Source organism: Micrasema longulum, unplaced genomic scaffold, assembly GCF_059751315.1.
Source record: "Micrasema longulum isolate JH-2025_06_02 unplaced genomic scaffold, ASM5975131v1 h1tg001072l, whole genome shotgun sequence".
Classification (NCBI taxonomy): Eukaryota; Metazoa; Arthropoda; class Insecta; order Trichoptera; family Brachycentridae; genus Micrasema; species Micrasema longulum.
In genome coordinates this window covers 130233-274411 of record NW_028278260.1, presented here as the reverse complement: position 1 = coordinate 274411, position 144179 = coordinate 130233, and the positions used below count along the sequence as shown (strand labels likewise).

General features: G+C 32.3%; 4 protein-coding genes across 6 annotated transcripts; 2 read left to right on the top strand and 2 right to left on the bottom strand.

The window, feature by feature from the left end:
* Nucleotides 1–14472: 14472 nt before the first annotated feature.
* Nucleotides 14473–21847, top strand: RpL26 (ribosomal protein L26). Of its 2 annotated transcripts, none has more exons than XM_088233219.1 (4): nucleotides 14473–14501; nucleotides 14784–14969; nucleotides 16833–16973; nucleotides 21631–21847. In XM_088233219.1, the coding sequence occupies exons 2-4, from the start codon at nucleotides 14802–14804 to the stop codon at nucleotides 21778–21780; spliced, it is 459 nt and encodes a 152-aa protein (XP_088089345.1). In that variant the 5' UTR covers nucleotides 14473–14501; nucleotides 14784–14801; the 3' UTR covers nucleotides 21781–21847. The 2 variants fall into 2 exon arrangements, with proteins under 2 accessions (XP_088089345.1, XP_088089347.1); XM_088233221.1 differs by having other exon boundaries at nucleotides 14473–14505.
* A 5599-nt stretch (nucleotides 21848–27446) lies between these two features.
* On the bottom strand, nucleotides 27447–37122 carry LOC148277188 (protein PBDC1). Its single transcript, XM_088233227.1, has 3 exons — nucleotides 36928–37122; nucleotides 36742–36846; nucleotides 27447–28279 (listed from the first exon to the last, which is right to left on the bottom strand). Exons 1-3 carry the CDS (start codon nucleotides 36928–36930, stop codon nucleotides 27890–27892), a joined length of 498 nt encoding a protein of 165 aa, XP_088089353.1. The 5' UTR covers nucleotides 36931–37122; the 3' UTR covers nucleotides 27447–27889.
* Nucleotides 37123–39053: 1931 nt separating this feature from the next.
* LOC148277187 (uncharacterized) lies at nucleotides 39054–57374 on the top strand. 2 transcript variants are annotated; one of them, XM_088233233.1, is made up of 8 exons: nucleotides 39054–39190; nucleotides 39560–40775; nucleotides 44260–44375; nucleotides 44651–44817; nucleotides 45784–45954; nucleotides 48067–48374; nucleotides 55921–56050; nucleotides 56208–57374. In XM_088233233.1, exons 2-8 carry the CDS (start codon nucleotides 39615–39617, stop codon nucleotides 56300–56302), a joined length of 2148 nt encoding a protein of 715 aa, XP_088089359.1. In that variant the 5' UTR covers nucleotides 39054–39190; nucleotides 39560–39614; the 3' UTR covers nucleotides 56303–57374. The 2 variants fall into 2 exon arrangements, with proteins under 2 accessions (XP_088089359.1, XP_088089358.1); XM_088233232.1 differs by having other exon boundaries at nucleotides 48067–48404; nucleotides 56208–56592.
* Nucleotides 57375–60325: 2951 nt separating this feature from the next.
* Nucleotides 60326–129147, bottom strand: LOC148277186 (potassium channel subfamily K member 1-like). Its single transcript, XM_088233226.1, has 5 exons — nucleotides 128135–129147; nucleotides 76797–76937; nucleotides 67233–67442; nucleotides 66077–66265; nucleotides 60326–65000 (listed from the first exon to the last, which is right to left on the bottom strand). The coding sequence occupies exons 1-5, from the start codon at nucleotides 128484–128486 to the stop codon at nucleotides 64675–64677; spliced, it is 1218 nt and encodes a 405-aa protein (XP_088089352.1). The 5' UTR covers nucleotides 128487–129147; the 3' UTR covers nucleotides 60326–64674.
* Nucleotides 129148–144179: the final 15032 nt, after the last annotated feature.

Below are 144179 nucleotides of genomic sequence, written 5' to 3'. Positions count from 1 at the left end.
ATTAATATTTAAAGCATTTACTTTGTGGTCAAATATTTTAACAACAATTCAAAACATGACTTTAATAAAAATACAGGAGTTAAAATTTTACATTCAAATAATAAATGGTTAAAAGTAATTAATATGGAAATATTTCACATTAAAGGGAAAGCTTAAAAAAATAATGTTCCTTAAATCAATAATCAAACAACCTTTCAATATAGTCCGTTAAACGATGTTCCACTGTAATAGTCACCCGAAATCTATTTAGTTCACCCTCTTCCTCCATGCCCTCTACTTTTTTAAACTATTTCTCAAACAACATAAAATATTTTCATAATTTAATCAGTGCATGTTTGTCCTAATCAATGCATGTGCTTATTAAAATGCATGGTGATGGTTTTATATTTTTGTGCAACAACTATGGTGAAGGTGTATAGTGGGTTTTGCATGTAAGTTTAATTGGTGTCCCGAGGAAGAGACGGGTACGTCTCGAAATCGGTTGACATTGAAAAGTCGGTAAGTGGTTATTTACAAATATTTGATAACATTTAATTCTACTTTGCCTTATTTATTTACAAAATCGCCCCTGAGTAGCGTCCCCTAACGTTACTCAACATAAAAATTTTCGTTTTCATTGTAGTATCTCGGCTACGCAATAAAGGTCTGGTAAAAGAATTTGGTTTTTATTACTGGGGTGAATTCCGAAACATCCCGAACAGATAACGAGTCGGGTATTTTCGAATACGTGACCTGCTATGAGTTATTCGAATATTTTCGTCAATCGATTATATTCACTACTGATTTAGTGGTCCACCTTCTATCCTATTTTCTCCTTAATAATATGCACTCGCAAGTTCAAGCCTTAAGTTAACACGAAATACTCACACAGATGAACACAACACAAACACAGAGACAACTATGTCAACTTGTAATGTATTATTCACTGACATTAATTTATTCTGATAGTTTTAGTTTGATATTTGATCACTAGAATTTTAAAATTATTTTATTTATTGATATGACGCATGTAATAATTAGTTAGTTTTTATTTAAACCATTTTTATAATCTTTTCATACGTTTTCGAGAAACTTTGCTTTATAATTAAATGTTCTAATTTTAACCGCGTTTAAGAAAACATTTTTTACATCAATGTTCCTGTAGCACTGAACTTCTTAATCGATAATGTCACGAGCCTCAAACAGCAAATTATTGAATTTTCGAGAATAGGTGCTTTAGAAGAATATTGGGTGTGCGGAACTTTGTAAGGATTGTTGAAATGAGACAACGGACGCAGCAACTTCTGCCATCGACTATCATCAAGCGGAGGCAATACGACTAATTCGGCCGCAGGCTGAGAGGCCTGGGAGAGATTTTGTGAATACCATATGCTCCGCCTGGGGAGCGGATGTGAATCAGGCGATGAGAGACGGTTTGTGGTCCCGTGGGTAGTGCCGCTGACTCTGGATCAGGAAGTCTAAAGTTCGAACCCTGCTCTGTAAACCGTAACTTGTTTCACATTTTCTAACACAGTTACATACAAAGAAACACCTCTTTTTCCTTGCAATATGAATAATGTACTTTTACCAGACAATAGCGAAATATCACTTTTTTACAATTTTAAAGTAAGAATGGTCTATCAAATAATGAAGAGTAAAAAATATTTTTTTACTACTTATTAGTAGCGTAAAAATTATATTTTTTACTTTTATTTGTTGCGTAAAAAATATTTTTCAATGTGTAATTTTGAATTCCCGCTAAAATTGTTATTTCATTGGCCACGCCCCAAATGCGTCACGATTCATGTTCATCTTGAACTTTGTTTGAAACCGTAAATTTTTTTATAGAACATCGTCACGAATTTTGACATCACATTTATGTATGTCATATTTCTAGGGACACATTTTTTTATAATTTATTTTTTAAAGTTACGTACATGTAAAACATAACATTCTTTTCAAAAAGTCTGTTGGTGATTTTCAGGAAATTGTTGACACACTGCAGGAAAACTCAACTCGTCTGGGTCTAAATATTAATACAAAAAAGACTCAGATTATGTGCAACAAATCCTGTCCTGACCTTGATCACCCTCTCTATAATAATGGACAGAGGATTGAGAAAGTTGACAGCTTTAAATACTTGGGAGTTCACATAACTGAGGATGGAACTAAGCATAAAGAGCTCGCAACCCGCCTAGGAATTGCTGGAGCAACTTTTAAGATGATGCGTGTTGTCTGGAACTCTAGTCTATATTCAGTCAAAACGAAATGCCGATTATTCAACTCTTGTATAATGCCAGTTCTCCTATACGGGTGCGAATCTTGGCACCTTACCAAAGCTCAAAACACCAAACTTCTGAGTTTTGAGAGTGAGTGAAAGAGAAGAATATTAGGTACAGGGGGGTTCGATTTTAACAACATTGAAGTCCGAAAACGGACGCAGCAGCCTCCTATAACGAGCGTCTTGAGGATGCGGCGGTGGACCTGGCTTGGACACGTGCTGCGCATGCCTCGGGAGAACCTAAACCCTAGTTGCCTCTTCTTTAAACCTGCGGGATCACGCTGTCCTGGAAGGCCGTCAATGGCGATCTTTAGACTTTATTCGGCGGAATTAAGGGGCGCTGGATTGACATGGGAAGAAGCGAGAGTGCTGTCTGGCGATAGGGTCTCCTGGAGGCAACTGGTGATGTCCACATGCTCCACTTAGGAGCGGATGTGGAAAAGAAGAGAAGAAGAAGAAGATGAAAACGTTTCTCCACAATATCCATATTGATTTCGAAAATACAATTAATTTTTCTAAATTCATTTAAAATGTTTTTATCAGTATGCGTAGTATGCGATATTTCCCCGTTGCCAAATTAAAGGTCTTGGTATTATTTTTAAAGATAATTTTACGTTTAACACCCATTTAAGTGTTGTCGATAAATCTAGTAAGACGATTGGTTTTATACTTAGTAAATCTAGACATTTCAGTAATACTACTGCAATTCGTCCATTGTATGATATTTTTATTTATATCCCTACAGAGATGAGGTAGAATTTTTTCAAATTCAGGATTATGGATATTCGAGCGTTTACATGGCTTATGACCTGTCATTGGCTGGGTTAAGTAGCCACTTTAAGTAGGTACTACAATATTCCCCATTCCGCTTATTAGCGAATATCCACACAGGTAACATTTTTGATTTTTGTATATATGTTACTAAACGAGAAACCATTCACAAGCGAGTTGGAGCGCCATCTATGTATTGATATTGAAGTTAAGTATTTTAATTAGCAGATTACTTTATTTTATGTAGTTAAGACTCTTCCGAGTTAAATTAAGTACTAGTAATCGCCTGCAGATGACTCTGCAATTTATTTTTACTTATATTTGACCAGATCTTATTACACACCATTATTTTGGTACGTGTATTTGTACACAAATCTGGATTTCTCCCAAGGGGGAGTAGGTATATATTTTTATTTATATAGTATAAATTAAAATATATACCTACTCCCCAATGGGAGAAATCCAGATTTGTGTACAAATACACGTACCAAAATAATGTTGTGCATTGTATGATACACTAGTCCGCAGCATACTAGAATACTGTCCCATAATTTGGAACCTTTCAAAATCGAACCACATCCTTGAAATAGAAAAGATTCAAAAGCGATTTTGGCGATACTAAAATATTAAATAAAGATAAGAAAATAATCATTATCCACTCTTGTATCCGCCACATTACATGACTCACATTAATTTAATTGAATCTGTGCAAAAAAAACGTTTAAATTAACATTTAAATGTAATAAAACTAACATTTAAATGTAACCTGGGCAGTACCCTTCAGTCTTATTATCAGCGCCTAGAACACTTCCGTCTATATAAATTAAAATTTAGGAGACAGATTTGAGACTTGATATATCTTTACAAAAGAATTCATTGTAATATTGATTCTACATTTTGTTTAGAGAATGTACCCCTGTATGTCCACAGTCGGCGATTGAGATCGTACACAATATTTTATCTTCCAACCTTCAATAATAATATGGCGCACTTCAATGTATTATCACGTATGTTAAGATTGTATAATAATGCAGAAAGTAGTGCTGATATTGATATCTTTAACGATACATCAGATAATTTATAAAATCAAATAGTCACTTATTCTTTATTCGGATAACCAACAGCTACAATTATCTTATATAAAACAAATAACAAATAAGCCAATTACAGGTTTCACAAATAGCACCACAGTATGTTAACAAATATTCTCAAACATAACGTTATTTTTAAGGTTATTTTCTGAATCTCCTGGCAGTCACAATTATTATTTCAATTCACAAATACCTAGACTACACCGGCTAGGTAATGAGTATGGTGAAGTTGATATATTTCGTATGTCTTTATATAAATATAGGTTAAGTATTCAAAAGGTTATTAATTAATTTGTATAAAATTTCTTAATATTGTTCTTTATTTACTATTTTTTTTTCTCATGTATCTCTATAATAATGTATAAACTTATATTTATGTATATGTATGTGTGTATGTTTTCATATGTAAATTTATTAAATATTTTTCTATGTACCCTATACCTATGTTGGTACATTTCCTGATTTTTACTTATTATTGTATATTTTAGCTTTTCTTATGTTATCTTTAATTTTAACTAAATTTACACACTTATGTTTCACTGCTGCACTTGAATGTAATTTCTAATATATGTAAAAGCCCGTAGGGCGTGTAAATTAATAAATAAATAAATTAAACAATTATCTAAATCCAAAAGAAATAAAAATAAGAAAAAAAAACGCCACAAATTATTTCGAAAGCAAACGCTGCACTTCATTATGATTATTCGCAATTAAGAATAAATGAGATATAAAGATGGAGAGACTTTTGTCGTAGATAAATAATGTTGAATTGTAAGCAAGCATATGAGTATATAATAATATAATAAAGCGAGCGTTTGCTTTCGGAAACAGGGGTTACCAGCCCATTAAGAACAATCGTTGATAGTAATACGAGTGCATAAAAAATAAATTTGAAATTTTATTAAATGCGAGCGAAATAAATATTAATAAGCGTATTAAATAAACTTGTTTAAATCGGTCTCAGTGTTTATAATGTGGACACTTGAGATATCATTCAATCTGGCATGAATTTTGCTATATTTCACCCAAACATATTTATATCCCTTCTCGTCCTTCAACTTGGATTTGGTCAACGTAAGGAGTTTCTTGGTCAACGGAGTCAAATGGTCATTTACATAAATATATTCGATTGGTTGTGTGGAAGCCTATGACGTTAGCTGATAGGTTTTTCATAGCGCGAGCGGCTGATGTGAAGTCTTCCTTTATATATCGATTAATAAAACTCACTAATATTGATTTATCTTTAGAGTGATTTTTAGTTTATTTGTGATTTGGGAAAAATGAAGTTCACATGTCGACTAATGCTCTCTAATATCGTAAATAAATTTTCATTCTTCTTCAATGGCATACCTTTTATTTCAATATTATTGAGTCTGGACCATTGATCTTTGACTGCCATCTCAACTTATGTTAGTTATATATAATAATTTGTAATAACTCATAACCTATAAGTAATAATTTATTGTAATAACTTGTAAAACAATCATAGAATTTAATTAAGCTAGCCAATTAAAAACATTATCTATTATAAACTTTTTTTTTTCTTTATTTGTGCATGCTGTGTTCACATATAATTGATGAACAATACCTTAAATAACAATTTGTGATAATTATACCAATGACATATGTATTGTTTATTGTTTGTGAACCAAAACAAATAAAATAAAATCAAAATAAAAATCATAATTTCGTGCAGGGATGCTGGATTACAACGCCTAGAACCCCGTCGTAATTTTTTTCTTGGGATATATTTTTATAAGCGGATTTCTGGAAGTACATATACAATCCAAATATATTGGAAGATATCAATTTGCATGTTCCCAATAATTATACTAAAGCGAAATCTCGTGCACTATTTTACGCACCCAAAAGCCGTACGAACGCAAGTTTGAATTCACCCATTAATGGGCAATTCGCTTGCTGCATACGGCTTCTGGAAATAACATGGACATATTTTTCTGTACATTTCGGCAGTTTAGCCGCTATCTGCTTTCTATTCACTTATGCCTACCTTATATTTACAATTTGTATTACGTGAAGGGTTAAACAATCCGTAAATCTATACAGACTACAATTGAGGGTACAAGAAGCAAACTCAGAAATCTCCATCGAAGGAGTTACTGAGATATTTGCGAAAAACTTTGAAAAAAGAATTGAGAGATTTTTAGTTATGCTTCACTAACTCAATGGAAAATGCTAAAATTCCATTGTCAAGTAGTATAATTGAAATATGTTTTTGTGGGATTTAGAGACGGTTTTGAATTACGCTATTATTCAAGTACATAGATTTTTATATAAGTAAAGTTTATTTTGGCATCAATAACTAATTTTATGCTTTTGGTAGAGATTTCTAAGTTAGCTTCTAATACCCTCAATGAGGAACTTCAGCCCTACGGGAAATTGGATACAAAAATGTTTTCTTGCGCGCGGTAAAAATTAGAGCATTTAATTGTATGGTAAAATTTCTTAAAATGTACGAGAAAACTCATAATAAATATTTTAATAAAAACACACTTCTTTGAATGACGTTACTGGTTCGTATGAACCATCCAATGATATGAGAGCTTTAAAGAAAATCCGGTTTGGTCACCGTAATCGAACCAATCGGAAGAACTGTCATAGAACAACCTCTGACGTCACACGCGGAGTTATTCCAGAAATACAAAACTTTAAAAAATCATAGCGCCGATAATACAAAATATTAAATTAAAAAAATCGTCTTCATCTAATATTCTATTAACAAATAAAAAAAGATAAAAAAAGACACCAAACTTCCTCATTGTCAAATAAATAAAAAAAAGGAATTAGCCCCAAAATTTGAACATTTATTTTACGAAATATGACAGATCAAACGTCCCATAAATCCTAAACTTTCATTATCTCTTCTCAAATAAGTTTTTTACCTCTGTCATTTTTTTTAAAACATTATTTTTTTTAAAAAATCCTTTTTATAGTTTTACGTGGGTTTTGTTATATTTTGAAAAAGGTGACATGAATATTTCGTGAGGTGTCACACATGGCAAGGTTTGGGTTCTATTCCAATCTCGTCCTCTCACTACCCCTATCCCTGAATTCCTATACATTATTTAAGCTCCTAGTCGGATTCTACCCTTAAATGGACCACTCCTTGTTTTATACTACGAGGGATGATAGATAGTCCCAGGTCTGCAATTGCGAATAGTCGATATATTATATCGATGGAAGAAGAGTAAATAATCATTTATTGACATGCTGTTATTAATTTATATTTTTTATCAGAAATTTCCGTGTCAAGGCAGCCGAGGAATACAGTTCTGTATGTGAAATAGAACCAGAACCCTGAACGAGCGTTTTCGGCTCCTATGTAAAATATCTAAAAATTAAATCGAGAGGAGATAAGTTCGCCTCGCAGTGTAGTGGTTAACGCGTTCTTTAACCATGCTTGCTTGCAAGTGCAGGTTCAATTTCTGGAATAGTCAACGTGAAATATTTAAGAATGTTTTGAGTATGTCCAAACCCTGTCGACAAGCAGGATTTCCTCCCTAGGCAGTTATTAAGATCTAAATGTATTACAAAGGAGAGGAAAAACATTTTTGAGGGGGGAATATGGGGGTCAAAGCATTAACAGGGCTTATGACTTGCCATTGGCTAGTTTAAGTGATCACTTTACGAACGGTTTTTATAAGCATTATTATTTTTTCAATTTCACGTACCATTGATTTGCTATGAAGACAACGGCGTTAAGGTATGTAAAAATATAAATAATATGCACCCAATAATTAATAACATTGGGTGTTAACATGAGTTGTGTCCATTTTTTACAAATTTAAAAACAAGCACCAAAAATTGATTTTTTTAAATTTACACGTCATTAAGATATTGCATTTGTTCTTACGTTACAGTGAAATTCATAGTTCTAAAGTTTACCTACAAAATTCTACTTAATTCTAATGGACCAGTGAAGTTTACATATTGTGTTACATGCTAATGTTATCAATTTACTATTTTTGTTATTTTAAGTACATGAATAAATATTGTAAGGGGAAAAAAATAACCAAAAATAATTTAAAGATCAAATTAATATAAATCGAAAACCCTAAAAACATGCTCAAAGTCATTAAAAAATATGAACTTACGTTAATAAGAATTTTTTTTTAAAATTAAGTCATTAAACAAAAAACAGATGATATGCAATACTCAATAGATTAAAATATGTGAAATTAAAGGTAATTTAAAAAAAAACAATATACAAAATAATAACGAATTACTTTTATTAATTAATTAATTTTTAGTTAGAAAAAAAAAATAAAAATAATAGCAATTTTAAAAGTAATTTAAAAATATAAAAAAACCGTATCAAAAGTATTTTTTTATATACTAAAAGGAAATATTATGAAATGATTTTACACTGAAGGTAGTTTAAAAAAATCGTAAAATATTAAATAAAAATTTTCAGTAAACAAATTTAATTAAAAAAAACAAATCAAAATACTTAATATAATGTAAACGTTTATTAACTTGAATTACTTCAAAATAAGATCAGTCTGGACTGTAACTGGCTTAGTTCAAAGTTAAGCGTTTTTAATACGATTCACTTTTTTATTTCGATAAAATTTATCGGCAGCAATTTGAATCACGCCCCCAGTTGTATACATTTAAAAAAAAATCTAGGACATCTTGTGCAGACTTCTTAAATCTTGAAAATATCAGTCCCTTTTATAATGAAATGGGTATACTATAATAGTTAAGGGGTTACTTTTAAAACTTTAATGACACCCTCCAAGATATTATCTTTAATACTTGACGTAGATATTTATTTTTATACGATTTTACGACTTCGTATAGATCGGCAAGACGTAAGTTTATTAATTATGGTCGTGAACCTGAACAAAGGAGCATCATTATTATCACGACGATTAAATAGAGTTTAACGATTATTATTTGATAACGCGGTTAAGTGGTTATTAGACTTATAATATTAGAAATCAAACACTGATTTGAGTCTACTGAAAATGCGTTTGAAAATGCCCTAACAAGGCGAAACAATTGTCACGAAGTTTTTATTTTTATATGTTTATATTTGTAAAAATAAAATAAAGTGTTCAGTAGACTCAAATCAGTGTTTGATTTCTAATATTATAAGTTTAAATATGGAGTTCTACAAAATAAACACCAAATCAATCAATATAGTTATTAGACCTTTGAATATTTACTACAATGTGTTTTTAACACTGCTATTTCATTTATTTTTATGCACAAAATATCAAAAGATTACGACCGCGTGATCTAGCGTTTTAATGTAAAAATAGCATCATTCCTTATCATAACATTAAATCAATCAATTATTAGATATGATAGATTTTTTTGCAACGGGCTGCTGCACATCGATAGCCACGCGGTAGTCAACATATTATTTTATGTTTTACAACAAAAAATAGTTTAATGACTGGACTAACAAAAAACTTTAAAAAAACAGGTAGTTTTATTACGCAAACGTAAAAAAACATTAAATAATAATTAAGTCAAATTAACACCAACGGTCCATTATTATACTAGGGCTTATTAATAAAAAGCCGGGTAAAAAATTCGACTACCCTGGCAATACTAACAAAAATGTCCGCCTTGTTTTATTTAACAATCTGACAGACGGTAAAATAATCGAATTCTTACGTAATATTATTTGTGAATTCGCTACTTACACATGAAATGTGATCCAACCTTATTCCCTTTTAATCCCAGCCGTACTTTGGCATTTAGAAACGACACAACAAAGCGTAATTGAATTTAAATCGAGGTGTGTTGTTGCGACGCGAGTGCGTCGCGTGTGCGTCGCGACGCAAGATCTGCAAAGTAACTAATGGCCAAAACGTAAAACCTCTCATTTATGAGTGGTTTCGTCGGCTTCAGTTTGATGCGCGTACGCGGTTTCTGGGCTATTATAATTATATGCATTACACACAAGCGAGCAGGCAATAAATGACAATTAAATTTCAATTTGTAGTTGCCTACCGTGCATCTCTTTTTCACATAATTATTTGCATATTTTTCGTGAATTGCAATCTCGTTTTTCTTTTATTCTTAAGGGTAACGCAATATTTTGGATAAAACTGATATGCATTTAGTAAGGGGGATAACGTATCTATTATAATTCGATTGGATCTAAGCTAAAAACATGCGTTGTTTTTAAAACACAATTCCACTAAGAAATTATATTAGCGTATTATTCATTTTGTTTTTTGTTCGCTGAGAAAAGTATCCTTGAAACAAATTGGTTAAGGGTTGAATTAACGTGGGAGGCCTTTTACGTGAGAAAAATACAATGAACTTTATCACCTGACTTGAAGCCGAAGTACATTTCCAGAATATAAATAATGCCATCTAAAAAGAAAGACTAACCTGATTTAAAAAGGTTAAAATTAAACAATATTTTGAGTATCTCCAAATGTTTGCATAAATTGCTGGATTTCACTTTGGCGAAGTAAAAGAGCTGAGACCTTTGTTAATGTGGATAAGATTCGCCTGGCTGTATTTCATCCCTTTTCAAAAGTTATTTTATTTGTTTCGAATACAAACAGATGTACAGGTTAAATTAATATAAATAAATCCATATCAAATATAAACAATACATAGTAGGGTCTGCCATCCAATAATATGTATTCACTAAATTATACTACAATAAAACGACGACGGTTTAAACTATATAAAGACAAATATAGTATAGATTAAAATAAAAGAAATATGGACAAAATAAGGAGATAGTGGGAAGGAAAAGAAGAAAATCGATAAGGACTGGTGAAGGATCATTGGAGGAAAGTAAGAGTATCTCCATACAAATGGTTTAAATCATATTTTTACGATTTTACATGCTTACATGCATATTTACACGCTTACGAAAGTTAAAATTACAGATAAACTCCAACTATCCGGATAAATACGTTCCAGTTTTTTTTGCTTTAAAATGAATTAGAATTACATAAAAAACTTACTTAAATCAGTCCAGCAAAGTTAATTGCACCGTTAAATAAAATTTTGAAACTACTTTTTTTCATTTTTTTTTGAAAAGGTTTTTGAAGACATGAATAAAAAAAGAAATGAAATAATCTGTTAAACCGCGAAAACCTATTTAAAAAAATGAAACCTGAAAAATTGTACAAAACTCGGCTTTGAAATTAATTAATAAAACAGCTAGAAAAAACTTTTTAGCTCGTCTTTGGACTCTTTCCGACAAGTCGACGTTTTTAACAAAACAGGGATTCCATATCTGAAACCCGAATTCGAGAGTAGGTTTGATATAGGATTTGAATATTTTTAGTAGCATTTTCGGTGTGTATATGAGAAGGCTTTTTTTATCGAGCGGATAATTTAATTAGATTTTTTTGTTATATTTAATATGTGACAGTCTTTTTGCAGTCTCACAGTTTTCAAATCTACACATTTTAGACTATACATAAGTTTGGGTTTTTTGGGCCAATGTGAAGATCTGTAGATTTGTTAACATTGCGTGTGAGAAATGATTCTTGGTCCATTCATGAATACTGTCCGGGTCTTGCTGTAGTTGAATTGAGTGAGTAGGTTAGCATACAGCTCTGTATCATCTCAAAAATTTTAGACTTTGACTGTATGATTGCTGGTAAATCTATAATATAGTGTATGAAGAGAACCGGACCAAGTACAGACCCCTGCGGAACACTGCTGAATTCTGATTCTTCACGCGACAGTCCAACACCAACTCGAATTTGGTAAGTTCGTCCCAAAAGGAAGTCTTCAATCCAGTCGCAAACCTTTCCCCGGATACCTATGTGGCACAGTTTGGCTAACAATCTTTTAGTTGGTACTCTGTCAAGTGCCTTTTCGAAGTCTAATTTGTACCTTACCACATGAGTAGATAATATTGAAAAAAAATGGCCATATTTCTGTGGTTCTGGGAAAATCAACTCAAACAACAATAATTATTATTAACTTCGCGATATACGTAGCTTTATTCTACACTATTTTAATACAACACTACTTATACAAAAGTTTTTTTTTAAATATCGCAATGACATTCAATAGATATTCTCATTATGATTGAAACGTCAACGGTAATCACTGGCCGATCCCTGTTAAAATAAAAAATGCCAAAAACGGTCACTTCGAACGCCACATGTCCTGTGTCATATTATGTCAACGGTATCATATCAAAGAAAAATAGTCCTTTGGAAGTAATGTTCGAAATACTAATTTCCAAATAGAGAATCTTCAAATTATATTTGGAATCTGCAAGCTTGTTTTACTACGAAAAAACCACAACTGGGTTAAAGATGTAAAATTTAGTGTACTTTTTTGTATGGGGTAATAATCTGGGGTAATCGGCTAGTTTCATCGTCCACTGAAAACGGGCTGGCCGCCAGCGTCCAGGCGAACTTAACAGATATTTTTTGGAGTAATATATAAACAGTGGCGGTGATTTGTAATAATTAATAATATTTTATTTTTTTCCCATAAACATAGTTACTATGAAACGTTATTATCAAAAGTCATATATAATGGTAAGCTGTGCATAATCGCTTATTTTGACGATTCTCCTCTGTCAGATAGTACCTATAAGGTATATACATACCTATATTTATACAACACAAGCTTGCACAATATGAAGGCTTGTCAGTACCGAGGTTCTGTAACAAATACGGCAAAAGAACTGTAAACTTAAAATATCTAAACACATCTCAAAAGAAATAATTGACCTTACATTTAAGAAACGAATGACTGAATGACTGATATGTAATAGTGCGTGATTATTAATTATAGGCAGGCAGCCTTTGCTGGTGCGCCTATATCTCGTGTACTGCTTTTTATCCTAATTCTTCTTCCTTTAAAAAAGCATCCAAACGGTTTTTGAACTGGTTCAACGAAATGAAATGAACAACTAGGCTTGGCAATTTATTCCAGTCTGAAACCACCCTGGAAAGGAAGTTTTTCTTGGGATTGAGGTGGAATTAGGGACGATAGGGCTTTTTTTTATGACCTCGTAAATTTTTGTTGGGTTTTTAAAAAAAAAATGATTAATATAAATACAAAATTGATACATGTTTTTTATTAAATTTATACAACTCGTGCAGAGCAGTCATAGTAATCATTGAGTATCTTATAAGTTTCTATTAAGTCCCCTCTCTTCCGTCGTTCTTCCAATGATGTAAGTCCTAGTGCTTTTAATCTACCGTGGTAGGGCATCCTTTTGAGTGGTTTGGGGATTTTCATAGCACATATTTAGACTTTTTCTAATAGCTCTATGTTGATATTAAAATTGATACTAATTTTTCGTTTACATTTACTGGTTCAATTTTTATATTTTCAATAAATGCCAAAAAAGGTTAAAACAATTTGTAACTTCTTTATGAAATTATACAATAGACTAGAAGGCTCAATTACAGTGATAAATCGCAAAACAGAACACACTGACTTGAGAAAAATCACATTCGATTTTGGTGTCGGGACATCGGGAATCGAACTCGAAGCCTTCCGTCCGTGAGTCAAGCGTCTTAGCTATTACACCACGGAAGCGCCAACACCACATAAACTATAAAGAAGCTGTTTGAAAGTAATACGACAATTTGAAACAGTTTATATGACGTCATGAACGTGAAAATATAAGGTTAGCTATTCATTCAAGTAAGCTTATTTTTAAATCCAAAGGAAAAATACTAATCTAGTTATAAAAAAATATAGCATGTTTATTACGCATTTTTTTATTCCCAGTCACTCTTGTCAGGGCAGTTATAGTCATACCATCAGTTATAGATCCGCTTCCATCAAACTATCTCCAGCACAGCTGGGGGCCTCCTGGAGAGAGACACGAGTCGCCTTTGTCACTATCTTCGAAATTCAAAATTAAGGTAAAAATACATATTACTGAACAGAAAACATAATATATTGATTTCTAATCAATTAAATTATTCAATTATTGCAACATAATAAACATAATTTATTGATTTCCAACCAATTAAATTATTTAATTATTGCATTTATTCTCTTCGTTGAATTTTTTTTCGTATTCAGTTTATTTGTAACTATGAATTATTATTATTTTTTACTTTTTTTCAATCAGTTTTCCCCTTGTAAAATATTAACATTAGCGTTGCGCGTTATGAATTAATTAAATAGCTTAATAAATTACGACAAATTCTTTTAAAAATGCCTATCGATAATTTAAAAAATAGGAGAGAAATTTAACATCTTGCGTCCATCAGAATTTGGTATTTTCTGGATCTTATTTTATAAAATGTTTGTTCAAAGTTAGCAGACGTTCCAGCTAACAGTAGGTACTATTTATTTTTGTTTATGTTCATTGCTCTATGCTATGTGACATTACTGATATTTTGTCTTTGGTCCTTTCTTTCCGATTTCGTGAAGTGCGGCTGTTGGTAGGTGAATATTTTTAATCTGTATTCATCCGTTTATTTATAACAGCAAAATATCCGAAAATGTGTATTTTGATTCATCAGTTTCGTAAAATTATGTTTGTTCCGAAAATTTTGTTACACCGATGGTTACTTTTTATATATAACCTCATTATTTTCTAGTGTTGACAGTTCCATGTGTACAATGTTCGTGGAGTTTGGTTCGGTGTTTTAAGGTTATTTGCGACCAAAGCGTATTTTACGTGTAGTAGATATTGTGTATTTACTCTCTTATATTATTTGCAGGCTCAAACAGCTGTGAAAATGAAGTTTAACAAGTTAGTGACTGCCTCAAGGAGGAAAAATAGGAAGCGCCACTTCACCGCTCCTTCTCACATCAGACGGAAGCTTATGTCCTCTCCTCTGTCAAAGGAATTGAGGCAAAAGTACAATGTGAGGGCTATGCCTATTCGAAAAGACGACGAAGTTCAGGTAATTAAGAACATTATACCTAAATGTAAACCGATGCTCCGGATATTTCATCTCTATGCATTAAGTGATGATTCTCTAAACCATTCACAGACTGTAGGCATAATTTATATCTTGTTACATGCTCTAAGGTTCTCTTAAAGTTGTGTGGCTTGGTTTAATGCTGCTTATTATCTGGTTAAAACTTGGCTCTGATAGTGCATAGATCGCTAATGATACAGATTAACAATATTTTATTTCTCTTTTTATTTATTTTTAATAATGTTTTAGACATATTCAAAGCTTTGCATACCCGAGTTGGTATTTATATAATATGCATATAGACACAAAGATAGCTTATTGCGGCAACAATATTTTTTCTTATAATAAACCGATAATTTTAGCTTACTTAAAATTCATATTTAAAGGGTAAGTTTTAAAATTTAGATTGAAGTAAATAGATTGTTGCAAGTTTTAAATCTTTAAATTTAAACACCAATTTTTGATCAAGAAATCTTGCAATCAAGATTTTCAATTGATCTATTTTGGCAAAGCAACATCAGACTGTATTCTTCCAACACAATCTAAACCCAAGGCCCGGGTCCTGGAAACAAAATGGCTGTCTTAGAGCCTGAAAAATTCGACATCGGCTAACATCAAATGTGTTTTGTATTCAAAATTATGATTTGATTATCATTCTCACACCATCAAAGATCATATTACATATTAAAATATAACAATTATCAAGTACGACCACGAAGCATCAAAATTAAGTTGATGAGACTATTATTTACTATTGATTTTTAATATAATATGGTTTAAACTTATATTTTTATTTGCTCTCGAGTATTTAGTAAAAGTATCACAATTTTAAACGTAAAATCGGGCCATTAGGAACCACGAAAGTGTGTACTTTTGAACGAGACTCCTCCGCTGTAGGCATGCAAGGGTTTGTTGGATATACTCCGTCCCTGACCTTTTTTGAGGTGGATGAGAGAAAGGTTTTTGTACTCTATTTTTTGACGTGGCGATGCTCCTATAGCTTCCTGGGGGAAAATTTGCTCGACCCTTACCGACCACTCGTTTACACAGTGATGTCATTCTCTCATTGTCGTCCAAATATTATTTCCACCCAAATGTTCCTCGAGTTTCGGGAATGAAGAAGTTCAGTGCTATGCGGAATTGGATGTAAAAAATATTTACTTACGCGTGGTACAAATTTAACTTTTAATTGTACAACAAAGTTTCTCAGAAATGTATGAAAATTTTTAAAAAGTGAACTGCTTTGAACGACAACGCTAGTTCTCTGAAATCAACCAATGACTGTGATGATACATTTCCTGTTACCGGTAAGCCAACCCACCAATCAGGAAAACTCGCCGTAGAGAACTTGAAACATCACAGGCGGAGTAATTTCAAAATTGAATTGCTGAACTTCCCCATTGCCGGTAGTCACTAAGAACTAGATCGGGTGAATATGGGGACGTTCAACTAATTCAAATTTAGCTTCGTGAATAGCAGGCTTTGACACTAATGTCTTGTGTGCAAGTATTGTCCTGATGAAACGGCACCTTGCAGCATTTTTAAAAAGGTCAGCAGCCTGTTGTAACTTAACTGTTGCAGCTTGTCGCTCGGTGCACATAATGCATACACATCAGCTTGACTGGACAACTCGAAGCAGGTCAAGGATAAAGCTTATCAATCAACTCTCTTATATTATACTGAAGTACTTATTTTTATGCAGACACGATCCCTTGAACAGATTCAAGTAATCTAATTAATGTTTTTATTTTATTATTTATAACTCAAATTTTAATCTAGGATGAGTATCAATGTTTTGTATTGTGCAAAGGTCATAGACTAACCAAGTTTTGTTTTATTTTGCAGGTGGTGCGTGGACATTACAAGGGCCAGCAGGTTGGCAAGGTGATGCAAGTGTACCGCAAGAAGTTTGTCATCTACATCGAACGCATTCAGAGGGAGAAGGCTAACGGAGCCAGCGTATATGTGGGCATCCATCCATCCAAGGTAATAAATAAATACTGTTGCGTAATTAGATACAGTCAAACTTGGTTATTAAGGGGAAGACAGGACCAACTGAATTTGCTTGTTATAAGCATTACTCGTTATACCAGAGAAAGGTTTTTTAAATCCAATCGCCATTGCATATTGTCACTATTGAAAATTATAATAAATGCTTACAAACATACAACTTTCTAAATTTCAAATTCAGATAAATAAACATTTGTATTTTTCACAATGTGATAAGGATAGAGAAAACTTAAAACAAGGAAACACTTCTGCTTGTTGGTAGTCATGTTTACAATTCAAGTGTTAGGTTTTAACTTATCTGACATCACCCACTCGTAATGTTCATTATGCATCGACCATAGAACATAGAATTTAAAAAACATTGTGATAATCTTCGAAACAAGAAGCAACCACAAAAGAGGTTGTAAATTGTAATAAGGTGCTGAGCCTGTGCTTACTATGTTCACAAAGCTTGGATTTTTTTTATGCGCAATTTCTACCTTATGTGTGATTCTTTGTCAATGTTGTCAGCGATAACACCAATTAGGTACTTAAACACTTACATAATATCATAAACATAAACCAATCCCAACGCCCAGCGGCATCGGTAATAAGTAAGTCCCCTATTTATTTATTCATATTTTTTCTCTCACACACTATAATCAATAATAAAAATAATGTGACCTCACTTACCTGTGCCGAGGACACTTAACAATATACTTTTTTTTTTATTTTATATATTTACATTTGAGAATAAACAAAGAAGACTAACTTAATAAACAGAGATAATTAACAAAACATTCAGACAGTTAATTAACAAAATATTTAACACTTTGTATTTATGTTTATAATTTATTTATGTACATCTATATTATTTATATTACAAAACGCACAATTATAATAACTAAAACCTAACATAAGCTATACACTTGTGGAGCGGTTGATTCAATATTGGTTAGGGCGAATGAGACAATCCATTTTACTTCTACGTTCCACTATCCTATTTTTTAAAGCCTTTTTGAATATATTATCGTTACTAATTGTTTTAATAGACAGCGGAAGTTGGTTATAGATTTTGGTTTGGATTTGATTACTTGGGTTCTTATTTCGAAAATGATGTTTTCAAACAATTTGAAGAGGTTTTGCTCAACTGTTGACAATATTTGTATGTATGTCCGAGAAGAAGCTTGTTATTAAAGTGAATGAATGGGAGAAAAACACAAACTTAAATGTCTTCATTATATCTGAGATCTCGCTATTTCCGTGATCGCATAACCAAGTTCGACTGTCGTTTATTCAATTACGGACATTTCAAAATAGTAATAAATATATCGGTATAAGCATTTTGAACCGACTGTCCCCACTCTATTGAAACTTGACTCCCATATTTCGTATTATTAATTACTACTGTAAATTAGCAACAAAATTGGAATATTTGAGTCAAATTTATAAACACGTATACAGTCGTACTTGGTTATAACGATCACGAATATAAGTTCATGGTTTACCTCTTCGTTCTAATTCTCAAGGCACTCACTTAATACCCATCCACAATTTCTCTTTCTTCTCTAACTCATACAGTGTCCATGCGGCTCGACTGTGGAATCATCTCCCACCCACCATCAAAGATGTTACTACATTATCTCTGTTTAAATCACGTCTGAAAAAACATCTCCTTTCTCTTCCTTAATCTCTCCTCCTTTCCTTTTTCCTCTTTCCTCTTTTTTCCTTTTTCCCATTGAGTAATAGTTTTGATTTAAGGTAATTTATAAACAAATACGTTTATTTCTATTTTTATATACTTTTAGCTTTTTAATCTTTTTTTTTTATTGAATATGTTCTGTAACTTGAATTATAAAAATAAAACTTTTACTTTATTGGTTGTAAGAAATTGCCATTTGGCAATAAGCCCGCCAATGTACAAATAACATTATGTACAAAAGTTAAATAAATATAATTAGGTAACATTAGTTAAAATTTTAGTTTGCAGTTTTCTCTATACATTTCACTTTTATAATGAGCTTCTTCTCGGACATACCGAACAAAAATACTGTCAACAGTTGAGCAAAAACTCTTCAATTGTTTAAAAATATCATTTTCGACATAAGAACGTAAGTAATAAAATCCAAATAGGGGACTACCTTATTACCGATGTCGCTGGGCGTTAGTATCGGTATACATTTATGAGACTATTTAAGTGTCTAAGTACCTAATTGGTGTTTTCGCCGACAGCATTGACAAAGTATCACACATATGGTTTAAATCGCGTTTAAAAAATCCAAGCTTTGTGAACTCAGTAAGCACAGGCTCGGCACCTCATTACAATTTACAACTTCTTTTGTAGTTTAAGAAGAATGACATCCTTGTTTCGGGGATCTTACAATGTTTTTTTTTAAATGTTCTATGGTCAATGCATAATAAAAATTACAAGTGTGTGATGTCAGATAAGTTAAAACCTAACCCTTGAATTGTAAACATGACCACTAACAAGCGGAAGTGTTTCAGTTTTTGAAAAGTGGCAATTATTTGCATAATAAAAATATGTTGAAGTGTGAAAAAAGATTTCTCTATCATTATCACATTGTGAAAAAAATACTAATGGTTTTTAATCTGAATTTGAAATTTTGAAACCCGTATGTTTGTAAGCATTTATTATAATTTTCAATAGTGACAATAAGCAATGGCGATTGGATTTTTTAAAAAATCTCTAAACGAGTAATGCTTATAATGAGGAAATTCAGTCGGTCCCGTTTTCCTCGTAATAACCAAGTTTGTATATATATATATTTTTTTAAATCTTATCATTCATAAACAATATTAAACTGCAACTTTCAAGCTGCAATTTCGCCAAGAATAGATAAAAAAGTTCTTTATAAATTTCTAATAATTTGTTAATCAATTTGAAAAGGTTACATAGAATTTAAAATATTTTTTAGCAGGAAGGTTATTATTGTTTTAAGTAAAGAAACGTGGTTGATGACCTTATGAAATATGTGACATGATGAAACAAACCATTCACGGAGTAGTTGTTTAAGAACCTCGCCGGCGTCAGCCTCCGCTGGGTTCTCCACTGGAATGCTTTCCGTTGGCTTGGTTCACTTCTACTATGTCAAAAAAATTGGCTCTGATCATATATTTCAAGCTCTTTTATATAGTTCAATAAACAAAATATCTAAAAGATGAATTATTTTATACTAATCTTTATTCCCTTATCCGCACCTGATGGTGCATCAGTTCACCAAATGCAGTGTATCTTGGATCATTTTAGGATGATCAGTCACATTCTTCAGGTGCCAGTGCGAGAACTATGAAATATTCACTGAAAAACCACTTATCAGTAATAATTCAGATTTAGGTGACATATTTTTATTGAAATTTCCAGCTTATTAACAATAACTTGTAAAACATTTTAGTGTGGAATCAATATTTTAATTATGTTCTTTCTAAGTAAGCATTGAAAAAGTTGTTACTGTATATACTCCACTGTAAATACTTATGTATGTATGTAATGTAAAAGGTACTTGTATCGTTAAATCTTGAAAATAGTAGTTTATTGACAAAATTTCAATTTATTCATATCTTTATATATATAATTACTCTGTATGTGGTGATGTCACTGAACTCCTCCTAAACGGCTTAACCGATTTACATGCGGTTTTCAGAGAAATATAGATCGTTGCGCTGTGCGTGTTCGTAGATATTAAGATCTTCAATCTAATGTGTAAAAAATAAGTAAGGAGCATAAATGTTTTATTTATCGATCTACCGGGGTTGTATTCAAGGTGAATGCATTTACAAAGAATGGAAAGATGATGTTTTTTCACTCGTGTATTCTCAAAAACCCTGGCAGTACGCGAGATGAATCCTAACATTTTCAACGAACTACTGTTTCAAACAAACAGAACTGTTTCGATCTAATCATGAAATGTCAGGGAACTCACAAAAGTGATGCCCAGATCTTTAACCTTCGAAGTCCACATAAGATTCTGGTCATTCATTCTATATCGGAAAAAAATCCATAACTGAGCATTTTGAAATATTTAACAATAATTTATTTCATCTTCCCCATTCAGATACGTTTATTATATCCGCCTGGAGAGTACGAAAATCATCCAAAGCAAATAATATAATAAATAAATCATTTTTAAAATATCATTGATAAATTTATCAACTACATTTTATGGTATTACATATCTCTGGATTATGTGTAGTCTTCCTTACTAGGTACAACCTGTTTTAAGGCAGACATTTTTTGTGTGGAGCTGAACAAACACAACATGACTGCCTACTAGTGAATTTAGTATACAATTTTAGAATATTAAATATCTCTTTTCTTTTTTAATGAAATATATATTTTAACAAATGTTCTGAATTCTCTCTACCTAAGTCCAGTAACCAATTTCTTGTAAATGTTTTGAATCGGATACTGGTCATAATTTTACAATGATCAGGCAATATATTGTATATTTTGGGGCCCAAAAGCAGACAAATGCACAAACCAAAAGACCGTGAGGCAAACTAATTTGGTCCTATTTCACACACAAAACGATCTTACTCATTTCGCCCGGACAGGGGCACTATACCATTTATTTTTATATTTGAAAGTTTGTTTTTATCGAGTAGATGTTAATTTCGGTTACTTTTTTCTTCTTAGTGTGTGATCGTGAAACTGAAGATGGACAAAGACCGCAAGAAGATCATCGACCGCAGAGCAAAGGGCCGCCTCGCCGCCAAGGGCAAGGACAAGGGCAAGCACACGGAGGAATCTGCCGCAGCTGCAGCCACAGCTATGGAAGCCTCATAAACCACTCGCCCTTTACCTAATTTGTAATAATTAAGTCCAAAAATATATTTACAAAAAAAATTCAAAATCTGTTTCATTTTAAAACTTCTTTTCCATTATATTTGTGTTCCATTACATTTTACGCTGGTGTCTCTTGGAAAGGAACCCCGGCGCAAAACGACGTTTACCTGTACTTTAAAATAGTAAACATTCAAGATTTCTTCGTCTTCTTCAATTCTGTACCTGGTGATAGAGGCTTAGCGAGTTATTTCTTTAAAATAAAAAAAAGAGTTATTTACTACTCATTAAATATAGGCCCAAAAATGTTCATATTTGAGTAAATCATAAGAACACAAATATTATTATATGTTTAAAATATAAATTATTATGAAATTAAACAAAAACTCTTTGAAATACCTTCCAAAAAGGCACTGTCGATCTTAGGATTATGGTCTAGTAATAATGATCATTAATATTTAAAGCATTAACTTTGTGGTCAAACATTTTACTAAATGTTATTAAATTATAGAGAAGAATTTTTATGTAAATACTAAACCCACAAATTTTTACCAAATAAAATCAAACCCGTTTTTTAGACAAATAACAATAGTGGTAAATTATTACTTAATAATAAAGATAAAAATAGTTTATTAAATAATTCAGGTGTTTACCAATTAAAATGCCATTCTTGTCCTTCAGTTTACGTCGGAAGAACATCAAGAAAATTGTATATTCGTGTTAAAGAACATATGAGGTGTCTTCACAATAATAATTTCTCCGATTTCGCAAATCACCTAATCAATTCAAATCATGACTTAAATAAAAATACAGGAGTTAAAATCTTACATACAAATAATAAAGGGTTAAATGTAAATAATATGGAAATATTTCACATTAGGAAAGCTTTAAAAAATAATGTTCCTTTGATCAATAATCAAACAACCTTTCAATATAGCCCTTTCTACAATGTTCCACTGTAATGGTCACCCTTAACCTATTAAGCTCACCCCCTCGTTCTATCCTTTTCTCAAACAACACAGAATATTTTCATAATTTAATCAGTGCATGTTTGACCTAATCAGTGCATGTGCTTATCAAAATGCATGTCGTGTTGGTTTTATATTTTTGTGCAACAACTATGGTGAAGGTGTATAGTGGGTTTTGCGTGTTGGTTTAATTGGTGTCTTGACGAAGAGACGTGAACGTCTCGAAACCGGTAAACATAGAAAAGTTGGCAAGTGGTTATATAAAAATATTTAATAACATTTAGTAATAATAATGAATTTACTAGAATGCAACCGTCGGCGATCGCCAACTGTTACATGCTAGAAAAGTTGGCCATAAGGGCCTCATGTAGTCCTGCTATGGGCCTCAGTTGATCGGCTAATCGTTAATTAGATCAAAATCAATATTCATGTATTTGTAAAGTGCACTTGAGGGATTACATTATAAAATGACGCTGTTTATGTCACCCATTAATTATTTTCGCAATGTAACAAACAATTTAATTAATGGGAATTTATAAATATATTCTCAAAGATAGTCATTAAAATTTTGTCAACAAATAATATTATCTCACAATATTAGAGAGATAATATTTATTATTTGCACGCTTATATTACAAAAACAAAATTGCATTCAAGTGTTACTATATTTGAGTTATCCTCTACATACGAGATTAGAAAGTACTCTCAGTGGAGAATTGTTTTAAATGTGCGCTACATCAGTTTACATATAGACTCACTCGCAACTGGTATGCACCTACATAAACATTGGACATTGAACACTCCCGCATGGATACTGGTGGTTTAACTTAAGCTGGTGCGTTCAGAAAACTCACACTAACGCATTAAAAATCTACAGGATGTTGATTTTAAAAAACGTTGTATTAAATTTTAACCAAATGTGATATCTTTTTTCAAAATACGGTGTTGGATTAGAGGGTTGTGAATGTGAAAAAAAAATACAATGGGTTAAGAAAATGTAATATTAATTTACTAAAATACTTTGTTTCATTATTTTATATTTTTCGAATCATTTTTCAAAATGTCGCATTTTACTAATTATAGTCCTTCCAAGAACAAGAGGCAATTTAAATTTGAAAAAATGTATTTTTTTATAGTCAATTTCTCTAGAGCTAGAATGCGAAGTTGTGTAGATTGTTTTAAGTATATAAATAACAAGATTTATTGTTTATCAATAAGTGTGTATACATATTTTTCCGATATAATTTGTACTGTGAATTTTAATTACACTCTAATAACTATTATTATAATGAACATAAAATAATTAATAAAAAACATGCTTGTTTAAAAATAAATACTCGTAAATACATGACATTTTCGAAAGTAATAGTTTTTTTTTGCTCTAATCCAAAAGAGTTTTTTAAAAACATTTAATATAACAATATATAACATCAAGATTTTAAAAATCAGTATTCTCTACATTAAAAATGTTTTTCTGAAAGTTTTGTGAAAGCGCCATCACTACATAACCGACCTATTCATGATTTGATTAAATGAAAATACCTACATACTCATGAACCAGTGTTTTTAATCCATAACTTAATACTCGTACATATTGTTATATTTTTACTATTAAGAATCTCAGCGAAATTCAGATAAATGCAGAAGCATCCTGTGTATATTGTATCACCATATCGTTAGCAACTAATAAAGCAATAGTTGTCTATGTCACGCTCATAAGCGCGTCTGAGCGCGAAAGAGACAGATTATTTTTATAATGCGTATGTTATGGTATGGTACTCCTATATGGGTGCGAATCTTAACACCTTACCAAAGCTCAGAACGCCAAGCTTCTGAGTTTAGAGAGTAAGTGCTTGAGGAGAATATTAGGTATAAAGTGGTTAGATTTTATAACTTACATTGAAGTCCAAGAATGGACACAGCAGCCTCCTATAACAAGCGTCTTGAACGGTGCAATGGTGAACCTGGCTTGGCTGTGCATGAGAGGAGAGCCTAAACCCAAGTTGCCTCTTCTTCAAACCTGCGGGCTTGCCCTGTCCTGGAAGGACGTCGATGAGAATCTTCCTCTTTATTCGGCGGAACTAAGGGGCGCTCGATTGACGTGGGAGGGGGCGAGAGTGCTGGCTGGCGATAGGGTCTCCTGGAGGCAACATACTCCACTTTGGAGCGGATGTGGAAAAGAAGAAGATTTTTAAAAATTCAACTTAATTTAGTTCACTTCATTTATGTTCAATGGTATCATATCATTATGTACTTAAAAATAAAGATGTAATGAACAAAAATAATCAACAGGCAGGTATTAAAAGCATTCTTTTTTAAATTACAGATTAGTTTATATTAAGTTTATGATACGATGACATTCAAAATATTATTGTCTCTTTGAAGCATGGAAATTATCAATTACCTACAAGTGCTATTTGACAATAATATAAAGTAAGGTGGACATAAAAAATGAAAAAATAAAATTATGAACATACTCTAGCGCCATCTCTAAATACGTGCAAGTATTTTTTTTCTGTGGATATCTGTTATTTATTTATTTTTAATTTTAAACACAGTATAATTTATAATTTTTACCAGTGACCGGGTTTCATCATGACCGACAGCGTCAGACTGGTGGAAGACTAAACAAATGTCTATGTTCAAGCAGGGGTTGTCAGTCGATCTTATATAATTATGGGAATAAACGAGTTTAAGTTAAAGGAATTTAAGTATAAAGTAATAACAATTATATGAATTTAAGTGTTGTTTGAATGTATGTAATTTTTTAAATAAAAACCTTTATTAGCATAAATAAACAATACATTCAGTAAAAAAATGGAACACTCAAGGTTGAACTTGCCAAAAAAGAGTCTGGCTCTTGTGTTTGGCAAGTTTACAAAACAACATAAAAAATAAAAAAAAACAAGAAATGCAAAACCAAATAATAAAAAAATTAAACAATTTAAAAAATTGAGAAAATATAACACTAAAATTTTTTAATAAAAACACAAAATTTATAAACACAGGCACATATTAAACATACATCTTTATTTTCAAAATACAGTTAATTTTACTTATGTCAAGAAGCTTATCTTTAATATATCCTTAAATTTTCTGTAATTTATTTCTTGGCGTAGATTTTGTGGTAAATTATTGAAAAGCTTCCGTCCTATATAAGTATAATGATGTTTGGCCATGGTAGTTTTAATTCTCTGTAGAGCGATGCATCCTGTTCTTAATCTTCCCGTAATACAGTCCGATGGGAGACTCCTTATACACCTGGAGCATACAACGCTTTCCGTAGGTATCCTCCACTCTTAAAACATTAAATTCTTTAAACAGTTCGGTAGTTGAGAACAAGGATGGTTTGTATAGTATTATTTTAATTTTTTTTTTCTGTAGAACTTTTAAGGATTTAAGATAATCTAATAAAACAGATGCGTAATTTTATGGAGTTTTATAATAGAAATGTATTTGAATTATATGTAATTAAATTTGTCTGACAATTTCGGTCATGATGAAACTCGGTCACTGGCAAAAATTATAAATAAAAGTGGAATAAAATTATGTATGTATTTTTATTATTATAATTCAAATGAGGTTCCATCAAGAAATGTCAGTACAAAAATTCAATCTAGTATATTATTTCAATAAGATTTTTAAAATTTATTTTCGATATCTTCAAAATGTTCTTCATGTAGCAATTCTTGCTTGATCAGTAACTTCTCTGCAGTTGGCTTTTTAGATACATTAGTTTATATGAAATTATAATAACCATAGTGAGAATTTATTATCATATAGGTAGATTAGTATTATCTGGGCCCCGATTACAATGGGAAGTTAACATTTATCTTCAATTTTATCTACAAAGTAAAATGAAGTTTTCTGTATGAAAAGCAGAATATGCATACAATTTTTTCTTCTAAACATGTTAAATTATAGGTTACCGACGAAGATACTTTAAATGTTCATGCTAATACACTCATTTTCGCACAGAAATATTGGTTTTTCTTTATAGACAGTCGAAGATAACTCTGTTAACTTCCCATTGTAATCAGGGCCCAGGACTGGTTTGTGGAGTGTTTCTGGGGTATAAGAGATTTTCCAATACATATTTTGTCAGTCGGCACAGAACAGAAAAAACAGTTTTTAAAATCAAATCAAACACATTATTTACTCCGATCCGCGGATCTGTTCTTCTTCAGAAAGTTCACCTCTTTTTGGTCCCACGCATATAATATGATATGGGAACATCCAATAAGAGTTATAAGTCCCCTAATATGAAAATATCGTTTTTGTCTAAATTTTAGATTGGCAGTAATGCAGGCCGACTGATGATTTATATTTTAAAATTACTTTGTCATTTTTGTTTTGTGTTATTGTTTCAGTTTTACTGCTTCTAAATAAATTTATGTTGTAATTTATTTTGAACCAGGTTGTGGTCCCGTGGTAGTATTTTGGACTCACGGACCAAAGGTCCGAGGTTCAAATCCTACTCTACCATAATTCGATTTCCATTTTTCCAGTACATTTATTTACGACTTTAAAAAAATGGTCTAAAAATTGTAATATTTGAGTGAGTAAAAATACTCTTCTCTTTCCTTTAAAAAAATTGAAATATTATGAAAGTCCCACAATGAGTATATTGTAACTCATGTAAATACAATATTTCATGTTGTATGTAAACAAAAAATATACTAACTAAATTGAAACAACAAATCATTGATAAAGTTTATTAATTTTTCATTAAGTCTTGTGGTAATAACATTATCAATATGAGATACTTATAAACATTGTTAATCCAGATATGAAAATGAGAAAAGGATTAATCCGTACAAAACGGTTCTTTTCATGTTGGATATAGTTAAAATGCAGATGACAAATTGTTTTATTAAAAGAAGTACATATTCTAATTTCACAATAATTTATCGCTGTTGTATTCTGTCGAGGGTATTTAAAACATTATTGCAGGCAAATAAATAAAACATTTAGCAACAAAATCATTCTGAGAAGAATTCCTTTCACTAAACATAATTTACAACAAAATATATAAATAAGTGTTATCCTTCCTTCACCTTTAACCGTTACAGTAAAAACAACTAAATAATATAATCCTAAACATTAACGCTAAAATCTTAAAATTGCAGAGATTTAGTTTGAGGTCACGCTTGTTCGTCGTCTTCGGAAGTGCAGGTAGACTGGTTTGGCCTTAAGGTGGGTTTATAATTAATACGGATGCTATCGTTCACCCCCTCCCGATTCCGAGCAATTTCAATAGCGTAAAACTGTATTCTCGGGACTAGCAATGTGTTCCTTTCCGTATAGTCCTCCTTCGCGTCCGCTCTCATCAGGGTACCGAAACTGTAATCCTCCACGATGTTCTTGAACTTTTCGCAGAAAGGTCTCCATTTCGCCTTCCCTGCCGCGCTCTTCAGCTCGTCCTCGTTGATGGAATCCACGTTCAAGTCGGGGAAGTCTTGTCGGAAGTGCATATAGATCACATCATCGTTTGGGGTTAAACGCAGGATTTTGGGGTCTACGGCACAAAGTATCTGCAAGTAAAATACAAAATATGTGAGAACATTATAGAAACTGCAGAGTAAAAATTATTCTCATACAACCCTCTAAAATGAACAAAACTCTGAGATTGATATAATATTGATTCTGAAAATACAATTAAATTTTCCAAATCCAATCGAAAGTTATGGTTTTTGAAAGGGATAAAAATATAACTAAATGTGAGATCAGTGAGAACGAAGATATTCTGAATCGGGTAGAAAAAATTGTGTATCTGAAAAGTATGTTTATTAGGGATGGAAAGACTGAGAAAGATATTGAAAGGAGGGTGAGTGCCAGGAACAGGGTGAACGGTGCACTGAAATCTACTATGGCAAACAAATATTTATAGCAGGAGGCAAAACTAGCAGTTCACAATGGAGTTCTAGTGCCAACTCTAATGTACGGGAGCGAAGTATGGAATTGGAAAAATAATGATGAAAGTAGGTTAAATGCTGTCAAAATGCGATCCCTCCAAATGTCGAGATCCTTGAACTATGATCCTTGAGACTTGCATTATCGACAGAATCAAGAAAGGGGTGCTGCGTTGGTTTGGACATGTAGAGCGAGTGGACAGCGAAAGAATGGCTCAAAGGATCTACGATGCGAATGTTGATGGATGCAGGCACGATCAAGTCCATCAAATACTTGAAGATAGACATGTCAAGAGTAAGAATAATCGGTTTGCGTGTATGAGAAGATGTATGAATGTAGAGGAAGCGAGGTCTGTATGCAAAGACAGAGTGATATGGCGTTCTATCCTCTATATTTTTTTCTATTTTTAAGTAGTCATAATTTAATAATAGTATTGAAAATTGAAACAAAGTTGTTGAAGAGCGTGGATCTTTCTGGTCCAAAGTCCACCCCAGAACTATAACCATAAACCAAATTAAAACTAATTCCTAAATACCAGGACTGAATTAAGAAATTTGTCAAAATTCTATGTATTTATAAGCAGCCCTTAAAAAATACCATAAAGTAACAAAATATGACGACGAATCAATGAATTGGGATTAACTGCCACAGGACCATATTTTTTTAGATTAGAATAGAATAAAATTAGATATATCAACAATAATAATTCAGTGAATTAAATTGTTAAAATATATAAGCACGAGAGGTTGTTTTTTTTATTGGTGTGCTATTTTGTTTGGTTTATTTTCAATGGTATTTTTTGTATTATATTCAGAGTAATAATGCGTAACCTAGAGAGAAGCCCTCTCACTATGTTTCATAGAACGCAAGCGATGTTGGTTTGTTGGTTAGCAACCAATTGGTGGCCATTTTGTTTTATTTGACAACATAAACATAACGGTTCAATCGGATGCTTCTGTAGCTGTGCTTGGCTTTGTTTGTTAATAACTTGGATATTTACTTTATAATAAATAAAAATCGACTATGGTGAATTGCAGTATGTTTGGTTGCAGCAGCAGGAGCGTCAAAGGTGTTAAAGGAGACAGTTTTCACAGGTAATTGATTCCGAATATTTTCCCATGATTTACATTGATTTTTGGCATTTATTGTCCCGACACGTGTATTATGTTGCTTAAAAACTTTCCTTATATCAACATATTTACTTGAGATACTATTTTTTCTCAATTTAGGGGATAAATTTGTGAATCAAAGTATGTTTACTGTTCATAATGACATTCGATTATGGGTAATATGTCAGGGCTGCACTAGGCATCCAAATAAAGTTTGAGTTTTTATCGAGTAGAGGTCGATTAAAATTTTACTCGAAAATAGCAACGTTAACCTTGAAATCATCTAAAATAACATGTCCAAATTTCAGGCCGCTACGACTCGCCATTTCGGAGATGTGACGGACAAACAAACTAAACACAGGACTTTGGTTCAATGGAGTTGGGATTTATGTCTCAATAAATATAACATAAATATATTATGAATAAAATGAAAAAATATTATAGAAAAATAGATTGGAATAACCCTGCAATGATAAATACATAGGTACATATTTAAAAGTAATTACAATGCAAATTAATATCCATTTGGCAATTCTCGATCTGAGTACGGCCCATTGTTTTGATGCGAACTGTAGCTAACTTAATACCCAATAGTCATAGAGTGGTTTTCCTATGTTCGGGCTCTTCTCTAGGTTACGCATTATTACTCTGAGGTATTATATGTATTATTTATATTTTCAAAATGTATGTTTATATATATTTTTTTAAAACATGCATCAGGGCCGCGATAGCAAACGCCATCATCAATGGTATGTATCGAGACGGTATGAAGTAAAATGGAAATTTATGTAGTAAAATGTGTATACTTGTATGAAAAATACATTCGTCGGTAACCGGTAATTGAACATATTCAGAAAAAAAATTCTAATCATATTCTATTTTTATACAATGTTATTTTGAAAATAAAATTAAAAATAAATGGTAACTTCTCACTGTAATACGGGCTCAGGCATAGAGCCAAAAAAATAAATGTGATAATCAAATATTCTGCTTTGATTCTAATAAGATTCTTGAGGATATTTAGGTAATTTCATTAATATTGATGTATTCTGTCGAAAAGTACAACATTTTTACAGGTTGAAGGAATTATAACTTATCGAAACTGTGACATCAATATTTAATGCAGTAAGCATTTCTTAAATAAATAAACTAACTCAATAAAATATAAATAACACATTAATTGCAGTACAAAACTTTAACTGGAAGGAATTATTGACCTCTCCCCAATCTTTGCCTTGCCGTGGTAGACTCGTATTTTTTAATGATTCAACACGCTATGCTGGCTGTAGTGTAACTCTTAATCTAAAGGTGGCCCATACCTGAGTGGGTAGGTTGAGTCAACCTCTAAGGTTACAAGGTCAGTCACCTGTAGATCTCAGAACTTGCGAGAGCAAGCTAATCGTCTGGAATGATTTTTTTTTATTGTTAAAATTTTATAAAACTTTTGCAACTTAGAAGGATGGCTTCACACTGACCCATTATTTTGGGCTGCTGAGAGGTTATATCGAGAACTCTGCCATTTTGAAGAACATCATTTTACGTCCCAGACGGATATCTCCGACAGCGTCAGCACAGACGGTTTTACCTCCTGACTTCCAGAACCGACGTGCCTCTGGTCATGTCGATAGGAAGAGCAGTCAGGCAGCTGAACATTATCACTTTGGAGGTCGACATCTTTCACATCAATGAAACTATGTTTAAGAGACAAATACTCGATACGTAATTATAATGAACTCAATACTGATGTAGACATTTTTAACTGCATATTGAATTTATACAAAAAACTTAATCATGGAGTTGATTATTTGGAATAGTTGCTGAATGCACATGTTTTGTGGTTTATGTGATGCATGACGTACATGTATCCCACGTAATGGATGTGTTAACAAAGCAACAGTGAGATATCTCTGAAGAACATTATCTGAGATAATCGAACTTTGACATGTGCAAAGGGTCTGACTGAATTAAATTATTTGAAGTCATTATCATTACTATATTTTCACATAGGTTAACTATCTTACGTCAATATTTTATTATTTGAAAACATTAATTTATTAACATATCTGCATGTGTATCTCAAAAGTGGAAATTTCGGGTCTATCTTACTGTTGCTTTGGCCTAGTGATATGTTCATGTATGTGTATGGATGACACAGCGTATACAATCTCTTAGCAACAATAAAGGTTTCAGCTCTTTAACTTCACCAAAATCAACAGATGAAGAAATTGTTAATGATACACGGTGTGTAAGGTGGCCACTTAAACTAGCCAATGACACGTCATAAGCCCTGTAAATGCCTAGACTTCCATATTTTCTTCTCTAAAATGTTCTCCATTCCTGTTGTAATTTTTTTATTCTTAGTGACTCCCTAGGAGGTGAAATCCAGAATTTTGTCTACAAACATACTGACAAACTCAAAATATTGTAATTTTTAGATTTTTATGCTTCCTATACCAGTTAGTTTAATTAAAAAATTGTTGGAAATAAAAACTGATACGAAATTCCTTTGTGATGTTACCGAATATCTTTTCAACTTGACCCCGATTTGCTCGAACAGAATAGCCCAGAGGATGCCATAGGCTCCATTTGGAAAAGAAATTTGTTGATTGATATCATTTCTGTATGAAAATTTGCTGCATCAATAGTTTCTACCTTTGTTTGGCTTGGACAGCCAGAAGGACGAACGCATCGATACTGGAAGAGCTCCATATTACAACTCGTCTATCAGTGGTGTGTTTGAGAAGGATACGGTCTTTTTTTGGACATATTGCTAGACGTGAGCCAGACAATCTAAAAAAGGCAATAATGTCTGGCCGAGTTGAAGGTAGGAGAAGCCGGGGTAGAATCCCATATAGATGGACTGACCCAATAAAGGTGGCTACGTTCATGATCCTCAGCATTGAGGGACCGACTTGGAGGAACCTTTGTTAACATACTTTCAATAAGTTTATATTCATGTCATAAAAATACATATAGTGAAATCTGTATAGTTAACATGTTATACAAAAAAAGCAAATGATGAAGAAATTGACAAAGTAGGTATTTTGAAAATCAGCATTATTTGTGAGTTACCCCACTAAAAACACATTTTTTTAAAACCTGATTTTGATTGAATGCTACAAATAGATAAAGTCACACATTTAAATCGTCATAATATGATTTTAATGAATCAAGGCTTGCCTGTTTGTAGCATTCGTGGAGGAAGATACAAACATGTGTTTTTAGTGGGTAAATAAAAAATGCCGATTTTAAAGTTACCTAGTTGTAGTTATTACCCCACTAATTGATAAAGGACTAAAAATTTGCTCCATTTAATTTATTGTGTAGATTACCATCTATGTAGATCGTGGGCGGCGGACCTTTTCAGCGGCCGGGCCAAATTTTAGAAAAAAGATTACAAGCCAGGCCGCACAACAAAACATTAATTTTAATCAAGAAAAATCATTCCCATATCCACACCTAATGGTGCATAGGATACTGCATTAGTACATCGCAGCATATTTCAATAGTTTTTACTATCTACATTAAGGTAAGATAATCAGTCTTAAGGTAGGATTACATTGTTGTGTTGTGGTAAGGTAGGGATCTATCTGGCGCCATGACACACCACACTAGAGTTGATGTTCTGTGGGTGTCAGTAGCGGACATTCTGACAGAAGTGAGTTTACTTGAAAGTGATGTATGCCACATATGTGGCTTTTTCAAAATTGTTATGATAAACATATCCTATTAATGAAAGTTTTACTGTGCTGTATTATTTCATTCATTCTAGTGTTATTCAGCTAAATAAAGGGGGATAATGAAAAATCAAGCATCAGTTTTTTCAAGAGATTATCATCCCTAATTTATATTTTGCCTGGTGATTAACAACAATACAAACCATTCATGGAATAAATGTGAAAATTTTCACTTTTTGACTAATTTTAGTGTATTAAAATATTTTATTTTTAGTATTAGCCTAGAGAATATTGTATACCAGAAATAATGTTGTATACCAGAAATAATGTTGTATAACAGAAAGGGACATGAAGAATGCTGTAATATGACACGTCTTCGAGCTCTCTAGCTCCATTACGAGATTCTAGAGCAATTTTTTAAAAATGTATTTAGGGTTTTTGGCAAATTTTTGATAACTTTACATGGCTGTTATTGAAGATTTGAGTGAATGAAGGCGTTGCGTCAAAAATTTACTTTTTTACAATGATGAAGACTTTATGTACAGCCCTTTCATATAAAACCAATTACACCATCAAAAAGTAGCGGAAAACCCATTTTGAGAGTGAATGAAGGTGTTATAGTACTGGTGTTCAAAATTTTGACCCCAGATATTTCTGCTTTTTGTTTTTGTCACCTCTTTCTACACATGTCTTCAATTTATTTATTTGACACTTTATATACATATACAATAAATATACATACAAGGGCGGGCATATTGCCTTAAGGCAATTTCTTCCTACCTACTCAAACCGTTCAGTTTAAGAAAATTATAAATATATGGACATATTGAATCTTACAATTTTATACAAAAATTTAAAGCAAAGATTAAGAAAAAAATATATATATAAAAAAAAAATAACACTATACTATGAAGAGAGAAGAGGGGATGGGAAGGAAGGAAGAAGGATAAAGGAACAATTTAAATATTTAGATAGTGACATTTCAATCTTGACTTAAATGTAAATAAAGAAGGGGCGTCTCTAACATTAGTGGGTAGATTATTCCACAATCGAGCAGCTACTACTGTGAAAGAGGAGGCAAGAAAATTAGAGCGATGACTGGGTATTAAAAGGGTTCTCTCATTACTAGAACGAAGAGATAATCCATGTTGTGAAAGAGGTTGAATGAGCTCTCTCAGATAAACAGGCAAAGTGGGATTATTTAAAATATTGTGAAGAAGTGATAGAATGTGAATGTTTCTTCTATGCCTGATATTGAGCCGGTGTAGTTGCGTGCGATACTCGGTTATGAGGTCAAATTTGCGAAGATTAAAGATATAACGAATACAAATATTCTGCAATCGTTCTAACTTATCAAGCAATTCAGAGTTAGCATCTGGATAACATACATCCGCGTAGTCAAGGAGTGGAAGAAGTAAGCTCTGGACTAATGTTTGCTTAATATTAATTGGCAAGAAATTCTGTAATCTTTTAAGTGAGTGCAAACTGCTATAAAGTTTACGGCTAACTTCATTAACCTGATTGTGCCACCCTAAATGCTTATGAATGATAATACCTAAGTTTTTGACTGAAGTCATGAATGGAATTTCTGTTTTTCAATTCAAAAACGAATGGACATATCTCGATGAAATTTGGTATTTATCCAAGTCTATATGAATCTTAGAGTAATAATACGCCACTAATAGTCACCCATACGGACAAAAACCATTATATGATTATTAACCACGAAGTCAGCTACAGCTTACAGCAATACAACGGGCCACAGGTACTCAGGTTGAGAATTGGAAGCCCAAAACCGAAAGCGCCTGTTACATGTTTGTTGTTAAACCGAAAATTTGGAACGCTTTTGTTCTATGATATGCAGCGAAAAGGGCTTCTTTATAACCGGTAACGAATGATTACTCTGAGATATGAATAGCAAACCCGTGTAAAATTTAATGAAAATCTGAGATGGTGAGGTAAATTTTGTTTAAAAACTGTGGATTTGACCCAGAACAACCCGGCTGCCCATGCTCTAGATATTCTAATCCCAGAATAGAAAACAAATTAATTATTATAATAAAAACACCGTAGTCAGTTTTATTTCACATTTATTTATAATTTTCGTTCATTAAGTTTCGTCTTGAACGACATCGTCAGACTGGCACCAGTCATTGGTGAAAATTATAAATAATAGTGGAATAAAACTAAATGTAGTAAAGAAGACCACATTGCCAAATATCCGGATTGTTGTCAGGAAATAACACCTCGAAATAAAGACATCGTTGCTCGTAAAAGAGTTTCTTCATCAAAGAAATTAACTTTGCTGGACACATTTGAGTAAGTTATTAATGTGCTTTCAATTAGCTGTATTATTTCAAAATCAATAAAAAAGTGACCTTAAAGTCAATTTTGCATTTTCTTGAAAACAAAATTGCCTTACTTGAATTGTTATTACATTATCCAGATTTCTGCATATCCGGATAACATCTGGCACTCATTAATCCCGATAATTTGAGTTATATTGCATTTTCATTACTATAATTAAAATGCAGTTCCAACAAGTAATGTCAGTAGAGAGAGAAACTCAATACATTGAACAAATTAGTTAAGTGGTCAGTGTGCAAATACTTTTACTGTATTTTTATGCAATGGTTATAAGATAGTCACCACAAACGTATGTTTAAATATCAAAGAATATTTCTGTTATGTGGTTGAAATGAACTTAAAAATATTTTTTTAATAAAAATAATCAAAAATATTTTGATTCCTGTATTGGATGTGTCTGAAATATATTTAATACGTGCTTATTATCACCACGTTTTTCTGTTTAATCGGGCATCAATTAATTTATATATATAATTAATTAATTAAAAATATTAAGAAAATAAATTTTAAGTAAGTTAATGGTAGAAAACAGGAAATGATTGCTCAAAGTGTGTATTTAAAATCGATATTATTATATTGAAGCACGCTTGTAAAAACAGTTATCACCGCACTGAGCTTATTATTATTTAAAATAACATGAAATCAAATCAAATCAGATTTCTTTCGGAAGAAAATACAAGCAAATGTCTCTATACTCCGGAGTCCAAAACATCGCAGATATTCAACTATCGAAAACGTCTAGAGAAACACTCTTAAGTGTGACGATTCTAATAATACATCACTACACAAGATATTATACACCGATAAAATACAAATAAACCATCAAAATAAAAACACAGCGAGCCTACACTCGCCATTGAACGTACGAACAGAATGGCGATCGCCTCGTGTTTGCGCAAAATTACTGAAAATATGTAATAGCAGACTTACGTTGAAATATATGTCTCCATGCTCTATCGCTTTCGAAGCCCACAAATTTTCTAGAGTTTCATCGTTCCCGAATTCCTCAGCAGGCCGTGAGAGCACATTGAAGTCCTGTCAAAACACGTGAGTAAAAAATAAAATGAACGAAAACAATATAAGCAAGTATTTTTAAAGAAAAGTGGAGATGCTAACCATACTATAAAGTTTGTGAAATGGTAATCGTTTTAGAAAAGCACAGTTTCTTATTTCTTCTGCGGTTTAAAAAGCGAAAGGTCAGGCTCAGACACCAATCTAGCTCGCCGGCACGTGCTCCAATATAAGTGTAATGACAGCTGAGCGAATCTCGGGACCAATATGAAGTGAAGCTAGCAGCAAATTGTGCAAAGTGGTTTCGTGACAACTTCACATTTAGTATTACCAGGATTTAAAAAAATTATCCTCAAGAAAATTTTCGTTTTATAATTTATAAACAAAAATATTTTTACGAAGAACATTTTTGTGGCACCATAATATTAATTTGCCAAAATTGGGAAGCAGGCGTGGGATATGCCTGTACGTATTATTTACAAAATCTTAAGTCAGGTCATGTCAAAAACAGACAGAATGAAAGGGCTTGTATGACGAAATACATGAATGTGGAAGAAGTTAGAAATGCATGCCAGGATAGACGAGTGTGGCGTTCTATAATCTCAGCTTGCGTGATGGTAGTATCATTTTCATTATTATTGTTATCAAGTAGGTAGGTAATGTAAGTCATTTAGAAAAGAACTAAAATATTTATATTTAAAAAATGTTAACCTTTTTAACAACAAACCAACACGCCATTTCTCTGTAAGGCTAGGCAGAGAGAATATAAAGCCATGTCGCTCTATATTTGCCTACGATTTCACTTCCTCGACATTCATACGCCTTCTCATGCATGCGCGACGATTATTCTGACTTTTGACATCACCGAGAAGTATTTTTTTCTGTTTGGTGATACCGTATATTTCTCAGCCTCGATTTTTGCATCCATCAACATTCGCATCGTGAATCTTTTTAGCCGTATTTTCGCAATACATTCGCTTAACACCTCTAGATCAACGCAAAACTCCTTTCTTGTTTTTGTCGATACTAATTTTTTTTGTCCATGTTATTAATTTATTCGTAAAATTGCGCACGAAAAAATTTTCACCTTTTAGATTTTTACGGCCGTTCACATGCAAAATAAGTTTTTCTGGGTTATTTTGCTTTGTCGTTTGTACTATTTATAGACGTATCGGATCGCATCACAGCGTCCATCATTAAGGTTGTGATCTATGATACATCAATCCTGATGATAGACGCCGTAATGCGTTTCAAAATGTCGGTAAATAGTACAAAAGGCACACGGCATAATAACCCAGAAAAAATATTGTGCATTTATAAAAATCACTACAAAAATGTGTTTTTATTTTTACACTAAAAACAGGAATGTTTAAATTATTTACTCACTTCTTTCAGCATTGAAAATGTATTCTCCAATTGAGGTCCCAAAGTAATTTGCTAATAGAGAAACATCACATACCAAGAATACCAATAAAAATATATAAAATTGATTTAGAATAATTAATTGTATTTTCAAAATCAATAAGAAATTGTGGAGAAATACATGACTTTAAAAAATAAATTATAAAAAAATTGTCACTAGAAAAGCGTGACATGTTTGGCATTGATAACTGGAACGCCAAAATTCGTGACGATATTCGATAAAAACTTGCAAAGTTAGAAACAAAGTTCAAAATTAACATGAATTGTGACGTGTTAGGGGTGTGGCCAATGCAATAACAGTTTTTGCAGGAATACAAAATTTTAAAAAAAAAAATCTTTTTTATGTTACTAATGAATAGCAAAAAATATTTTTTTACTCGAGAGTATTTCATAGACTCTTTTATTACTTTAAGAATCTTATAAAAAAGGTGATATTTCCCTTTTGCGTTGAAAATAACAGTATTTATGTTTTCTTATTTAAAAAAAACCAATTCTAATTGTTATTTTATTGTAATGCAAAAAGAGCTTGTACATGCTTGTAAATAATACAATTGACGAAATAGTCATTTTCACTTATTTCAAAGCTGACGGTCTTTGAAAATACATTCCAAAGTATAAGCGCTTCTCAGGTGATTTTTCAGGAAAATAAAAATGAGAAAATATGCAATATGTTGTGTATTGAAATATTGTATGGATAAGAAACGTAAGTAGATACCTGCTAAAAATCGGGTTACTAAGTAGGCACTTATCCATTGGACGTTAAAATGGAAAATATTCAGAGTTCAGTGACTAAAAACTGACGCATGCGCATTGCACAGACGCCATCTAAACTTCTTTACCTGTCCGCCGTCGAGTGAAAATTAGAATATTGGGTTTGTTTTCACCCCGATGATGGAGTATTTCTGCAAATCTGAGTACAACGAAAAGTTTTTCATTTAATGCTCGCGTAAGTAACATTTCGGCTTTGATTATTTTACTGGTGCTAATTAACTTGAGAAAGTTTGTTTCTTATAGGAGGGCATTATTGCTCGCGGTAACATAGCCGTGATACCGCGGGCAATATACCCATAACTTACCTTGTTTGCGAGTGTTTCTGCGACCCTATGTTCCGCTTTTCTTTATTTTTTATTCGATTTTTGAGCGTGGAGCCCGCGAAACTATCCGTTCACGGCACTATCGCCGTATTTGCCTTTGCGCAATTGTTATTTTTTTGTTATGGAGGGAAAGTACGCGGAATGCTCGCACCGATTAGAACATTTGTTTACGTTTGCAATTTACTCGAAGTGACGTTATTTGTTATTTCTTTCTATTTTAGACCTGTCGCGCGATATACAATCGCGAGGATCTTCACTAAAGCGGATTATACGTAAATGAGTTCAGCACTAAAGCCGGCTTTACCTCAAGGGGCGGGCGGGCAAGCGGGCGCCGCGCAGAACTCCTCCACCATGAACAGCGTGGGGGGCCAGAACCACAACTCGCAGGGCCACGCGCACCACGCCCACATGGGGCTCCTGGGCCACCTGCCGCACGTAGGCCCGCCCTCCTTCGGCAAGGGGGCCAACCACTCAGCGCCGCTCAGCCTCGTGCAGGACAAACCGCCCGGCCAGCCCGCGCCCCCGCAGCCCCTGGCGCTCACTAGGAGCCCCGCGGCCGAAGACCAGGCCGGCCAGGCCAACGGCACCGCGGAGCCGCCCAAGGTCGAGGCTCCCACCACGTCGGCGCCCGAAGCGCAAACACTAAATATGTCCCCTCCGAAATCCGCCACTCCCAGTGACAAGGAAGCGGTCGCCGACGTTGTTCCCGAAAGTGAGAATTCCGACCTTCCCAAACCGTCTTCTGACCCCCCTGGAGCCGGCGCGGAAGCTCTGTGCCTCGAGAAGTTAGCTCCCGCGGAAGTCGAAGCCGCAGTGCCCGAATCTTGCAAAGAACCCGCAGTACCCGATAGCTCTAAAGAAATTATAGAACCGACTACTAATGATAAGGTTGACGCACAACCGAACAATTCTTCCCCTAAAAATGACATTAGCAATATAGAAGTTAAACCCGAACCCGCAAAAGATATCGAAAAAGAATCGGTACAAGAAAAACCATGCCCAATAGTCGAACAACCGGAGCCAGCGAAGAAGCTGCTTCCCGTTGAACCGAGCGTTGCGGAGAAAAGCGAAAACGAGCCCGAGGAAGAGATTCCGCCCGCAGAGCCCGCTCCCAGTCCGGTCAAACCATCCGAAGTAGTCGCCGAACCTTCCCCACCCTCGGATACGGCCCCCAAACTGGAGTCTCCAGTGACGCCCACCCAAAAAAATAGACAAAAAACAGAAATGAAGCCCAAGTCCACCCTGAAGTTGGCGACGGTGACTCCGACTCTCTCGCGAAAGCGGAAAAAGGATGTTAAGATGCCATCGCAAGGCGGAGATGGGCCGAGTCCTCCCAAGAGAGCCCCTTCCACCCCAAAGGAGAAGCCGACTGCTGATCCGGATTCTCCTTCAGACATGACTCCGGATGGTCGAGCCAGCAAGCGAAACCGAACCAAGGTAAATTTTATTTTAGTATATTATTTATTGAATCGGCATTAACTTTGTGGAAAAACATGATTAAATTTAATAAATCAAACCCTGCTTTAAGACAATTAAATTTATTTTGAAGCATTAGTTTCGGAAACTGCAGATCTTTCCATCTACAGGTGTAGTTATAAACTAAGCATAAATATCTATCATCATCATCATCATCATAATGAGGAAGTTCAGTGTCTTTTTTATTTGTCAATAGAATGTTAAACTAAGCCTATTTTTTATTTTTAAGTTTTGTATTTCTGAAATTACACCGCGTGTGACGTCAGAGGTTGTTCTATGACAGTTTTTCCGATTGGTTTGTTTACTGTGACCAAACCGGATATCCTTCAAAGCTGTCATATCATTGGATGGTTCATATTTATTTATTTTATTTATTCATATTTTTCGCTTACAAACTATAATTAATAATAAAAATAATGTGACCTCACTGGGGTTTCCCGTGCCGAGGACACTTAACAATTTAGTTTTTTGAAATTACATTTGAGAATAAACAAAGAAGACTAACTTAAAAAACAAACATAATTAACAAATATTCAGACAGTTTTAAAAATAAGGTATTTATGTACATCTATATTATTTATATTACAAAACACACAATTAAAATAACAAAAACTAACATAAGTGGAGCAGTTGATTCAGTATTGGTATGGGCGAATGAGACAATCCATTCTACTTCTACCTAGCTCCACTATCCATTTTTTTATAGCCTCTTTAAACTTTTTCTTATTACTAATTGTTTTAATAGATAGTGGAAGTAGGTTATAGATTTCAATTGAATAATGCTCAAAATCCCTTTGTCCGAAAGTGGTTAGTTTGTATTTGTTTAAGTTGTCTATGTGTTGAGGATCTGGTGATTATATTATTTGTATGTGATGTATTGTGGGGGTTATGTCTTTCATTTGAGTAAGAGTAGTTTTTGAATCTATAAGTGAGTAATGTTTTAGCGTATAATTGTTTTGGTGTCATAAGTTGTGATTTATGGAATATTTCTTCAGTAGATGTCTGTATCGGGACTCTTGAGTATTATTTTAATTATGAATTTTTGTGCAACAAATACACTATTTAAAACTGTGTCACTCGCACCACCCCAACCGATTATACCGTACTCCAAAACTGATTGGCACAACGAACCAGTGACGTCATTCAAAGTAGTGCGTTTTTATTAAAATGTATAAAATTTTTTTTTCATACATTTTAAAGAAATATTACCTTACAATTTAATGCTCTAATTTTTACCGCGCGCAAGAAAACATTTTTTGTATCCAATTTCTCGTAGGGCTGAAGTTCCTCATTCCCTTTCCACACCCAGTAGTGCATGGAGCACTGCACTGGTATACAAATTGCAGCGTATCTTGATCATTTTTGCTACATGAAGGTACGATGATCAATCTTACGTTTCAGGGGCCATTCCAGGGACTATGAAATATTCTAGTGTTTTTATTTTTAAATTTTATGTACTGATCTTCAAATATTCAACCTGCGTATTATACAAATAATAATTTAGGGAAAAAATTATATAATTCAAAATCAAATATAGACCATTTTAAATAGAAGTGGCATATGACAGATCCTATGTGAAGATTGTAACCATAAGTACGTCCGCCAAACAGCGAAAAATTAAAAAATTAGAATGAAAGAACTCAGTCAAGCCCTTACATCCAATACACCTTCTCGGAATTCGCCAATCACATAATGGACGATTCCATTCTTCGATAACCATTATTTTGATTCATATGAAATCAAACTCCTTCATTTTAAAACTAGTAGAAACCAAATAAGAATAGCTTAGAAAATCTAGAAATACATCAATATTTAAATTAGAAAAACACATTAATTAATAATATGATATTGTAAAATCCCTCACCATTACTCGCAATATTCCCATTATATAAAGCCACCCCTCCTTTTTATCCACCCCTGCCAGTACCTAGATTTTTAATTTCCTTATGCATGTTTAGTTTAGAACTGTAACTGTGGATGGAAAGATCTGTGCTTTCCGATAGTGCTTCAAGATAAATTCAAGTGTTTAATTTATTAAACTTAACATATTTTAGAGTACAATTCCACGTAGGCGATAGTTAATTGAAAAAAATGCCATGACTCGACTGATCGGGGCATTTTGAAGGAAACTAAAATGTACATAGTCCGTATGCTTGTGTTTCCAATATTCTCGTATGGCGCAAACCGGGAATATCTTTATGTGGAGTAAAGTTTGCTATTAACTTTTAGCTTAATATTGTTACAAATTGGCAAACAGTATCTACCATACTATGTGAATTATCATAGTAATGTTATTCTAAGGAACTGTAATGAAGTATTTTTTCTTAATAAAATCTGTACTGAAACCGCCGAGATTAAAATCGTATATTATTAGTTCTGGCGTCCATACTGTACTATGTCAGAGATTCAGTTCATAGCTGAATTTTAAATTTCAGTTCTGAACAAATTGCAAAGAACTGCAAAAATCATTCAAATTTTGTAAAAAATGCGTGCACTATAAGGTCATAAATCGCATGTCTATGATTTACCATATTTCTCGTGAAGGTCGAACCGCATTACGACTCCATCGGTGCTGCGCGACAAAATTGTGTATAGAGTGCCGTGCAGTTTAGTTCATCTTTAGTGTGATTAGTTTAATCCAAAACAGTGTAAATTATATTTCATGTTGCTGCAAAGCGCCATGCAGTGCCGCTCTAGTGTAGTTTTACCTTAAGTGTTGAAACGATTTACATATTTAGATTAATTACAAAATAAAAAAATCTGCATTTAACTTCTACGCATTAAATCTACTGTTATTATTACAAACAATGTAAATTGCTGTAAAAAATATGTAACCATAAAATAAATAAATAAATTATTCATATTTTGTTTGAAATTCATGGACAATAAGGTTCTAACTCGACTATCCATGCTCACAGTCTTCTTCTTCTTTTTTTTGTGGCTTTTTTCGGATATGCTCACAGTCAACGGCATGTTTTCAAAACAAGTATTTAACATGTTACCAAATAATATTAAAAATACTGAGTTAAATACAGGAGTGAGACGTTTGCTCAAATTATGGTTATTAGAAAAAAAAAATTTGTATTAGTGATAGTTTTTAATTTTTCATAATGTAATATGTAATTGTTTTTCAAGTAAAATTATTGTCAATGTAGGTTAAGTGTAAATAATCGATGTAATTTATAAGAACCTGCTGACGAGTTGTATGTATGCAACTCGGCAGGACTTTAATTTAAGACTATTTTGTAAAATAAATAAAAAAAAATTTAAGAAAAGGATGTGAAATTTAAAAAAAATACTTACACTTTTGTCATCCATTGTGGTAATATTGAAGCATTTTGTATCTCCGTCTATCTGTCTGTTTATATCTATCTGTTTGTAGACAAATGCTACCTACATTCCTTCTTTATCTCTGTTACATTATTTATCGATCTTGTAATTTCAGGTTCAGCCGTATCAAATTCCTACGCCCGAGTTGGCTATGCTGACCAAACTATCAGCTAACCAAGGAAGAACAACCCCCACAAAGCAAAGTGATGAAAAACTAATTGTTTTCTATAAGTAAGTGCTTTATATATACATTTTATATGTATTTATTTGTAATTTTTAAAAACACTATAAATAACTAAAACGGGTAATATAAACATTTTATTTCAAGTCACGTTGCCACGTTGTCTCGTCTGGCTAGTGAAGTTAAAGTAAGAGTAAAAATAAAAATAAGTGCCTACAAACAAATTTGCTTTATTTTAATTTCATTTGTTTCTCTGGATTATTGTCTTGTCGTTTCCTGTCCCATTCCAATTCATTCAGTGATCACTAAATAATTTTTCTTTTAGAAATGAATTCCTGGCTGTCCGGAACACCGAAGGCGGCTTCTACGTGTGTCAAACGACTCAGAACGTTTACCGATCGACCAAAAAAATAAAAATTAGATGGCTATCACAAGATAAAGCTGCGGACCCATCAGGAGAAATATACAACCCCGATTTCTACGATGTAACTGGTAATATTTCTATTTGATATTTGTGTTCTTATCATTTACTTACCCGAATGTTTCAACTTTGAGACAATTTTTAACCACTTGTTTATAACTCAATGGAAAATATGCACTGATTATAATATTTTTTAAGAAAATGTAATACACATTTGAATTATGTAATACCGAAAACATATACGACTTTCGCTCAGAGAAATTTCTCTTTTGTGGCCTTTGTTTTCCAATTTTTAAACTTCTTGGACCAGTTGGTTTTATTACAATATTTGGACAAACTCAAATATTGTAATAAAACCAACTGGTCCAAGAAGAAGTTTAAAAATTGGAAAATTGTTTTCAGGCGTTGCCTACTTATGTGAAATAATTCAGTCAGATGAATATGTTCACAACAGTAAAGGTTTCAGCTCTTTAACTTCGCTAAAATCATCAAATGGAAGAATTTAAGAAATATGGATGTTCAAACATAGGCAAAATGGTGAATGTTACACAGTGTGTAAAGTGGCCACTTAAACCAGCTAATGACAGGTCATAAGCCCTGTAAATGCCTAGAATTCCATATTCCCTTCTTTAAGGTATTCTCCATCCCTGTTGTAATTTGTTAATGACGTATAACCATATCATTTTGTTTCTACTTTTGTTACTCATTTTTATATTTGGAAAAAAACAGACACAACTTATTTCAACACCTAACATATAATTTTTTTTATTTTTGAAATCAGATATGTTTTGTGTAAAAATAATAGTGCATATTATTGTGAAATCTTTTTTGTTTATCTTTAGCTTATTATTATTATTATTATGGATAACTTATATAGCGCCATTTTCGTAACAAAATACCTCAAGGGCGCTTTGTGATTATGTGATTATGGATTATGGCGCTAATGTGATTAACTGGTTTTTGTTATGAAAGGGTGCAGATCCCATAGTAATCACAAGCAGATTCCACTGTATTTATACATTATATTAATATTTCAGATATGGATTGTGTCCTGACGACTCTCTCCCTCCAGCGAGCCCGCAACTCAGGGCTGAGACTGGGAGCAGCGGAGCTGGCAAGAACAAAGAGCATTCTCGGTAGAGCGCTGGCCCTCGAGAGGGGGGAGCCTGCGCCGGACTCCAGCGTCACAGAAGAGCATCCAGATGGCTGTGAGTTAAACATTCCGCTATTTTAATTATTATGAGTGTATCCAGAAAATCGGTTGTTTTGTATTCCTTGCCGTCACATCGTTGTGATGGCTGTTTCGCGCATGCGTGGTACTTGCCCTGACCTATTTCTAAGGAGTTGACGCAATTATGAGTAACCTGACTGTTGTGTACGTTTCGCAGTGCTTCTTTGAAATTGCTTGTGAGATAAAGTCTGATTCGTTTCCTTTATATGAAGAACATTAAACCAGTCACTCATCAACGGATCTTTGAGGTGTACCGAGAACATGTGATGAGTGATTCGACTGTAAGGAGATGGGTGAGACATTTCAATGGCAGTATGAATAATGTGTACGACGAGGAACGAAGTGGGTGTCCCCTTTTATGAAGAGGGAATACGAAGGCTTGTGCCTCGCTTTGTGCTATGTTATCGCAAGTGCCTACAAAATGTGGAAATTATGTTAAAAAAAATTGTTTCGAACAATTTTTTCACAATTTTTTTTTCTTCTGTATAACTTAACAGTAAAACTATAAATAGCTTTTCTTTAACCCTTTATAGGACACATATTTTGTGTTGATTTACAGCTTCTCTACAAAAAAGGCGCCTTACATGTGATTTAATTTTTCTTTCCAAAATTTGAAATAATATGAGCTATTCGCCGTATCTTTTGCAAAATATTGGATACCAGATTAAATTCCCCTTTATAAAAAGTTTTATAAAAACTTTATAAAATACCAACTTGTAAAAACAATTATACCTCGAATTCATCCATTAGAGGTGCCTGTATAAATTATAATGGAAAATTATAATGGTATTGATGTAGACATTTTTAACTGCACGTTGCATTTATACAGAAAATTTCTTCATGGGGTTGATTATTTGGGATAGTTGCTGAATGTGCATCTTGAGTTGTTTATGTGCCACATGTAATGTTTTTTTTTTCTTTTATTCAGGAAACATACAGTACTGTTACATTGTTTTATATTTTACACAGTTCGATTTAACTCTAATGGACCAGTGAAGTTTCCATATTATATAATAATTATATGTAAAGTTATCAATGAAAGTACAAAAAAGAGAAAAAATATATATACGTTTGTGTATGTTTTATATGTGCATTCATGTGTGTGTGCGTGGATGGATCAGAGTGTGCATTTGGTATTTTTATTTATTTTAATTTATTGCCAACGATAACCTCCATGGAAAACGCAAATGTTAACAATTATTCTTTTCTCACTTGAATTTCTTATTTATTTATTTTTTTGTCACATTTAATGTTTACATCTTTTGCATAATTTATGAAAACTTAATTGCTCTTTTTATGTTAAAAAATTGTTGTTTTCAATACTTATTATGTATGACTCTATGTTTTCTGAATAAAATAAAATAAAAAATAAAAATTTGCAAACCTATTAAAATGTTATTTTTTTTAATAACGAACATATTGCATTTGACAAAGCTGAGCTGAGAAAACTGACCGATCTACCAGTGTATTACGATGCTCTTGTGACATTAAAATTATTGTTAATATGAAATATTAGAAAATAAGTACCTCAATTCTCCTCAAACTTTATTTACCGCTTTGTTCTAGGTGTCCTATAAAGGGTTAACCTGTATTACTTAAGTTTTTTATGCCCTTTTAAGTCTGGTTTCTTACAAATTTACTTAGTTATTGTAGCTATATACCGTATTATCCTGACCATAAGACGGACAACCAAAAATTGGGTTACATCTTATGATGCGATGCGTCTTATCTGCAATATACGGTATTTATATTAAAAACAAACTCATCCTCACTTTTGCTTAGTTCAAAATTCGTCTCGATTTTATTACGTTGCAAACATATTTAATGATTTATTTTATACGCAGTTAAAACTGCATGATACATATTTTACAGTGTATACGTTAGAATAGCAACAGCAACTGTGTAATGTAACATGTTTACTTTCGCTAATAGGTGCTAAAGGGTCTTTGAGGGAAAAAATGCATCTATTGTTTGTGCAACAGTGTGCAAAAGGTTAAAAGCGAAAATACATACTTGAATTACGAAGAGAATTAATAAGTACTGGTAGGAAATATTTTCTTATGGCTTAATCCCTTATTTTCTCTTTTAGTGGATCTATCGCTCTACAAAGATGAATCGCAGCTAGAAAAAAAGAAAGGAAAGTCTTCGTCCCCAGCAGCCACCCCGTCTCGCAAGCGCGCTGCCCCCAAGTCGGGGGGCGAGCCGTCTCCCTCCCCTCCCGCCCCCAGCCCCTCCCCATCCCCAGCCAAGGCCGCCCGGAGCAAGCGGGCGCCGCCCCCGTCCCCGGCCCAGAAGCCCGAGGCGGCCAAGTCCCCGAAGCCGGGCAGAAAGTCCAAAACCCCCGTCAGGGAAAAGGAAAAAAGATCCCAGGTTATTATTGCGCCATCCACAAGCAAGGTAGGCATGATACAACGGATTTATAGGAATGTACGTATCAATCACTTTCTCATTTCATTTTCATTGGTTTATTCCGTTTTTATTCGTTTGGGGAGCCCACAAGTGTTCGCGCCAAACTTTTCTCCATTCATTGGCATTCTGGAGAAACTTGGAACATGGGATTTAAAAAAAAATGTTCTTTTAATATCAATATTATAAGAAATGACTTTTTTTTCCTTGTCTTTTCGTTCACTCAAATAAGATTTTTTTTTGAGGTTATTGTCATAAATAACAGTGGGATGTCTGATCTATGAGTCTGCGACGCATGGTTCATTTATTATTCCTTTTTGAAATTGAAAATGCATCAGAATTTTTTATTATTCCAAGTACACTATTAGAATAAACATCCTAAGTATTTTTTTGAATTAAAAACAAGTTGCTTCTTTTCTTCATTTGGGAATATTTAAATAATCGTCTTTTAATCATGGTTTACATTACGAATAATTTGGCCCCTTAGAGTCAGAGAAACATTACATGATTTTGCCTACTTTACAGGAGATACAAATACAAAAAAAACAGATAAATAAATTAGTAAAAATTTTACATATTTTTAAACACTTTTAAAAACTGACGTGACATTAGGTTTTTATTTGTTTGAAAATAAGTAAAAAATTTACTGCTTTTTAAACCTGTTTTTGATCTCTCCTGTAAAGTAGACGAAATTGAGATACGTTTCTCTGACTCTAAGGGGCCGAATTTTGTGTGAACAAAACTAAAAGTACTTTAAGATGAATAAATAAAAATAATTGATAAATAATTCACTTCACACCAAAACGTAAAATATGTTTTTTTTAGTTTACTATAAATAATTTCGTGAATTTTCCTAGTTCTGTAATTTTATTATTGATTTATTTGAATTACAAAAATGGTTTTCTCCCGCACGCCAATGTTATTCCATATATTACATGCAAAGAAAGCATTTAAAATGTTAAATGCAATTGACTGAGTCACATCGCGAAATATTCCAGAAGCGACATTTGATAACTTGAAGATTTAAATTCGAAATTCGATATTGGAAATCTTTGTGAGCGTAAACAAATAATTATCATTCGCTTTGCTTTGTTCATCATTTTGAATTTTCAATATCAAATTTCGCAGAATATACAGTGTTTGCAAATAAATCTGCATACATATACGTTACCTTCAATATTATAAAATGAAAATCAATGAGTTCATAATAAAACAAGAAAGTGTGGTTATAGTATTTATCTTTACACAATATGAATGCACTCTAACATTACAACTAACAAACCATCCGCTTAGTACACTCAAATTTTAAATATATATAAATTTTATTTATCTATGTATATACATATGTATTATGTTTTATTAATTCATAGCTTTTTTGTTCCATCGCATTTGTTGCCTTTTATATGCAAAAAAATACCACATCGCTTTACCAAATCATATCATTCGGTACAGAGGTTAGACAGTACGGCTATCGATTCTATAAGAATTAATTCATTAGTGTGTGGGTATGTCCATGGAAAAGATCCAACATAAATTGAATGAGGAACTTCAATGCTATGGGAAATTTAATATAAACAATGTTTTTGTACACGCAGTAAAAATTAGAGTATGTTCAGTGGTTTTAAATTTTTTTTCATTTGTCAATAGACTATCTAATCAAGTTTGAAAATATATTTTTTACTATTATGTATCGTATTCGAAAATACTCCACGTGTGACGTCACAAGTTCTCTTCGGTGAGTTCTGCTGATTTGTGAATTGGCTTCCCGTAAACCGGAAATTTGTCATTGATTGATTTGGTTGAACTAATGACGTCGTTCAAAGTGGTTTGTTTTTATTAAAATATTTTTTTTTAATTCGTAAATTTTCAAAAAGCATCGCTGTACAATTGAATGCTCTAATTTTTACCGCGCTTAAGTAAACGTTTTTTTTATATCCAATTTCCCTTAGCACTAAACTTCCTCATTATGAATTTTATATTTATTCCAATAAAATAGGAATTTGGCTTTACTTTTGTAAAATAATTTGTATTTTTGTTTTATGGAGACAAATACCCCACAAATCATTTAAGCAAACCGTTCCTAAATGTTTCTTGCAAAATTCTTGAAACTTCAACTCGTTTATTAATTTTTAACTGCATTAAATTTGGTGGCTTGTTGAACTAAATTATTGGCTCGAGAAAACCCTCATAAAAAGAAGTAAACATTTATCGTCAATTATTTTCCAAAAGTAAATCGGAATTGCTGTTGTTTTTTTTGCAATAATTCTATAAAAGCTTTAAAAAAATTTAAGTTCAAAGTTTTTTCATGGACATTTGTTTTTATTATTTAGAATGACATAAATCTCTCTTAAAATGTGCTGAAATATTGCATTTATCTAAAATTTCTAAACAGTATATAAACTGTTAATGATTTTAAAACATAAAATATACTGCCTTTCTGAATTCTAACACGTCTACCATTTATTTTCTATTAAAAATATCCTTAATTCCGATCAGTTTTATTTTTTATTTGCCTTCAGTTCATTATCTTATTTACATATTGATTTAAATACTTCTTTTTATTTTAATTAATCATGTATTTTTATATCAATTAAAGAAGCATGAATAACCCGTAGAAAAGCCTGTAATAAATAATATTTAGGTTTTATAAAACAGTGCATGATGTAAACTGTATTTTAGGATTCTTCATAATAACGAACTCTAGTAAATGAAATCATATTTTAACTCCCTGTTATTTTAACTAAGTATTTGTTTCCTAAAAACACATTTAAAAAAATACAATACAATATGTAAAATCTTCTATAGAAGACAAAATACACAATTGAAGTCATGTATAATAGACATATTTATTATCAAACGGGCAGTGCATCTATAATTAACTTAGCACATTGATAAAAATGTTAAGGAATTTATTCAGAAAATACTAAACATAATAATCTCGATCACAGGTTCCCAAACTTATTTGACACACTGCCCACTTTTCATTAGGAAAATTACTCAAATGTCCCCCTGTATTTATTTTTTTTTAATTTGAAAAATGCACCATTTTTTTATGTACAGATCTATGGTATCACAAATTAATAAGATTGTCTATATTGGACTCTTTGTCAGCAGCAACCGTAAATCTGCACCGTCAGCTATTTGCAGTCGGTTCCGTTTTTTGAGGTTGAGCAAATGTTTTATGACAAAATATTTGTTGTCTCAGACGTCAAAAATACAATTTTCACATTGAAAAAAATACCACAATAAACACTTAATAATGTTAAAATATTATTATCTCATTGCCCTCTTTCCTTCCATTGATTTAATAAATTTAAAGAAAAGTGTATGATTTCTGTACTTTTTATCAGACTTTCTTTCTGAAGCCTTTATCTTGCCCAATTTACTAAATTAGATTTTACTGTAGGTAATCTCTAATGTGTATTTGCGTAATGTTTACAATATTGGAGGTAATTAATATTACGAGGATTTATTTGTAATCTTTGCTTAATTAATTTACTAATACAAATTACTATCTTCATAGTTATCAATTTGTTGGCTCCCCAGACTCAATTTTTTGCTGTATTAACTATTTTAATCTCAAAACAAATATTGTACTCGCATATTACAAAAATGTTCCATTTGAAATATATAAAATTAAATAGAATTTCAAGTAGAATACAGCAAAAGGTTGATGTAGATATTATATCACGTAAAAATATGTATGCATAAAATATTTATCCCACAAATACCGCCTTTCAAAAATACTTAAATAAACATAATGTATTGTATGATTATAATAAATAATATAATCCATTTATCGATGGCAGCTACTTAACTATCGTATCTTGAATATAACAATTTTTCAGGAGAGCTGATTGAAAACACACTCTATAATTTTAAAGAATCTTATTTGAATTCAGAATTATAGTACTTGGTAAATTTTATGTGAATCATATGACTTAAGAAAATAATGTCAATAAATAATAATTAGCTCTTTTAAATGTCTGTAATCGGCTGTCCTAAAAAGCTAATGTTTTCAACATAGATAGTTTACGTAGTATTCATCATAAAGTATGTCATCTATAATCAGCTCTTTTTAATGTTTTTAATCGGCTGTCTTGAAAAGTTGATGTTTTCAACATCCAATGGTTTATGTAGCGGCCATCAATGTATTCATCATAAAATATTTCATGTCAACCCTAAAAAGGAATCGATCCTGGGACCTCGAGCATAGTAGGTTTACGTGCCGATCACTTAAACCAGTCAGTAACATAACAATAATGGTTTATCAACATAACATAACAATTTCTATAACCTACTACATTTTTGTGGCAATCAATTTCTTTGGATTGCGTTTAGTCTGCCTAAGGCCCGTTGTTACTGGCGTTTTTGCAACCGATGTGTACCCGTTTTTTTCAGGGCCTTTGTTAATGTCCGTTTTTTTACTGTGAAAACGGGCCGGTGAGAAACGGAAGTCCTTGTTGACGATCCGTTTATTCATACAAAACTGTCCAATGGGCAAAGATCTGGTGTAAAAAACGGGTGTACACACCCTTTGCAAAAACAGTTGTTAACGAATGTCCTGAAAAAATAGGTACACACCCAGGTTTAATTAGGTTCAACCTGTTTTAGCCTCTTGAGATCTGAGACATACCTGGCCACCAGAAATAAATTACTTTACAAGTTTTAAAAGATATATTAGGAAAGCCTTAAATACCTTTTAACAACGTTATTTCTTTTAAAAATATCCTCATTATTAAGCGAAAAAGTAGTATAAATGGACGCCATTTTGAGTAATTCCCACTTGAGGATTTTTGACAGAAATAATAACCCGCCGAAAGAATGCTGTACTGCTGCTTTTGCTGTAAAAGAATACAGTAAAGAGTTGTTTGAAAGTATTGGCAGTGTAAAAAAATCATTTATATTACTGAAAAAAAAAAACAGAAATCCACATATGTGTGGCCAGAGACACTAGAGATTAATGCAGACATTTTTATATGCAGTGCAAAATAATTATAAAACATGACTACCTACTTGACCTATTTTAAATGTAAATATAGTTGTTTGCAAGAATTTTCTTTACAACAATAACACATTTATGTATTAGGTACATAAATTTTAATTAATAGAATTAAAAAATTTAAAAAAATACATGGGATAAAAGTTTATGCATAAATATGTTCTGTTTTTACTAACCATTTTTTTAAACTGTGTTTACTGTCAAAAATTCGGATATACCTACAATATTTGTGACAGAAATTATTAAATTTATCACAAAAATTGCAACACCAACAATGAAGCTTTATTAATTGAATTGTGCCCACGTAGAAGGACAAACAAATGCAAAAAAAAACGAGAAACTGTTTCATTTAATCGTAAAATAGTATAATATATAGCAACTAGGTACCATTGACAATCATTGAATTTTGTGAAATAAGCCTTGTTTTATTTAAAAAAGAAATTGACTTAATATAGCTTTGCCTAAGAATTACTCTTAAAAAACAAAATCACGTATACTCTTCATGTGGGCACGATTCAATTTTTTGTTGAACTTTTGACAGCGCCTGATCATTTATTTATCATCTTTTCATTGCTTTTGTGTTTATTTGGGCATTGTATGTTTTTAAATTCACTCATGAAAGAGACTAAATCATAAATTCAATAATGAGGAAGTTCAGTGCTATGGGAAATTGGGTATAAAAATATTTTGTTACACGCAGTGTTGATAATTCTACTGACATTTTGAACAATTGTCAATTTGGATGACATAACAGCAGTCATCCCCCCCTCCCACCACTCACTAAGGGTTTGAACTGTTTCTGATATGCGAAACTGTTTTGTAAAAAAACTGTTTTTAGAGTAGCGCGGTAAAATTGTGGTCAACCTGTTCAATGTGAAACTGTTTCCTAAAAAAGAACAGTTATTGACAGCGTGACTCGTCATGAGTAACAGTTTAATTTTTAATAATTTTTGTGAAACTGTTTTAGCTGATAATGATTTACTGAAATCTACCGATTCATTATTAAGAATCTACTGATTTTACCTTGATGGGGGTTGGCATTGCTGGTTACACGCATCAATAATTAGTGCATTTAATTGTACGGCAAAGTTTCTTCAACATGTATGAAAAATTAATAAAAATAAACTGCTTTGAAACATCACAAGTTCTTGTTAACAATAAATATCAATCAATTATAGCGCTGTTATGTGTTGTGATTGATTTTTGGTTTCCAGTAGAAATTTCTTTCAACATTTAGTGTATTTTGATAGCTCCAGAGTTCTACTTTTAAATGCCAGCACACCTCACCGACGAAAACTTGTGACGTCATGAGTGGAATAATTTCAATAATATAAAGATGATAATGTCATACATAAAAATATTTTTATTTTTTTTAAACATTGAACTTCCTCATCGAGGCTACATTTATATTGTAACTCATAAACTCAATTGGCCTAAATATACTTTTAATAATTTTGTTTTAATTTCAGTAAAATTTTCTTGTGTCTGCTTTTTAAAAAAAATATACATATTTAAATGCGCATTATAAAAATTTAGATATTTGCTATATTTTATTCAGAATGAAATCATCCTACTGTTGTTCAAATCAAATTCATATTTTGGTTACATTTCATATGCAAATCTTATGTAATTTAAATAAATATTCTTACCTTATTTTAAAATTTTAGCTTCCCTTTAGAGTTAATCGTCTAAGAATTTTTTCTTTTGCAAATGAAAAAAATCAGGAACGTGGAATCATTTCAAAGAAGGCTTAATGCATTTTCATTTTTTCTGCTATTTACCTTCGTGGTTTAAAGACACACTCTTCACACATATCGATGCTGGAAAGGAAAAAAAATACCAGTAGCAACTTTACAGAAGATTTAATTACTTTTCAAGAGCATTAGCTAATTATAAAGTTATTTTGTTTTTTTTTAAATTAATAAATAAATCTGATGCATACATATTATTTTGATGTGATTTATGCATAATTTAAATCAAAATTTAAAATATGAGATTCTTCATTAATTAAAAATAAAAACTTGCCATGTCTTTCTTATTTTCTACTTCCATCAATTCACAATTTTTTTTAGCGAGTGTTAGTGACTTTATTTTGTCATTTTTTCGCTCTACATGTGCAGACTAATACAGTAGCACTTTTTTTTTTGATAATGCTTGTCTCAATATGTTGTACATTTTTTTACCACTCATGTTGACAGCATTCAACCTAGTTTCATTCTAGTTTTCCAATTCCGTATACTTTCACACATTAGCGTCAGTACTCGGACTCCTATTAAGGTTTAAAAAATTGACTATTTGTATTCTACATTTATTTATATACTAGAGTATATTATTATGCTATTCTCTATTAATAATTAAAAGTAAAATTTAATCCAGTGAAATTTTATTTTAGTTGCCTTAGCAATATGTAATTCTACCAACTAACTGCATTCACAATAAATTGATTGTTTTCTGATTTGAACAAAATTGTCGGATGATTTGATTCTGTAGCGTTTGCGTATTGTAGCGCAACTGATTATGTGGATTGTTCGGTAGACGGCCACCACTCCTACTAAGGCTCCCACAGCTGCCGCTACTCCCGGTAAGAGGAAGACTCCGGCCAAAGTGACCACTCCGGTGCCCAGCACTTCCAAGGGCAAGGCGAGCAGGGCAACGCCAGCTAAAGGTATCTATTGCCTACTGTCAAATACATTATATTGAAACGGGTGTAATAATAACAAGTTTTTTTAGTTTGTCAATGCTGCGCACTATTGGGTGCGGATTGGAGTACAGTGATGATAATTATTCACATTCTCTTTTAATAATATTTATGTTTGAACTAGTTGCAGCCGCCGCTAAAAGTGCACAGTTGGCCCCCACTCCCTCGACTTCAACGGGGAAGACAGCGAGGACCTCCCGAAAACCACTTAAGAAATAAAACACCTCCCACTGTCAACTACACGCAACCTCTTATACTAATGTCCTTTGTTCATTGATTGTTCAGTGCAATCTGTCGGAGTTCGTCCGCTCAGTCTCGGTACAAATCAAAAGTGTAGACTTAAGATGAAAAACAGGTTTCTAATAGGGGAATTTATTTTTGAGAGTAAATTATTAGAATCTAATACAATAGTCTGAAATTTTACTGCGGTCGACGAAGCTCACTGCCGAAGTAAAAAAGCTATAGATTTTTGTTTTACATATCTCGGTCAAAAAATTTTATATCAAAAATTAAATATTTTTGTTGGGAACTTATAATTCCGGTGATGTTCATATATGCCTTAAGTTAAGTTAAGTTAATTGTCGATACGCAAAATTTAATTAAGTCTTGGTATAAATAAATTTTTCAACTTGAATTATCCTTATTTGGTGGTGAAATATAATGAAGATTATTGTTAGCGAATTCCCTTTCGTCTGCGATTCCCTTATCGATTTAACTATTTAAAGCGAGGTTCATACTTATAGAAAAGTTTATATTAATTTTCCAATTTTTGTTAGGCGTATGAATGTTGTTTGTACGATTTATATTATATACGTGTATGTGTGGAATTGTAATATTATATAATTAATTTTAGGTATATAAATTTCACAAACTCAGTTTTTACTTCGGGGCTGTAACTCTTACGTCCCCTTCTTTAGGGGAAGCCAGAACCAATTGGATTAATTTAGAAATATTCGTTAGATATTGGAATTACTCAGCGATCCCTCTCTATCTCCTCTTCTACAGCAAACTCGTTCTCCACTTGTAAAATATTGTTTTTAGATTTATAAATGAGTTGGGTTAGGATAAGCATTCGAAATAACGAAGTTTTAACAAAATTATCAAGTAAGATAAGTGCATTAGCAGTTAACAGAATGGATTGAGATACTTAGCCCTAATCGTAGATGTAAGTAAACGAAATGAGGAATATTGCTAAATTGTCATTTAATGAAAATCTCCTTTAGAATAGACTCAGATAAAGTTTATTCTTTATACATATAATATATGGAACAATTACGACGACAAAAGAAAAGTAGTTAATGACAAGTGTGTTAAATTCATAGTAAACTAAAGGTGATTCATTTATTAAGAAATGTGGGAAAGATGTAGTGATTGTGTATGTGAAGTCTTGTTTTCTCCTAGAAGTAAGAGGCATAGGGAATAGAATATTAATCTTAGTTTCACACTTGTTTTACAATCCCATATTGTATTCCCCAACTGTAAAACTTCAACCGCATGTGTTTCATTTATTTAGGTCTCGTAGAACTGTATGTATTATACCGTCAGTTTTGGTTATTTGTCCTTATTTTAGTATGATTCGACAATTTGTATATTCTCACTTATGGTCTTCGCCACAGTGTTTACTAAATTAATTTGTACTTCCGTACGTAAATACTGATTTCAAATCTCTACAATAAAGCTAGCCTAGCTAAAATGAAATTTAACAATGCTATTAGATTAAATATCTACTTGCTTTTAAATGTATTTAATAATGGATATTATAATTTTATTTGTTCTGAAGAATGTGTATTTTATTTTAGAATTCTATCTAACCAATATTTAGCTATTTCTTTATAAAATTGCGCAACGTGTTGTGAATTTTGATTATATTATTTTTGTATTCTTTTGTAAATCCCATTTGACTTGTTCAGACAGATATCGGTAGACCATCTGTCCAAGTATCGACTTCATTATATATTTCTATTTTAACCTCTCATATTTTTATTTAATGTCTCTTATTTGATTGAATAATTTAATGAGACAACAGAATACACAATAAGCTCTAGTTACGTAAAGAGAATTTGATATCGCAATGATGATTCGGGAGATACCCAAGGGTCGTACATTGTATAACTTTTAATTTCAAGATAAAAAATGTTATTTTATAAAGAAACATGCACGATGACTGTATGACTGTACTAAATCGTTAAACTGAAAGAAAAGCAATAATGAGTAATAAATTGGTGAGTGTTACGTGTACTGAAATTATTTGTGTTCCGATGGCTAGGAGTTGTCACGCATTCGTAACTTTGTGTTCAATGTGCTTTACATATGTTTCGTCAATATCCTGAAATGTTTGTTAACAGTTTTTATTGTAATTTGTGCCATGTTTCTAAATAAAAATACATTGAATATTAATTTATGTTTTATTTATTTACCTTTGTTGTTTTCCATGGTAGAATGGAATAAGATCAGGGAAGATGTCGGACTTGTCTTGGATGTAATCTTAGAGTAATAACACACCACTGGCTAATAGTTATACATACAAAAACCAATCTATGAATATCGACTACGAAGTTACCTACAGTTTACAGCAATACAATGGGCTGTAGGTACTCAGATTGAGAATTTCAAGCGCAAACTGAAACCGTCCATTACGCATTTGTTAAACTAAAAACCAAACCAAAAATTTGGAACGTTTTTGTTTTATGCAATAAAGCTAAAGGGCTTCTCTAGTGAATTATTACTCTGAGGATGTAATCATATTTTCATCATCATCACCTTTTCCACACCCAGTAGTTCATAGGGAACTGCATTAATAAACCAAATACAGCGTAGTTCAATCGTCTGTACGCTTCAGGTGCCAGTCCAGGAATGATGGAATATTGCGGTTCAAAAAACATTTAAAATCAACATTGAAATATCGATTTTGGAGGTTTTTGGTTTTTCTGTCAAGAATCTAACCCAGGACCTCAAGAATGGTAGGTGAACGCATCAACTATTTCAAAACGTGGAGGGCTTATCTCCCATTTTAATCTCCTTGCTCAAAATTTTCACCTGAGCGGCCAACGTGTTGAAAACACTCTTCCAGAGTTCTGATTCTATTTCACACAGAATTGTGTTGTTCATCCACCTGGACCCAGAACTAAATAATTTGCTTATGCAAATTTATTTAGTTGTAGTTCCGGTTTATATTGTTTTTATACATTACACTATCATCATTCCGTGTCCGCTCCCTAGTTGGAGCATACGGTGTCCACAAAGAGCCTCCATGCATCTCTATCAGCTGCCAGCTCCTGTGTATCCTCTCAAATCAGGTTTATGTCCCTTAGTTCTGACATAAACTGCCGACGAACAGTCGACAGCGGATGTCCAGAAAGTCATGAACCTGATGCCTTGTAAAGTAGGCAAGCGTGATTAAGTCAACCGTATCACCTCTGCTTGATGACCATCGTTACCGGAGTTTGCTATGCAGGATGCGGACGCCCGTACTCTTATTACTTCATTCCTTACAAAGTCAAACCACCGCACACCCAAGATGCTTCTGATATACCTGTTTTCAAAATACAGTATTTTATTGTTTTGGGCCCTAGTGAGGTGCCACGATTCGCATCTATAGAGGTGTTATGCATGCGTTATATAGGCGGCTTTCGGTTTTAATTGAGTAAATATACGATTTCCAGACAGCCGTCATAGACACTTCCAGTTATTTTTGAAAGCTGTTTTATTCGCTGGATTACACTATCATTACATCAAAAGTAAAAAGAAATTAGATTTTCCTACATCCATATTTCTTCAATATTCCATCTGTTGATTTTGGCAAGGTGTGAGTTTGAAACCTTTATTACAGGCTTAATAAATAAGCCCTGACTACCATTTTCTTTTTTCCCTTACTTTTTTATAAGTTTTTTTTATCTCAGTATAGTACAGTACAACATACTTTATAATATCTTGTCATTTTGAAATATTATTGATTTATATTCCACTTATTTTTACTCTAAAATATATTATAGGTAAGAGCAGAAAACGAATAAAAATCTGAACTACAATTAACTTTTATTAATGCTGGCAACACCAAATGAATTACTGTCTGTGGTTAGTTTTGACAAGTTGGATATTCAATGTTACCATAAGAAAAAAGCCATAAATTAAAAATGTCTACACAATTTTGGCAGACCTACTTGCATCTTATAATCATATCATATTTCACTATAATTTTTACTCTGTTTTCCTTGAAAGCGAAAAAATAAATAAAACAAGACATTTTATGTAGATAGTTTATTAGTCTCATATAACAGCGTACATGTATTTAGGCTTGTACAAATTGGATAAAATGCTTTATATATTCTCTACAGTATAAAGAATTGTCAGTTCTAATTTCCCTATACAGTTTATAGACATCCGTGTAAACCAACATCAAGATAAATTACAATGTTTAATGGATTTATGATAGTTTCTGTGCTAGAAAAATGTTACGAAAGTCAGATGAGTTTTTATAAGCTCTGATATGTAATTTCACATTTAGAAATTGATTTGATATTGTATTCACCTCTCCAAGTTTGTAAAACATGTCAGTATGAGGAAATATGATATTAATGGTTTCAGTTTGAAAGACTAATTAAAAAATCCTTATTTTTTTACTTTAATTCAATACGAATTTTGCTAATCAAAATACATATAATAAATACTTTAGGCCTCTATCCAAATTTCTCATTCTTTCATAAAAAATAAATATTCCTTTATATATTTTATTTCTCTACGTAGATTCTCATAATAATATATGTATTTTATGCCTTTATAGATATACAATTTTATATATAAACTATTTACTATCACAAAATAAAATTAGCACGCAGTTTTTAAAAGTTGTAAATTGATATACCATTCAATCATCAATCCACTGAGTTTACTTTGAAATTAAATGATGTTCCTAATGGGATACAATTTCACATAGAACAATAATTATTATAGACAGACATACCATCGTACATAATTCCAGTAGTAGGATCTTCCATTATCTTCCCATTAGAACAAAAAAAATGTGTATGTTTATGAATAAAGTCCAGTTGAAGATAAGATATTGAGTAAATAAAGTTTTGTAATTAGTTTAAAAATGAATTCTAGGTATTGATATAAATAATTATAATAGATAAATGCAAGTTAAATATGTACATATATCAGTATTTAATAATATGTAGGTATACATAATTGGGTATATAAATAAATGTCAAATTTAATATTTTAAAATACTTTTGTAGAGAATGTTACTGACTGTCATTAAAAAAAAAAAATTTGGCAAATCATTATGAAAAGTAAAATAATATTCCATTTAAAAAGTATTGTGGGTTAATTGAAAAGGTATAAAAGGATTTTGGGATTAGCAACTTGTCTCAATTAAATAACCAGTTAAATCAACTCATTCAAATAACATTATTTTATAAACTGTATAAATAAGTTTGGTGTTAAAACAAATCAATATAATAAAAAATAATTAAATACATAAGTGCAAATTTGTTACAAACCTGTCAAAAATATATTTACAACTGAAAACAAGTCAAATTGGAATAATTGACAAGTTTTAAAATTTAAAATATTTTTGCTTATAAATTTGTATAAAATAAAGTAAATAATAGAGTTATATGTCGACAGGTTTCGAGGTTATCACCTCATCGTCAGGACTTATTTCTTTAACTGGACTGTCATTTACATACACATAATGTAATTTTTTTTCCACACACCAAATATTGTACTATATTAATTTACGCAATCATTTATTATATTTAAAAAAAGGGTGGAATTTTTTTAGCGGTTCAAAATGTTAACAAATAAGAATATGCTGATACTTTTTTGGATACATTTTTCTAATGATTTTTAAGGGTGCTGATTTGCTAAGTTAAATGTAGGTTTATTTATTTTAGATATTATTTTCTAGATACATTAGTGTTTTTAATTTGTTAACACATAATTTTGGTCTCCTAGAACATGAAATTGACACTTGTAAGGTACAACATCACATTTAATCGCTAAAGATGATTGAACGTAGACAAAGTCCACTATCTAATGTGCTTTCTTATGTTTAATATATCTACCATCATTACAATATTTAATATTTTTGTATTTGTACTTTTTAAAATCATTATGACAAGAATTTCATATTTTTGGAATTTTTGTGATCAAAATCATTTATTACTACACTTTGTTGGTAACATCAAAAATTTTGTCTCCAATAATAAAAAATAAAAAAACTTTTATGAATCTAAATTACTTGATTTTATTTTTAGGTTAGTTTTTTTTGTATTTTTACCCCACAGTTTTACATTAGAACACAACATGTTTCGGGTATTCAGAATTACCCATCATCAGATGTAAATGTAAATGGTAATTAATTGCCCTTTGTATTTAAACCATTTTAATTACCCATTATTAATAACTATGGGTAATTCTGAATATCCGAAACATGTGTTCTAATTAGTATTAAACTCATGTGTGTTGTAAAAATACAAAGTGTTTATAATATATTTAAAATGTTATTCCATAAAGTAAATGCTGAAACAATGAATATATATTATAGTCTGTCAAAGGGTAAAAACAATAAAAAATCAGAACTGTAAATGTTTTTATTGCTAGCAATATCAAATTAAAAGTGACTTGTTTTATGATTGGTTGTGTAACGGTCACAATATTTTATTTTCCTTAGTGTTTCGACAAAAAGAAAGCAATTAGAACAAACTTCTAATTTTTTTTTACTACAATTTTTTAAATATAATTTTATGGTTCTTATAAATTTTCTGTAATGATGGTAGATATTTGAGCGATGTGCGATGTGCAAGTGCATTTTGCTGTTAATTTTATTATCTCAGACCTACAGTCCTCTAAGTTTAAAAAATCTTTTTTTTTAAATTTACTTTTTCCACAATTACTCTACATTGTACATTTAAATATTTTTTGATATCTAGACAGATAGGTAAATATTGATGATATTAGTTACATTATTACGTAGGGTATATTTTCTAATAAATTGTATAAACACTTTGTTAGGTGTGATTTTAAGGGAAGACAACAATAACCTTACGAGGTACATTATACACAGATATTAGGAGTAATAGGTTCAAATTTGCTGAATAAAATATATCCACTGTGGTATAGGATCAAAATCACATTTTATATAATTTACTCTCTAGTTGATACAAAATTCAAATGGAAAAGTGCAAAATTGTAGAAATATCAAGGTATTCAAACTAGAAATATAATATTTAGGACGGTTAATAATATATATTAGGCTAAATGAATATATAAAATTATAAAAATTCCGCCACAAAATTTGGCCTCTACAAATCTTTGTTGAGCTTTCAAAACAGTTTATTTTATGATTTAATACAATGCTCATTTGTTTTCCATACAGTCCGATGTTACATTATCAACAGCGTAAAGCAGTTAATTATTTTTTACAATAATTTCATTCCAAATTATTTACAAGTTTGTAAAACAATATATTTTCGATGAAAAGTCATTGTGCTAAAATTTGTTGCAGTGTAAAAAATACTGACATTGCAACATACAATGATGTATTAGAACATTATTTATTTTGTATTTTGAAGTAAAAAATATGTCAGAAGTAACTTTAATTCTAATAAATTAAATAATATCAGTAGGCTTGCCACCATAGCAAAGTGGTCAATAAAAAAAATGTACTGTAGCTGGCATGAAATAAAGGACACCGGACTTAAGAAAGAAACTGTCGACCCAATCGGCTCCGCAGAGGGACTTCTTTATCATCAATTCGTATGGATACTGGACTCATCGATCTACAAAGTCGGCAGTCTCTTTCTTAAGCCCAATGTAGGTACTTTATTTACTGCCGGGTACTGTACTTCTATACTTGCTGTCAGTTCACTAATAATTTGCCCTCGAACTGACATTTGAGTGTGAAACTAATTATCTTATCCTTGTGATATTTAAAAAAAAAATAACACAATATACAGGTTTTTCCTACCTTAAATTAAACCGAACTCATAATATAAACATGCAAGTAGATGGTCCCCAAGAAAAATAACCTAAATTTGTATTTTTCTGGGATAATTTTTAGTGCCTTTTATCATCCGCAATGTAAAATAATAAATTAAAAAGTACATAGTATAGATATATGGCAGTGATGTAAATAATTTATTTTCACAGTGTTTCAGTTTATTATGAGTATTAACATTAAAAAAATCACATTAAAAATCAAAATTTCTAATACTTTTCTTAGGGACCATCGAAGTAATAAAAATAATGTCATAGAAAAGTACATAAATGATAAATTGAAAACATTTCAATTGAGTCAAGCCTAAAAAATATAAATAAAAAAAGGTTACAATAATTATTAAGCTATACATTTATATATCGGTGAAATTTAAAATGGTTCAAACTGGCGAATAAATGCAAAATGTGACAGTTTGTCAGAATTCAAATAAGTTGAGAAAAAATTATGTGAACGATCAATTAATTTGGGGTCTGTGTATAGCTTAATAATACTTCCGGGAACGTTGAGAAGCATTCTGTAAAGAATTTGACATTTGACCAACGACAAATTCAAGTTCTTTGACAGATCTGACCATGGACAATATAGCTGTTTATGGCACTCTGAGGTCTCGTGCGTGGACAGGCGTAGTATCTTCAGGGCTTGGGCTGTCGTCTCTATGAGGCTTGACCCTGACTACGGAGCGGCGAGTTGATGCAGAAGGGTCGTCGCATTGCGGGGCGTATTGTCCAGGGATTGTGAGAGAGCCGACGGTATATTGGGGACCAATCATGCTGCCATCGCTCAGGCGCATCTTCTCCGGATCGTAGCTGGATTGGGACTCCTGAGCAGAAAACATCAGCCCGACATTGAGTTGTGGGATGTCGTAGTAAACAGTCAGGGTAAGCATCATGAAGGTAAGTCCTACCAGAAGATAAACTAGAAAAAAAAAATATAAAGCACATTAATATATTATATTCATTTACCCAATTCGTACACAAACTACTATAAAATACATTGAAAAAACTCATGTCAGAAAAAAGTAAAGCCTTAAGAGCAAAATAAAACAAAATATATATACACTGACGGACAAACCATCACGCCGTTCCCATATAGGGGTAGGCACTGTAGGCGAGAGGATGGAACGCCACATAATTCTGTCTTTGCATACAGACCTCGCTTCCTCTGCATGCATTCATACATCTTCTCATGCACACACTCCAATTATTCAGACTTTTGACCAGTCCATCATCAAGTATATTTTAGATTAGGTCTTTTTCGGTCTTTGTCGTTTTCTGCACCCATCAACGCTCACATCATAAATATTTGTAGGCGTTCTTTCGCAGTTCATTTGCTTTATATGTCCTAACTAACGCATCACTCTTTTCTTGATTCTGTCAATACTGTTTTCTTAATTTAGTCATACATAATGCACGAATCTCAACATTTGCGCGCAATGCAGTTCTGCATGTGAAATAGAGTGTTTTTGTCTCATTAGCGACTCTCAGTTAAAAATCCTGAAAAACACAATGGAGTGAAGAGAAATCTGCCTCGTAGTGTAGTGTGAGGTCCCGAGTTCGGTTCTTGGAAAGATCGATACGAAATATTGTCGAATCCAAAGGTGGTTTGTCCCTAGGGTCTAGACTAGACCCGAATTGTAAGACTGATCACCTTACCTTCTGCATGCGCTGCATTTGGTGTACCAATACAGTGCCCTATGTACCTCTGGGTGTGGACAGGGAAATAACGAAGATGAATAATATTAGCCAAGTCATTGTTTAGCTCCAAGCAAAATATGATGTTACTGGTTATATCAAGCTGGAATTTTGTTTTCCTCACATCGCATTGCACGGCCAATCCAAAGGTAGACAACTCCTGAGCAGACCACCAAAGAGATGGATCGGTAGCAGGGAATCGCCCTCGGAAGAAACTAACGCCTACTCAGGCCACAAGGCCTATACTAAGAAGAAAGAGGATTTTTATTGCTTCTCAGTTATGACTTATCCTGGACTCACCGGTGGTAGCAACTTTGTAGAGTGGTCGCATGGGCTGGTTAGGAGTGTCCCCGGGTATGTAGTCTCCCAGTCCGATGGTGGTAAGGGAGATGAAGCAGTAGTACAAGGAGTCCAAGTAATCCCACCCAGGCTCCAGGATGCTGAACACGGAAGCTGGGATGGCCAGGAAGAAGATTACCAGCATCGACACTGCAGGCAATCAAAACACAGTTAATTATTAAGTGAATTGGTAATGAATTACTAAAGTTGCATATTAAATCTAATTTAATTTGTAGTTTATAAGTTGGTTTATAAGTTTTGACTAGGATGATGCCAGGTTTTGAATAGGTTAATGCTACCGTAGATTCACGGAGACTGGACCATTGAGCATGTACAATCCACGAGCCCACTGCGTGATATTGCATTATTGCCCATTTCAGACCATGGCAATCTATACGGCATGATAAAGTACACTATGGTGGATCGATATTTATTGTTTTACAATTATTTACTTATTTAATGCCTGGCAAAGGCAATAACCAGTACACCATGAGACCGACTAATCTCCAGTCGATTTCCTTTTCTTTTGCTGGATTTTTACCTGAGAATACCCGCTAAAATTAAATAATGATTTCGATAAAATTATCATTAAAATCTCTTTTGTTAAATTTTACAATATTATTTGAATCGGGTTGTAGTCCCGTGGCTAGTGTTGAGGACTCACGGATCAGAGGTTCGAGGTTCGAACCCCACTCCATCCCAACTTAATTTCCATTTTCTAATGGTGAGTTATTTACAACTCGTTGAAAATGGTCACCAAAATTGAAATATTTAGGTAAATTATGAGAACGCTAAAATATATATTTTTAATAATATATTAACCGAGGCGTTTTTATTGATATTTTTACTATAGTCATTAACTATGGAGTTTTATAAAAAATAACTAAAAATATACATGTTATCAAATTTAAATAGGTACTAACGAATCTAATAAATGTCAATCCACTATAAATTTATCGTGCCGTTCAGATTAAGATGATATGTGTGAAATAGGCTATTCTCCGTCAGGTATCACGCGATTGGTTTGTTTATTTGGAAATTCTTGTAATAATGAACAGACTTTAGTTTATGTCTTGGGGGTGCGATACATTTTAATTTTGTAATACATATTTCTTACCTATAATGAACAAGTGTAACAGCCGTATGGAGAAGGGCTGGTAGAGATGACCCAAGCGGTGGTTGAGGGCCCTGAGCAGCGCAGAGGTCGGCCACAGCAGGCGCTCCACCAGGGCAGCAAGAAGGACCAGAGTTAGGGGAATACCGCAGGCCGCGTATACCATGCAGAACATTTTACCGGCGCGGGACAGGGGCGTCACGTGGCCATATCCTGAACAGAGACAAATACAATAAAGTTAGAGACAAATAAAAAAAAAACACATGTTAATTTTTTTTATTTTCAACTAAAACAATTTTTTTTTTTTTTATGTATCGTACTATCATTATCATTCCCTTTCCCCACTTAATGGTGCATGGGGCACTACATTGGTACACCAATCGCAGCGTATCTGGATCATTTTTGTTACATGAAGGTAAGGTGATCAGTCTTACGCTTCAGGTACCAGTCTAGGGATTATGAAATATTCTAGTTGTAAAAACACCCTTTTAAATAATATACCATATCAACAATGTCAGGAATCGAACCCGAGATTTCTTGCATGGTAGACAAATGCGCTGACCATTACACCACAAGGCCAACATATTATCAGTGATATGATTTTTTAAAGTTTTGTATTTCTGAAACTACTCCGCGTGTGACATCTCAAGTTCTCTTCCGCCCCTTCTCGGTCAGTTCTGCCGATTGGTCCGTTGACGGCAAGTAAACCGAAAATCTCCCACAACTCTCTTATCATTAGTTGATTCATATGAACTAAGGACGTCGTTCAAAGTAGTTCGTTTTTATTAAAGATTTCAAGAAACTGCCGAATAATTTAATGCTCTACCGCGCGTAAGAAAATATTGTCGGCCTCGTGCTGTGATGGTCAGCGCGTTTGCCCACCATTCAAGAGGTTTCGGGTTCGATTCCCGACATGGTTGATATGAAATATTTAATTTTAAAAAAGGGTGTTTTCACACCACAATATTTCTTAGTCCCTGGGCTCTTACCTGAAGCGTAAGACTGGTCATCTTACCTTCATGTAACAAAAATGATCAAGATGTGCTTCGATTGGTCTACCAATATAATGCCCTATGCACCATTAGGTGCGGAAAGATAATAAATAAATCATTTTTGTATCCAATTTCCCGTATTGATCACAGAGGCATTCTTACTATGAAACTCATAAATTTTGCAATGTTTGATTATGTCCAAATGCTTGCAGACTGGCTGGATTTCCTCCCTAGGGAGTTGTTCATATTTAAATTTATTTCAACAGAGAGGGAAAACATTCTTGAGAAGGGAATATGGAAGTCTAGGCATTTACAGGGCTTATGACCTGTCATTGGCTGGTTTAAGTAGCCACTTTACACACTGTGTAACATTCACCATTCTGCCCATGTTTGAACATCCGGCAGTTACAGGGCTTATGACAGGTCATAAGCCCTGTCAATGCCTAGACTTCCATATTCCCTTCTCAAGAATTTTTTTTTTTTAAAGGAATAACCCGCTAAGGCTCTATTTTGAGGCTTGTCAGCAGGTGGGATAGAGGGGATATGGAAGAAGGTAATGAAAAATACACCACAACACCCAGACCAATTGAGAAAAAAATCTTTCTTGGATTTTTTTCTTGCAACTGGCGGGAATCGAACCCGCGACGCCAGTTTCACAGATAGCAGTTTAACCAACTGCGCCGCGGCACCTGTCAATGTTTTCCCTCTCTGTTGAAATAAATTTAAATCATAAATTTTGACTTAGAACTCTTTGAAAAATCATTTGGAGTTTACTTCCTTTGGCAATACTCAAAAAAAAAACAATTTTATAGAACAGAGCATTTCATATATATATAATATATAACATAACGTTAGAACTAGTAAAGTTGTTAAATAATTGTGGCTGTGAAAAAAAAAATACAAAGAAAATGTAATATTAATTTACTAAAATACTTTGTTTCATTATTTTACATTTTTCAAAACATTTTTCAAAATGCCGCATTTTACTAATTATAGTCCTTCCAAAAACAAGAGCCAGTTTAAATTTGAAAAAAAAATATTTTTTTTTTAGTCAATTACTCCAGAACTAGAATGCAAAGTTGTGTAGATTGTTTTAAGTATATAAATAACAAGATTTATTGTTTATCAATAAGTGTGTATACACATTTTTTCCGATATAATTTGTACTGTGCATTTTAATTACAATCTATTAATTATTATTGTAATGAACATAAAATATTAAATAAAAAACATGCTTGTTTAAAAATAAATACTCGTAAATATATGACATTTTCTGAAGTATTTGTTTTTTTCGCTCTAATTCAAAAGAGATTTTTAAAAACATTTAATATAACAATACATAACATCAACATTTTTAAAATCAGTATTCTTTACATTAAAAATGTTTTTGTGTAAGTTTTGTGAAAGCGCCATCACTACTTAATCGACCTATTCATGATTTGATTAAATGAAAATACCCACATATTTATAAACCAGTTTTTTTAATCCATAACTTAATACTCGTACATATTATTATATTTTTACCATTAAGAATCTCAGCGAAATTCAGACGAACGCAGAAGCATCCGGTGTATATTGTATTACCATATCATTAGCAACTAATAAAGCAATAGTTGTCTATGTCACGCTCATAAGCGCGTTTGAGCGCGAGAGACAGAGATTATTTTCATAATGCGTATGCCGTGCGATGTCATATCATCGTCCTATTCACGGATACTACACAATGCGTATGTGTAAGTATAGCGCACGCGCCAGCTTTAAAAAAATCCACCAGTACATATTCGTATTGTTATCTCCCAAGGAAGAAGTACATACACATATACGCATGAAATCTCCCCGGCTCATCTTCCCTCCGCCCCTCACCCCCGCAGTCCTATGACCTTGTGCATCCTTTTTGTTTCTTGAAATATCGAAAGTTTAAACAGCACGAAGTCGTTAGTCGTTACCGTTATACAAATAACACCAAAAACTGAAGGTGTTTCCACAACGGAGAAGCATATTAAACTGAAACAGTGTCCTACTATTTTAAATATCATCAACTTTTCTGCTAGCTCAAATTTAAAATACGCATTTGGCCATAATATTCATAATCACAATACGCGTTATTTAGGGAATCTTCATTTGTCTATGTTTCGCTCAACAAAGTCTGGCAGTAGGTCCTTGGAAAATATTGGCCATTCCGAATTTAATAAACTGCCTGATGAGCTAAGACACGAAAAACTGAATAAAAAATCCAGAAGTGTCGCAATTAAAAAATATTTCTTAAATCTTTTTGATAGTGATAATTATTAATGTAGTTTATATAAGATGGTGTTTTATGTTTCTTATACAATAATGTTTTCTTTTTATTTCGGATGTATTAATTTTTATGATATTATGTATTGTCAAAAAATGTTTTTTCTTATGTACGGTTCCAAATGAGTTTCTAATAACTCCTGTAGCTAAATCACAAATAACTATCGACGTGCTAATAAGCGATGTGATAACAATTTCTCACCATGGTTGTTTATCGTATTCGCGATCACAATGGAACATCCGTGAACATCTCATATTAAATGTCAAAATATTTACGTTTCGCGACGTATAATCCCACTGCGCAATCACATATTAAAATTTCACCGGTGTAAATATGGAAAAAACAAAGAAAATGCTATCTTTATTTATTTATTTATTATTTATCATGCTATTTATTGCATCGAGCCGGCGGTTGGCAAGCCAAATGTCAAGAAAAACAGTCGCCATAGTAATTGTAATTTAATTTGAACTTTTTTGTATTAAATACTCCTTACCATTTTGCAAATACAATATATTGTATTATATTGTATGGTAAACGCCGATTTTTCGCCAATGAACTGTATTTATTTACGAGGAAAACAAAAAACAAACCGACACGAGCGTTGACTTAGAGATTACACATGCGTTGACTTATGACTGCGATAACTTAAGCATGTTCATTATTGTTCATTGTGATCGCTCAAATGCTTAGCATGTTTTTAAGCACGTCGATAGTTATTTGTGATTGAACTACTGGGAGTATAATATGTAATTTTTTTATTATATGTTTTATCAATACTATCGAAAACTTTACTATCTTTAATAAACTGTGAGCTTCTTCACCATTTAAAAACAACTGCGTTTTAAAGAAATTATTTAAAAATATGACTGGGGAATGTTTTTTACGTTTTTGCGCCATTCATCCCAACTCGATACAAGATTGTCGGAATTCACATACAGTAATGAGGCACTGAAGCGCACAATTTCTCGTAAACGCTGACTCTGCCATTTGTATAAAGGGAATGTCAAATTTACTATGTGGTTCAATTTTAGTGTACATTTTAAAATTTGTTTTTCTTTGCAGGCACAACAGGCCAGGCGGCCCAATTACAGTGGTGAATTACATCACAGAACACCCAGACTTGAGAAGTATCACATTTATTTTTTGTGTTCTCTCCGGGAATCGAACCCGGAATCTTCCGTGTGTGAGTCAAGCATCTTGACCACTACACCACGGAGGCCGCCATAAACAATGTTAGTAAAACTCCCGCCGTATACGCCCATCAAATAATTACCGCTGACAATTTCTTGTATCTTTTAATATTTTAACTTGGGTAATTTATTAGAAATGTAAAATTAATAATTAAGTACATATAATGCGCATATAATCGAAACATAATTAAAGGTATAAATGAAATGAGATTTTGAGAATTTAGAGGTCTTTATTTGCATTTAATAAAAGTTTAAGCAAAAAAATATTCATGTTATTCCATAAAACTTACTTGGCTTCATCAACAGAATATCCTCTGATTTTACTAATGTCCGTACAATCAAAACTCTTTATTGCTCAACTGTTCGCCCTCTTCTAGAATATGCCTCAGTGGTCTGGTCTCCATTCTATGTCAATCGCATAAATCACATTGAATCAGTCCAACATCGCTTGCTTCGAAAAATAGCGTGGATGCTCGGACTAGAGAGAGATAATTATTCTTATGCTGAAATAGAGTCAATGTTAAATATTTCTAGTCTACAAAAACGTAGAACTAATATTGACTCCATATATATGTTCGGCATACTAAATGGTATAATCGATGTTCCATCATTACTGGGACAAGTAAAATTCAATATTCCGACTCGTAGATTGAGAAGCAATGAAGTAGTGTTCATCGATCAGCATAGAACAAACTATGGCCTAAATTCTCCAATGACCCGCCTTTGTCGTATTGTTAACTCAAGACAAGATCTGGACTATTTGGTTTAAGTTTACAACGATTTAAACGAGCACTAAATAAATAGTCCAGATCTTGTCTCGATGTCCCTTATGTTTGTCAATGCTTCTTTCTTTTTTTTTTTAATGTTTTAAACTATTCTTTTATTATAATTTTTAAACCTTATAAATTGTATACATGGACATTGATAAATAAATAAATAAATGTCCGTTGATAAATAAATAAATAAATAAAATGAGGTTCATATAAAATACTAGTACATTAAATAATAATTTTAAAAATGAAAAAACGTTTTAGAAAATGAGTAGTTTTTCGCTTCTTATTTATCAAAAGAGAAAAAGAATGGAAAAAACATTCACGTTTAAAAAAAATATATATTTATAACATAATATTTAATGCGATAAGGGAAATGAGAAAATTGAGAAATTTGGAGGGGGGGGGGGTATCGCACATTGCACTAAACTGTTATTTTTTAAACGTTTTCACGAAACAGCTTAATTTGTGAAACGGTAACTGTTATTGCCATATTCATAAAAAAAACGAAATGTAGTATATCTAGCATGTACGAGTATGTTATGAACCCAGAAATGCTAAATGTGATGAATGTGTGTGTTATGCTATAATTTGAATACATTTGGGATAAACAAATTATTATGCGCTATTTTGTACGTGTTAGTTATGTAGGTACGTACTACGTACACAATAATCTAACCTCAATATGCTAATTTCAATTAGTAGAATTAGTTAGACGAATTATGATTTAGCAGATTGCCCCTTTCCTCCATGGAATGACGAAGTTCAATGGTTTTAAACAATTATATTATGTTTTGCTTTTTTAATATTTTATTTTTTTGAATTTTATTCGTTCTAAAAAAATATTTTTATTGTGCAAGGGTTTAAAGAACACCTGTATATTATACCTCAATGGTTTTGTTACCACTACTTACAGTAATCAGTAATTATTTTACTCATTCTGGGACAGTAAAAACAAATAACATGAAAACACAAGAATCAAACATAAATATTTAACAAAAATGCAGACAAAATTTAGACATAATTTTTTTTCACTCATATCGGTGAGAAACTGTGTTGAAAACTAGATCAGCGTGATCGTCTTAAATAAATTACTAAGCAAGTAGCCATTTTATCGGAGGGGTGCATTCTGTAACCCACAAATTTCATGACTACCTTTATAGGAACGTATATAATAAATTCAGAACCACCTTCTGATCTGAAAGTTTAATCCAGGTAGCTTTTTTCAAGGTCCAGTAAAATGAGTGTAAGTTTTCCATGATAAACCAACCATATTTGAACTATTTACTTATTTATAAAAAAGTTGTTCCAAAATAATCTTTAAATTAAAGTCCTGTTTAAATGGAAGCGTAAAATTCATCAGCAGGTTCCTATTTTTTTTCAATGTTATATATTTATCCTAAATTATAATTTTATATAAAAACCTTAAACGATATTTTATTAAACGTTTGAATTATCATTAATGCGAAAATGTTTTTTTTATTTTAACCCTAATTTGAGCATACGTCCCACTCCTGTATTTACACGTGTAAAATACAATAGATAGGACAATATTGTCTTGTCCCAGCTCCGTGAACAGCCTCGACCGCGCTGAGCTGACCGACTGAGCCATCGAAAATTAATACACGACGGAGTTTATTATAATACAAGCGAGTTCGCGAAAAATATTATTTATTTTATACCGAGATGTATTAGGATTAGACGAATTAAATAGTATAAGTGATTTAATCTGCCGCTATTTTTGGTAGAAAAAATGCATGGGAGCGACACGTTTACGTCGAGCAAATCTCTATTGTCACAAGGTCCTGTTCGTGCGAGTTCACACGAGGACAATGCGGCCGCGCGCGGTAGTGGGGTAATCATTGTTCCGTGGAGAGCTTGCTAGTCTATCTGCGTGAGAATGTCTCGGAACAATGTCTTGTTCTACAAATTTCTGTTTACACGTGGACAATGGTATAGTCCTGGGACAGAATCATTTTGTATTATCCACGTATGAATGGCCTTTAAATCATTATTCTTAATATTGTTTGGGAACATGTTAAATTTAGGCATACAGTTTTGCAGTGTCCTTTTACCATATTTATTACAATATTAAAAACAGCTGGCTCTTCCACGCTAGTTAACCTGTGGTGGTATTCTGAATCTTCTCTACCCCCTAAAGACTACTTAATTTGGATTTTTTTTAATACGACGACACTTTGTGTCAGGCTGGTGATTAAACGTCAAATGATGTATAAAATGTTTGAAAAACGAAAAAAAAAACATGTTATTTGGTCAATTCAACCTAATTAAGCGTTTTGGGTAATACTTAAGGTGGCAGTAATGTTCTTAATTAAAATCATCATGTTTGATTTAATCATCAGTGTGGCCATATATAAAGCAAAAATTAGTCGCGCGAAAAAAATACATATCCCCAAATTAACACTCTCTAAGGGATATTGAAGATTCATAATTGTACTCGTGAGCTGGTATTTTGAACGGAATGGCGCGCGAAGAGATCGCTCTGTTAGCGTGTAATTAGTTCGTAAATACGCGTTAAAACTGCGTTACCTACGTGCGCTTTTGCGTTCAGAATATCAGCCCAGTAGCTCAATCACAAATAACTATCAAGTGCTAATAAGCGACGTGATAACAATTTCTCACCATGGTTGTTTATCGTATTCGCGATCACAATAAAACATTCGTGAACACCTAATATTAAATGTCAGAATATTTGCGTTTCGCGACGTATAATCCTGCTGCGCAATCACATATTTGCATTTCACCAGTGTAAACATGGAAAGTATTCCAAAACCGCTGTTTTTATTTATTTATTTATTATTTATCATGCTATTTATTGCATTTAGCCGGCGGTTGGCAAGTCAAATGTCAAGAAAAACAGTCGCCATAGTAATTGTAATTTAATTGTCATTTTTGTATATTAGATACTCCTTACTATTTTGCAAATACAATATATTGTATTATTTTTATAGTAAACGCCGATTTTCCGCCAATGAACTGTATTAATTTTATGAGGAAAACAAAAAACAAGCGTTGACTTAGAGATTACACACGCGTTGACTTATGACTGCGATAACTTGCATGCCTAGATTTCCATATTCCCCTTCTCAAAAATGTTTTCCCTCTCTGTTGAAATAAATTTAAATATGAACAACCCCCTAGGGAGGAAATCCAGCAAGTCTGCAAGCATTTGGACATACTCAAACATTGTTGGATGTTCATTATTGTTCATTGTGATCGCTCAAATGCTTAGCATGCCTTTAAGCACGTCGATAGTTATTGTGATTGAGCTACAGGGGTGCAATTATGAATTTTCCTATCACTTTGAGAGTGTTTAATTTGTGAATATTATTTTTTGCTTCATATATGGCCACACTGATGGTTAAACGTAAAAAAATATGAATACATGAAATCAAACATGACGATTTTCTTTAAGAACATTATTGTGACCTTAAGCTTTACCCAAAACACTTTATTAGGTTGAATTGACCAAACCGTATTAGCTTTATTTCCGTTTTTGAAGCAGTTTTATACACCATTTGACGTTAATCATCAGTGTGGCCATTATATGAAACAAAGTGTTGTCGCATTAAAAAAAATAATCTTCAAATTAATCAAAGATCCAGAATACCACCACTGGTATTGCAATCGTGTACTACGCCGATAATACGCAGGATATAAGCTAAACTTTGTGTAAGTTGACGGTATTTTAGTTTTCACCAACTTGTACAAAACTTTAGCAACAATAATTATCAATGACAGTGGGGACACGGAGATTATAAAACTCAAAAGTGGGCCATGAGTAAGAACCGTCGAGAACTAAGCGCCAAGGCACTCTGAAACACATTACATTTTTTACAACAGCCCTCGTAAAATGGGAAAACTTGAGTTTGCATCGTGTGTCGACATCTGTAGTGTATTCCTACTAGGCACTTAGTCGTCGCTTTCAGCTCTTTTACTATTTTGCGCGGAAGTTTATATGGATAAAGTTGCAGCTCACGGACGCTGCTGGCGGCCATCGCTTCTTACAAGAGTGCATTTTGGCGTGGGCACGGCCGCCATTTGCATTTTCAATAATGCGCGAAATGGCGGGAAATGGGAACGTACGGCAGTTTGTCGCGAGCGTTATTTTGAAATGAAAAAAGTTTATGTTCGAGTTTACGTACGAATTTGTAACGTGACTCGATAGCGAGATAAAGTTTTGTGAATATAAGTAAGTCAGTAGATATCTTATTTTATTTACTAGGTATGTTATTTTCTTTTCATGAAAAATATTTCATTAACCAAAACAAGATCTATTGAATATTTTTAAAACTTACCGATAGTCGTGACCACGGTACTTGAGAAGAAGATGGACTGTCCAAAGCTCCAGTTTGGTTCTCCGGAAACGTTTCTAGAAGCGGAAACTCCCCGGTTACCAGCTCGAACCACTTCCTCGATCAAAGACTCCAAGACTTCCTCTGCAAAAAAGAAAATTCTTTATTAATAATGTCACAAAAAATATTGCAAATATTAGCAAAAAAACTTTTTTTTTTTTTTAAACCTCAATTATTCGAATAAGTTTTTTTAAACCTCAATTATTCGAATAAGTTTTTTCAAACCTCAATTATTCGAATAAGTTTTTTAAAACCTCAATTATTCGAATAAGCTTTTTAAAAATTAAACTAGGTAAGTGTATACTTAAAATATCAACGTAATATTGATTAAAATTTATATTTGATTAATTTTTAGACTCTTGTGATTTGTCAAATTTATCAACAACGTTTTGAGTATGTCTCAGTTTAAACCTAAAACAATCGAAAAAGTTTTTAAAAATTTAAAAATTAAATTAAGTCAACCTGTTGTTTATTAAAATTTCCGTTTGATTACTTTTTAAACTCTCACGATTTGTAAAAAATTTCAACAGTGTTTTGAGAATGTCCAAATGTTTGCAGACAAGCTGGATTTCCTCCCAATGGAGTTTATTTAGATCTAAATTTGTGGCAACAGAGAGGGAAAACATTTGAAGAGTTGAGGAAATGTAGACGTTTCAACATAGGCAGAATAGTGAATGTTACACAGGGTGTAAATTAGCCAATTATGACAGGTCATTAGCCCTGTAAATGCCTAGACCTCCATATACCCTTAAAAATGTTTTTTTTTCACGCCTCTGACTAACTCTAACCTTTCATATTATTATTATAAGTGCTTTTTCGCTACAATAACTTAAAGCGCAAAATTGATTATTTATTACGCTGCAACGGGGAAGTTCAGCGCTACGGGAAATTAGATATAAAAACGTTATCCTAAGAGCGATAAAAATTAAAGCATTAAGTTAACGTACGGCGAAGTTTCTTAAAAATGTATAAAAAAAATAAAATTTTAATTAAAATGAACAACTATGAACGACGTCACTAGTTCCTCAGAATCAACCAATGATAGAGTGCTGTGATAGATTTCTGGTTTGCGGAAAGCCAACCTACCGATCAGCAGAACTCACCGAGGAGTACTTGTTACGTCACAGGCGGAGTAATTTCAAAAATACAAATTATATAAAATCACAGCGCTGATAATACGATGTATAAAAAAATATTTTTTTTAATTGGTTTTGTTCGATAGTATTAACCCGTATCTCGGCAGAACGAAAAATTATGTTTTACACATTTGATGGTTGAAAATGCTTCAGAATCCCAAACAATTTTATTGTTGTTTTAATCAAAGCTTATTATGATTTCAAATAATGCAATTAAGAATTAAACATATGGTTGTGCAGTTTTAACTAAACGCTGTTTTAGTTCATGATAAAAAGGCTATAAAAAATAGATAATGGAGCTAGGTAGAAGTAAAATGGATTGTCTCATTCGCCCAATCCAATACTGAATCAACTACTCCAGATGTATAGCTTAAGTTAGGTTTTTTTTATTTTATTTTGCGTTTTATAATACAATTAATTTAGGTATACGTGGATTAAATACAAACATAAATACGTAGCGTTTAAAACTGTCTGAACATTTTGTTAATTATCTCTGTATAGTCTTCTATTTATATTCTCACATGTAAAAATATAAACAAAATAATGTTGTTAAGTGTCCTCGGCACGGGTAACCCACCCCAGTAAGGTCATATTATTTTCATTATTAATAATTGTTAATGGAAAAAAATGATTAATGAAAATAAGACTAGGGAGAAGTTCCCTATGGACTGGATTATATTTTTTCTGAATTTAATGAAGTACTTTTTGTTCTTTCATTTATGTTCTCTGATGAAATCAGCCATATTTGACTTAATTTAAAATGTAAATCTTCGTCTAAATAGTCAACACGGCTTACTCGTATTACGAACAAGAATGTCTTGATTACGTTTGATGTTTTATTTCTGTTTCTGCGGAGTTGTAAAATTTGCATAAATTAATTAAAGCTTTCTACCCATAATTGTATGGAGACGAAGGACGCCTGTAAAGTCCTTTGACTGTAGTACTGGGATTAATAATTAATCCAGTTTACATAATTGTGTACGAGGAAGTGTGGAAGATTAGATTCTTATAATTAAAAAATAATTTTTAAAAATCACTCTTTACATACCATAATAGAGGTGTGGTATATTTTAGGGCGATTACAAACGCTATCTTCATATATGGAGACGGTATACTTAAATTTTCTACTATCTTCATCTACCTCGGTATTACTGACATATCCACATGTGTTTTCAGGAAATATATGAAATGATATTTCATTTTCATAGTGGGGGGAGATTACATCGAAAGATACGGAAACCACGCCTTTACCGTGACGGTATAGTTTAAAATAAATTATCCCAAGCGATTACGAAGATACACTATCAACCCTGTATCTTCCAGTTTTAAGGATAACTATCGAGGGCACCCGTATCCCACGATAAACATATCTAAGCACTGGAAGTGACAAAAATCATATTCAAGCAAGCACTTTTCGCTTTAATAACACTTCAGAAACAATGTTGCCACTGTGTAAAATAAGTTGACCGTAGAATATTGCATGTATTTATTTATTTTATTTGGGATTTTTACATCTATTACATAAATCAATAAGTAGAAGTATATTAACAATACTGTGTAAAATAAGTTGACCGTAGAATATTGCATGTATTTATTTATTTTATTTGGGATTTTCACATCTATTACATAAATCAATCAGTAGAAATATATTAACAATACTAGAGCCAATTAAAAAAATCCACTGTAAATCTAATAATACATAAGTTAAAGAGTTTACGTAATTGTATGTGTGTGACGTTTGTATTCATGTGTGTGTATGTGAATGTGTGTGTGTGTAAATGAATAAGGGAGAGTGTGCATGCGCGTGTATAAGTGAATGAGGGAGAGGGTGCGTGTGTGTGGGTGCGTAAGTATAAAAATATACATAATTTAAAACATGTAATTATATTGAAAAGTGTACAGAAAAGAGATTGGTTAGAAGTTTGTTTATAAAAAATAAAAAAAGTAATAGTTTATATCTACTTTCGAAACCTTTTTGCAAATATTTAAGTCTAGAAATGTCATAATTTTTTTTTTAAAGTATGGCAAACTTCTAAACCTTTTAAAAAGCAAAAACATTTTATTTCAAAATTTAATTAATACACACTGAATATAAATAATGTGCAACGAGTCCCATACAATAATCTCTGTTGTAATATGTTAATTTTAATAGCTTTCCAGGGAGTTGAATCCAGTCCTTGTCTACATTCGGACAAACTTAAAATATTGTTGTTTAAAATATAAGTGTTCTTCTGGCTTTATTCGCCGCAACGTGGTCAATGAGAAAGTTATTTGTTAATTAAAGACTATTAAACTAAGTCAATTGAAAAAAAAAATATATATGTGATTATCGTATTATCAATGCTATGATTTTTTAAAGTTTTGTATTTCTGAAATTACTTCGCCTGTGACGTCTCAAGTCCTCTTAAGCTTCATTTCGCATCGTTCTGCCGATTGGTTCGTTGACGGTTAGTAAACCGGAAATCTTTCACAGCTATCTTACCATTGATTGGTTGATTCGTAAACTGTCGTCATTTAAAATACTTCGTTTTTAAGAAAATACTTTTTATTATTTTTTCGTACATTTTCAAAAAACATCGCTTACAATTTAATGCTCTATTTTTTACCGCGCGTAAGAAAACATTTTTTGTATCCAATTTTCCGTAGGGCTGAAATTATTTCAAGAGGCTGAGTGGATTTGCGAAGGTTTTTATTTCCAACCTACTTGTTACTGAATTACCAAGTAGTATGTTGGATATCATTCCCAAACAATTTCATTTGACCAACCCACACTTACATTACGAATACTTTATATAGAAGGTCAAAACAGCCGTGTCATGAAAAGTTATTCGCATTAAATACACATTCGAGACACTTCGTCAAATCGGAGGTAGATTTTTATATTAATTTGAGAGATTTTTCATTTTAACTACTATGATTTAAGCGACAGAGTAAAGGGACAGAAGTTTTGATTTATGTGGTCCCTTGCGAATTCATCCACAATACTGATTAAATTTTGCCAAGTAAATTAAGTAATTATTTTTTATATTTATTATTCTTTACATATGATTCATTGAATGTCTTATAAACGTAAAAAAAATATAACTTTATAACATAATTCAACAATTAGTAAATTAAACCTAACAGACGAATAAATTGCAATCACTAACACAATTTAAATCAACAAACTAAAATCAATAAATTGAAATCAATAATTACGAATCTAATGCCAAGCTCAAGTCATGGCAGGCAAATATTCTTTGACTCTATAGGAGCTCTTTCCAAACGGGCTGTGCTTGACAAAATCCTATTTTTTTTTTTATTGGCAAAGCCCGAATTTCAAGGGATACCCTGTTGTAGGGTTGTATGAAGTTTGAGACAAAAGAATTTAAAAAAAATTGCAGTCTAGTAGTGGGCACAACTAGCATATCTTTATTTCTAGTGTTGAACCTATGGAAACTATGTTTCTCCTAAAATTATCAATATTTTTGTGTATATACATCAAGTTTTCATAAATATATTGACATTTGACGACTGTCAATATATATATATATATAAACCGAAAACAACGTTACTTTAAAAGTTTATACAAATTAGTTGTTTGTTAAGTTGAAACCGGCGTCCATTCAACGTGTTTTAATGCATTTTTTTTATAATGGAACTAGCTTAATAAGATAATACATAATATGTAAAAGGTTTATACCAACTGCAAAAGGTAGTGTAGTGAAACGTTTTTGTGTAAATAATATTTATAGTAATTTTGACTTTCCAGAAGTTCTGTTACAAGGTTGCGTGTATTAAATAAAAAATTCACTCACATATTTTGTGAAGTTTTATTTACTTATTTTATAACTTAATAAACTGCGACAAAAATAAAAGAGCGATGTAGACAATACTGAATAAAATTTAGCCGTGTTAAATGACCGCGAATTGAATTTGCATTTACGATTAATGTCGTTAGCTGTGTCATGTTGTTCGAATGGAGAGAGTCCGATTTGCGTTTCCGTTTCGCCGCGCTAGGTACCTTGTTAGGTTGGTATATGCGTACCTGGGATTTAATGTTGCCAGTATCCATAGTATAGTCCAATCGTTAATTTCATTCAATTTAACAGATGCATTATAGTACTTTTTTATGTCTCTTTCCACTAGCTCAATCACAAATAACTATCGACGTGCTTAAAAACATGCTAAGCATTTGACCGATCACAATGAACAATAATGAACATGCTTAAGTTATCGCAGTCATAAGTCAACGCGTGTGTAATCTCTAGTCAACGCTCGTTTCGGTTTGGTTTTTGTTTTCCTCGTAAATAAATACAGTTCACTGGCGAAAAATCGGCGTTTACCATAAAAAATAATACAGTACATTGCATTTTCAAAATAGTAAAGAGTATCTAGTACAAAAAAGTTAAAATTAGATTACAATTACTACGGCGACTACTTTTCTTGATATTTGGCCAACCGCCGTCTAAATGCAATAAATAGCAATTTTTGAATATTTTCCATATTTACACCGGTGAAATCCAAATATGTGATTGCGCAGCAGGATTATACGTCGCGAAACGTAAATATTTTGATATTTAATATTATGTGTTCACGGATGTTCCTTTGTGATCGTGAATACGATAAACAACCATGGTGAGAAATTGCTATCACGTCGGGTATTAGCACGTCGATAGTTTTTTGTGATTGATCTACAGTTTGTTTCATGAGAAGTAATCAAATGTTTAAAGTTTATAATCACAATATCTGTGTATTTTTTATGATGTAAAAGCCCTGCTAGGGCGTTTAAATTGAATAATATAAAATAAATAAATAAACAAATTGACCGTTGTATTAAAATTGACAAAGAACCGGATCACTAAATGTGATATTACTCTCCAGAGCGCATTTTATTGTATAAAAATGTCTCCTGTCAAACACAGGCATCGCCATGCACTGCGTCATATTATTTTCTTGACATATTTTATATAAAATATACATTTTTAATAATGGAATGACGACGGGGCGGTAGCGCATAACAAGTACGACCTATTTATTGCGCAACTTGAAAAATAAATATGAAAACCAACTATTGAACTTTATTGAACCCACTCCACAGACAAACATAAAGACATATTAAAATGCAATAAATAAAATATTATCGCGACATGAAAAACTGACAGAGAGACTATAAAACAGTTTCAGGTGATATAATGAAAACCGTTTGCAACAAAAAAATTGCGTTAAAAAAGTAAAATGTTTTGGATGAACATATTGAGTTCTCCTGGTAACCTGATGTGTTGGCGGCGAGTGCTGCGGATTCCCTGGACGGCCAGACGTACGAATGCATCTATTCTTCAGGAACTGAACATAGGAGAAAGATTGATATCCATGTGCGAGAAAAGAATCCTGCAGTTCTTTGGGCATATTTCCAGGGGAGATTCTGATAGTTTGGAGAAAACTATTCTCCTAGGAAGTGTCGAAGGGACAAGGTCGCGTGGACGTCAACCGACAAGATGGAGCGGTACAGTCACTGAGTTATCAGAATCATCGCTGACGAATGACTATAGAAGAGCACAAGACCGTTCCAGATGGAGGGAGATTGTCCACAGGCGAGCCATGCCTGGAGTCAGGCGTAATCACCATCCTCAGACATGAGGCACGGATTGAATAATTGAGTTCTCCAAAACGAAAGCCATTTTCAATAGAAATGTACGAGTCTGGATTTTGCCTAAGAAAAGAGACCATTGCATAATAATAATAAAAAAATTAAATCTTTATTAAACATAACCGCGGTGAGGTACCTACTTACTCACGACTTTGATAATATTTCGAAATGGACCAATCATTAATCGCGCTAAGTTATATGACTAAAGCTAATAATAAAGTCAATTTAATACTTAAAATAATTCAACAATGTTTTGAGTATGTCCGAGTGCTTGCAGACTGGCTGGATTTTCTCCCTAGGGAGTTGTTCATATTTAAATTAGTTGCAACAGAGAGGGAAAACATTATTTGAGAAGGGAATTTGGGAGTCTAGGCATTTACAAGGCTTATGACTTGTCATTGGTTGGTTTAAGTGGCCACTTTACTCACCATTCTGCCTATCTTTGAACATCCAAATTTTCTTAACTCTTCCCGACTTAACACGTAATTTTCCAAGAAGTCGGGACATAAAAAAATATAGTTGTGCTCTTAGACAAAATTGTGTATTTTGTGCATTAAGTAAATAAATAAAAAAATAAAAAAACATTAAAGAAAGAGGTAGATTCTATTTACACTGACTTAAGCAAGGCCTTTGACAAGGTGTGTTTAAACATTCTGGTCGCCAAACAATATATTATCTATAATTATTACAATTTTCTTAATCTCTGTTTTTAATTTTTGTATAAAATTGTAAGATTTTATATGTCCATGTACTTGTATTTTTTTCAAACTGAACGGTTTGGGTTGGTAGGAAGAAATTGCCTTAAGGCAATCTGCCCGCCCTTATATGTATAAACTGTATACGTATAAAAAGTGTTAAATAAATAAAAATATCTAAACTAGGAATAAGTGGTCACATGATTAAATGGTTTCAACGCTACTTAACTGACAGAACACTAACGGTAAAAATTTGTAACACTTTATACCAATCTTTCTGTGCTACTAGTGGTGTTCTACAGGGCTCCCATTTGGGCCCAATACTGTTCATCATCTTTGTTAATGATATGATGGATGTTTTTGATGATGTGGAGATATTTCTGTTTGCCGATGATATAAGGTTATTAATAACGTAAATGATTGTGTGACTCTGCAACGTAATTTAAATAAAATGTTCCAGTGGTGCTACACTTATAAACTACAATTGAATATAAACAAACGCCAGATAATGCCACATAATGAGATTTTTAGAATAAAAAATCCAATATTATTTTAATATCTTTTGGGAAATATACAAATGGTCTCAACTTCTGGGGTGCGCGACCTGGGTGTCGTTTTCGATCAAAAAATATCCTTCATTAATCACATAAACAACATAACGAAAATGTTAGGCTTTGAACACTGAAGTTGATATATACTTCATTAGTGAGAAGCCAGTTAGAGTATAACTCTATAATATGGACTCCTTACTACAACTGTCACCAAAACTCTCTGGAAAGTGTCCAAAAAAATTCTTGAGGTATATAAATTTTAAACTTAGAATCAGTCATGAATTTTTAAATAACGATTTTTTACTAAAAACATTAAATTTGTTAAAACTGAAATGTACTACACTAAAATCAATAGATGGAAGAATTGAAGAGATATGGATGTTCAAACATTGAAAAAATGGTGAATGTTACACAGTGTGCAAAGTGGCTACTCAAACCAGCCAATAAAAGGTAATTAGTCCTGTAAATGCCTAGACTTCCATATTCCTCCTTTAGAATGTTCTCCATCCCTGTTGTTAATATTTATGACTCCCGAGGTGGTGAAATCTACCTTTATAATGACGATAATACCTTTAACCGTTATTTTTATTCAAATTAATGTATTTAAAGTCTGAAAGACATAAAGTTGATGAAATTGAAAATCGATCCGTAGACCTTGAAATTCAAAGATATAATTTAATTTGAAAATGAATAGAACAATGATATTAATATCTAGATTAGTCTACGGATCACTAGATTTGCCTGTCATATCTTCATAAATAGTGATCAATCATTTAGTTTTCACGTTGCTTCAAATTAGTCATTAATTGATTGAATGGCTGACAACGTTTCCACATAATGGCTACGCAATTATTAAAACAGATTCAACTGAATTAAAATGACATTCACCCTTTCAGCCCGTGTTTTCAATCAAATATACACCCGATTCAAGATTTATTTACTCCCGTACCACTCAAAAGAGCGACGAATTTATTAATTAGTAATTTGATTCAATTCAATTAATTTATTAAAAATAATACAAACATTGAACAAACACCTTGCTAGAATGAACCTTTCCGAAACATCTAGATGTAGGTTCTGCATTGCAGATGAGGAAACTGTTAAGTAAATAACAGCATTTATCGATACGATTCCTGGCCGATTACCTTTCTTTCACATCCTTCCCTTGACCCATCCTTATGGTACCTACTTAACATCAAGATAGAAGAAATTCAAAATTAGAAGATTTTTGACTTCACATAAAATCGGATAAAAAAGTGGTTGGATTCGTCGCGCGTCGTTAAAAACATTGTTACATTTTGTAGTTCATTTTGTCATCCAGTGCCAGAAATTGAAGAACATTCAGATCATATTAAAGGTAGGTATCCATTCCATGTTCCTATCCTTTCTCAAATATTTCCCAATCACAAAACTGAATGAAAATTCGTTTTTCATGTACAGTCCGCCTTTTCGTTAACAGAAACACCTATACACATTATATGTGAATGTGATGCTTTGCATCATAAAAGGAGCCTCTTCCTCGGGGGTCCAATGGTTAAACCTGAGGATGTTAAAGAGCTCGCCCCCTAACTAATACCCCGATACTTTACGGATCTGGGCTTAGAGGGGGAGATTTAGCAAAATGTAAACTCTCACCTTCCACACAGTAGCGAGGCTCTTTATAGACCTAGACTTGGAGGGCGAGAACTATTCACGGGGACCCATCACAATAGATTTTCACAGGTCGCAGTGACGTCAGGAGCTTGCATAGCACTGACCCCCACCATTAAGAATAAGAAAAAGGAATCCCTTATAAGTCTCATAACACGTCTGGTTATATTTCAAATATATTTCAATTCGGTTCACACACCCGCGACGCGAAGCTGACTTGGGACGACGCACAAGAGCTGGCGGCCTATAGAGATGCATGGAGGCTCTTTGTGGACACCATATGCTCCAACTAGGGAGCGGATATGGAATGGTGATTATGAATTAGTATGCTAATTCAACTATGGCAAATAATAATTAAGAGACGCAAAACCAGAGATTATACAAGTCGTAAAACGTAAATATTTTGAATGATGACATTTACTATGAGCAATATTTTGAGCTTGTCCAATTTTTTTGTAAACAAGGACTGGATTCAACACCCTAGGGAGCTGTTAATATTATCATACTATAACAGAGATGAAGAACATTTTAGAGAAGGGAGCTGTTAAAATAGAAGTCTAGGCATCTACAAGGCTGATGACCTGTCACACTTAAACCAGCCAATGACAGGTCATAAGCGCTGTAGATGCTTAGACTTCTATATTACCTTCTCTAGAATGTTCTTTATCTCTGTTGTAATATGTTAATTACTGTGAGGTCTTGCTACGCAACAGGTGGAAGTGTGCCAATATTAAAAAGTATAATAATTCCGATCAGTAAATTTTAATCGATGTTCCGTTGGAATCGCTAAAACGATAAACAATCGTAGTGAGAATTTTTTATCGTATCGGTTGTTACCACGTCGATAAAACTATGTAATCAAGAAACTGGCCGCCGATGACTGGCCCTCTTGTCCTGTGTCCTGGAAACACTCTGGGTGGTGGTGATTCTGATACCCCTAATTATGAGGAACCTACATTTTACCTTTGGACGTCACTTCTTCGGCCACCTGTACATGAATGTGAAATTGTGTGGACGAATACCTTCAAATTGTATGCTTTCAGTATGTGTCTTATTTAAATTACCTTATAAAATAAATAAACGTGAATTTAAAATAAGTAACAAAAAACATCGTCCACAAAACGGCGCCATAATTTGATACGTTTGATAAGTGGTGTTGTGCTTAAAAATATTTCATTCTCCAGTTCATTCAAAAATATGTCGGCAAATAACGGAATTTTTGTTTATTTACAGGGTCGGATCGAGAACTCGACATTTCTAAATTTCCTAAATTCATTACGCAAAGAAATAAAATTTACTTTAGAAATAGAAAAAGATAAAAAATTAAACTTTCTTGACTTGTCTTTAACAATAAAAAAAAAAATTGATTTCGATATATACTATAAACCAACATATACAGACACAGTTATTCATAGTTCTTCAAATCATCCAATTGCCCATAAACATTCCGCATTCCATTCAATGATACATAGGTTAATTAACGTTCTACTAGATGATACTAATTAAAAAAAAGAACTTAATACAATAAAACAGATTGCTAATAATAATGGATATAATGAAAACTTAATTGATAAAATATTAAATCAAAAACAAAAACCCGAAATTTTTTAAACAAATATTTATATTCGACTCCCACAGCAAATAAAGCAAACCCACGTAAACAATGGAGGCGGATTCTTTTTATAAATGACATTTTTTTCAAAACAATTATCAAATTCCCTACCATCAAACATTAAACCGGCTTTCTACACAACTAATAATATTGGAATATTGTTAAAAAATCACAAAGACAAAGTCCATAAATATAATAAATCTGGAATATACCAATTAAATTGTAATGATTGCGATTCAATCTACATTGGAAAAACTAAAAAGAAACTTTGATATTAGAGTAAAAGAACACTTAAGATGCTTAAATAATAATAATTTTTCTGAATTCGCAAACCATCTGATAGAAAATAATCATAACTTCAATAAAGACACTGGATTAAAAGTACTTCATGTTGAAAATAAAATATTAAAATTAGACAACTTAGAAATCTTAGAAATTAAAAAAGCGATTCATAATAAGAAAACAATAATTAATAACCAAATAAACAATATTTCTTTTAGTCCTCTCCTGGCTTACTTTCAAAATAATGATATCAAATTACCACCCGTGTAAGAAAAAACCAATTGATTTATTGGGTCCACGTGTAGTATTTAGTGAACATGATAGAAATAAAATAATAAGGAATCAATTCATTAGTTACGTAAGCCTTGACAAAGAAGCTTGTTTGCTTTGAAACCGGTCGGTGAAAAATAAAAATTAGTGGTTAAAAACAAAGTTCTTTTCTTTATTTTATTATAATGAATAACCACAAAGTTAGTGCTTCAAATATAAACTTTATATCTTTATACAGTTTATTAGAATTTATATAAGATTAATTTTAATAAAATTTAATTTAAGATAGATGCAATTATTACAAACGAATATAATTTTACTAGATTATTAATAAATTCTCGAAGTAGTAATAAGTTTTTTTAAATGTATGTCAATAATGTAAAGTAATAATAGTCACAATAAAATAACATAAATAGAAAACAATGCGTACTTTTATTTAGTGTATCAGTTTTATTATTGTTGTACATATTAGTTAGGGTGAGTAGGGTGTGTGTATATGTGTATGGGTGTGTGAGTATTGTGTGCATGCGAGAGTGTGTAGTGAATATAAGTGGACTTATTGATCAATGATTATAAAAAATAACTGTTTTTTTTTTAAACCTTAATGAGGAAACGAAGAAAAAGACTTAATAAGAACGCTCCGGCTTGAAATCCAAATTTAAAAAAATATATAAAAAAAGTAATAAAAAACAATATAATATATATATATATATATATATATATATATATATATATATATATATATATATATATATATATATATATATATATATACATATACACATATAACATATATATATGTATGTAAGTACTGATTATTCACAGGGATCTGTCCCAATAGATATTCAGTTATTTATTAGTTATTTGTATTTGTATATATACTATGTGTAAGCTATTATATAAAAGCCCTAAGGGCGTTTTCAAATAAATAAATAATGCAATTACATAATATGACTTTCAATTTTTGATTGGCAATAGCCATTGCTTTATCTCTATAGTGTATGATACCCCATTCGAGATCATTATAACTACTTTTTAACAATCTTGTTAGTAGAATATGAACCTGTCAGAACATTTTGTATGTGTACAAAGGACCTTCCGGTGTTAGTTTAGTATGTTGGCTTTTCCGCGTCTATAATAAACAAATGTAACAAAATGGATACAAACATTACGTACCTAATATTTACAAAACTAACACCCTTTTATAAGGTGGGGTTGTTGCTATCAACAGGGGCGTGCAATTATTGGTTTAAATAAAAATATATATTCATTATATGCAGCTTATCTTTCACATTCTCGCAGAGGCCTCCTCGAGTAATGTGTAAAAAATACATCTGCACGTCGGACTCATTAAGCCTATTCCTATTCTTATTTGAAGAGGTTAGGGTCAGTGCTATGCTTTAAGCTCCTGACGTCACTGCGACCTGTGAAGATCTGTTGTGACGGGTGCCCGTGAATAGTTCCCGCCCTCCCCCTCCCCTTCCAAGCCCAGATCCGTAAAGTATCGGGCTGTTAGGTAGGGGGCAAGCTCTTTAACGTCCCCAGTAGCTCAATCACAAATAACTATCGACGTGCTAATAAGAGACGTGATAACAATTTCTCGCCATGGTTGTCTATCGTTTTCGCGATCACAATGGAACATCCGTGAACACCTAATATTAAATGTCAAAATGTTTGCGTTTCGCGACGTATAATCCTGCTGCGCAATCACATATTTGCATTTCACCAGTGTAACCATGGAAAGTATTCTAAAACCGCTATTTTCATTTATTTATTTATTATTTATCATGCTATTTATTGCATTTAGCCGGCGGTTGGCAAGCCAAATGTCAAGAAAAGCAGTCGCCATAGTAATTGTAATTTAATTGTCACTTTTGTGTATTAGATACTCCTTACTTTTTTGCAAATACAATATATTGTATTTTTTTTGTTGACTTAGAGATTACACACACGTTGATTTATGACTGCGATAACTAAAGCATGTTCATTATTGTTCATTGTGATCGCTCAAATGCTTAGCATGTTTTTAAGCACGTCGATAGTTATTTGTGATTGAGCTACTGGTGCCTATAGTCATCTCTACACGGGTATCCACTCGGTCAGGATCATCTTCGACGACATAAGCTCTGTAAATGTCTAGACTTATATAATATCAACCCCTGTTAAATATATTTAAAAACATATTAATTAAAATCCTGTTTTTCCTCATTGCAATCTAATCTATAATTTATACTTTGCCTTTTCAGAGATACGTTTTCTCTGAACTAGAAGCATTAAAAGTTTTAATTAAAGCTCATTGACAATTTCCTGTTAATACTCTCCGCCATCACGCCGGAAGTGACGCGAGTGCAGGCAGACGTAGCTCTACTTCCGGTGTTATCGATTGTCGGGACTAGGGACGGCGACCCTTGACCCAGATACCGGATGCAACTGGTACTTTGCAACAGTAGAACGGCAAGATTTATCGACATTTCGTCGATAAAGTCAACTCGATAATTAAATTTTATTATTTATTCATTTATTTGACTAATTTAAGTTTGCATTACTTTACGGACTGTTTAACCCATTACGGAATGCAGGCTGTAAATAAAAGTTGGAAGTTAATGAATAGAAAGCAAAAAGCTGCTAAACTGCCGACAAGTGCAGAAAAATGTACAATGTACAATGTGCAATCACGCATTATTTATTTACAACAACAACAACAAACCATCACGCCGTTTCCCCGTAGGGGTAGGCAGAGAGGATAGAACGCCATAACACTCTATCTTGGCATACAGACCTCGCTTCCTCTACATTCATACATCTTCTGATGCACGCACGCCAATTATTCTTACTTTTGACGTGTCCATCTCCAAGTATTTGATGGACTTGATCGTGCCATGTCTTTCTCGGTCTTCCTCGTTTTCTGCATCCATCAAAATTTGCATCGTAGATCCTTTAAGCCGTTCTTTCGCTGTCCATTCGCTCTACATGTCCAAACCAACGCAGCACCCCTTTCTTGATTCTGTCAATAATGCATGTCTCAGCCTTACACACTTCACGGATCTCGACATTTGTGCACCTATCATACATCGTTATACCACACATTCGCCTGAGGGATCGCATTTCGACAGCATTCAACCTACTTTTATCATTATTTTTCCAATTCCATACTTCGCTCCCATACATTAGAGTTGGAACTAGAACTCCGTTGTGAACTGCTAGTTTAGCCTCCTGCGATAAACTATTTATTTATTTATAAAATTTATTGCAAAAAAAAAAAAAAAATTAACATACTTAATAACAGGGAATCAATATAAAACCAATTAATGTAAAATGAAAACGGAGTGTTCCCTGTTTATGATAGTCTCCATCTAACATGGCACAGCCTGTTCTAAGATGGAGGTTTTCTATCTTCAGAGCACAAGTAGTCCTATACTAATAAAACAATAACATAAAAAAGAAAAACTAAAACTACTTAATTATAAATGCCTAGCTAATCAAATGTAAGAAATTAAAAATCATTATTATACAAATATAAAGAATAAATATGTGCCAAGAATACATGTTTCTTAAACATAAATAATATAGTATAATATATAATAAAACAAATATAAAGCAATGAAATACATAAAAATATATAAAAACGTTCATGTGTTTCCGGTTGAAACTTGAGTTTAAATCCGATCAATATATATTTATATATGTAAAAAACATCACATATTACCTCTGCAAAAACGTCGTGAAATAGCTGATGTAATTTATCAACTAAAAATTGGCTCTGGTTCAATCGACTGTCCTGAACTACTATGCAAACTCTCTATTAATGTTCCTTCCAAAGTTCTTTCTTCTTCTAATTATAGGCAGAATTAATATTTATGGGGAATTTTTAACAATTGTAATGTAATAACAAAATCATTAAACAGATTTATTTTCAAATAATCATAATGACGTGCGGTGTTGCTTTCGAAATAATTCGGAGTATCTTTCCTTTCGTTTGGATTTACATTAGATTACTGTTCATTTTATGTTCGAGAATCTTTTTTAACTTACCGTGACGCTACTTGTGAAACCTGTAATTGGCTTATTTGTTATTTATTATTGTTATCAAAAACGTTTTTCACTTTGTGGTATGACATTTTTACTTATTTGTTTATAAATTTGTAAAAACCACTTAATTTTTTTTTTTTTTAATTGCACTTCGACTGGTTTCGAGGTTACTATCTCATCGTCATATTTGTAATTTGTTTTGTTTTATATCTTTATATATATAATTCTTCTGTACGTGTGATGTCACTGAACTTCTCTTAAACGGCTTAACCGATTTATGTGCGGTTTTCAGCGAAATGTAGATCTTTGCGCTGCGCGTGTTCTTAGATATAAATAAAATTAATCGAATCTGTAAGAAAAAAAGTTAGAAGCATACACCCTTTTTTCATCGACCTACTAGGGTTTCATTCGGCGAGAGTGCATGTATAAAAAAATGGAAAGATGCTGTTTTTTTGTGTTTAAAAAAAAATGTTTTTTAATGTTTACAAACAACATTCGCTTTTTATGGATCCCAATCAGATTCTTTCCTTACATTCCTTATAATTTCTTTTTAGGAACTGGATTTTTGGTAAAACTAAAATAATATTAACTGACATTCAATACATTTTTATAAATTGCATTCATGATTAAAGTGCACCCTTGTTGGTGAGAACAGCCGAGTTTGACATTTGTGAAAAGAATTCTATATTTGAAAATTCTTCTGGGTGTGTAAAACAGAGCATAAAATCTCGCTCTAGTATGATTATTGAGAACATACATAATCATTGGTAAATCCCCGACCCTCATTACGTTAAAACAATAATTGATTAATCGACGTTTGCCGATGTCGACTGTCACTTTGGAATTTGGAACCGTATTTACAGTGACACGGTTATTTAGGTACTTATTACTGGTATATTTATTACGGTCTCATTGGAATCAAGGGCCTGGATCCGTATTGCAATGAGACGATTAGAAATTTATCGATATTGTAAACTCGTAACTAAAATTAGAATATATATAAATAGCTGTAATCGAGACCCCGGGGTGATATTCTGAATCTTTTCTACATCATGGAGAGTGATTAACTTGGGAATTTTTGCATGAAAAACACCCCGAACGCGTCAGCAAGTGTACGAGCTTCCTCCCATGACGATGTTTCACGCTCTACATAAATTGTCAAAGGTTACGAGTAACATGTTCCAAGTCAAGGTACTCCCCAGTAAAGGTAAAAGTAATTCCCTTTCCATACAGAATTTTCCTTCCAATATCCTTAGAAACCTGACCTCCCTGTATTTTATTGTTTTTTTTTTTAAAAAAAAACCTTTTTTTTTTTCTTGGTTCCTCTTTCTGTCTACTTCCAAACTTATTATCTGATTTTACATTATTTAATATGTATAACATAATGTAATTTTATTTACGTTAATATGTGCAAGCCTTATCTCCCCATTGAAAAACAACCGTTATTTTTTATTAATTATGTTTTTTTTCATGAATGTATCTTTTGATATATATTTTCGTTTGTTATTACAAATTTTTGACTTTTTTTTCAATCAGTCGGCTTTTTGGTTGGCTGGAAGATATTGGTTTTAGCAGTAAGCGTGCCAAAGTACTTATTCTTTATACTCGAAGGTTTAAATAAAATAAATAAATATTGAGTCGACCAAATTTTTCATCGGAAATAATAATTAAATTTTCTTCTTGGCATTTTTAAGGTGACATGTTTTTGCTTTTTCTTCGGCTTCCCCTCAAATTAAATCAGTTAGCTTTAAATATTTTTCGACACTTCTAATGAAAACTTTCTTCTTAAACCCACACTAATTTGATAATACCCTTATTATTAAATAACTTAAATCATAACGACGCCTAATTTTTTAGCTGTTAAGAAATACTTTTCGACATTTTCTTTTTTTCTTTGTCCATGCCTAATGCTTTATAAGGCACTGTATTTAGCCACAATATTATTGTACTTACTGTGAGTAAAGTGCTTCTCATCTCAGTTTTATTTATTTATCAAAAGAAAACAACAGTCATTTAAACAATAAAAAACCAATATTTACAAATAAATCAAAATTATAGGCCAATTACAGTTTTCTATATAATATATTATAAGTTAATGAGATGCGGGATCTCGGGGTTCTACTTGACAATAAGTTAACGTTTGAGGCACATGTCAACTCAATTGTCAAAAAAACATTTCAAATGATAAATTTCCTCTTCCGTATAGGGAGAGAATTCAATCATGCGCGCACTCTTAGAACTCTTTACTTTACATATGTTCCAAGTCAATTAGAATTCGCATCTCCCGCTTGGAGCCCTCAATTCAAAAAATACATTGACCGAATTAATTCTGTACAATCAAAATATCGTATTGCAATTTTAGACGATTGACTCTGAATATAGGTCCAGATAAATCTATAAACTTACCTAAACTCCAAACTCTCCAAACTCGCAGGAACATGGCTGACAACATTTTTATGTATAAAACTTTGAATAACACGATAGATTGCCCTAAGATTCTATCACTTATCAATTTTAGAGTCCCAGTAACGCAGTCCAGAAGCCTTTTTTTTAAAATTTCTAAATGTTCCACTAAAGCTTTTCAAAATTCATTTGTAAATAGAACCTGCAATATGTGTAATCAGAAATTAGATTGTATTGATATTAATAACATATCTTTAACTTCGTTTAAAAATGAAATTTCCAAAAAAAATTCATGTTATGATTTTGCGCCTTGAATCCGCAGCCTATATTATGCGGGTTATGTGCAGTTCTATATGCAGGCATGTATGGTCAACTATAGTTGTATTATATATTATATTGTGCAACTGTGGGACCAATATTCAAAAGAATATATATTTTTAATAATATGTATTACATTTACATTTTTAGTAATATTATAAGTTGTGTATGATTAATTATTTTATGTTATGTACAATTTTTATGTGACAACATTTACTATAACAATATTATGTGGAAGCCTCTAATTGCACTTTGATATATGTTTATATTTTAATTATATTTTATAAATTTATAAATGTCTGTTAAATAAAATTAGGCAATTCGGATAAGGAGAGTTTCACTGTATATTATTTAAAAATGCAATTATTTTAAGTATCCGTGTTTCATAACGAGATTAATGCTAACACGAATTATTATTCCGTCACTAATGGAACCTCGGAATAATAATCGATTTACTGTCAAGTCAATAATGTCAGTCCAAAACTATTAATAAAAACAAAATGGAGGTCTGGAGCGATTATTTCACTCCATTACTTACTAACTTCAGTTGGAAAGTGTTGCGTAAGTCGTTTAGTTTACCCTTTGTAAATCCTTAGTGACATCTTTCTTAACAAGCGACATTTTGGAAGTTATGATTGTCACGTAACTACAGTATCAAACTAACTGATATTTATTTAAAGAGGAACTGTTAACATCATACTACCAGTGAATAAACAAATTCGCGCACAGCCTGTATTAAATGCCGCAGCGAGACCCTTTTTGGAATCTCAAAGCTCAGTCATGGCAATCCACTTCCTCCCTGGGGATACTCTATAGTCCTTAAAATATAGCTTGATTAGAATGACATTTGTCAGAAAAAGTGACGACATAACTTTGTAGTAACGTCATAGTATCTGGCTTTTTTATTTATTTTTTAATAAAATACTTTAAAATGTGCCTCTGTTTAAACATTTATAAATTTTGTGTTTTTATTTAATATTTTTTTAGTGTTATATTTTCTCAATTTTTAAAATTGTTTAATTCTTTCTTTATTTCATTATTTTGTTTTGAATTTTTAAAAAAATGTTATTTTGTAAACTTGCAAAACACAAGAGCCAGACTTTTTTTTGGCAAGTTCAACCTTAAGTGTTCCATTTTTTTACTGAATGTATTGTTTATTTATGCTAATAAAAGTTTTTATTAAAAATATTTTTTTTTTTAAAAACTTGACTCATAAAGCAACATTAATATATAAAATCAGCTTTAAAACTAAAAAAACTCAAATAAACCTAATATTAACAACATTCTTACAAGGTTACATCATTTTGCAAAAATATTAAAGATGGGACAAATTGATCGAATAAAAAAATAATACATTTGATGTTGTTCATGAAAAAAATATAAATGTCTTACTTTTTGGTGAATAATTGTGTTAAACACACTATAATAGGGTTTTTTGCGTCAATTTTCAATCATAAATTTTTGGAGACAGAGTTTCATGATTGATCGGGCTGTAGTCCTGTGGCTAGTGTCTCGGACTCACGGACCAAAGGTCTGCGGTTCCAATCCCACTCTACCCCAACTTGATTCCATTTTCTAATAGTGAGTTATTTACAACTCGTTGAAAATGGCCCTCAAAATTTAATATTTGGGTAAATCATAAGAACGCAAATATTTCTTTTTATATAAAAAAAATATAAAAAAATAGCTGATAAAATCCATTTGATCAGTGATCAGTAATTTCCCATCACTAATGAAATTAGTTTGACAGCTGTCATTCTAATCAAGCTATATTTTAAGGACTATAGGTACGCGTTTCACAGAGGGTGGACCCAAACTCTGTTGAATTATGACTTAAATCACTACACAATGCTGGTCCGAAATATCTAAAAATCTGTTGCAATATAAAAAGTCGCACCCAGTTGCTCAATCACTAATTTTAACGACGTGGTTTAAAAATACTTAAGCAACTTGACCGACCACAGCGGATAGATTGCCTACTGGCGCTTAATTGTGTCGGTGAATTCGGGAACCTGGACAGTCTGGACACTCAAACATCGACGGTAACGAGGCAGCTGATGAATTGGCAAGGCTGGGAGCTGAGACAGCCCCAATAGGCACTGAACCATACTGTGAGTTGCGTAAATGTGCTCCTCGTAATGAGCTAAGGTCATGGGTCCGGAAGCAGAGTGTAATGTTTTGGCAAAAAAGTACCTGGCCAGCACCATGCGAAGGAACTGATAAAAGGATACTCGCAAAGTATTGCTTTTGACCTATAAAGTTCAGCCGAAATCAAGTGAGGGTTATCACTAGAGCCCGCCCAGGGCACTGCAGATTGAACAAACACCGCGCTAGAATGAACCTTTCCGAAACCTCTAGATGTAGGTTCTGCAGTGCGGATGAGGAAACACCTATACACATTATATGTGAATGTGATGCTTTACATCATTAAAGGAGTCTCATCCTCAGGGGACCACCGGTTTAACCTGAGGATGTTAAAGAGCTCACCCCCTACCTAATAGCCCGATACTTCATAGACCTGGGCTTGGACGGCAAAAAAAAATCACGGGGACCCGTCACAATAGATCTTCACAGGTCGCAGTGACGTCAGGAGCATGTATAGCACTGACCCCCACCACTAAGAATAAAAAAGACCACAGTGAATGTTTTGAACAAGATGAATTTATCACGGTCACGCCATAGAAAAAAGATATATTCTGTACCCAAACGACAAGAAATACTGAAATCGAAAAAAAAAAAAAGTAATATGGCTCTACCACGTTGGGTGATATGTCTTAAGAGAATGTTCTATAATATGGTAAACTGCTGAGTAAAATCAAAGAAAACAAAATAAAACATAGCTGCGAAAAACTTGTACTATGCGAGGTTTACTTTAGTGACAACTACATTTGAAAGCTTTATTTGATTATGAAAATGTTTTTGTTTTGATTTAATCAATTAATTTACGACCGTTAATCATGTCATTTTCGACATAATATTGTGAACCACGTTTATCAATTGTTTCGTTTTATTTGTCTTAAATTGAGTTTATAAAAATACATAACAAGATAAATAAATTGTGCACAAATAATTACAGGTTAAAAAAACAGATAAATTTTATTTTACTTACAGTTTTGGGTATTTTCCATCTTTAATTAGTACGATAATTCAGCGGTGCCAAATTATATTTAAATATGTAAAACGTCAATATTTTGAATGATTACATTTAATATAAGTTGTTGCCACGCATAAGTTTGAAGCGTGGCAATATCAAAAAACACAATAATCACCGATCGATAAATTTCGGAATCGTTAAAACAATAAACGTTATTACCGACAAGTGCGGCCATTGTGATTGAGCAACAGTACGCAACCAGCATAGTTTGTTGATCGCGCATTCGCGGTTGTAAGCCCTATGGCGTGGAATGGTCTACGCAGAAGTGCAAAACTGTGAGAATGAAAATGCTTAAAAAAATACTGAAAACTTAACCATTCTCTAAACTATTTGAGTAAATTCGTAGCATGTTATGCCAAAATAAATTGTTTCACTGAAAATTAAAAAAATTAAAGTCAAATTAAATTGAGTGTTGCATATTATCACTTGAGGATTGTATTACAAAAAGGGGGCATGTTTTTATATTTTTTCGTTGAAAAAAAACTTTTTTTTAAATTGACATTTTATTCATGTTCCCATGTAATTGATGGAAAATATGTACTTTTTTTTTAATGTCAATATTTCTGTGATTTAATATGATTTTTCATCGTATGTTTACCAAATAAATTAATAAATAAAATACCACAGACCTCCACTAAAAAACCAAAGACAACATAATGTACCATATATAAATTTAATATGTTGATATTTATACATAAATTTTTTCACGATAAATTACCAAAATATTTTAAGGATAAAGTTGTCTTAAACAAAAATTGTCATGAATATGCTACTAGACAAAAGGATAAAATAAGACTACCATTATTGAAAAGAGCTGAGTCGCAAAATTGTTTGATGTATCAGGGTTTAAAAATGTATGATGAGATGCCTGAATGTATGAAGTATGAAAAGTGTCTGAAAGAATTTAAAAATAAATGTATAAGTTACTGTAAGGAAATGTAAATATATATAGATGATGTAAATGTACAAATATTAGTTTTAATATAAGCTAACTTAATAAATAAATAAAAATATATATATATATATATTGTATACCTTAAACTGAAAAAACAACCTACTTCCTGTTGCCTTTCTGAGACTTTACTAAATATCAATACATATTACATCCTTTAAAACATGCAAGGAAAATATATCGCTTTTATTTGTTTAACATAGAGTGGAGGATTGTGATAAATTGCAGACTGATTTGCAAACTTTATTGAGTTGGTGCCATAAAAACGATATGCATTTTTTGACTACTCTCTTGGTGACAAAATATTAAGTAGAGTTAACATTATTAAGGATCTCGGGGTTTATTTTGACACAAAATTAAATTTTAAACATCATAAAGATTACATAACTCGTAAGTCACTCAAGCTACTGGGGTTCCTAAAGAGAGTAACCTAACCCTTTAAAAAACCGGAAACTGTCATATGTCTATATATGAGTTTGATTCGCAGTAATCTTGAGTATGCCTCATGCGTATGGAGCCCGCAATATCAAAATCATATAAATTCAATAGAATCTGTTCAAAAAAAGTTCTTAAAGTACCTTTTGTATAAGTTCCAAATTTCTAACCCACGTTCAAATTCAAATTACGAGCAACTTCTTACTCTTTTTCATTTTAATTCTCTGATAAAACGCCGCGTTGTTTTCGATATAAAATTTCTGTATAAAATATTAAACTACAAAGTAGATACTAACCTTCTAAATAAAATACAAATAAATGCAGGATTGAGAACACTCAGAAATCTGGAAATATTTAAACTGCCTTTGTTTTCAAATAATGCTACATACCACACACCTATGGCCCGCATGTGTCGGGAATATAATATATACTGCCGAAACAATAAAATTGACATTTTTCATGATACTCTCTCAGCTTTTGCGAATAATCTCTTAGAAATAAATATTATTCAATAAGTACACACGTACAACTTATTTTTTATTGCATTTTATCCTGTATAAAAAAAAATATAATTAAATATGTATTACAACTTAATGTATAAATATATTTTGTGTAATTCTATAATTGTGCATGTAAAATTGTATCGACGAATGCTTTCAAATTGTATGTTTTCTAATATGTATCTTTGTTGAATTACCTAATAAAATAAAGTAAATAAAATAAATAAAATAAATAAAATAAATAAAATAAATAAAATAAATAAAATAAATAAAATAAATAAAATAAATAAAATAAATAAAATAAATAAAATAAATAAAATAAATAAAATAAATAAAATAAATAAAATAAATAAAATAAATAAAATAAATAAAATAAATAAAATAAATAAAATAAATAAAATAAATAAAATAAATAAAATAAATAAAATAAATAAAATAAATAAAATAAAAATTTAATTACGCCTTGTTGTGTCGTTTCTAAGTGTCAAAGTACGGCTGGGAATAAGGTTGGATCACATTTCATGTGTAAGTAGCGAATTTACAAATAATATTAGGTAAGAATTTGATTATTTTACCGTCTGTCAGATTGTTAAATAAAACAAGGCGGACATTTTTGTTAGTATTGCCAGGGTAGTCGAATTTTTTACCCGGCTTTAATGTCATACCAACATTCGTACCGCTTAATCAAAAAGGATTTATTAGATACGATATCAAACGTTCAATAAAAAGCAATTTACCTATTCCAAACGAAAGGACTCTGCTGAAATGGGTCTAATACACAAATGTATAATATGTATGTATGTCTCAATACATTAATTCTAAGAGCGTAGATAAGCTTAACTAAACATTAATCTTAGATAATATTAGATACGAAAGCTCACAAAGTAATCCTTCTTAAGTGAATCCAATTTGTGAATGGTGAAATTATTTTTTTCAGACATTTCAAAGTAAATTGCGGCGAACATAACAGGGTTGCTAGTCTGAATTTTTTGTATCTCCTTGACAGTGGTTAATTTGTGGATTTGTGTTTTTTGCATGTGACTACACTTTGCTTCATATGTGGCCACAATGATTATTTAACGTCAAACACGTAAAACAAAACACGATTTAGAACATTATTGCGACCTTAAGCATTACCCAAAATACTTAATTAGATTGAATTGACCAAACCGTATTTTTTTCCGTTTTTTAACCACTACATTATTTGACTGTGCAGAATGACTTAGTTTAATAACAATACATGTTCCAGCCAAGATTTGTAGACGGTACCACCTGTTTTATGTACCAATAAGTAAAATATCGTATGTTAAAAATGCTTTTTTTCGTAGAACTTTTTCAGTGTACAATACAAAATTTAAAGACATAGACTACACAAACATCACTGTCAGATTTAAAATTTACACTAAAAATGCATAATGTAACTTAAAAGACATTATAATAATTTATTTATTTATTTATTTATTGTGGATAACTTATATAGCGCCATTTTCGTAATAAAATACCTCAAGGGCGCTTTACATGGTGATTCTATTGTTAAGTTAATTTAATTGAAGCTTTTAAATTTGTAATTTAATTAAAATAATTTATTTTGTTGTCACGTGCTACGGATTTATTCAAATGATTTAGAGAACAAGTGGGTTTTAAGTTTTTTCCGAAACATCACTTCACTTTCACAGCCTCGCACCTCTGCTGGGAGAGCATTCCATGCCATAGGGCCTGCGACCGCAAATGCGCGCTCACCAAATTTAGTGCGCTGTTTGCGTAGAGGTATAATAACTTTTCCTCTCGCCGTAGACGTAGCTGATCTAAGCGTGAGACGCCTGTCAGCTAGTTCATCTGGAATGCATAGTTCCCTTAGATATTCCGGAGCCGAGTTGTGCAGTGACTTATACATAAGCCAACAGAGTTTGTATTCGACCCTCTGTGGAAAACGTAGCCAGTGTAGTTCCCGAAGTAGTGGAGTGATATGACTGAACTTAGAGATTCCGAAAATAAGTCTCGCTGCGGCATTCAATACAGATTGTAGGCGAGTCATTTTGTTCATTGGTAGACCTGCATAGATACCATTACAATAATCGACTCTAGACACTACAAACGCATTTATTAATTGACGGGCGGCATCAACCGGCAAATTTTTGCGTATGCATTTAATTTGTCTCAGCTGGTAGAAGCATGAACTTATCGTTCTACTAATTTGAGCGTCAAGAGATAGGTCAGAATTGAGTAAAACTCCCAGTAGTTTAACGGTGGGTAAAACGGCACTCCCTACATTGGGTAGAGCCGTATCCTGGATCAAATTCTGTCGTCTGGCTGAAGCAACCCACAGTTGTTCAGTTTTTGATGGGTTTAATGTTAGTCTGTTTTCAGCCATCCAGTTTCCTATTTTCTTGATGCATCCATCAATTAAATTGACAAGCACACTTCTCTCGCCTGGTTTGCAATAAAAATAAATCTGCGTATCATCTGCATAGCAGTGCGACCACAATCCACATTCTTTGATAATGTTCTCTATATCTTTAGTGTAAAGGAGATAGAGAAGTGGTCCGAGTACTGACCCTTGAGGCACTCCTGTAGACACCCGAAAGTTGGTTGAGCTTTTACCCTGGAACACGACCGCATATTCTCTTTTATTAAGATATGAACTGAACCACATATGTGCCTGATCACGGATACCATAAGTTTTCTCCAGACGTTCAAGCAAAATATTATGGTCTACAGTATCAAATGCAGCACTCATGTCCAGAAGAGCCATCAACACCAGATTACCAGAGTCCACCGACGTTATAATGTCAGACAGTACTCTTATCACTCCCGTCTCCGTGGAATGAAAACGTCGGTATGCCGATTGCCTTACCGAAAATAAAGAATTCCGCTCGATATAGTTAACGAGCCTGTGAGAAACTATTTTTTCTAGTATTTTTGATACGATGGGAAGATTTGAAATAGGGCGAAAACTGGAAAGATCTTCCACATCTGGTTGTGAATTTTTTAAAAGTGGAGTTACATTTGCTTTTTTTATGGCTCTCGGAACAATGCTGCGCTCCATGGATGTATTAAATAAATCTGTTAAAAATGGAGCTAATACGTTAACGCATTTTTTCAAAAGCCATGTTGGCATCGGATCTAATATACATTGTTTGTTGGGTAATGCCGCAACAATTTTTTTAACCTCATTTATAGACGTTGGTTCAAATTTACTGAATTTTTGAACTAAAATTACAGGTTTTTTCGCTGAACTACACGCCAGTCTGATTTTTTCGACTTTATTTGTAAAAAAGTCGGCAAAATCAGTGGCAGTAGCGCTTGTGTTAGATGTCTCTGCTATACAGTCACCACGAACAGATTAAAGGCTTCGCCAGAGTTGTTTTGGAGACTTTTTCTGTTCAGTGATTTTTGTACACCAGAAACTAGATTTTATTTCTTTTATAAATGTCCTATAAGAGGCTTGCATATCTAACCATATTGATCGGTCCGAAGTTGACAGTGTGTTTCTGTATTTGCGTTCTAGACGTCTTAGCTCTTTCTTTTTGAGTCGACAATTTTCGTCAAACCATGCATCAGATTTCCTTTTTCGAATAGTTTTCGTAGTAAATGGTGCATGTTTGTCTATCAGGTTAGATAGTACCTCATTGTACAACCCAACCAATTGATCGACGTCGTTTGAGCGACGGTCAATGTCCGGACCAATCAACGATGTCAGAAGTTCGGATTTAAAATGTTCTAAATTTATAATACGTACATCTCCCTTCCCCTCCTTATCCTCTCTTTATGCATCCTTATCCTAATCCCGACTAATAAATAATTTACAATAACATACTGTTCTTTAAAAAACATTTTTATATGTATAAACTTATTCATACAATATGTTTAATATTTTCTTTACTTTGTACACATTGAGGTGATTTTCACAAAAAATAGCGCTATATAAATTAGCCAAATATAAATCTGTTATTGGTTCAGAGTTTAAACACTATATCTGTTTGTTTACTATAAATATGTATGTAGAGCTGTTGGTTTCCCAAATAAAGTAAAATAAATAAATAAATCATTTGACGTAAAATCATCAGTGTGGCTATATGTGAAGCAAAGCGTAGTCGCATGCAAATAATAAAAACCCTTAAATTAACTACTCGCTAGGCGGTAGAGAAGATTCAAAATAGCACCCCTGATGTTGTTTTTATTAATTTTTCTAGACATTTATTTGAAATAAAACGGGTTTGAATGAGATTGCTGATTCCTTCGCAATTTCTCCGGAAAATCATTTTTAATTTTTCTATTCCGTCTAATTCCGTCTTTCTTGAAATATTTTCGTTAATATTTTTTAATAATTTATCGTTCATATTATTAAGGCGTTAGGAATATTGTGAAGTCACTTGATTAGTTTGAATCCTGGGAATAACATCAGCACTAACATTTATTCGCAAAAAAATAATTGCAATCTTTCTTTTCTCCCCCCAGTGGTGCATAGAGCTTTGTATTGGTAAAACAACTATAAAGTATTTCGATCATATGTTACATGAAGGTAAGGTTATCAGTAATCAGTATTTTGCTTCAGGTGCCAGTCCAGGAACAATGAAATATAACAGTTCTTCCAGGGTTCTGGTTCTTTTTCACGAGCAGAGCTGTATTATCCGCCTGGACACAGATGATATAGACACCAGTAATTCTTAAACTCTGGTTTTTATTTATTAATTTAAAATTTCAAGTTCAAAGAATAACTACTTTGGTGGACTCATTGCTAAAAGCAATATCTTCCAGCCAACTAAAAAAAGACTGGTCAAAAGAAGAGTTGGTCAAAAATGTGTCCTCAAAAACGAAAATATGTATCGGGAAGATATATACATACATAAAAAAACCTAATGAATTGAAAACAGCAGTTGTTTTTTTAATTGGGAGATAAGGCTTGCACATATTAAGTTTAAAAAGGTACATTAAAGGATGGCAAATGTGGAATCAGATAATGAGTTTGGAAGGAGACAGAAAGAGGAACAAAGGAAAGAAAAGGGATAAAAATATATATTTGAAAAAATCAGTAAACTGCAGGGAGTTCAGGATTCTGGGAATATAAAGTAATGTTTCAGGGGTTTTTTGAAGGTGGCTAGAGAAGGTGCAGTTTTTATATGAAGAGATAGCTCACTCCAAAGTCTAGCACTTTGACCGAAAAAGGTCTGTCGTGCTTGTCGAAGAATAGAAAGTGTTCTCTCTTGAGAAGTGCGACGCGAAAGACCATAATCAGAAAGGTAAATTTAATTCTCAACAAGATATTTTGGAGCACAAGGGTTGTGAAGAATATTACAAAGACGTGACGGAGATTGAAAGTTTATGCGCTAATAAAAACGAAGGCACTTAAGTTTGGAGCGAAAGGGTGATATATAGTCATACGATTTGAGATTTAAAAAAAAACGGATGCTTTGATTCTGCAAACGTTACAGACGATCTATGGGTTCCGTATTGGCGTCAAGATAGCAAATATTGGCATAGCACAGAGAAGACAATACAATAGATTGGGACAGATTTTTTTAGTTGTGGTTGGAAGAAAATTCTGAAGTTCTTTCAATGAATGGAGGGTCCGATAAAACTTCTTCCCAACCTGAATAATCTGTCTTGTCACGTTAAGTGTTGGTCCATAATAATGCCAAGATTTTGAAACTGTTTACGTGGAAAGAATCCCATTATGGTCGACTACTAAGGTAGGGAAGGTAGAGAAATTTAGAAAGGAGATTTGTGTACGGCTACTTATTATAATCGCCTGGAATTTTTTCGGATTGATCAGTAAGTCGTTATCTTTGGACCAACAAGAAATCGAATTTAAATCAGAGTTTTTCTTTTTCTCCATTAGTATGTGTAAGGAATGTAGGTATATTGTTGGTGACAACAATATATCAACAGTCGTCTGCAAACCCACACAGCTTGGCAAGTCATTCTAGATTTGTCTCTCTTAGCAAACAGTCACTCTCTTACCACAATATAATAAGCATTTAGAATAAACCACAGTCAACTACAATAAGTTTTATTATTAATCTTTACATACCACCATAAGGTATAACAGTATGCAAGTAAATCTGAAGATCATTGGCAAAGAGATGAACTGAGTGTGAAGATATTGAATTTATGAAGATGGAAAATAGAAGTGGAGACAGTACACTGCCCTGAGGAACTCATGTGCTAAGATTGTTAAATTTAGATTCTTTGTTTGCCAGAATGACGCTCTGATTTCTGCCATTTGAGAATAAGAAAAATCATTGTAAGACTGGAAGTGAAAAATTTAGAGAACCGAGACGTGCAAGAAGGATTAAGAATTAAGAATTAAAAGCGCTGCTAAAATCTAGTAGAATAAGAATCGTGACTTTCCTATCATTCATGGCTTGTCTTATCATTCATGGTTTTCTTCAATGCAGATCAGTATTTTTTTCATCTGCAAAAACAAACGCAAAAAGTAAATTTCACTCATTTTCGACATTAGTTGCAAGTGTTTTCTGAAAAAATAATGGCAAAATATGGCGTTTTATCCTCTTTGCCTACCCCTAAGAAGGACGATGTAATGGTTTATTTATTTTGTTTTGTACAAGTATAGGCTGCAGATTTCTTTTTCAAACACAAAAATTAATATTATTTTATAACCTTTTCAGGCGCCTTCAACCTGAAAACATCTTGAAAACCCCGAATTTCTGAAAGGACGACAGTGTCTATATGTTTACTTCGGATTTCAAGTCAAAAGGTGTAGTTAAGGGCTCTCCATACAGGTAAACAAATCTATTGGGGAATACTTTGAATGCGAAATCCTTGAATAGATCAAGAGGAAAAATTGAGGGTTGATTTTTGAATTCGGGAGGGCGATTCAGAATTTTCGGAGACGAATATTAATAATGTGGAAAATTGTGAGTAGAAAAGAAAATGAGAGATTCGTTTGCGATTTTTTCTTCTTACAAAAAAAAATATTCGTTTATTTATTCAACGGCTTATACTGCTCTCATAAGCAAAAAGGCGCTTATTTGCAAGTCAGATTTTAAGATATGGAACTTTTTAGAATTTATCAATTCAGTGTTGATTAAACTGACTGGTATAAGAAGATGTATAACAATTTAAAAATGATTTTCAGACGTTGCCTAGTAGGTGAATTGGTTCAGTCGGATTAACCTCACGCACATGATGAAAGTTTCAGCTCTTTTACTTCACAAAAATCAACAGATGGAAGAGTTGAGGAAATACGGATGTTTAAACATAGGCAAAATGGTAAATGTTACAGTGTGTAAAGTGGCCACTTAAACCAGCAAACGACATGTCATAAGCTCTGTAAATGCCCAGACTACCATATTCCCTTCTCAATAATGTTTTCCCTCCCTGTTGTAATAAATTTAGATCTTGATAACTCCCTAGGGAGGAAATGCAGCCTGTCTGCAAAAATTTGGACATACTCAAAACATTGTTGATTAAAACCACAGTATGAAAATTGTTTTTAAAGCATTGAATCTGCGTACGTCATATCTAAACTGAGTTTTTGCTTATGAATCTTCAGGTATTGTGTTATTGGTTAAAAAACTTTTAAAAAACATTATATCGTTTTTCGTACTAAAATATTTTTTTTACTTCTCATTGCTATGTATCAAATGTTTCGAATTTTTTGTAGGATAGTTGAAAATATTTTGCTCATTTTGTGATTTTTGACAAATTACTGCCCCCTTGCTTATCACGGCAGAAGACATTTAACAAAATATAAAAAAAACAATATTTAAAAATGGGTTCAAGCTAAAATATTTTGTTTTAAGTGAGATTTATTTAAATTTTAATCATTTTGAAGTGGCTGCTTTTTATCAAAGAAAATATTAAATTATTATTAAGCAGGGAACGTTGAGTAAAGATTCGGCGTCATTTATTGGTTGAATTCGATCATATGACGTCAGAGATAACAAGTCGGTACAGCACACCAAGGTAGATAGAGATAGTACAGAAGTTAAGTATACCGTCTCGGAATGTACCTACCGATGAAGATAGCTTTGTAATTTCCCCCAGTGACTCGATTATGAACCCTATCTTCATCTGTATATATGTATCTGTATCTTACCTCGGTATGTTCTACCTACTTGTCATATCGAGATCATATATCGAAACAAGCCAATGGAATGACCGCAAACAATTAGTCCGCAATCCGTACGTCATTAACATTTAAAATAGTTCTCATTTTTATTCATCAAAGCGATTATAAACTCCAATAAATCCAAATTCAAGCAAAAAATGCTCGCTTGAACATGAAATTTGTATGACCTTTGGAAATCACCTAGACGATACGCTTAACGATCGTCTGTATGTATCTACCGATCTGTACCGGTCGACTACAAACCGGCTCCTATAACGTCTCGATACATACACTCGGAAAGATAGTAAAACAGATGGAAAAAATATAAAAACTAAATTTATTTTTTACACTGGGAACTCCCTTACGCCTAGACACTCTTATGTGTTTATAGTACATAACCTAGCGATATTATTTTCACATCTAGGTGTTAGTTTTATTAAAGTGACGATTATGTCGGAATTTAATTCGACTTCAAAATTTACCTATTTCTTTTTCATATTTGTAATAGGCTTTAAAAAAAACCAGCCTCAAAGCGATTAAACTATTTAATAAATCATAATTAAAGGAAAAATTGCTCGATGGATTAAAATTTAATGCATAGATAAACGTATCGAGGGGTTCTAGACCCGTCGGTATAAACCGATGTACTTACATCAAAACTTGATGGTGGGGGGTATCGGCAGTGTACCATTATAATCGGTCGGAAGACTTTTATCTTCAACAATCACGTCATACTGAAGTTATATCATTTTAGAGCGTAGATGTGTACCGTGACGTACGCTTCCCCTTGTTTCATATCGATGTACCTACCCAAAACTTGAAAGTGGGGGGTCGGTAGTATATCTTATAACCGCTAGAGGGAATTTATCTTCAACTATATGGTCAATGTGAAGGTATGCCGTCGTTATCTTCCCATCATAATCGAGGCCCTGGGCACATATTACAACGGGAAGTTAACATTTATCTTTTACAACATTTTAACATTTATTTTATCTGCTAAGTAAAATTAGGTTTTCTCTATGAAAAATAGAATACGTTCATTTTTTCTTAATATGTTTAGTAACAGGTTACCGACGAAGATACTTTATAAGCGTATCACAAAATTTCATACAAATATAGACGTTTTCGTACATTAATATCGATTTTACTTTATGTCGCCTCGATATGTACCGATGAAGATAGTATTTTTATCGCAGCCAGGAGCCCAAATTGTAGGTGATCTTACCAGGAATCGATCTCAGTAATCTCCTAACGGTAGTTGCACGTCTGAGCTAATACAAAACGAGGTCCGCCAATAATTAATTAACATACTTGTCGTCAATTTGAAAGGCCAGTTTTCGATGCAAATCATACTTAAACATTTAAAGAATAATCTTAACTTGGGTCGTTTATTTAACCCTCAGGGGATAGTGTCAAGCGTTTATTTCCTTCCATCACCCCCACCCTCACCTAACTACCCCTACATGACTACATCACTTTCCTAACAACCTCTACAATCAGAACCGGATATGAGAGAAAGTTCCATGGTTTATTATTGTTTCCTGTTGGGTATACGACGGTAAAACCAATCAAAATATGGTAAATGTTTTAATTAAATTTAAAAATTCACACATGTAAGTGAAATGTTTAGGTGGATGTTAATTTTTTAAGGAATACGAAAAAATCCTTAAACAGAAATGAGATAAGTCCGCCTATCATGCTTGAGGTCCTGGGTTCGATTCCTGGCAAAGTCAGCATTTAATATTAGTATATTTGTTTTACAGTCAGATATTTTACTGACCCTGAACTGGCACATTGATGATTTGCAAAAAGATTATCAGAAAAAAAAATCTGTGTCGACAAGTTTCTTTTAAAAATAGTTATCATATTAGTATGCCGTACTTCTTAAGGGAGAAAATAAAACTAGTCTCTTTTAAGGATTTTAAGGTGCTCCTAGCTTCTATAAAAGACAATTATGAATATCCATAGTGTGTTATTATTTTTATTTATTATTATTATTTATTTATTTTATTTTTTCTTCAATGTAGATATAATTTACACGCTTATTGAAAGTCAATATATAAATTAATAAACAAAACAACATAAAGAGATATTCAGGTTTCAATAAATAACTACACATTCTAAAAATAATCTAATAAATTAACACAAATAAAATAATATTGTCTGTTCCATATACTGCTATCTTCCATGTACTCATTTAGTCCATAATAGGCCTTTTTTAGAAGTAAGCCTTTTACAAAAATTTTGAATTTATTGTCCGCAATAATGAGGACATTGTCGGGTATTCTATTGTAGAAGCGTACGCAGTGCCCCACAAACGATGTGCTACCTTATTTAGATTTGATTTCGAGATAACTAATTTGTCTTTACTTTTTGTATTCTGATTATGCTTGTCGCTATTTTTTGAAAGAGAAATATATTTTTACGCACATACATAATATTCTCATAAATATACTGACTAACAACAACAACAAACCATCACGCCGTTTCCCCATAAGGGTAAACAGAGAGGTAGAACGCCACATCACATCTTTGCATACAGATCTCGCTTCCTCTACATTCATACATCTTCTAATGCACGCGCGCCGATTATTCCGATTTCGACATGTCCATCCTCAAGTATTTGTTGGATTTGGTCGTGCCATGTCTTTCTCGGTCTTTCTCTATTTCTGCATCCATTAACATTCGAATTCTAAATATTCTTAGCCGTTCTTTCGCTGTCCATTCGTTCTACATGTCCAAACCAGCGCAGAGCTCCTTTCTTGATTTTGACAATAATGCTCGTATCAGCCTTGCATAATGTAAGGATCTCAACATTTGTGCATCTATCGTACATAGTTTTACAACACATTCGCCTGAGAGATCGCATTTCGACAGCATTCAGCCTACTTTCATCCCTGTTTCTATACTTCGCTCCCATACATCAGGGTCGGGACCAGGACTCCTTTGTAAACTGCTAATTTTGTCTCTTGCGATAAACATTTATTTGCCAAGGTTGATTTAAGTGCACCGTTCACTCTGTTCCCGGCACGCACCTTCCTTTCAATATCTTTCTCAGTCATTCCATCCCTAGTAAACATACTTTCCAGGTACACAAATTCCTCTACTTGTTTTAGTATAATTCCATTCACAGTGATTTCACATTAAGTCATACTTTCATTTCTTTCAAAAACCATCACATCCGAGTTATCGACATTCATCAGCAAATCGCTTCCCTCGCATACATTGTAGACCTTTGTTACCAAGAATTGCAGTTCCTCTTTGTTGTTAGCATTCTTGCTAACGTGCTTCTGCACGGCATCGTCAGCATACAAAAGACAATTGACATTTAAATCACCCATTTTTGCTCCCATTCTTAAGCCTTTCAGTTCTTTCATGCAGTAATCGATATACACGTTGAACAGCCATGGTGACATCACACATCCCTGTTTCACTCCTTTATGAATGTCAAACCACGATTTGTATGTTCTATTTACTGACTATATACCGTCAAGTTTATTTGAAAAACATCATCGCTCTAGTGCTATAATATCAGGTAGAAAATACGGGAATACGTTTGTATGAAGAAAAGTCGGACCGAGCATCCTCTTATCTGATCCGGTTCTGACATTTTGGGGTTGAGTGCAGGGCGTGATCATGTGGCGAAGGGGGAGGAAGGAGCTGTTATTCACTCCCACCCCTAAACTAAATGTTTGCCAGTAAATCACACGAATTACCCTCAAGCTCTGTTTACCCAATGGCCTCTAACGTATTCCTTACAATTACATTACAACGGGGCAAAATACACGAACAACGTTGGAATGCTGGTGACATCTTAACAGAGACGAAGAAATCATTTAAGGTGGACAAATGAATCTACTTTAAGCACCGTCGAAAAAAATCCTGGTAAAAAGTACCAGAATAATAATCATTATTACCATTTTCTCCGCCTAGACTTTAAGTGGGGTTCAAATAATAGGTTTGCAAACATATATTAACAAGTCAAGTGTAGTGACAATTAGTAATGAAACGGATAGTGGTTTGGCCTGATACTGGATACTGTATATCCGACAAGTCCCTAAGCCGGATAGCAGGATTTCCGGCCTATTGTCTAAAAAAACAATTTAAACACCCCGGTTTTCGAATTTATATCATAGTTAAAAACAAAAAATTTAATCTTCATAAAATAAAACAGGGGAAAAATATTTTTAAGATATTTTAAATTTTTTTATTAAAAATTTTTTTTTTTTAATTTTTTTTTTAAGAGTGTGGTGAACACTGATAAACGTTATTATAAAAAAATACTCAAATATTAGGGGTTATTTCCCTTTTCCGAAATATGGTCGATATCAATATATCAATTTAAAGGGGTTAAATTCATGAAATTTCCGCAGTCAAATGAATATTGGGTATCAGCTAGATATTAAGCTGCTATCCGGTATCCAGCCGGATATTGGGCTAATATACGGTATCCGGCCGGATAGTAAAATATTTTTCACCTCTAGTGTCCATAGTGAGGGGCGCGGCAAAGCGCCGCGTGCTGCTCCAGCGCCGCAAAACGCTCGCCACTATGGCCAAGCACTGACAGTTTTGACAGCACAGTGACCCGCATAAATAAAGATTTCAGCTCTTTAACTTCACAAACATCAACAGTTGGAAAAATTAAAGGGATATAGATGTTCAAATATGGGCAGAATGGTGAATGTTACACCATGTGTAAAGTGGCCACTTAAACCAGCTAATGACAGGTCATAAGCCCTGTTGATGCCTAGACTTCTATATTACCTTCTCTAAAATGTTCTTCCTCTCTGTTGTAATATGTTAATATTAACAGCTCCCCAGGGAGTTGAATCCAGTCCTTGTCTACAAAAAATTGGATAAACTTAAAATATTGTTGACAATCGTTGATAATTGTTGATATCTAACGTTACTCTCTAATATTAATCGACTTTTCAGTTTTTATTATTTCAGTTATAACATATATCAATGTTGCCGTATTTATTATGAAACATAATGTTTGAGTCAGATAAAGGGGCTGACGATTTAGAATTGTAAAAATGTATGAAGAAAGTTTTTTCGCAATTAAGAGCAAAAATATTCTGATCTAGCCACTCTTTAATTACTGTCATACATTGGCTTTTATGACGGTCTTTTCCCAGGATTTACCTTGCACAGTTAAATAATAGTTTGTCGTCGGGTTCTCAGACATTAGTTTTAATAAGAATCAAATAAAAGCGTACAGACATATTACTGTACACGCATAAAATAATGAACATATGCTATTTTTTTTTTGATGCTTTGATAAATTAAAAATATTATTAAGAAGATAGAAAAAAAACTTTAAAAAAAGCCAGATAAAATGGTTGAAAAAAATATTTTTTTTAACTTGGGAAAATAGAGAAAAATAATTCAATTAAAACAAAAAAAATAGCCATTTACTTAATTATATTTTAAACATAGGAAAAAATATATAAATCGATATAAATAATGTCTGCTCATAAATGTAACCAAAACAAGATAAAAAATAAAACAGAGTTAATCGAAAATTTCAATTCATATCTACAGAAAAAAAAAAAAAAAAAATATTTAAGTACCCATTAAAATTAAAATCCAAAAAATGTAAATAAAATAAAAAAGAATGTGTGTTATGTCATTATGTATCGATCATATTATTTTATGTTTATATTATGGTACTTAATTGTAAAAAATCACTTCATTATTTTTTTGTAATAACTTTAAAAATAATTTAATTACGATTAAAAATAAGTCTTGCTGACTAAACAACCTAAAATATGCAGTTTGCAGAAAACAGCTAGATCTTATATTGAATAAAACCTCATACAAACTCTGAATGTATGAGGTGACGTTTTGACATCATGGAATTTTCAGAAGGTGATTATTACAGTTTTTTGTATGAAAGCGTCCTGGCTGTTTTAATCAAAATATACGAGTACAGTTCACTTTCCTGAACTTGATAACACCAATATCTCATTTTTGCAAAATCATGGACTGGCTGCTTTCTGCACAACTACGTTCAACTTAAGACTATTTCTTAGTAATATGCCGTATTAATTTTGCCCAAGTTTAACTGAGTTCGTTAATAAATTAATTAAACAATCAAAATAACTTGAGTTTCCTGTCAAATTCACCAGCTACCAAACTATTCGTTTCGTTACATAAACTCTAGAATACTCTATTTCATCAACTTTTACAACATTTATACCATTTTGATCCCTATTCTAGATCCTAAGGATGAAGATTGACTCTTCCCTGGGGAATGAAGGGACCTTCGCTCGGAAGAACTCCACAATCTGATTTTCTACTTTTAAGATAAGAAATGGGCTTAGAATAAAAGGGATAAATGTAGAACGAGAAATAACGGACGAAATAAAGGGATGAACTCAATTTGAATTCTAAAAAAGTTCAGTTTTAAAAATCGAGGATTTTATGTTCAATTATTGTTTTCGATATATAACTAAATATCAGTAACGAGTGGCGAGTTTTTTGATTGGTAAACTACAAAAATTCTGATAAAATGTCCATAACGGTAGTATGGCACATAAAAAAAACAGGTCTATTTTTTATTTGATAAATAATCCATAACAAATGGCACTAGCGGCATAAAACTATAAAGTTTCGGTAAAACTATTTTCTTATGTAGCACATACATTTGATTTAAAAAAATGCATTTAAAATTAAACATAATTGCGGAAAAAAAACTGGAATCTGTAAGGACTTGAACCCTCGCTTTAGTCAATAGAAAGCAACGACCCATTCGCACGGCTATTTCACGTTCTTACCAAAGTATCGAAAAAGTAATTTATAAAACTGTATAATTCATTAGCGTACCGGTACATATTTTTTACACTACATTGATTGAAATTTACACTTTATAATTTAAACAAATACCATAACAATATAATAAAGGATTTTTTTACAAAACTTTTTTTGTTGTGTACACCATTTTGTAAAAAGGACCTAAATTATATTGTTATGGTATTTGTTACAATCAATATAGTGTAAAGTTTCCGCAAACCAAGTTTTGTAAAATTTCGTAAAAAACGTAAAAATGGCATTTTTCAATAAAAAAGTATAAATCTATGAATAAATAGTTTTATATTTTCGTTTAGAATCACCTTAAATAAACTTTTTGAACCCGAGTATAAACAGCATTCTATTTTAATTGGTATTACTGTATCATTAATATCTGGGTTTTTTTACAATTTCGTATAATTGAATTTTTTTCTTATATGTATTCAAAAGTTACTAAAAATTCTTTCAAATTATTAAATAACTATAACAGTGTAAGTCACTCTCCAAGCACAAGAGCTAGACTCTTTTTTGGGAAGTTATAGTTATAACATGACAAATACATAATATTTTAAATACCTGCCTTCTTATAACATACAAAATGATAAATCAAACCGCTCATACACGCGTTTGTGTAATATTCATGTAAAAAAGTGAATTGAACAGGAGTGTTGCGTCTCATAAAACGAAATAATACGGACAAAATGGGCACGTTGGAACAATAGGCATAATCCCTCAGTAACTACACACGTGCGTTTCCAGAAATTATCAAGCAACCAGTGGGCCACATGGCGACGGTATCTACCTACTGTCAACAAAAGCTTCTCTTCGGATATCTATCTCCTTTTGTTAACCATGGAGATGAAACATTGCTTTATTTATTTAGTTTTTTATTGCTTACTTCTTGGCATGAACACTTGACAAATTTACTATTATGCTCTTTTTTTTGTAAATTTATTGATATCATTTTAAGTTTGCTGGAATTTCACTCGTCCATGCGCTTTGTAGCTGCACGATGATTGGTTATCTAGCTTTCATATATCAACTTTAAAATACCTACATTTTGTAAATGGGGTCAAGAATTCCAACCGTCTATGCGCTTAGTAGCTGCAAGACGTGTTGTAATCTTACTCCTTTTTATTATTCATATTATTATTATTTTAAAATATCATTAATACACTAAATTTATTTGTCAATTTTTAAAATGTGTAAATGGGGGCTAAATTAACTAAAAAAAACTGTCTCTGCGCTCTGTAGCTGCAAGACGTCCTGTAATCTAGCTTCTATCTGTTACAATTTTTAATTTATCTTAATTGAAAACGAGGAACTAGAATCTCAACCGTAGATGCGCTCTGTAGCTGCAAGACGTACTGGGATATTTATTTATTGTACAGCGCCCTTGAAGTGATTTTCACAAATATGGCGCTTTATAAATTATCCAACTATATATATATATTTAAAAAATATTAAAGTTGATTGCAATAGGAAAATAGTATGATATATGTTTGTATAGAATGGAGTTATATAAGTTTTTTAAATTAAAATTTTTAATTAAATAATGTTGTGTAATTGATCGCAAAGCTTCTGACATTCATTTGACATTCTAGTATGCTACTCAAAGACAAAAAAAAGGGGTTAAGATGCTTGATTCTCAAGTAGGGGTTTATTGGATTCTGATCTTATCTTGGATGGACAAGGGTTTCAGTGTGCGAATAAAATGTTGAGATGTTTAACTAAAACTGCTCTGAATTCTTCAATATTACTTTTCTGACGTTCAAACACGAGGAATGAACATTAACAGTCCGGGAATAATATCGGAAAATGCTGTTTTGTCATCTATATGTATTTGCACATTAAATGTAGCACTAAGCACTTCTATTCAACTTAAGTTCTGGAACTTATCTTGTAGTCCGTAAACGCGAAGCAGCGTAAAAAGTCGCGACATTTAGCTTTGAATTCACAGTAAACTGGCATAGACAGTTAGTCTTTTTTACACACATTTATGCACAGCTATGTTTACGCGACATCGTTAATTTATCGGAATATAACTTCAAACAGTCGTTATATGAAGCATTATCTCTATTTAAATATACCTCAGTGTGTTTTGTACCCAAAATCGTATAAATGTCAATTATATAATAAATCATTTATCATTCATTGTATATATTTTTTAAAAGAATTACCAAAATCCGACTTTTGATCAATTTTAACTATTTTTCTCCAACGCTTTTTGGTTCAGAGACAAATTTTTTAATATTTTTTTATGACGTAGTTTTATTTTTAATAACCTACTCCTATGTTTGAACGTGTCTGTGTTATTTTTGTAAATGATCCTTAGGCGTACTTTGAAAAGAAATAATTTTTAAAAATGTATTTTTTTCTCAATCTATGTACAATATCCATTTGTAATGAATGAGTGTGGAAAAACTAGTAAATTGGCTAACTAAAACAAAAAAAAACACATATGTAAGTAAATACTTGTATATAACCATTTTACGACTTTTCTATATCTATAGGTTTCGAGACGTACCCGTCTCTTCGTCAGGACACTAAAAACACTATTATGCAAATCCCAAGTAAACACCTTCACCTTAGAAGTTCCGAAAATACTTTTATGTAAGTTTTTTATTTTTGTGTGAAACTACTTCCTCCGAATACTCAAAACCGTTTTAAAGACCGTGGGTCGGTTTCTCGCATATAAAAAAAGCAATGTTTTTTTTGTCAATAAACTATTTATTTTTTAAACTATCAATTTCATGTCGCGATTATAATTTAATTTAACTGTACTACTTTCACTGCCCTTTTCATTGTAAGGTTGGCAAATTATATAAAGGGTATTTTTCGGATATTGTCATTTATCCTTATGACCATATTGCAAACACGAATGGCAGCAAAAACTGTATTTACTTGTATGATAATATATCTTCGTCATGACACTAATTACAATAGAAGTTGTGTCATCATCATCATTTATCATCATCATTTATTTATTCATATATATGTACATTACAAAATAAAATATCTTCATTCATACATATAGAAATAATTAGTTAAAATTAGGTATATATAAAAAAAACACATTAGTATACATAATATCCAAAGAATAATATGTTAAAAAAGTAAGAGAATCTTGTAACGAAAAACTCCCTCAGAGACGTGAAAAATGTCAATGTCCAAAGTGATATTGTTCAACATAGAGATAGCCCTTCCAACAGGCATAACCATTGGATGTGTAACTACTAGAAGAAAATTAGGATAGAAGAAATGTGAAATAAAGAAATATGTAAAAAAGAAATTAACACGGTACAATCCTCCTCAGAACAGGTTTCCCTAGTTAGGAGGACTCTTTAATTACCTTTGTATAAAAAACATTTTATTTAGTAAATAAAAAAAGTAAAAAAAATCTACAAAAATTCGTGTCCTGGCGAAGAGACTAGTGCGTTTTTAAAGATGTAGACAGGAAATTCCGTAAGTGGGTATATACAAGTATTGACTTACATTTATTAAAATATTTGACCATAATATTAATGCTCTAAATATTTAAAAAAATAAAAAAATAATATAGTATCTGTAAAATTTAATAGTGCGAAATTCTAAATCTAACCAAACATTATTAAAAAACATATGGTTAAGGTTTCCATCTCTAGAATAAATTATTTTCTAACTGTTTTCTTTTCTTCATACATAGAGATGGTCAGCTTTCATACAATTACATATTTTCCCACGCGTTTCGTGGTACGTGAGCATTTTACCAATTTGTCAATATGCCGTTTTGAACGTCCTCCTTTCTGACAACTTCAGAAACTCAATATCAAAATGTTCCTACAACATGGATCAACCATTTGGAATCCACATTGTCTTTATACATATAATTCCTCTGTACGTGTGATGTCACCGTACTCCTCCTAAACGGCTGAACCGATTTACGTGCGGTTTTCAGAGAAATGTAGATCTTTGCGCTGTGCGTGTTCGTAGATATTAAAATCTTCAATCGAATATGTAAAAAAGAAGTTGGGAGCATAAATGTTTTATTCATTGATCTACAGGGTTGCATTCGAGGAAAATGCATCTACAAAAAAATGGAAAGATGTTGGTTTTTGAATGTTTACAAAAAACATTTGTTTTTTGTGGATCTTAATGAGATTGTTTCATTAAATTCTTCATAATTTCTACCCATTTATTTGCTTATACTGGATTTTTGGTTATACTAAAATAATATAAAATTCAATACATTTTTAAAAGTCGTATTCTTACATAAGTACACGCCTCTGTTGGTGAGAAGACCGGCGTTTGACATTTGCAAAAATAATGGCATATTTGAAAAAATATTTATTTTATGTTTTGGAATCAAACATAAACAAGTACCTACCTAAATTAAATATTTGAATATTATAATTTTTTTAGTTTTGGAATTCAATCACAAACAAGTACCTAGGTACTTACTTACCAATAAAAATAATTTTTCCAAGGCAATCCAACGTTCGGGTAGGACAACGTGTGTCGGATCCGCTAGTAATAAATATATGTGCGTCGTTGAATCCGTACAAAAATAAATTAACGCAGAAATATAAATAAGTTCCTCATTTAATAGTTACGAAAAGAGACTTCACCACTTCCACTTTAAAACGTTAGAAACCAGAAGAAAGGTAAATGACCTGTTTTAGATAAGATTGTTAATGGTAAATTGGAAAGTTAAGGCTGTTAAGGAGTAATATAAAAATTATTGTTCCTAATGGCCACACCTTGAGAAACGTTAAAATATTTAATATGGATTCGTTCAAGAATAATGTGTCCTTTAATCTAGTGTCAAGAATGTACAGGGTGGCTCGCGGCAGACGCATGGGTTCGAAAATGGAATAAGACGCAGTTGTGAAAGGACTACATATATTTTCCTGTTTCATTAAAATTAAAGTTTACGTGGTTTTGAACAAAGTATCGGGCAAATGGCGCCCCTCACACTCCAAATACCGAGTAAGCCTTTTTCTGAAGTTTTCTAGCACACTTTGAAGCATTGCCATAATAATTTCAGCGATTTGGGCTCAAATGTTATTTTCAAGGGGTTTCAGGATCCTAGAACGGTAGTTGTAAACCAAGAATTTTAGGTATCCCCGCAAAAAAATCACAAGAGGCTAAATGTGGAAAGCGCGCTGGCCAGTTCAAATTGCCTCTTAGTGAGATGAGGCGCCCAGGAAAACTGTCTCACAAAAAGTATATGCAAACCCTTAACCCCTTCGGCCACATCTTGCTGCAACAAGACGACTTCCAGCTCTATTCCTTTCAAAAGGGAAAGAAAAAGTCCCGGATCACGGTCAGGTAACGTGCAGAAGTGACTGTAACCCCTCGATCATTTTTTTCAAAATAGTAAGGACCGGTGATCCCAACTCTTGAAATAGCACACCATACTGTCACCCTGTTAGAGTGCAAGGGTCTCTGTTGGAGTTCCCTGGGATTCGTATCACTCCTACTACTACTACTACCACCGTCACGCCATTTCCCCGTAGGGGTAGGCAGAGAGAATGGACCGCCACACACGTCTATCCTGGCATAGATTCCTAGCTTCCTCCACATTCATACATTTTGTCATACATGCCCTTCGGTTCTGTCTGCTTTTGACATGCCCAGATTTAAGATTTTGGTTTATCTGATCATGCCACGTCTTCTTTGGTCGTTCTCGTCTCACGTTGCCGTTCTCCAATACCACATATTCATCGGGGTGAAAATGTGCCTCGTCAGAGAAGAAAACGATACTGTCTCGAGGCAACGCAACAAGCATTTTTTCATTAGCGACTGCTCTTTCTCCACTAGTTCCAATAGACCACTTCATTATGGTGACTGACACCACATGGAACATAAATTTCCCTTCCCGCTCTTTCGAAGCATCCCACTTTCAATCGTCTAGGACAGTTAGGAAGGGAGCATTGCCCTATTCAAATCCATGCGTCTAACGCGCGTCACCTGTATAACAGAATTGAAAGTCTGACATTTTAGACACTGGATTGTTTAGGTTTAAAAGTGTATACGAAATCCGTTTTTATATTGATGAATGAAGTTTTAAAATAATTCAATTTTGATGATTTACATTGCTAGTTTTATTTGTGTATTTTATTCGTGTTTACATGTGTCTACTAGATGTGTTTTGTACTAATGAATGAATTTTTACTAGAATCATGTAAATTGTTAGTTTTATTTAAATATGTATTTAGTTCGTGTTTACATACAAGATGTGCTTTATATAAATTGATCCATTTTGATAATAATTTAATTATTTACTTTTACTCTTTTAATATTCATACTAATATTATTTACATTTTTTGAAAAGTTTGTCACAGTTTTTTGTTTAGTTTTGTCTGGTAGTTTATTGTATAACAAAATTTCAGGCACTGATTTATTAGTCGCGACTGTCTTTGTCTCGTTTTAGAAGGTTGTATATGATATTTTTCTGATATTCTCGTATTGTGTCCATGTTTCCTACAATTTTTTTCAAGAGTTAGTTCTTAGTCTACAATTACATCAGTGGCTAATATATGAATAAATTTTAAGGATTCTAGTTTAAAGAGTTCAGTTATATTTAATTGCCTAGTTTGTTTAAAGAGTTCTTTAGTTGCTGTTAGATAGGGGAGGTCATATACTTACTTTAATATTTTATTTTGCTGTCTCTATAGTCTGTTTATGTCGTTTTGATTTCCTGTTCCCCAGAGTAGTTGCATCTAAGATATTTTAGTTCTTACATAAGTTCATACATTATAGTTTTTTCCGTTTTTGAAAATATGTTTTTTACTTTGATTTTTACTATCTTTTTCACTATATTTTTAATATGTCTACTACGTTTATTATTTTTTTCTATGACAGTCAAAGCAACTCTGTATTATATAAATGTTTAATTTCGTGTAAATAATAAATCGAATTCTACTTCACAAATAAAAAGAAACTCTTGTAAATAGATACACGGAACATTTAATGATTATTTAATTAATCACTTGACTTGATAAATGGCCAATTGCAAACCTTTTGCCGTAAGAACTTCGTACTTTGTCTTTGGTCACTGAAACTATTGGCGACCTTTGATTTAATTGGATCAACCCCAAATAAATTCAATTTGTGTTTGCGTTTGATGTTAAAAGCACTATAAAGCTAAAAACCTGGAGCATAAATGGATTAACTGACAGAAATCAAATAAAATTTAGCAAAAGTAATTTCCCATTTTATTTTAATTAAATTTTGATTTCATGCCGTGGATTGATGAAAATGAAGCCCTTTGGATTCGCATGAAATATTTATAATAAGGATAACGTTTTTTTAAACAATTTGAAATTAATAATGGTCTATGAAATACTGTTGAGTAAAAAAAATATTTTTATTGTAACATAATTTTTTTTTTTAATTTATACTTTCAAATTCCTGCGAAAACAGTGCATTGTATCGGCCATGCCCCTAATACGTCACGATTAGGTTAAATTTTGAAGTTTGTTTTTGACCGTTTAAATTTTAATAGAACATCGTCACGAATCTTGACGTCACAAGTGTCAAAGTCAAACATGTCGCGTTTTTGTAAAGACTTTTTTTAATCAATTTAATTGTTTTATTTTGTATGAAAACATTTCTCCATAATATCCATATTGATTTTGAATCTACAATTAATTTTTTAAAACCCATTTCACATGTTTTTGTCGATGTTAGTAGTATGTGATATTTCCCCATACACTATCTGAACTTAACCTAAACGATCTAAAATATATTTTTAATTACTGTAGGTATTACAATAGCATGATCTAGGCATACATTTTATTTATTTAGTTTGTAAATATAAAAACGTAATTAAATTCATTTACTTTTATAATCCTGTAAAGTAATTAAAATAAATAAAATTTTTACCTTTCAAGTTTGGCTAACGAGGATTTTAATTACTGAAATAGCAATTCGCCAAATTTTATCACACGAAAATGACCCCGATTTACTGTGGATACCACAATAATAAGACTTAAATTTCTGTGCGCGACTATAAATGACCGACGCAATCAATCAATTCTAGAGTAATAATTGTATAGATACATCTAACGTATATTTATCCATCAACAATACATGTTACTTATCCCAGATGTACACAAAGCATTTTGTTCGAAAAGTGGATACGTTTCCAGCTTCTCTGAGCCTATCTGACAAATCATTCATTTTAAAACCTTTAAATTAAAGGATGTGTTTAGTTCCTGTTAGTCTCACCTTCGGAAGCCTGAAATCACCTCCACTTCCATACCCGCGAAAATTCTTCGGAAATTCTCTGAATACCTTTTAAAATGTATCAAGAAAGCAGTCCGTTTTTTTATTTTGTAAATGTCATATGGCCAAATTCAACCAATAGTTGGCGCTGAAACTTTACTCAGCGTTCAATGTTAAATTTAAATCAAAGTATTTATCTTTCATATTTTAAATAGGCTTTTTTATTTTTATTATTTATTGGGGATATCAACAGTAATACATGCAGCAAAAATATAACAAATAAAATATACAGAGAATAAAACCAATGACAGATATCCACAGAAATACATTAAATACACATACAATACATACTAGTGTGTTTGTGTGAGTTTAAGTGAGTTAGAGGGTGGGTGAGTGGGTGTTATATTGGAATGAGGGTGGACATGTGTGTAAATATTGCATAAGTGTCAAGTGTCGAAAATATAAATATATATAAAATATTAAGAATTAAAGATAAAATAAAATAAAGTAAGATAAAATAAGACTTTATTATTGAAACTAAGTATAAGACAAAAAAGTATTGTTTTAAGACGCGCATTTTAAATGTTATTTTTGTACAATCAAATGGATCAATAAGGGGAAAGTTCAAATTATATTCACGAGCAAACCGTATAAGTGGAGAGTTCAGGGCATAGTTCGTACGAACTGCTGGCACATGAAATAGAGAGTTCGACGTGTGACGGGTGCGGTAGCCGGGGACATTTAATAATAACTCCGACAAAAGAGCCGGACTATCAAGGCGTCCACTAAGTATGTCATGAAGCACCCCCATGTCTAATAGTAGACGGCGATCTTCTAAAGTAAGCAAGTGGTGCTTTTTGCAGGAAGACATATAATTGAGATCGGTATTCCTGCATCTCCAGTTAAGATGTCTAAGAAATGTCCATTCTGTGATAAAAAGTAATCATTAACATATTACAACAGAGATGAAAAACATGCCGACACAGAGAATTTCATTACAAATGTACAAACATTTGGCCATGCTCAAAATATTGTTCATGTAGGACGTATGACTAACGCATAACTTAATATTGGATTTACATTTTACCGAATGTAAGATTTGAAGTACCTGTTTTTTACTAATACCTGTAACGACATTATCTTATTTGTGAGTAATGTACATCCCGATGGTAAGCAGATAAAATTCTATTCATTTTATTGTGTTTTAAGTTTGACAATTTATTGAAAGGTGTTGATAACGATAAGAAATATAATATCCATACTGAAAAAAATAATCCATCTCTCGCGTGAAATATTTAAAAAAATGTATGTAAGAAGCCTGATTTAGAAATGATCGGGGCCGCGATTATGAACGACTATCATTATCGGTGTATACTGAGACGGTATATACTAATATCAATATTTATGAACGAAAGTGTGTATATTTAAATTTATTTCAACAGAGAGGGAAATTTTTTTTGAGAAGGGAATATGGAAGTCTTAAACCAGCTAATGACAGGTCATAAGCCTTGTAAATGCCTAGACTTCCATATTCCTTTCTCAGAAATTTTTACCCTCTCTGTTGAAATAAATTTAAATATGAACAACTCCCTAGGGAGGAAATCCAGCCAGTCTGCAAGCATTTGGACATAATCAAACATTGTTGAAAGTGTGTATATTTGTAATATTTTCGTAGGTAGCCAGTAATTGAATATGGTTAGAAAAAAATATTGTTAACATATTATATTTTTCACACAGAAAACTAAATTTTACTTTGTACATAAAATTTAAGATAAACTTTACCTTCCCATCAGGGCCACGATTACAATGGGAAGTTAACAGGATTCCCTTCTCAAAAATATTTTCCATCTCTGTTGCAACAAATTTAAATTAAATAACTCCCTATGGAGGATATCAAGCCAGTCTGCAAGCATTTGGACATACTCAAAATATTGTTAAATTAATTACCTGGTAAAAAAAGAAGCATAAAAATTTCAAAATTGTTTTCAGGCGTCGCCTAGTAGATGAATTGGTTTAGCCGGATGAATCTCACCCACATGATAAAGATTTAAGCTCTTTTATTTTTGTATTTGGCGAATGGCACAAATAATTCAACGGTTTCAGAGCAAAGTGAATTAAAATCCGTATTAAGAGGAAACTCGTTCTAACTGATCTTCATACAAACGTAGTTTCGTATTTTCTCTCTGGAATATGTAATACATTGCGGGGTTGGGTTAATAATGTAAGTATCATTATTTATTTGACTTCGCATTTTTCTGTTGTTAATTATTGTGGCTTAAAACGGGCATAGCCTAAAAAACCATAATAGGTTTGTGAATATGTATGATAAAAGAAAATGCGGTCTGACTTATCTTCATACAAACGTAGTTCCATATTTTCTCCATTGGTTATGAAACTAGAGCAATGATTTTTTCACACACTCTAGATACTATTGGCGTGTTTCTATATTTTTACTTTTTTGATAAATTGTTTTTTGTGGAAGCTAGGATTATCAATAAACATCAAAAACCCCAAAAAGCGCGCAGCTTTATCTGTCGTGTTCTGACGCACGGTGTGCAAATATGATAAATAATTTTGAAAAACCGAAAACATAGCGACACAGAAAATTCATTCAAAAACATTCAAATCGGTTTAGTTTTGAGGAGCGAAAAACGGGACAGCGAAACGTCGATTTTGTCAATTTTATCAGTTGTTTATTTTTCGCACTGTATTGGGGAGGCATCTGCGAGAAAATGGCAGAAAAACAATGTTCAAATACGTATTAGTCAAAATTCTTAGTTACCACATATCCTTTTAAGCATGCCGTCAGGCCGCTCAATATAGTGTCAATAAAAATACAATTAAATACGACGTTGTTGAAAATATTGACATACGGACAGTAAAATTATGGATCTGGAGGTTTGTCAATTTTATTTTAAAGGGTCGGATGTTCAAAAAGGTTGAAAAACACCGCTCTAGTGATACCATAAACAAATAAACGGAAGTTCCTATACTACGAAATTTGATAATTACAAATATAACGAAAATCAACAAGTCAAATTATATTGGTTACGTTCACTTATTATGGGGTATTATATCACTTAAGTGACCTATTGAGGTTACACAATGATATCACATATCTTTTGTGTATTTAGGTACTGTGTAATTTGATTATGCGGGCATTTATTAATTTATTCACAAGTTCTTGCTTGCTTAAAGAAACTTTTTTTAACATCAACCAATTCATTTATTTTTTAAAAAGAGAAACACTTGATTTCTTTATTATTTACTCTAATATTTAATTTTTCAGACCATTTCCTAAAAGTCGTAAATAACTCTGGAAAAATGGAAATCGAGTTGTGGTACAGTGGGATTTGAACCTCGGACCTTTGGCCCGTAAGTCCACAATACTACTACTTAGTTATTTGGGTCCCCGGTAAAACGTTGATTTTTATTAACTGCCATAGAAACACAACTTGTATACAAACATAAAGAATGTAACATTTTGATGGGATCAATAAAAGATACTGTTTTTATTACATAGTATGTTATATACAGGTTACCATTTCTGGACGTCTTTCTATCGATCAATTTTTACTTGTGACGTCCTGTTTTCGATACAGCATATTTTTTATTTTATACCTCTAGATTCAGCGAGAGTAGTTATTTTAAACTTATTTCTAAACAAATTATATGCTGTCATATAAAATATGCAATAAAATGTTTTTTGTACATTTAACTACAATAAAATTATATTATTATACTAATCATTCACCCTTTCCTTTCCGCACCTAATGGTGCATAGATCACTGTATTGATACACCAACCGTAGCGTATCTAGATTATTTTTGTCACATAAAGGTAAGATGATCAGTCATACGCTTCACAACACCATTTTAAATCAATAATTTACGTCAACCATATCTAAAATCGAACCTCATACCTCTTGCATAGTAGGCGAACGCGCTGATTATTAGACCACGAGGCAGACTATACTGTATTTACAAATCCACATTTAATAATAATTTAGCCTGAAAGTTACTTTAGTTAATAATTCTTCTCAACGGAGTGTTTAAAAATTTAAGATCCCCGATAATGCGATATGAACCGATATAATAATTGATGGTATGCGATGTATATTTTTTTTACAATGTAATTATAATTAAGGTATGAGAACCGATTTATTCCAGGAATAAGGTAATGTTAAATATTTCAGTATCGAATTCATTTATGTTATTAATTTACAAAACCTTAAGGACTTGATAGAATTAGAGATTTAAGAATCGGATCAAAGGTCCGTGGTTCGAATCTCACTCTACTCCGACTTGATTCCCATTTTCTAATAGAGAGTTTTTTACAACTCGTTGAAAACGGCCTTCTAAAAACATTTGGGTAAATCGTAAGCTACTTTTTGTGGCTTGTTAGTGCAGTTGTTGTTGGGTTATGTGAGTAGTGGTTTTAAATCGTTTATTGATAATGGCGGAAGGATCAAACATATTATGAGTTCAAATGTAGCTTGAATTACAGTTAACCTGTTTTTTAAAGATTAAATCTGGTTTAAAAATTTTCCTAAAATAAAATGAGTGAATAAAAAAAACAAAGTTCTTACCGTCCACTTCAGGATATCTTTGCAGGAATTCGTTTCTTGATCGAAGAAGAGTTTGCCTAACTTGATTTTCAACTGGAGCTTCCAAGGCAGAGAAAACAAATCCACCGGATACCAAATAAAATACGTAAAACAGCAGATAAAACGTAAAAAGCCACGAGCATTTAATACCGAAACAACGCGTGGAGTCACTTTCCTCATTTTCTTCCATTCGCGAGTATCCGCTTCCAGATTGCATTAATTTCTCGGCATTGGCTTGTTGACTGTGCACGATCATATCGTCAGAACGCGCCTTGATGCTGCCGTACGTTTTCGGCCATTTTTGTTCTTTTTCCATGGCGCCGTTTCCCGCCATTTCTTCCGTCGAATCGAACTGTCACCCGCAGAAGCCTCACAAGCGCCGTTTTTACGACTTCGTTTGATTTATTTCTCCTCTATTTTTCATCTACTATTTTTCTCGATGTATACATCTGAAGCGTTTTGAAAGATAACGTCTGTTCTTATTGATGGATCGCTTAGCTGTATCGGAGAGATCGGGGCTGTCAATCGATAAGATTTCGAATCGCGTTTTGTTGATATCACTCAAATAAGAAATAAACAAAGGCACGTAGTAATTTGAGCGTTAGTTTATCGATGTTTTGATATCAAAAACCACAATAGAAGTAATCACAAAGAAGTCGCACGTACTTTTATGAAGAATGAAACATTTTAGTATGATTTTTGTTGTACCTTCTGATTGGTGTCTGCTCTTCTCTAGACTTTTCGTGTTCGTTTCGTTAATCTCGAAGACGATAAAATCTTCAATCGTATTTGGATCCAACTGACGGTCAGCCATTCGTCAACTGAACTTGAAACACCACTTTAAATGATCACTCGGCACAAAATCCACCGTAATTCGTTCTAAATCTACTGATTTACTATGGAGTTCCCACATTATCATACATGTTTGGTAAAAATATGATATTTTGGGACAGACCACAAATAGAGATACAAATCAACAATCAGCTCAGCGACCACACACGGCTGCAGTTAATTTGATACTGAATACAGTGAATACTGGATACGCATAAGTGAATTCATACAGAGAGCCTTCAAGCCACCATAGCTATTTACAAAGCAGGGCTGCTCAACCGCTGGTCTTGTAGTTTTGCATTTTAAAAAGTAATTTTATTTATCTTTTATTTTGGTAAAAATAAATATTTGCGTTCTTACGATTAACTAAAATATAAAATTTTGAGTGGATTTGAATTTTGATACTAGCCACTGGACCCAACGCGATTCAAAATTTTGTTATAAAAGACAATTATTAGTGTAAAGAAAAAATTTGAATATCACTGTTGTTTCTTTAAATTTTATATTGTAAAATAAATGTGTAGGTATGTATTATTTTACGAAAATATATTTTTTGTACTAGTTAAATTTAATTTTAAAATGAAGGTTTTTATTTGTCCAATTTAGAGTCAAGTAGTCAGTGCGTTTGTCTACGATGCGAGAGGCTTCGGATTAAACAACAAAAAATATTTATTTGAAGAGGTGTTTTTAAACTGCAATATTTTTTAATTTATGGACTGTTAACTGAAATACAAGAATGATTTTATGTATAGCCCTACCTTTATTTAAACAAAAAAATACAATGGATGTATTTGTATTTTATTTTCATGTCTGTACTTTTAAATCAATATTTTTAACGAGTGCATATAAAAAAATTGGTAAGGAATAATTAATAGCTATTTCAGAAAAGGTTTTACTTAGTGATATAGCTATCAATCAAACTTAAAATTTATACAATGTGCTCTTTTTAGCCTATTATTTATATTACCTTAAGTAAGAATATAGCTGTACCCAATTAAATAAACGCCAATTTCGTCAGCACTGGAATCGAACTTTAACACTATAAAAACAAACTCATTCCATTGTTGGAATGATATCAAATATATATATCAAATACAAAAATCCGGCCTCCGTGGTGTAATGATTAAAACGCTTGACTAACACATGGAAGGTTTCGGGTTTGATTCTAGATGAGAACACAAAAATTTAAATGTGAATTTTCTCAAGCCAGTGTGTGCTGTGCTGTAATTTACCACTTACATTGGACCTCCTGACCTGTTGTGATGCAAAAAAGTGCATATATTTAATATTGTATATTACATTTATTTATATTTTGAACTTTTAATTGTTTATTTCTTTTTTTAAATTTTTTTTTTTCTGTGCATCTTTTTTTTTTTTTATATATTTGCCAAACACAAGAGCCTGATTTTTTTTGGACAGTTCAACCTGAAGTGTTCTTTTTATGTATCGTTTTCATGCCGATAAAGGTTTACTTAAAAATCAAATATATTTATTTATGTGTGTATTTAGAATATTTGTATTCCTTATATCTTTGATCTTCGCAAGTTTGACTACATAACCGAGTATCGCACGCAATTACACTGGCTCAGTATCAGGCAAAGAAGAAACATTCACATTTAATCACTTCTTCACAATATCTTAAATAATCTCACTTCGCCTGTTTATCTGAGAGAGCTTTTCCAACCTCTTTCACAACACGGACTATCTCTTCGTTCTAGTCACGAGAAAACCCCTTTAATACCCTGACATCGCTCTAATTTTCTTGCCTCATCTTTCACAGTAGTAGCCGCTCGATTGTGGAATAATCTACCCACTAATGTTAGAGTCTTTAATAACATTTAAGTCAAGATTTAAATGTCACTATCTAAATATTTAAATTGTTCCTTTATCCTTCTTTTTTCCTTCCCACTCCCTCTCACCTCTTCATAGTAAAGTGTTAATTTGTTTATATATTTTTAATTTGTTAATCTTCGTTTTTTATTTTTGTATAAAATTGTAAGATTCAATATGTCCATGTATTTGTAATTTTCAAAAAAAAAACTGTTTGGGTAGGTAGGAAGAAATTTCCTTAAGGCAATATGCCCGCCCTTATATGTACATATATTGTGTATGTTGTGTTTTCCCTATACTAGATTAAATACCCTTTTTTATGTACCAACTTGTAAAAAGAATTATACCTCGAATTCATTCATTAGGCGTAACTGTAGAAATTATAACGGACTCAGTATTGATGTAGACATTTTTAACTGCACGTTGCATTTATACAGGAAATTTCTTCATGGGGTCGATTATTTGGGATAGTTGCTGAATGTGCATCTTGAGTGGTTTATGCTATGTATATGTGCCGCATGTAATGTATATGTTTGTGTATGTTTTATATGTGCGTGGATGGCTCGGAGTGTACATTCGGTATTTTAATTTATTATCTCCATGGAAAACGCAAAAGTCAACAATTATTCTTTTCTCACTTAAAATTCTTATTTATTTTTAATTTTTTTGTCACATTTAATGTTTATATTTTTTTAATTTATGAAAACTTAATTGGTCTTTTTATGTTAAAAAAAAATGTTGTTTTTAATTCTTATTTTGTATGACTGTATGTTTTCTGAATAAAATAAAAAATAAAGTGTTAAATAAATAAACAAAATAAATATTTGCTTATTTTATTTCAACTAAAAGCTGTAGATGCTTTAAAAAAGCATTCTCCCTTTTTTACTCATCATATTAACCCTTCCCTTAGAGAAATGCCTCATTAGTGCGTTACGTTGCGTTGTGTCGTCGCAACACAAACGCTGCGTCGTTTTACATATATTTTTAGTGACATGCCAACGCAAACGCAAAGTTGGAAAATGTTTCAAATATTTTTTTTAGATCCATCAACGATTTTTTTTCACTTAACTTTCTTAGCAAAGCTTTTCTTCTTAATGAAACCATGACTTTTTACAAAATGGCGAATGGCGCTCTGGATGCCCTTCATTTAACGCGACTTACAAGAATTAAAGAACAAAAAAGATGCACAAAATTGCAGTCTACCTTTGTTGTGGCGTCTAGTAGACCTAATTATTTTATAAATTCTCCAATCGTCAGGCTAAACCAGCTCAGAAATGTGTAGAACATATTTAATTATGTATCTTCCTACTTTGATGCAGTATTTTATCTTTGTGTCTATAAAGCATAATGTCATTTTAAACTTTAAAAAGAAATTGTTATTTAATAAATAAGTTTTTTAATTTGAATTTGATACCTGTAATGTAAAACCCCTCTGGGCGTATATAAGTTATAAATAAATAAAAATAAAAAAACATTAAAAAATATTTTAAAAGGTTTGTGATCCCTGAGTTGCAGAAGAGCAGCATTAAATTTAACAAAATAAAAAAATAATATCGAAATGCCTTATAGATAACTGCGAATATGTCAATATGATAATAAAATCATTATCGTGGTGCCGTTAAATCAATTATTTCAGATAAGCCTATATAATACACGCGTCCTATTCCCTCGCACTTGAAATATATATTTGTAAGAAGAGATAGCGTACATAACAAACCACTCAATCTTGGCCTATTTTAGACGATCGTAAAAATCCACACGATACGATAAAATTCCTAGAGTAGTAATTCTCTAAAGAAGCCTTTAAGCTCTATTGTATACAATACAAAAAAAGCGTTCCAAATTTTTGGTTTGGTTAGGTTTGGTTTTGGTTAGCGCTAGCAATTTTCAACCCGAGTACCTATGGCCCATTGTATTTATTTATTCAAACGCCTTGTAGGCTTTTACATATATATAAATATTTATTTATTTAACTTTTTGTACATAATGTTATTTGTACATTGGCGGGCTTATTGCCAAATGGCAATTTCTTCCAACCAACCAATAAAATAAAAGTTTTATTTTTATAATTCAAGTTACAAAACATATTCAATAGAAAAAAAATAATAAAAAGTTAAAAATGTATAAAAATAGAAATAAACGTATTTGTTTATAAATTACCTTAAATCAAAACTATTACTCGATGGGAAAAAGGAAAAAAGAGGAAAGAGGAAAAAGGAAAGGAGGAGAGATTAAGGAAGAGAAAGGAGATGTTTCTTCAGACGTGATTTAAACAGAGATAATTTAGTAACAATTTTGATGGTGGATGGGAGATGATTCCACAGTCGAGCCGCATGGACACTATATGAGTTAGAGAAGAAAGAGGAATTGTGTATGGGTATTAAGAGAGTGCCTTGAGAATGAGAACGAAGAGGTAAACCATGAACTGATAAGCGTTGAAATTTTTCACGCAAGTACATAGGAGCGTTAGGACTATGAAGTACATCGAACAGAAGTGAGAGGGAGTGATAGTCTCTCCGCTGTCTAATTTTGAGCCATTTCAGTTGCCTACGATAATCAGAAATGTGGTCATATTTCCTAAGACCAAAAATGTACCTTATGCATGTATTCTGAAGTCGTTCAAGTTTATCGAGTTGCTCACAGCTTAAATCAGTCATGGAAACATCAGCGTAATCTAGAATGGGTAGTAGTAATGCTTGTACAAGAATGCATTTAGTACTAATGGGTAAGAATTTTTGCAACCTTCTAAGTGAGTGTAGACTGAAAAATATTTTGCGGCTTAATTCATTAGTATGAGCTCGCCAGCAGAGATGTTCATCGATTTGTACTCCTAGATTTTTTACGGATTTCCTGTATTGAATATTGGTTCCATATAAAGAACAGACACATATTTTACACAAAAGTAGAAAAAAAAATTAAATGAAGTAATAAGAAAAAGAAAAGAAAAATATACAAAAACTAATCTTACATATAATACATACATACATATATTCCAGTTGAGAGAACAGAAGTTCATTTTTTCCAACGGTTATATTAAAGGAATCTTAAAATTAGAAGAATGTAGAAAAATAATAATTAATAATACAGATACAAGTTGATAAAGGTATACAATATAAAAAAACATACTATTATTTAAGTATTTAAATTTGGAGATAATAAATTGATACACTGCCTTTTAAAATTTAAAAGTGTTGTAGTAAATATATCTATATCATTTGCGTATTTATTTGCAAACACATGAATTCTCCTTATAGGCGAGTGTGCACTGTAGTTAGTTGTAGATACATTTATATAGAAGAGTTTATTTAATCGAGTAATCCGGCCGGGCACTCGCAAGTTAATTAGTTTTAACAGTTCGGAACAGTCAAATATTGAATTGAAATAAAAATTGTATTTGAATTTAATATTTCAAATAAAGTATTGATGTAATCTGTGGCTAACGTCGTGGTCAATTATCGTAGAATGTTTTTTCTCCGAACGGGTGACTCTATTAGGTTATTAATGTAAGATAAAATTTGAGAAGGTGGATTGATTTTTATTATTAGATATTTTTTTCAACACAGATGACGCTGTTGAGAATAAAGAAGTCTAGGTATTTACAGAGCTAATAATCTGTCCTCGGTTGCGTTGAGTGATCACTTTACACACTGTGTAACATTCACAATTCTACCCATGGGTAGTTGATTTCCATATTCACTTATGGCATTATGCGACATCGGATCGATGATATTTTAGAAAGAACTCACATAAGCGGTAGTATCTCACATGGTCAAGTTAGTCCAGGACATTGGTAAAATAATCCGAAGTATGACGTAAAATGCCAAACATCCTTCAAGTGGAACGGAAAACCTGTTGATAACTGTCAACAGGCCGGCTTCTTCTGAAGAGTTTTAAGTGGTTTGCTCTTCACAAGAGCAAATGCTCAAATGTTCCTGCTTGGGCCATCATGGAATATCCGTCCTGATCGCAACACTGAATGAAAAAAATAGAAGCCATCCAAAAAAAAGCCTTACACGGTGACGCACGGAGGAGGGTACCGGGTTCAATTCCCGGTGAGACCATAAAAAATAACGTGAATTTTCTCCAACCTGGGAGTTCTCTGCTGTAATTTACCGCTGTAATTGGACCTCATGGCCAGTTGTATTTCCCATTATAGAGATGATTACATTGTACATATTATTTATGTTATGGCAGGCCAACGCGCTAACCAGTTAATTAATCTCTACTTAATTTCCTTTTTTTTTTCCTGAGAGTAGTTAATAAAAAAGTGTGAATATAATAAAAAATCAATCCACCCTAATTTTACCGTGTCGCGTGGACTTGTATGACCTATGTGCAATAGGCGTTTGAAGGTTCCTTATCGAAGAAAAACACATATAAAGATGATAAGGAACACAATAAACAAATACATAATCATCATATCCCTACCCGCACCCGATGGTGCATAGGACACTGCATTTTTACACAAAAACAAACCAAAATTCCCCGTATGGGTAGACAGAAATAATAGAATGCCATGTCACTTTGTTTTTGAATACAGACCTCGCTTCTTCTACGCCTCTGCGCCGATTATTATTAACTTTTGACGTGTCCGTCCTCAAGTATTTGTTGAATTTGGTAATGCTATGTCTTTCTCGGTGTTTCTTGTTTTCTGCATTCATCAACATTCAAATCTAAAATCCTTTTAGCCGTTTTTTCGCCATCCATTCGCTCTACATGTCCAAACCAACGCAGCTCTCCTAAATTGATTTTGTCGATAACGCTTGTCTCATGCATAGTTTTTACCACACATTCGCCTGAGAGATTGAATTTCGACAGCATCCAGCATGCTTTCATCCCTATTTTTCAATTCCTTATTCATTTTTCAGTTTTACACTTCAGGCCAGTAAATTGATCATTTTCAGAAATCATTTTTAAACTTAATATTATTAAATATTTGTATATAAAAACATTTAAATTTGTAAGTGAAAATTCTTGATCGAAGTTCATTGTAATTTATTATAGAAAATAAAAGACGAGTCATACTTTAATTCACAAATTTGGAATATCCAGTGACCGGTTTCATCGCTTAAATAATATATATACAATACTTAAACTCATTAGAAATATCATTATATTAACTCATTAGTAAGCCTGAAACACTTTGTAAATGATCCTTTAGACAAAAATAATTTCAATTTATTTCAACAGAGGGGAAAAACATTTTTGAGAAGGGAATATGTAAGTCTAGGCATTTACAGGGCTTATGAGCTGTCATTGGTTGAACAACTCCCTAGGAAGGAAATCCAGCCAGTCTGCAAGCATTTGGACATAATTAAACATTGTGGAAAAATAATTTAATTCAACTTAATCTCATATAATTTTGAATTTTTATACTTGACTCTGTTTTGTATAAATACATTAAATTTTTCAATAAAGATACCAGTCTCGAAGATGCCGCGAAAGCGATGAAACCGGTCACTGGATATTCCAAATGTTTGGATCAAAGTATCTCTCGTCTTTTATTTTCCATAATAAGTGTGTATATAACCACTTACACACTTTTCTATGTCTACATGTTTCGAGACGTACCCGTCTCTTTGTCAGGACCGTAAAATAACCAAAATGCAAAACCCACTATACACCTTCACCATAGTTGTTGCACAAAAATATAATAAGTGCTATTTTCAACGAGTTGTAAATAACTCAATATTAGAAAATGGAAATCAAGTTGGGGTACAGGGGGGTTCGAACCTGTGACCTCTGATCTATGAGCCCGCAACACTAGCCACGGAACCACAACCCGATTCATGATGTGGAGGAGTGACGATTATGCATATTTAATAGTTCGCCTACAAAAAAAACCTATTTAATTTTTTTTCTTTTTATTTTATCTAAGGTGATTTCTTTTTAAGTATGCAGGAAACGATTTGGATAATGAGTTGCCATGGATTTATTCATTAAATTCTCTGAAGCTTCCTTTTTAGAATGCTTTCACCATAAAGTTGAAATTGACATTAAATTACAATTAAGTTAATGAGGGGATTTTCCCAAAACAATATAATAGCCATTAGACAAAATTGTGGTTAAATCGCCAACCCTTTGTTATGTAAATATTTTATTTGATACCTTGATACCTATATCTTATTAACTATTACAGTTCATGTTATTCTCTATTAATATAATTATAATGCTTTAATTATTTTGTATATTTAATTAAATTTGTAACTATTCCATTTGTCAAAATTAATTTTTATTCAGCGTACGGTTCTCTTCGTTTATTTTCTTTTCTTATTTAATATTTTCTTATTCCTAAAATTTAAGCAATCAAACACTGATTTGAATCTACTGAACACATTATTTTATTTTTACAAATAAGATAGAAAAAATTCGTTACAATGAGGAAGTTCAGTGTTTTTTTATATTTTTTTATTTGTTAATTAACTATTAAAATCAGCCAAAAATATTTTTTTTCAATTTTTGCATATCGAGAAAATTTTCAAAAATAAAATATTTTAAAAAACAGACTCCCCCCTCCCCCTCCTCGTTTCTCCCCTGCAGAAGTAATCAACCATTTGTTTTTTTTGGTATATTTAAAAAAATATATATTTGTTCTAAAAAATATTTTAATATGCCAATATGTCTTCTTGCTCATACTGATCATCGTGGTTTCGGATGTGACAGGGTTTAATGAACACCCTGTATAGTTAAATAATTCAAGGTACTTAAGTAAAAAATAATCTTATGAACTAAAGCATGTACATTAATCATAATTGTGAGAAAAACCAATAATTAAGGGCAAGGCTAAGTGTTTAATAGTTAATGGGGAATTTGGGTATTTATATTTGAATTTCAGAAAAAATTATAACAAAGTAAGTATTTATTGACATACTTGTACTCGTATGTATTGTGAGATAATTAATGTAACAAAATTTTATGATTGAATCAAGTTGCGGTCCCGTGGCTAGTGTTATGGACTCACGGATCAGAGGTCCGAGTTTCGAATCCCACTCTACCCCAACTTGATTTCCATTTTCTTATAGTGAATTATTAACAAATCGTTGAAATGGCCTGCAAAATTGAAATATCCGGGTAAATTATAAGAACGCTAATATTTATTTTTCAATAGAAAAAAAAAAACTCTTTTTACTAATACGTTGCAATTTTATTTTGTTGTGTCCTCTTGTTCTTTTCATTTAGAAGAAAAAAACACAATATATGTTAACATTCAATATTTTTTTATGTAATGAAGGAGAAATTAAAAATATACAAATTCTTTCAATTAAGGCGATGAGGATTTTAATCTAAAGAAATATCTATTCTAATGTAGAAAGAATGCCCAAAGAAATTGGCTTGCTCACAGTAAAGCAGTAAATGAAATATAATGTAGGAATTTTTATACGTAAAATAATTAAGGGGATGAATAAAATAAAAACAATTTAAGCAAAAATGTCATACTTATAAAACAAAGGATAAAAAAAGATAAGATGACTAATGAGGAGAAAACAGAATCTCAAAACTTATTGTACAAAAGATTGAAGCTGTACAGTGAGTTACCTGAAGATATAAAGGTGATAGAAAATATCGAAATATTTAAAATCAATTTTTAAAAAAAAGGTATTGAAAAATTTTGATAAAAAATTATAATGTTATTAAAAGTCTATATAAGTTCTTAAGATGTTATGAACTAGCTTAATAAATGATAAATAAATTAATAATAAGTTAAATGTAAACTGTAAATTAATTTGAATTGAATAAATAAATAAATGACTGAATTGATCAACAAAATTTTAAGTGTGTCCAAATGTTAGCGCACAAGGCTGAATAGCACTCCTTAGAGAGTTATTATGATTGAATTTGGATGTTTAAACATAGACAGAATGGTAAATGTGACTTAAAACCGCCATTGCTAGATAATAAGCTATGTAAATGCCTCGACTTCCATATTGACTCTTAAAATTGTTCTCCATCTCTGTACTTATATGCCATTTAGAAACCTTTTTTATTTAGACCCTGAAATTTAAGCACTGTCTGGGTTTGTTGATATCAAAGGCATGTAATTTATACAAAAGAGTTATATATTTTAATCTGAATCCGCATTTCAGTTTTATAATAATCCGAACGATGCGTACTTTTGAAGTTTTCTGTATTATCTTTGGAAAGGTACACTAAGTCTGAAGGATTATAAAGTAAAGTTTTGCTCAAAGTTTAATTTATAAATGATCATTTCTCTGCTTCACCAGCATCCCTATCCGAACCCGACATCAAACAAATACTGGAAAACGTGATCGACGTGCGTGCATGAGAAGATGAATGAATGTAGAGGGATCTTGGCATATATGCAAAGACAGAGTGACATGGTGTACTATCCTCTCTGACTACCCCTATCAATTTTTCCTCCAATATAAACTACGCAATAGTTTATTTAACAAATATGTTTACAAAAATCAACAGACGGAAAAAAAAATAAAAAAATTGATGGCGAGATTCGAGGGTGTTGTAATCCAGAATCCCTGATAGAAATAATAATGGATACAAGAATGGATAATTATTATTTTATTTAAGATAAAAGTACCGCGAAATTTGGTTTTGACGCTTCTCTATTTCAAGGATGTGGTTCGATTCAGAAGGGAGAATTATATTGAATGGTTGTAAAACCAACAGAATCCAACAGAATAGATGAGATCTACAATCTGGCAAAATATGGTACGCCTTCGTTTGATAGGCTTAGAAAATATTAGCCTTGTCACATTATTCTTTATTTGGATAACCAATAGTTAAAATTTTATTTATCTTAAATTAAAAACAAAATAAATTACAAATAAGCCAATAACAGGTTTTCACAAGTAACATCACAGTAAGTTAAAAAATATTCTTAAACATTAAATGAACAGAAATCTAATGTAACTCAAAAAGAAAAGAAAAAACACTACAAAATATTTCGAGAGCAAACGCCGCACATCATTATGACTATTCACAAATAAATATATGTTTAATGATTTTGATAATACATTAAAATTATTAAAAGTTCGCAATAAACATGAATTTTGCCTCTAATTAAATGAAACAAGAGGAATGTGAAGAAGACGGATATTCCTTGGTCAGCACTAGTTAGCAATCTCACTAGATATATAACCTGTTCTGAGATTTTTTTTTTTTTAAGAGTTTTTCTATTAAAAGATCTATCAACATTCATCAAGGTTATTATCTTAATTGATATTTCTAATGAAAAAAGGTGAAATTAAAAAGGTTTTTGAGTTAAAAATACATCATAAATTTACGAGTTCTTCGTATTCAGGTATATCAACATTCATTTAGGCCCTTTGCCAATTAGCAAATTGTTTCTTTTTTAAATTGGTAAACCTGTGAACTTATGACATTTTAAGCCATCGCGATTTTCTGGGGACGGGGTTGGTAGAGGCGATGTTGGCATTTTAGATAAAAAATATTATTAATGAAATATTTTTAACTAATAGTGAGAAAACTGTTTTTCGTAGACCAGGAAACAGTTCAGATTCTAACATAGAAATCATCACACAAATTGGTTGAAATTTAGCATTCGCGAATTTTTTTTTAATTTTCGCTTTTTAATCTTTTATTTGCGTATGTTTTTGGCCTCGTGGTGTAGTGGTCAGCGCGTGTGCCTACCATGCAAGAGGTCTGACATGAAATATTTAGTATTAGGCCACTCACTTATTAGGTGTTTGACCATCATGCCGAACAAATGGTTTCTGGACATGGGGAGTTTAGAGACAAGCTTCTTAGGCTTGGACTTGCCCCTGTATCGAGCTGTGCTTGCGGAGATGACCATCAATCGGCCGAACACGTCTTGCGGAACTGTGTGCTATTGGATGATGCCAGAGATGAGATGCTGATGGTCTGACATTGGTCATGCGACCAGCGTGGAATGTGGATCTGATGGCCAACAATACAAATTTCGCACTCTTCCGTCAGTTCGTCCGGACTTGGGTATCGCGTTGGAAGCTCTTCAGATGCGCGGACGCCTAGGTGGGTTAAATATGGTGGGACAACCAACTGTTCCTGTGGGATGCTCATTCAGTTAGGACTGTGCTTCCTTCCGTGCGGAACGAACGCACACGTTCTTTTGTTTTGTCCTCCCCTCACGAGGGTGGTATTTGGATCCTCTGCCTCTGACCACCCAGGGAGTCCTTCTTTATTCAAGGCCGTGCTTTCATTGTAAATATCCGTGTTTTAACTTGTGTTTGTTGTGTAAGTTATGTTTGTAGTGTTACTATAGTTTTAAGAAATTGTTTTTGTATGTTTGGATACGTTTATTAATGTAAATTGTTTGTGTAAATACATATTTTTGAATAAAAAAACAGAGGCATTGAGGGGATCCTGAGAGGTGGGGACGACGTGTTGGCCTCTGTCCATACATCCTCCTCCCCCCTCCTTAATCTGCATAGAGTTTGTATTCCTTAGGAATATTTATAATAACTTTCCTCTGTGCGCAGTTGACAGAGAGTCCCCCAGGATTCTATAAAAGCTGCGGGTGGATGGTGGGCCCTGGGTGGATGGTGGGCCCTCAATATATTTGGTCACTCCTTTACATTGCTTCTACTCAATATAACCTTCTGCCTATTCATTTAAAATTGATTTCATATCAGTCTACCAATAATAATCATATAACATTAAAAATTAATTTCCTAAAACTATTTCTCGTTAACTCTTGACTTATGTAAGCTAATGTTAATTAATATTATAATTTGTTTTTGAAAAAGTCTCCGATATTTGTCCATTTTTGTTTAAATTATGTATAACATCTACAATATTTTATTGTCAAAATTCTCGAACGGTAGCTCAATATAACTCACCTATTGTTAGATTACAGAATACCGGGAATGAATATGCATCACATTTTGATATATTTAGTTTATCTCTGCCTAACTTAAAAAATAAAGGGACCAACATATTTTTATCAAAAAGAGCAAATCATCTTCAGAAGATTGGGTTGGAATAGTTATAATTTGATTGATTAATGTATTTTGTTATTGTATAATTTCTTTAAAATATGTATGTATTTCAAGTAATTAATAATGTGTACACTACGAGTTTATTAATATTTCATACTCGATTTTTTTTTTTTTTTAATATTTTTATTTCTAAGCACTATTTATACCACATATATGTAAATGGCAGAAATGCCGTATATAAATAAATAAATAAATAAATAACTATTAATCTTTATTTCTGATAATCTAATAAATAGTAACTGTCCCAGAATGTTAACTCTTGGTAATACAATTATCTGTTGTATATTTTTGGTATTTTGAAATAAAAAAATAAATAATTAAAAGGTTATTTTTACATTAGAATATTTTGTAGTCCCTGTAGCTCGATTACAATCAACAATAATGAACATGCCTATATAATCTCCGTCATAAGTCAACGCGTGTGTAATCTCTAAGTCAACGCTCGTATCTGTTTGATTTTTGTTTTCCTCGTTAATAAATACAGTTCACTAGCGAAAAATCGGCGTTTACTATAAAATATAATACAATATATTGCATTTGCAAAATAGTAAGGAATGTCTAATACAAAAAAGTGAAAATTAAATTACAATTTCTATTGCGACCGCTTCTTGACATTTGGCTTGCCAACCGCCGGCTAAATGCAATAAATCGCACGGTAAATAATTAATAAATAAATAAAAATAGCAGTTTCGGAATATTTTCCATATTTACACAGGTTAAATTCAAATATGTGATTTCGCAGCAGGATTATACGTCACAAAACGTAAATATTTTGACATTTAATATTAGGTGTTCACGGATGTTCCATTGTGATCGCGAATTCGATTAACAACCATGGTGAGAAATTGTTATCGTGTCGCGTATTAGCACATTGATAGTTATTTGTGATTGAGCTACTGGACTGGAGCCTGAAGCATAAGACTGATCATTTATTTATTTATTAACGGACATTTTCCATGTATACAATTTATAGAGTTTAAATATTACAATAAAATAATAGTTTAAAACATAAAAATAAAGAAAAGAAGCATTGACAAACATAACGGATATCAAGACAAGATCTGGACTATTTATTTAGTGCTCGTTTAAATCGTTGTAAACTTAAACCAAAAAATGGTTAACAATACGACAAAGACGGGTCATTGGAGAATTAAGGCCATAGTTTGTTCTATGCTGATCGATGAACAGTACTTCATTGTTTCTCAATCTAAGAGTCGGAATATTGAATTTTACTTGTCCCAGTAATGATAGAACATCGATTATACCATTTAGTATGCCTAACATATATATGGAGTCAATATTAGTTCTACGTTTTTGTAGACTAGAAATATTTAACATTGACCCTATTTCAGCATAAAAATAATTACCTCTCTCTAGTCCAAGAATCTACGCTATTTTTCGAAGCAAGCGATGTTGTCTGATTCAATGTGATTTATGCGATTGACATAGAATGGAGACCAGACCACGGAGGCATATTCTAGAAGAGGGTGAACAGTTGAGCAATAAAGAGTTTCGACTGTACGGACATTAGTAAATTAAAGGATATACTGTTAATGAAGCCAAGTAATTTCAGTGATTTATTTACTGTATTATCTATATGCTCGTTGTATGTCAGTTTATAGTCCAAAACAACTCCTAAATCTCTGATGGACTTAACTACATCAATTTTGGAGTTTTCTAATAGGTACTCGAAGGAAATCGGTTGTTTTGTTTTATGAAATGACATTATTTTGCATCAAACCTTCTTGTAACAAAAACATCAAGATACGCTGCGGTTGGTGTACCAATGCAGTGCCCTATGCACCATTAGGTGCGGAAAGTGTGTGTCAAATGACGATGACGCGAATGTTTATGTAATAACACCAATTTATGTGGTATATCCACACCAAGCACAGGAGGTTGTTTGTTTTTGATGTGCTATTTTAAAAAACCTTTTTATTTTTTTTATTAAAAAAACATTATATACATTTAGTAGATATATACTCCCAGGAGTTATATGAAAAAAAACACATTTGGGACCGTACATAAAAATAAAAGATTTTTGTGACAATACGTAACATCATACATTGTTAATATACTCTAAGGTTAAAACACCCCAAAGTAATGAGAAAACACAATATAAGAAACACAAAACACAGTACTTTACTCTATCTATATAAATTACATTAATAGCTATCACTATCAAAAAGATTTAAATAATATTTTTTTATTGCGACACTTTTGGTTTTGCTATTCGACTTTTCGTTTTTAAGCTCATCGGGCAGTTTATTAAATTCGGAATGGCTAATATTTTCCAGAAACTTTCTTCCGAACTTCGTTGAGCGAAATTTAGTAAAATGAAGATTTTTTTGAGTTACGCGTGTTATGGTTATGAATGTCATGATTGAATGTGT

Coding starts and splice junctions, on each gene's coding strand:
- LOC148277187 (XM_088233232.1), top strand. CDS start 39,615: ATGAGTTCAGCACTAAAGCCGGCTTTACCTCAAGGGGCGGGCGGGCAA. Junction 44,818..45,783: donor CGATTTCTACGATGTAACTG/GTAATATTTCTA, acceptor TTAATATTTCAG/ATATGGATTGTGTCCTGACG. Junction 45,955..48,066: donor AGAAGAGCATCCAGATGGCT/GTGAGTTAAACA, acceptor TTTCTCTTTTAG/TGGATCTATCGCTCTACAAA.
- LOC148277188 (XM_088233227.1), bottom strand. Junction 28,280..36,741: donor ATGGAGACATATATTTCAAC/GTAAGTCTGCTA, acceptor TTTTACTTGCAG/ATACTTTGTGCCGTAGACCC.
- LOC148277186 (XM_088233226.1), bottom strand. CDS start 128,486: ATGGCGGGAAACGGCGCCATGGAAAAAGAACAAAAATGGCCGAAAACG. Junction 66,266..67,232: donor GTTACACTTGTTCATTATAG/GTAAGAAATATG, acceptor GATTGCCTGCAG/TGTCGATGCTGGTAATCTTC. Junction 65,001..66,076: donor CTACAAAGTTGCTACCACCG/GTGAGTCCAGGA, acceptor TTTTTTTTCTAG/TTTATCTTCTGGTAGGACTT.
- RpL26 (XM_088233219.1), top strand. CDS start 14,802: ATGAAGTTTAACAAGTTAGTGACTGCCTCAAGGAGGAAAAATAGGAAG. Junction 14,970..16,832: donor GAAAAGACGACGAAGTTCAG/GTAATTAAGAAC, acceptor TTTATTTTGCAG/GTGGTGCGTGGACATTACAA. Junction 16,974..21,630: donor TGGGCATCCATCCATCCAAG/GTAATAAATAAA, acceptor TTTTCTTCTTAG/TGTGTGATCGTGAAACTGAA.